Source organism: Monodelphis domestica, chromosome 5 (assembly GCF_027887165.1).
Source record: "Monodelphis domestica isolate mMonDom1 chromosome 5, mMonDom1.pri, whole genome shotgun sequence".
NCBI classification, from domain to species: Eukaryota; Metazoa; Chordata; class Mammalia; order Didelphimorphia; family Didelphidae; genus Monodelphis; species Monodelphis domestica.
The window spans coordinates 132,293,433-132,437,611 of NC_077231.1; the positions used below are offsets into that span (position 1 = coordinate 132,293,433).

General features: G+C 35.9%; 2 protein-coding genes and 1 non-coding gene across 6 annotated transcripts; 1 reads left to right on the plus strand and 2 right to left on the minus strand.

Moving 5' to 3' along the window:
* The first annotated feature begins 19,331 nt into the window (after nt 1-19,331).
* On the plus strand, nt 19,332-25,829 carry LOC103103975 (uncharacterized). Its single transcript, XR_008912606.1, has 3 exons — nt 19,332-19,814; nt 22,900-22,983; nt 24,957-25,829. It is a non-coding gene; the product is annotated as an uncharacterized LOC103103975 (transcript).
* A 7,056-nt stretch (nt 25,830-32,885) lies between these two features.
* On the minus strand, nt 32,886-90,425 carry GYS2 (glycogen synthase 2). Of its 2 annotated transcripts, none has more exons than XM_001363375.4 (16): nt 90,035-90,425; nt 86,426-86,607; nt 84,801-84,992; nt 79,919-80,101; nt 72,577-72,721; nt 66,002-66,119; nt 64,145-64,265; nt 58,003-58,109; nt 56,145-56,204; nt 55,187-55,265; nt 52,033-52,146; nt 43,491-43,617; nt 40,952-41,047; nt 39,867-40,030; nt 35,885-35,959; nt 32,886-33,395 (listed from the first exon to the last, which is right to left on the minus strand). In XM_001363375.4, exons 1-16 carry the CDS (start codon nt 90,153-90,155, stop codon nt 33,180-33,182), a joined length of 2,100 nt encoding a protein of 699 aa, XP_001363412.2. In that variant the 5' UTR covers nt 90,156-90,425; the 3' UTR covers nt 32,886-33,179. The 2 variants fall into 2 exon arrangements, with proteins under 2 accessions (XP_001363412.2, XP_007503593.1); XM_007503531.2 differs by having other exon boundaries at nt 32,886-33,398.
* A 16,377-nt stretch (nt 90,426-106,802) lies between these two features.
* Nucleotides 106,803-135,160, minus strand: LDHB (lactate dehydrogenase B). Of its 3 annotated transcripts, XM_007503499.3 has the most exons (9): nt 135,021-135,160; nt 134,029-134,206; nt 129,825-129,959; nt 123,581-123,698; nt 119,045-119,218; nt 117,674-117,847; nt 115,829-115,946; nt 109,506-109,629; nt 106,803-107,150 (listed from the first exon to the last, which is right to left on the minus strand). In XM_007503499.3, the coding sequence occupies exons 2-9, from the start codon at nt 134,152-134,154 to the stop codon at nt 106,983-106,985; spliced, it is 1,137 nt and encodes a 378-aa protein (XP_007503561.1). In that variant the 5' UTR covers nt 134,155-134,206; nt 135,021-135,160; the 3' UTR covers nt 106,803-106,982.
* Nucleotides 135,161-144,179: the final 9,019 nt, after the last annotated feature.

Genomic DNA, 144,179 nt, shown 5'->3' on the forward strand with positions numbered 1-144,179 from the left:
AGCAATTCTTGAAAACTCAAGTTGCAGAGCAACCAACAATCAGCATTGCTAAAAGGAATTTTCCCAGGCCTAGAGATGGGAAGTCCTAGGTTCAAATCTGACCTCAGACACTTCCCAGCTGTATGACCCTGGGCAAGTCACTTGACCCTCATTGCCTAGCCCTTACCACTCTTCTGCCTTGGAGCCAATACACAGTATTGACTCCAAGACGGAAGGTAAGGATTTAAAAAAAAAAAGGAATTTGCCCAACAAGGTAAAATCACAAGTACTGATCACAATTTCTGCATATGCCATCTTCCCTCTTGTGCACATAATTAAATCTTCACTTGTAATAAAGAAAAAGAGTTAAGTAAAATTAGCCAATACATCATAATATTCTGTACTCAAGCCCAAGGGGTGGAAACATGCTTTAGCATCAGTTCCCCAGGACTGTAAAGATTAAAATTTAGGGAATATGGGGAGACTGAGGCATCTGAGGCAGGTAGAAATTAGTTTCTCTCTGCAAGAAGTATTATATTTTTAGAGGTTTATTAAAGGTTAAAGATTAAAGAATATACAAGTAAGAAACATGTGCCTAGGCCAGAGGCCTAGACAAAATAACCTCACATCACGCAAGAGACGCGCCTGCTCCAAAACGGAAGTCCAAAAAGAGCCAAGAGAGAGACTCTCAAAAGCCTTTGAATCAGCTTAAATACCTTCTTGATCTCGGCCCAGGTGAGATTACAAGGCATTCTGGGGAAGTGGAGCAAAGGCTCGTGGAGATTGTAGTCCTGTATTCGAGTCTATTTTTTACAGGACCAAGATTTCCATTGCTCTTAATTTATGTTTGGCTTGTCTTTTTTAACTATTTTTATTTATAATATTGAACTCATATGTATGTATAACTGAAATATCTATATTTCTACATATGTGTGTATTATGTATTGTTTTACAACAATTTAGGCAATTATTCCCATATTTCTATGAATTATTCATATTTGCTCAAGGTATATCATTAAATTTCTAACCTGTGGTTCAAAGGCTATTTGTATAAAGCTCTTCATTACTAGAAACTGATTGTTCCATGCTCTAAGTCTGCTTAGATGAAGGAAGGAGTTGAAAGCTTAGGAAAAGAGAGATCCAAGTCTTGGATCCCAGAGTTCCAGATTCGCTCCACACCCCTGAAGGGAGAGAAAGGTTCTAGGAAGAAGCCAATATGAAGAGGAAAAGGCAACCTGGATCATGTCCCTATTCCTCAACTTACTATACTAGAGACTTTAGAAATTGCTCCCAGGGGAGAGATCTAGGACTTTCTTGGTTGAGCTCAGTTATCTTGTGCTAAAGGGGAAAACTCATTCCCCAATACATATACATTTATACTTTTATATATATGGGGGGGGGGTATATTCTCCTATATAAACATTCTCTGTTGTCTTCCCCAATTAGAAAACAAACTCCTTAAGGATAGGAACTACCTTTCAGCTTTTCTTTGTCTTCCCTATGCTTAGCACATAGTGCTTCATAAATTCTTGTCCACTGACTAGTTACCTAAGAATTTAAATATTTAGCAAGTAAATATCATGGTCATTAATGCCCTTTCAAAAACATTTCAAAAGAAATAAATAGCATGTCCCTTTTAATAAAAGAACCTACTGACACTACATTGATTAAAAAATGGATTGTGTCAAAACAACCCTTCTTTGATGTGAATTATAAAAAAAATGACTGCAGGCTTGACATAAAATATTTGCTTTAAAAGTCAAGTAGAATGAATCTAAACAAAATATGTATTTTTCCTTAAACTTGAACAATGGGTGAGATAATACAGGAAAATGGCTTAAGAGAATTATTGCCTTTGACCTTCCCTTTTAAAAAAATTCCTTTTTTTAGAGAAGTAGTAGGGCTATTTTTCAAATGTTCACAGGATCACAAAGGTATTGTGTTTCAAATATTGTACAATTTCATCTGATAGCAGGAATGTAATATTCTTTAATTTTTTAAGCAGACCCCTTATTTCAAGGATCCCTGGTTTTGTTGGTGTGAGTACTCCCTTTACCAATGAAAATTGCAACTCCTTTCTTAACATGTGGTCTTCAAGATTGGCTATTCAAATTAAGACAGTAAAATTAAAGCATCCACTACTAAAACTTTAAGGTGCTTTAAAATGCAAATGCTTTTTAAAAGACTTTTTAAAAAATGAGAGGTGAGGAAAAATTAGGAAAAAATAATGCAAAAAATATAGAAAATTATGGGGAAAAAAAGGTCAACAAGTTGGGAAAAGAAATCCAAAAACTCACTTAAGAAAATATTTCATTAAAAATTAGAATTAGGCAAGAGGAAGCTGACAACTTCTTAAGACAGCAAGAAATAAAACTACATTTTAAAAATGAAGCAATAGAAGAGAATAAGAAACATAACAAAAACAGATTAAGAAAAGACATAAAAATTCTTGAACTAGCTGAAAGTTATAAAGGAAAAAAAAGAGTTTAAACACTATACTTCAAGAAATTTTTTTTAATTTTTATTTGGTCATTTCCAAACATTATTCATTGGAAACAAAGATCATTTTCTTTTCTTCCCTCTCAGTACCAAATTGTTTTGATAACCACTGCTTTATAGTATAGTTTGAGATCTGGGACTGCAAGTCCTCCTTCCTTGGCATTTTTTTTTCATGATTTCCCTGGATATCCTTGATCTTTTGTTCTTCCAAATGAACTTAGTTATGGTTTTTTTCTAATTCAGTAAAGAAGTTTTTTGGTAGTTCAATGGGTATGGCACTAAATAAGTAAATTAATTTGGGTAGGATTGTCATTTTTATTATGTTAGCTCGTCCCACCCATAAGCAATCAATGTTTTTCCAATTGTTTAGATCTAGTTTTAGCTGTGTGGAAAGTGTTTTGTAGTTGAGTTCATATAGTTCCTGTGTTTGTCTCAGCAGATAGATTCCTAAGTATTTTATATTGTCTAGGGTGATTTTGAATGGCATTTCACTTTCTAATTCTTGCTGCTTAAATGGGTTAGAGATACATAGAAATGCTTATGACTTATGCGGGTTTATTTTGTATCCTGCAACTTTGCTAAAGTTGTTGATTATTTCGAGTAACTTTTTGGTTGATTCTCTAGGATTCCTTAAGTAAACCATCATATCATCTGCAAAGAGTGATAGTTTGGTCTCCTCATTGCCAATTTTAATACCATCAATTTCTTTTTCTTCTCTAATTGCTACTGCTAGTGTTTCTAGTACACTGTTAAATAATAGAGGTGATAATGGGCATCCTTGTTTTACTCCTGATCTTATTGGGAAGGCTTCTAGTTTATCCCCATTGCAGATGATGTTTGCTGATGGCTTTAGATAGATACTGTTTATTATTTTTAGGAAAGGCCCTTCTATTCCTATACTTTCTAGTGTTTTCAATAGGAATGGGTGTTGTATTTTATCAAAGGCTTTTTTCTGCATCTATTGAGATAATCATGTGATTTTGGTCAGTTTGCTTGTTAATATGGTCAATTATGTGGATGGTTTTCCTAATATTGAACCATCCTTGCATTCCTGGTATGAATCCTGCCTGGTCATAGTGGATGACCCTTGTGATGACTTGCTGGAGTCTTTTTGCTACTATCCTATTTAAGATTTTTGAGTCTATATTCATTAGGGAGATTGGTCTATAGTTTTCTTTCTCTGTTTTTGACCTGCCTGACTTTGGGATCAGTGCCATGTTTGTATCGTAGAATGAATTTGGTAGAACTCCTTCTTGGCCTATTCTGTCAAATAGTTTGTTTAATATTGGGATTAGTTGTTCTTTGAATGTTTGATAGAATTCATTTGTGAATCCATCTGGCCATGGGGATTTTTTCTTAGGGAGTTCTTTGATGGCTTGTTCAATTTCTTTTTCTGAAATGGGGTTGTTAAGGTAATTTATTTCTTCCTCTTTTAGTCTAGGCAATTTATATTTTTGTAAGTATTCATCCATATCACCTAGATTGCCATATTTGTTGCCATATAATTGGGCATAGTAGTTTTTAATGATTGCCTTAATTTCCTCTTCATTAGAGGTGAGGTCTCCTTTTTCATCTTGGATACTGTCAATTTGGTTTATTTCTTTCCTTTTTTTAATTAGACTGACTAGTACTTTGTCTATTTTATTTGTTTTTTCAAAGTACCAGCTTCTAGTCTTATTTATTAAATCAATAGTTCTTTGACTTTCAATTTTATTAATTTCTCCTTTGAGTTTTAGGATCTCTAATTTAGTCTTCATCTGAGGATGTTTAATTTGTTCACTTTCTAATTTTTTAATTTGCATGCCCAATTCATTGACCTCTGCCCTTCTTAATTTGTTAATATATGAACTCAAGGATATAAATTTCCCCCTGAGTATTGCTTTGGCTGCATCCCATAGGGTTTGAAAGGATGTCTCATCATTGTCATTTTCTTCAATGAAGTTATTAATTGTTTCTATGATTTGTTCTTTAACTAACTGGTTTTGGAGAATCATATTGTTTAATTTCCAATTAATTTTTTATTTACCTCTCCATGTTCCCTTACTAATTATTATTTTCATTGCATTGTGATCTGAGAAAGTTGCATTTATTATTTCTGCTCTTTTGCACTTGTTTGCAATGTTTTTATGCCCTAATACATGGTCAATTTTTGTGAATATACCATGTGCTGCAGAAAAGAAGGTATATTCCTTTTTGTCCCTATTTATTTTTCTCCACATGTCTACTAACTCTAATTTTTCTAAGATTTCATTCGCTTCTCTTACCTCTTTCTTATTTATTTTTTGTTTTGATTCATCTAGTTCGGATAGAGGAAGGTTCAGGTCTCCCACTAGTATAGTTTTTCTATCTTATTTCGTCCTTGAGTTCCTCTAGTTTCTCCTTTAGAAATTTGGATGCTATGCCATTTGGTGCATACATGTTGAGTACAGACATTTCCTCACTGTCTATACTGCCTTTTATCAGGATGTAATTACCTTCCCTATCTCTTTTAACTAGATTTATTTTTACTTTGGCTTTGTCGGATATCATGATTGTGACTCCTGCCTTCTTTTTGTCAGTTGATGCCCAATAGATTTGGCACCACCCTCTTACTTTCACCCTATGTGTATCTACCATTCTCATATGTGTTTCTTGTAGACAGCATATGGTAGGGTTTTGGACTCTAATCCACTCTGCTATTCGCTTGCGTTTTATGGGTGAGTTCATTCCATTCACATTCAGTTATGATTACTAGCTGTGTATTTCCCAGCATTTTGATTTCTGCTCCTTTACCTGCCTTTTCTTCTTTCACTATTTCCTCCTACACCAATGTTTGCTTTTGAACAGTCCCCCTTGTTCCCACCCTTATTTTACTTCCCTTTCTACCCCCCTCCCTTCTTATTCCCCCCCTTATTTTCCCTGTAGTCTTTCTAAAATTAGCCCCCCGCTCCCTCCCTCTCTTGTACTGTTTCCCTCCCCACCAGACCATTTGTTACCCTTCTACTCCCCTATAGGGTGCAAATCTACTCTCTGCCCCCAATGGATTGGATTGTTTTTCCCTCTTTGAGTCACTTTCAAAGCACGTAAAAGTTCAGTATTTCCTGTCTCTGACCTCTGTACCCTTCCAGTGTATTGATGTTCTCCCCCCTCCCACCATGAGCTTCTTTATGACATATAAATTTACCCCCATTTGTTTCTTTTCCCATTTCTTTTAATATTAACCTATTTTAAGCTCTAATTATATATATATATATATGCATACTCATGCATATGTATTTTTGCATGCATACATCTATATACCTATTTATGTCTTGTCCTTTCATCCTATACAGTTTGTTGCTGTTCCCTCTAAGTATACTTCTTTTTGCTGCCCAGGTAATAACAACAGTTTTTAAGAGTTACCGATGACCTCTTTTCTTATAGGGATACATATCATTTTAACTTATTGAGTCTCTTAAAAATTTTTTTGTTTTTGTTTTTCTTTTTTCCCCTCTTTTTAAATTACCTTTTGATGATTCTCTTGATTTCTGTGCTTAGACATCAAATTTTCTGTTCAGGTCTGGTCTTTTCTTTATGAATTCTTGAAATTCTTCTATTTTGTTAAATGACCATACTTTCCCCTGTATGAATATAGTCAGTTTTGCTGGGTAGTTGATTCTTAGTTGTAGACCTAGTTCTCTTGCTTTCCAGAATATTGTATTCCATTCCTTTCTTTTTTTCAGTGTGGATGCAGCCAGATCCTGAGTTATCCTCACTGTGGTTCCTTGGTATCTGAATGACTTCTTCTTGGCAGCTTGTCATATCTTTTCTTTGGTCTGATAATTCTTGAATTTGGCTATAACATTCCTGGGTGTTGTCAGTTAAGTACAGGAGGTGATCTGTGGATTCTATCAATCTCCCCTTTTCCCTCTTGTTCAAGAATTTCAGGGCAGTTTTCTTTAATAATTTCCTGTAATATAATGTCCAGCCTTTTTCTTTTGTCATGGTCTTCTGGTAGGCCAATAATTCTTAAATTGTCTCTCCTTGAACGATTTTCTAAATCCTCTGTTTTGTGAATGAGATGCTTCATATTTTCCTCAATTTTTTCATTCTTTTTGTTTTGTTTTATAGTGTCCTGCTGCCTTGTGAGGTCGCTCGATTCTATTTGTTGTATTCTGGTTCTTAAAGACTGGATTTTATCCTTAGTCTTTTGGTCGTCCTTTTCCTTTTGGTTGGATTTTCTTTGGAGGTCATCTTTCATCTTCTTCACCTCATCTTTCATCTGCTTTGCCTCATCTTTCATCTCCTTTCCCTCATTTTCCAGCTGGTTGATTTTAGCTTTCAAGACACTATTTTCTGTTTCCAGATGACTTATCTTAGTTTTTAAGTTCTTTTCCCAATTGTCTTCAGCCTGTCTTAATTGTGTTTTGAATTGCATTTTGAGTTCTTCCAAAGCCTGTATCCAATTCGCTGGGATTTCTGATTTTTCCTTTGCTGGGTCCTCCCCCTCTGTTTCATTCGCTCTTTGCTCATTACCTGTGCAGAAGCTGTCTATTGTAATTTCTTTCTTCTTTTTCTGTTGTTTGCTCGAGTTTACCCCTTCTTTGCTCCCCATATTTGGCTGTTCTCTTGCTCCTCTCATTTTGTTTTGGTTTTGGGGCTGTCAGTCTCCCCTCTTGGAGCTTTGTCAGATCTCTTGGTACAGTCTCTAGGGGAGGAATGTTAGCTTCCCTGTCCTCTGGAGGCTTTTGATTGGATTGAGTTCAACTGGGCTGGGCTGTATGTGGTATGAAGCTCTGAGGCTCTGAAGACTCCTGGAAGGCTGGGCCGCCCAGGCTCTCTCCAGTTCTCTCCAGCTGCTTTTCCGCTGTCCGCAAGTGCCTTTGCCCGCCTCCCTAAACTCTGAGGAGTTCTGATGGGATTAGATATAACTGGATTGGTCTGGATGTGCCCCGAGGTAATGGTGAGACTGGAGCCAGATGGAGGGACCCAGCCATGGCCTATTTCTCCCTGGCTTCCTCCCTGGCTTCCTCCCCGCTGTCCAAGCTGGATGCTCTGAGCCCGGCGCCCTGCTGCTCACAAGGTAGACCCTGCAAACCAGCACCCTTGCCTGCTCAGAGATTCCCGCTGCTGCTGGGGGCTCAGCCCTCTGGGTTGTGAGGGAGGGGTCCTGGGACCTACCCTCTGCCTTCCCCTTAGCCCCGAGTATTCTCGGATTCCAGCTTTTGGGGGGCGTACCTTTTGATTTGAGTCCAGAAGGAGGGTTCCCCACTTCTGTCCTGTTGTTCAGATTGAATTTTGGTGCCCTAGGAGCATTCAGTCTGTATTGGTTAAGGAAGGGTCTTCCACGAGGTCTGAACTTTTGCTGCTTGCTAAGCTGCCATCTTGCTACTTCAAGAAATTATTAAAGACACTTGCCCTGAAGTCTTAGAACTAGAAGATAAAGTAGAACTTTAAAGAATTCATCAACCACCACCTATAAGAAATCCCAACAGGAAAACTCCCAGGAACATTTTAGCTCAGTTTTACAACTTCCAAGTAATAGAAACAACAATTTATTAAAGAAAATGATAATGGGACAACATACCAAAACCTATGAATTACAGCAAAAGCAGTAATTAAAGGAAAATTTATATCTCTAATTGTTTATATCAATAAAATAGAGAAATACCAGATCAATGAACTAGGTATATAAGTCTAAAATTTGGAAAAAGGACAAATTAAGAATCCCCAATTAAATACCAAATTAGAAATTCTAAAAATTAAAGATGAGATTAACAAAAATGTAAGAAAAATCATTGAATTCATAAACAAAACTAGCAAAATAGACAAACCATGTGTTAATATTATTTTTTAAAGAAGAAAATCAAATCACTAGCATTAAAAATGAAAAGGGAGGATTTATCCCTAATGAAGATGAATTCAAAGTATTTATTAGGAGTTGTTTTGCCAACACATTTAACAATTTAATTGGGATGGACGAATACTTACAAAAATATAAATTGCCACAGAGCAAAAAACAGAATATCTAAATAAACCTTTTTTTTTTAAAGGAAATTAAGGGAATAGCTGCATAGCTTGGTAGATTGAGGGCCAGTCATAGAGAGGGGAAGTCCTGGGTTCAAATCTGACCTTAGACACTTTTTGGCTGTGTGACCCTGGGCAAGTCACTTAACCCCCATTGCCTAACCTTTACCACTCATCTACCTTAGAGTATTGATTCTCAGGAGGAAAGTAAGGATAAAAAGAAAAAAGAAAGAAAGAAAAGGAAATTGAACAGGCCATACATAAATGAATTTCCTGGAAAAAGAAGCATCAGGATCAGGTGGTTATACAAGTGAAATTTACCAAATATTTAAAGATCACCTACGTCCAAAATTAAATAAATTATTTAGAACAATTGGTTAAGAAGTCTTACAAAACTCTTTTTATGAAACAAACATGGTGCTGATGCCTGAACAAGACACAGAAAAAACAGAGAAAAAAACGTATAGTTCAATTTGATTAATGAATATAAGATGAAAAAATCCTAAATAACATATTAGCAAGGAGACTACAACAATATACCAAAAAGATTATACATTATTACTAATTAGAATTCATACCATGTATGCAGGGATGGTTTAATATAAGAAAAACTATTAATATAATTGATTAAATTACCAAAAAAGTAACAGAAATCATATGATTATATCGATGGATGCAGAAAAATATGTTGACAAAATAAAATTCTCATTCCTATTAAAAACACTTGAAAACATAGGTAGAAACAGATTTTTCTTTAGAATAAAAAGAAACATATTCTTAAAACCATCATCAAATATTATTTGTAATGGGGATAAGTTAGAAATATTTACTACAAGGTCAGGAGTGAAACAAGGATGCCCATAATCACAAATATTCTTTCATATTATACTTAAAATGCTAGCAATAGCAATAAGAGAAGAAAAAGAAATTGAAGGAATCATGAGCCAAAAGGTAATAAAACTCTCTTTTTGCAGATGATATAATGATATTTAGAAAATTCTAGAGATTCAAACTATCAATAATTTTAGAAAAATAACAGTATGTAAAATAGGCCCACATAAATCATCATTTCTATATATCACCAAAAGTGTCCTGCAAGAAGAAATAGTAAGACATACCCCTTGTAAGTAATTATAGATAGAATGAAATACCTAGGAATTATTTACCAACATCAATTTAGAACCTTTAGGAACAGAATTACAAAACATTTTTTATACTAATAAAGTAAGATTTTTAAAATGAAGAAATATTACTTGTTCATCAGTGGGCAGACTCAATATAATTAAAATATAATTAAAATGAACAATCCTACCTAAGTTAATCTACTTATTCAGTGGCATCCCAATTAAATTACCAAAAAAAAAGAGCATTTTAATGAACTAGTAAAAGTAATAAAATTCATTTGGAAAAGCAAAAGGTCAAGATTATCAAAGGAATTAATAAAAAAAAAAAGTAAAGGGACATGGTTTGGTGATACCAGATACTGAACTATATTATAAAGCAGTAATGATCAAAACTATCTGGTATTAGCTTAGAAAAAGAAAAATAGCTAAGTGGAACAGAAGAGACATACAACTAATAGTTACGTAAATGATTATAGTAATCTTGTGTTTGACAAAAGTAAAGATCCAAGTTTTCTGAATTAGAATTCACTATTTGGCTAAAATTATTGGGGAAACTGTGAATTTTTCTGACAGAAACTCGGTATAGACCAATATCTTACACCATTTACCAAGATAAGATCAAAATGGATACTTTATATAGGCATAAATGGAACTATCATAAGCAAATTAGAAAAAGGAAACCTATTTCCTATCAGATTTATGGATAGGAAAAAAGAATTTATGATTTAACAAGAGCACTGTGAGATGTAAAATGGATAATATTAAATACATTTAATTTAAAAGTTATTGTACAAATAAAACTGATGTAGCAAGATTAGAAGGAAAATAGTAAGATGGGAAGAAATTTTTATAGACTGATTGTCAGAAGTCTCATGTCCAAAATACATAGAGAACTTTATCAAATATATAAGAATATGAGCCATTTCCCAACTGATAAACGGTCAAAAGATACGAACAGAAACTTTTTTAGCTGAAGAAATCAATGCTATAAATAGTAACATGAAAAAATACTCTAAATCATTATTTATTAGAAAAATGAAAATAAAAGAACACTGAGATACCATCTCACACCTATCAGAGTAGCCAAAACAGATAAAAGGGGAACAGCAAGATGACCACAAGGTAGGAGAACACAAGGTACTGGCTTTGTACACTTCCTACCTGTGTGCCCCTAGGCAAGCCACTTAACCCCGCCTGCTTAGCTCTTACCATTTCTCTACCTTGGAACCCATATTTAGTATTGATTTTAAGGTAGAAAGTAAGATTTTTTTTTTAATTTAAAAAACAATATGATAAAAGGGCAAAATGACAAACATTGGAGGGGATATGGGAAATGCAGACACTAATACACTATTCTTAGAATTGTGAAGTGATTCAACCATTTTGGAGAGCAATCTTTAATTATCATACTCAAAACTGTATATACCTTTTGAACCAGCAATATCACTATTAGGTCTATTTCCAAGGTGATCAAGGAAAATGGAAAGGAAACTCTATGTTCTAAAACAGTGGTTCTCAACCTCTCAATTTGTAGCAATGAGAATACATAATGCATATCAAGTATTTACATTCTGAATCATAATTGTAGCAAAATTACAGTTTTGAAGTAGCCACCAAAATAATTTTTTGGTTTGGGATCACTGCAACATGAGGAACTGTATTGTGGGGTCACAGCATTAGAAAGGTTGAGAACCACTGATCTAAAATATTGATAGTAACTCTCTTTATGGTGGCAAAGAGCTGGAAATTGAAGAGATGCCCATCATTTGGAGAATGGCTGGCTGTGACGGAAAACTATTGCATCTTAAGAAAGGTCAAACAGATTAATTTTGGAAAAATTATGAAATTTTATACATGAAATTACATGAAATTAAGAAGACTGAAATGAGCAGAGCCAAATATTACATATAGCAACTGAAATATAGTTTGAAGAATGGCTTTGTATGTCTACCCCCCAGAGAAAGAACTGATAAATAGAAATAAATAAGAACGTAGTTTTATATATATAAATATCTTTATGTCAAACATTTCCCTTCCAATGGGGGAAGGGAGGATGGAAAAAGTTAACTGGATATTTAAATATAACAAAAAAACAAATTAATTCATTATTATTAAAAATTAAAAAGATTTACTGAAAATGTCTTCATCTTAAAATCAGTGTGGTTAAGAACTCTTACTTATTTAGTGTGACTGGTCCTTGGATTACAAACATGTAGTGAAACCATCCAACTTGGTAGGACCTGTCAAAACTTAACTGTGCTAGTGTAGCATTTAAGATACCAGAGTCACATTCCATGTCATGATGAAGAAATGGAATAAAATATTATTTAGAAAACAGAGACCTTAAACAATAATATCCTTGACGTGTGATGAAAAGAGAAATATTATAAAAATGTAACCAGAAGGCAGATTTTTTGTTGGGCCTATAAGGTGATGATTAATTATATACTTTTTCTTTACATTTTGGAACCATAACTGTATAAATTCTCTATAGGAGTTACATTATGAACTCTTCAGTGTAATATATTGGTCATTTTCTTCTGAGTAATGATTGACAAGATACAATCTTTAAGAAAATCACTAATGAAAAAAATTGATGACCTCAAATATCTATTAAAATTACAAAAAAAGTATGTTACAAGGTAGTAAGTACATATGTAAACTTATGTGTGTTTATATATCTATACACACATACATAAATACTTGCATAACAAAAGTAGGAGAGAGTAAAGAAAGTTTGGTGGAACCTCAATACACAAAATCCAAAGGGAAACATTTTGTGGAATCATCTCCTCAAAAGCCTTCTTCCTTCTGGGTAGCCTGAAAATTGTTATCATCTCCCTGGCTGCATCTTTCACTGTCTGTACCTATTACTGGCATTTGACCTTAAGTGTTCCATTCCTCCTGATTTTATCTTTGAAGGTGCCCACCCCACCCAGATTGCTTTTATCCCAATTGTTCCTGCCCACTCCTGACATTTTGACTTATCCTCAAGCTATCCCTTTTGTGAGTGAGAATGCATTCATAATAAAAAGCCTACTGCTCTTTGCTCATCAGTCTTTTCTAAGTAGACCTACATTGCCATGGAGATGAAGTATACAAGTAGATACCACCCAAGAATCCAGCAGCTAGTGACAGAATTGGAAATCCTAAGTATGTTGCCATGCTGATATGGATGATGGTTGGTAAAATGACTCAAAGGCTCCCTCAGAGATGATTTCCTCCTGTGACTCCAAATAGAGGAACAGAAATCTCTCATTAAATGAGTAACTGTCTTTGTTACAAAAGATGGGGACTAAAACAAGAAATCAAATTGTTCTGTAGCTAGTTAGGGTCAGAACTATCTGTGTATGTCCCCAAATTCTATACCTCCTCCTTTGTTCTCTGTTCTTTGTGGCTATCATTTATTTCTTCACTTTATAGAGAAAACTAGTGGTTGTTAATCCTAATCTCATGTTTAATGTTGGAAGTCTGGGCAGAAAACAGCGACAAAAGAGTCCATAGACTTGAGACTTCCAAAAAGAGTTCATGACAAAAAGGGTCTAGATGTAGTTGAATACATTTTGAAAGTCACCCAGAATCTAGGAAGAGAACTCTCTTGATGATGTTCTTGTTATTTCCCCCTGGAATTTATCTTCCTATATTCAAATCTGGCCTCAGACACTTACTAGCTGTGTGACCTTGGGAAAGTCACTTAACCCTATTTGCTTCAATTTCCTCATCTGTAAAATGAACTGGAGAAGGAAATGGCAAATGACTCTAGTATATTTGAGAAGAAAACTCCAAATGGGGTCACAGAATCAGGCATCCCTGAAAAAGGACTAAACAACAATAAATGAGGGAACAACTATTATCATACTCTATCATAGATGTAGGTAAGAATTTCTACAAGAGGGACTTCCTAAGCAATCCTGATCTCACGTGTATCACCCATATCTACTTACTTACATGTGCCGGTTCAGTCTTTGGGAACTAACTTTTGGAAAAATTTTTCTTCTTTTAGATTTTTTTTTCCTGTGCTTGCTCTCTCTCTCTCTCTCTCTCTCTCTCTCTCTCTCTCTCTCTCTCTCTCTCTCTCTCTCTCTCTCTCTCTCTCTCTCTCTTTCTCTTTCTCTCTCTCTCTTCCAACCACCCTCCCAGAGCTGACAAGCAGTTCCACTAGGTTATACATGTATCATATTTGAGGAAGAGTGATCTTTTAGCATCAAAACCCTAATCACATCCTTATCAAACTACTTGATTGATCATATATTTTTCTTCTGTGTTTCTACTTCCATAGTTCTTCCTCTGGATGTGGATAGTGTTCTTTCTCATAAGTCCCTCAGAATTGTCCTGAATCATTACATTGCTGCTAGTAAAAAAGTCCTCTACATTTGATTGTGCCATAATGTATCAGTCTTTGTATACAATGTTCTCCGGGTTCTGCTCCTTTCACTCTGCATCACTTCCTGGAGGTTGTTCCAATTCGCATGGAATTCCTCCACTTTATTATTCTTTTTAGCATAGTAGTATTCCATCACCATCAGATACCACAATTTGTTCAGTCATTCCCAATCGAGGGACACCCCCTAATTTTCCAATTTTTGGCCACCACAAAGAGCACAGCTATGAATATTTTTGTACAAGTCTTTTTCTTTATTATCTCTTTGGGGTACAAACCCAGCAGGGCTATGGCTAGATCAAAGGACAGACAGTCTTTTATCGTCGTTTGGGCATAGTTCCAGATTGTCCTCCAGAATGGATCAATCCACAATTCCACCAGTAGTGTATTAGTTACCACACCACTTTCAAGAAACCTTTTCTTCCCTTCACAATGACACTTTGAAAACCATATACTATTTTTTTGGTAAGAATTTTCTTTCTTTTTCAATCAATTCTCTTTCTGCACTTATCTTTCTATGTGATAACATTTCTCAGGTTTTGTAAACTGCCTTTTTCTCTCTCTACGTCCCCCCCCCCCCTTAGTGATCTTCTTCAGTTAAGCCTTTAATTATAGTCACTGCACAAGTAACACCCAGCTCTTTCCTGATATTTCCTCTGAGCTTCAGACCAACATTTCCCATTGCCTTGTGAACATCTCTACCTCTATTTTCCACTGTCATATGTACCTTAGCCCATCCAAAAACAAGCTCATCATATTCTTCCTTATCATAATAATAACTCAATTTAATTACTGCTTTAAGATTCACAGTGCTTTCTTCATAAAAAGCTAGGTAGGGAAACAGGTAGAGTATTATTTCAAGCACCTGATATCTCTCATATCATATCTCATACCTGGTCTTCTTGCTGGAAGGCTCCCCAGATAAGCCCAGTCTATCCAAGACACAGAATAAGAATCACAGATGCTCAGAGTTAGGAGAGGACTTTAAAAATTATCTAATCCAATCTGCACATAAACAAGAATCTTCTCTAGAATATAAGGATCCATGGTCACTCGTCACTCACATTCTATCTCAACTATTTTAAAGAAGGAGAATTCCTCACCTCTCAAGACTATACTCTGTTTTGGGGTAGCTGTGAGGTTTTTGCTTATGTGAGGAAATTGAGAGAATTAAGACAGCAAGTGGTTAATTGGGGGAACAGAGTGAATAACACTGACTCCGTCTTGTGACTCAGTTTTGGAGCTAGCTTAGTTCCCTTTCTATTCAATTATGGCCCAAGTCCAAATTCTGTCCTCTAGGAAAAGTTTATTCAATTGTAGGAATTGGGAGAAAATCTTATTGCACTGTTTGATCCTAGCCCTGCATGGCTGTGAAACTGGACCAACTCTACGGCTATTTAGAGACCCTTAACTAAGGACCTGGGTGATGCTGGCCAGAAACTCAGTCAAATTGGTGTTAACAGTTTTCTCATGATTACACATCTTAAGAAACCTATATGTCTTATCTGAAAACTGACCCTATACTGATCAATTGATAGTTTACATGTTCCTTTGGTTGTATGCAAAAACTGGGGAGAAGTGGAGCATTTTTTTCCTGAATTCCAGGAATTGAACATGTTCACTCTCTCCTCTCAACCTGGAATGTCCTTGATCTTTCATCCAATTAGAAATCAGATTACTTAATGTTGTATTGTATTATTTTAATTCATTTGCCTTAGTTTGTTTTTAATAATTATTTTTAATGTATAAAAGTCTGTCTTCTGTATTTATAGTCTATTATAATTGGGGATGGTCTTGATCCCAATTTGTTAGGCAATTAGCATGCATTGTTTAATAGATCAATATGCTCAGAAGAACAGACCTATGTTTCCTCAATCATTTCATCATTTGCTCATTATATATAATTTGCTATTCTACATTAAGCCTAAAACCCACTGCTTCTAGTTTTGCTTGATGGTGCTGAACAGAAAAGCTTTAATCCCTCTTTCAAATACTTGGAGACAGTTATTATTTATATCCCCCTTTACTAAATCTTTCCAGGCTAAATATTCCCATTCTTTCAACTAATCCTTCCATAGCAAGGATTTAAACATTTTTTTTCTTGTCTGTTCTCCTCTCAACAATCTTCAGTTTGTTAAAGTCCTTTCTGAAATGTGGAACTCAAAACAGAACATATTCTCAATTTGGTCTGACAGAATGGCAAAAAATGGCAAGGCTATCACTTTCCTAGTTTGGAATACTATGTTTCTCTTACTGCATTTATTAGCCTTCTTTATTTCCAAGATGATATCATCAGGATAATCTTCCTTAGCACTTCTTATTCTTTAATCATTTCGGTCATGTTCATGCTTCATGACCCCATTTAGGATTTTCTTGGCAAAGATACTGGAGTGGCTTGCCATTTCCTTTTCTGGCTCATTTTACAGATGAGAAAACTGAGGCAAACAGGATTGAGTGACTTGCCCAGAGTCACACAGCTAGCAAGTGTCTGGGGCTAGATTTGAACTCAGAAGAGGAATGTTCCTGACTTCAGGCTTAGTGCTCAGTATCCACTGTGCTACCTTCTAAACCTTAGTTAAACTGATCCCCTGCCCAAAATTCTTAATCACTTTACTTTTCATTCTCTACAGAATGAAATTCAAATTGCTTAACCTGGTTTTCAAGATGCTCTCTGACTTATCTTTATGGTATTTGCCTCATATCATTTTTCTTTTTCTTTTTTTTTAAACCCTTACCTTCTGTCTTGGAGTCAGTACTGTATATTGGCTCCAAGGCAGAAGAGTGGTAAAGGCTAGGTAATAGGGGTTAAGTGACTTGCCCAGGGTCACACAGCTGGGAAGAGTCTGAGGCCAGATTTGAACCTAGGACCTCCCATCTCTAGGCCTGGCTTTCAATCTACTGAGCTCCCCAGCTGCCCCCTCATATCATTTTTCTTCTAGGCCAACTTGTACTATTAAGCATTTCCCCAAGGTATTTAATGAATTATTGGTCCAGTGCCTTTGTTCATAATTATCTCTACATGGAATACTTGCTGCCCATCTGAAATGCTGTCTTTTCAAATCTTCTGTATCCTTTCAAATCAGCTTAAACAAAACTACACTCACAAAATGTCTCCTGTTTTTCTGAATCACAAACAAGCTGTCTCTCATCAGGCATTTTGAACTTTCATGCCATCTTCCTTGCACCTTCCACAGTGTTTTACACATGGTAAGTACTCAACACATTCTCATTGAATGAATATTAGTCAAATTATGTGTACATGACACATTCTATTGAGATTCCTCACATTTTCGTTTCTCAAAACTTGAGTCAATATATAATTGTACCATTAATTATAGCTTGAGGAGTAGACTGGCTGCTTGACTTGAGGTCAAGATGATTTGGGTTCAGATTTTACCTCACACACTAGACTTATGACCTTGGACAAATGACTTTCTCTTTTTAATTTTCCTCATGTATAAAACAGAAATAAGATCATCTATCTCACATTCCTGTAAGCCATAGGAGATGTATATAAAATGCTTTAGAATGTTTAAAGTGCTATGTAAATGTCAATGATATCATTCAACTTTTGCTTCTAGCCAGTCATTGATCATTCAGAAGACAATGATGCTTCCCTGAAAATTAGTGGGAGAGAGTGAGTTGATGATGCTGATATATTCAGAAGGTTGCTCATCTGATGTGGCTGAGTAGCTAAACTAAGAGTGTCTACCCTTTAATCATTTTGACTTCCTGCTGGCTATTCTCCCAGGAGGGGTTCATCAGACCTTCCCTTTCTCTATCTCCAGGGCTGACAAGAAATCCCTTTGGACACTCACTCTGAAAGAAATAGATAGGTGTCCACTGACAGAGAAGATTTAAAAAGGTCCCTCTAATCAAATTGGTTCAGATAACTTTTACCAGAGTATCCTGGCAGGAAGTAACAATGAAGGTAGGTGAGCTTTTCCTTTACTATATAGACAAAGGCTTTCTTCTTGTTAACACTTTTCATATTTAATTGCATTTCAGAGGGTGGAGAATATTTTGATGATTATATTTTAGAATAAAATTTCATCACATTAGAAAGTAATTAACAATAATTAAGAACTGAATAGATCTTGACAATTATACTAAAGTTCATTGATTTCGATATGGTTGATACCTTTCTTTTTGAAAAGAACACTCATTGCATCTTGTGGTCTTAATAAAAAATTAATCAGGAAAATATACATGTACTGAGGATCAAAACAGCACAAGGAAAATTTGAAATGCCAGGACACAAAGCAAGGATTTGCTGGGTGGTTGTTTCTTCTATGTAGGACATCCGAAGTCTAAAAGCCTGTGGTTTGGCCCTGCTGCTAGTGGTTTCATTCCTCTCCCACTCCTGTTGTGCTCTCCAGGTAACTGAGTCTTTAAAAACTGAATCCTTTAAATCTGTATGGAGTCATTTTTTGTGACTGGTCCTGCTGTTTTTAAGCCTAGAGAAGATTGGATCACAATGGTCCATTAACTGTTCTCCCTGGATTTGCAGAGTGTCTTTGAAAGAAGAAACTGGACTCCTCAAGCTATCCTCTACCTCAAGGGGACTCGTAAGTACTAAAAGAAAAGACTTTCCTATTTATTATTATTCCTATTTATTCCGTGAGAGCAAGTGCCCATAGAAAAGATTCTGAGGAACTCTAGGATGCTACACTTTTTGCTTTAGGAATACCTTTTAAAATTAAACATGATTGAGGGACTAAAAAAGTAAAATTCTTCAACTAATTGGAAATTTTCCCAGTCCCTAAAAGCTAGTTTTGCACATGCATGCAAAAATTATACCTGGGAAGAGAACTGGGCTCTCAGAGTAGTCACAGAGCAGCATAGTCAACTCTTGAACTTAATTGTTATTTTAGTCCTAGTCACTGCTCTGATAGCCTTCAGATGTGCCAGATTCTATGGGCAGATGTGGATTAGAGTATCAAAAAAGGGAGGTAAGCTTTATGTGATGTCTTTGGGGAGCCAATCCTTAAATTTAACCAGGTTAATGCATAGAGATGCTCCACAAGGATCACAGGACAGACTTTTATTTTATCTCTATTGATATAATTTGCTTTTGTGTGACTCTCATTTCTGAAGATATTCTTCCTCCTTCCTTATTAGTCAGAGGGGAGCAGTTCTGCCAAACCAGTCAACACATCAACCATCTATCACAGTATAGGCAACATTCCCCAATTATAGGTACCCATCTTTGTAAAGAGTGGGTACGTGTGGGTTTTCTACAACTCTTCTCCTCATACAAGTTTGATTATTATAATTACACCCCATTTGATTTCTTGTTTGTTTTCTTTTCCTTTATTCTGTGGTCATTTTTGTATGCTCTTTTCCTGGTCCTACTTACTTTGCTCGGCATCGGTCCATAAAAATCATCAGGGCAGAATTTTCAGCAAAGGAAGCCAAACCCATTAAAACATTTTAGACTCTTCTTCTATCCTCTTTTCCCCCTTTCCCTCCTTCTGTCTCTTGTGGGTCCCAAAGAGACCTTTTTGTTTTAAAACTCCTATCAGTCACTTGGCATCTGCAAGCTATAACTTAGAGAAAGAGCTCCACTGAGTGAAATTCAAGAGTTTATTGAGTGAAATCAGAGATTATTTCCCCTTACCCTGTTACCTAGTAGGGACCAAGCCATCATCCCAAGTGTGTGTTACACTTCTAAAGAAGTTGTTCAACTTGACTGCCCAGTTCCAAAGTTGCAGTCAGTATCCTCCTGAGAACATGTGGAACTCTTGTCTTCTCTTGTTTTGGGGTTTGTTTGTTTTTTGTAGAAGGGCGTCATTTCATCTCAGAGGAGACCAGGAAGAAAGATCTCTACAACAGATTACAGCTGGGTAAGAGAAACTGAAACAAAGATGTCAGATGCCTTCAAGCTGGAAGGAGTATCATAGATTATATTGTCTGATGATTACTTTGCTCAATAATATAAAACTCTCTTTAAGGGACAAGAAAACTGATGTCCAGAGAAGTTATGTGGCTTGCCCAAAGTCATACAATGGTCATGCCAACAAAGGTTCTTTGACTCCTAATCCAGTGTTCTTTCCATTTCGTCCTGGGAAGAAGGCTGTGTGTGTGTGTGTGTGTGTGTGTGTGTGTGTGTGTGTGTGTGTGTGGTATGTGATTTGTTGTTGCTTTGCATCATAGAATGTGGAAGTGGAGAAGGAAGGACTTTAGAATTCATATAGTCCCATTACTTCATTTTAAAGATGAAGAAAGTGAAGCTGAAAAGTCAGGATCATTTAACAAAATAAGTGTAGAACTGAGATTGGAATTTGTGTCTATTAACTCAAATTCATTGTGCTTTCCACTCATTGCCCCTCTCAGTCCATTGGGATTTATTCAATACCTTCTATGTGCAAGGTATTATGCTGAGAACTACATCAAGGGAAGGAGTTAGGTTTCAAGCCTGAACAGATCCATTTTCGTAAGAAAAGACAATTTACCCTTGTGCTAAAGTGGAAAGTTTTCATGTATTTATTGCTGATCCTACGAAGAGCAAAACAGCTTATTTTCTGCTTAACTGCTGTCCCAAAGGGGAGCAATTAAGGATGAAGGTCAGGCACAGTTTGCGATTTTGCCACTGTAAGCCATGCCAAGATCAACAGGCAGATAAGTAAGATATCTGGATGACCAGAAGCAGATTTGTCCAAAAGTGGGAGGAGAAACGGCCTTAGATTTATAAGAGAAATAACACTCAGCTACTTCATGAGAACAACTTTTGCTTAAGCTTCATTCTGAAGTCTAGACATGTTCCAGTTCCTCTTTATTTAAAAAGGTTGATATTGAGCACAAGATTTAAATGCCAGCATATCTAGAATGAGATGAAGGTGGCACTATGAATAGTAAGTCAATGCTGCAGTTAGAAGGAAGCCTTGGGTTACAGTCCTTCCTCAAGTCACTGAAAGTTTCTGGACCCCAGCAACTCTCTTAGACCGTTAAGTAGAAGAATGGATGCTGACTGCCCTACTTTGGTGGGAAGGAATTAACTCATTTGATGTTTTCTACACTAGGGAAATTGATAGGACTAGACAGAGATCGAGAGATAGGTAGATAGAAATAGTAGTCACATTACAAACATGTATGTTACAAGTATGTATAGTATATCACACATGTGTATATATTTGTATATGTGTATCACATGTGTACATCATATATGAATATACAAATATAATATCTAATAATCAAAACTTTAAAATAAGACACACATAAAATAGATTTCATATATAGGAAACTGTCAATCAATAAGCATTTCTTGTTACTACTCTATGTCAGGGCCTTGGGTAATGCTGGGGATAATATGCAAAAATCACATAGTCCCTGCCTTTAAGGAGCTTGCTTTCTTTTGAGGTCAGATGTCACCTAAATTATAAATATATAAAGAAAAATATGAGTAAATATTTGAGAGCGAAAGCACTAGCACTGAAGGTTGGTCAGGAAAGAACATCACGTGGAAGGTATCTCTTGAGCAGTTTTGAATGAAAAGTGATTGATTTTAAGAGGCACAAAAGTGACTCTTGGGCAAAAAGGAGTGCATTTCATTCATGGAAGGGAGCTGGAGGCTGGAATCTTATGAGTCGGTGAAGAGCAAGAAAGCCTGCTGTCTGGATCATACAGGAATAGAAGGGAAATAGAGTATAATAATATTGGGAAGGCAAGTTGGCACCAGATTGTGAAAGACTTTGAAAACTAAACAGAGGAGTTCATATTTGATCCTCCTGCCCTTTCCCTGCCAATCCAAATCGGATATTCTTTTTAGAGACATTAGGGAACTATTTCAAGAAGAGGCAAGTGGGTTTGTGTAGGAGAAAAGATAGGGTAACTTGGACACTGCTTTTGCCAGATTGTTAGTTTCAGATGTACTTCTACTTTTCCAACTAAAACAATGAGAAAAAAGAAAAGAAAAGAAAGAAAAAACTTTCCAACACTACCATCAAATTGTGGGACTTTTTTTGAGGGGGCACACCCACCTCTGCTTCTAAAAAGAAAAAAATAAACAGCAGCCCTCAAATATTGTAGAAGAGCAAAAATTACAGTACACATGCTGTCATTTCTGAACTTAGTACATCCTTGTCAGAGTTATCACTAGGGCAGTTCAACCAGGAGTTTGCTCTGGAGCACCAAAGTTTAGAGGAAGTAAACATTTATGCTGGATGACCTCTCTCCTTGGTCATGTACTTCCCTAGCAGTGACTGACCTAGACTCCCAGGTTCTGTGCCTTCCCAACATTGCTCCAAAGTTGATTGGAAGAGTGAGTTTTAGAGCTCCTAGCTCTATGCACCATATCCGCTATTTAAGATTCAAGTCATTGCTACACTGTTGTCTGCAAATGTGTTTGTTCTTCTGAAGCACTAGTCATCTTAAAATCATTTATTGTGGAGAAAATATTAGCTTACTGAATGCCTGCCAATTAGTATCGGCCATATAATATTGAGTATATGGCAAGTATCCAATAGGCATTTGGGAGGGGGGGGGGGTGTGATTAAACAGACAGCTGTTCGTTTAGTGTTTTTTTTCATTGTTAAGCCAAGCTTTAGGAGTATAAAATTTTAGAGCTGAAAGGAACTTCAGACATCTGCAACCTGTCCAATTCTCTTGTTTCACAATTTATCCATTGATTTTCAAATTTACACAAATCAAATTTCATAAATCAGATGAAACTGGAAAGCCTTTTTTCCCTTAATATTGAATACTATTTAACATTGGTCAGATACTTTCCAGTTTATATGGTAACAAGACTACAAAATCAAGAGTTTCACAGTCATGCTGAGTTCTGTAAAATGAGGATCATGATACTATCTACCTCCCAGGTTTATTGTAAGTTTAAAAGGAGACAATGATTGTAAAGCACACTAAACACTGCATAATGTGAACTATTATTATTATGTGCTAAGAACATTTGTTTATATTTTATTTCTCCAGAAAAGCGCAGTCAAAGCCTACCCCCAATACCTATTTCTGAAGCCACAGCCATGTCCTCTGAGTTCTTGCAAAAACCATCACAAGGTAAATATATAATGAACCCTTTCAACTAGGACAAACTGAGTCATGTATACTTTCTGGAAGACCATTTTGAATTCAACAAACTAATTTCATTCTTGTATTGAGCTTCTTTAACTTTTTAATTTTAGTAGCTATAGCCACCAAAATTCATAGTAATGTTTATTAGGAAGAAGCCAAAATATTTAAATTATAATTATCTCTCCAAACAAATAAACTGAAGAACAAACAAAAATGTTCTTTAATTAGATTGTGTAATTTAATATAAAATTCAAAATTAACACCCAGTGGGGCTTCTGCTATTTCAGACATTCTGGTAAAGTGGAAAGAGCAAGGGATTTGTAGTCTGGGGACCTTTGTTTGAAAGCTTTAACGCAAGAAACTGGACTATTTTTTTTAAATCTGCCTAGAAGCCACTGAAAGATGATTTTTTTTTTTGCATTGAAAACATATGCACTGTTAAAAAGAAATATGAAAAAGTTTACTAGGGATCACCTACATGGATCAATGGATTAAGAGCCAGGTCTAGAAACGAGAGGTCCTAGGTTCAAATCTGATGTCATACTTCTTAGCTGTGGGAAAGAAGTCCCTTCACCCCCATTGTCTAGCTCTTTCTGCTCTTCTGCCTTGGAACCAATACACAGTATTGATTCTAAGATGGAACGTAAGGGTTTAAAAAAAAAAGTATACCTTATTGTGTCTGCAGGCATGGCGCACCTTAGACTAGGAGAGATATGGAGCAGGATAGGAGGATATTGAAGTGATACATGCATGAGTTGACTGTTCAGCCCAAGGTGAGAGTGGTGGTATTGAGAGAGCTCTGAGAGAGTTCACAAAAGTGACTGCCTGCATATAAAGGCTGGAGGAGAGGAAGGAGCCAAATATAATCAAAGATATGAATGAAGGAAAAAGGGATGATGCCATCACTAGAAAATGAAAGTCAATTTAAAGGGAAAGCCAAGTCCAGTTTGCAATGTGGGCAGGATCTGTTCAAGTAGAGTTGTGCTGTAGGATGCCTGAGTCAGAACTGAGAATTAGACTTGAGAGTCCTTAATATAGACATTATAATCGAAGCCTTGGAAATAACCGATCTCCCCTAGGGTGAGTTTAGTGAGGAGAAAAAAAGAAAAGGTCAGAACCTTGAAACACAGGAAGCCAGTGAAGGAAACAGAAAAGCTGGAAAATTGAAAAACAGAACAACATTCCAGAACCTAAAGCAGGAAAAGAGAATAAAGAAAGTGATCAACAAAATGAAATTCCCAGAAAAGTCAAGGTGGATAAATGTTCAAAGGCAAAATATTTTTTTTTTTAATTTCTACCTGTAACTAAAAAAAATAGAAAGAAATGGAAAAAAAATAAAGAAAATGTTAAAGCCTCTTGTATTTGGGTTTTTTGTTTTCTTTTGGTTACAATACTCACTTTATTTCCCTCCCTCACCTTCACCTACCCTTCTCACAGCCCATGCACAATTTCATTGGGTATTACTTGTGTCCTTGATCAGAGCCTATGTCCATGTTGTTGGTGTTTGCACTAGGATGTTCATTTAGAGTCTACATCCCCAACCATATCCCCTTGACCCATGTATTCAAGCAGTTGTTTTTCTTCTGTGTTTTTACTCCCACAGATTTTCCTCTGAATGTAGATAATGTTTTTTCTTGTAGATCCCTCCAAGTTGTTCAGGGTCACTGCATTGCCACTAATGGAGAAGTCTGTTACATTCAATTGTACCACAGTGTCTCTGTGTATAATGTTCTCCTGGCTATGCTCCTCTCACTCTGTATCAATTCCTGGAGTTTGTTCCAGTCCCCATGGAATTCCTCCACTTTATTATTCCTTTTAGCACAATCCTCTTGTATTTTGGGAAGATGCGAGATAGAATTTGGGGATAACTGAAGCTTAGACCTAGATGATGTTCCCTTGATGATTGTTTAGAGTTTTAAAACAAACTTTGATAATTATATCTCTTTATTATCTTACAGGTAGAGAGGTAAAGCTTTATCGGTCAAGATTCTTGGAAGACAGTCTGTTAAACTGGAGGAAATGATCCAAATTACTGAAAACTTTCCTTATATTTCTGTAGAAACTATTATCTATGTGAATAAAAAACAACAGGGTATGCTCTGTGTTCTGTATATATATATGTGTGTGTGTGTGTGTGTGTGTGTGTGTGTGTCTGATTCAATTCAATTCAATCAATTCAATGAATATTTATTGAAAAATACTTATCTGAGAACATTAGTGCTTTTTTCTTTACTGTATGTTTCATTTAGATCACATTTGAACTTGTCTCAGCACTTTAAAATTATAAGGGACAAATATGTTCCAAGTGGTCTTTCATCTTGTAACTAATAGACATCTTGATCAATGACTATTACATTTTTTTCATGATATAATACTGCCTATTATTTTGTCTCTAACCTGTTTTATTGTGGCAATTGGTTGATGATGCCATATCGGATAGAACAGCAATTTCTGTTTGAAAGAAAAAAAATCATGCTAGCATGAATGAAGGTCTAATTTCTCTGATATGAGAAGTAAATATCAATCATCAATTGTGTTTTATCCACTTAACATAAAAGTAAGTTTAAATGGAATGTGGGTAAATCCGAAGTCTCCAAAATTATAGCAAAGTTAACATGTCAAATCTCTTCAGGTGTTGTGGGAGAGGAGGTGGAGATGGGATCAGGTCTGTGATTTCTTTGGTTGAGAGAACTTCCTCTATGAATGCCAAGTATCATGAGCTCTGAAACTTGGAATCTCAGAAAGTTGCCTGAAATATTGAAAAATCTAGTGATTTGTCTATGATTATACCACTTTACATAGCTTGTGTCAGAAATAAAATTTGAAACAAATTCTTCCTGACTCCAAGGTCAGTTCTTGCTTCACCACTCAACACTGCTCTTATATTTTGTCAAGAAAAAAATTTATTATATTAACACACTCTTTTAAAAATAATTAAGTCATTACCTTTTGTGTTAGAATTAATACTGTGTATTGATTCTAAGGCAGAAGAGTGGTAAAGATTAGGCAATGGGAGTTAAGTGCTTGCCCAGGGCGACACAGCTAGGAAGTGTCTGAGATCAAATTTGAACCCAGGACATTCTGTCTCTAAGGCCGGCTCTCAATCCACTGAGCCCCTTAGCTACCCCAACTAATATACTTTTTTTAATGGAACTTTGAATGGGGCCAGATTTCTAGTATACAATTTGAAGAGCAATTGAAGGAACTCTGAATGTTATTGCTGGACTAAGAGTTAGATGAGATCTGATTTCAAATCCTGAGACTTAAACCAATTAGTGTCATGAACAAAAACTTCTCTGAACCTCAGTTTACTCATATCTAAAATGGGAATAGGGCAGAAAGATGGCACAGTGGATAGAGTGCCAGGAATATAGTAATGAAGACTCATCTTCCTGAGTTTAAATTTGACCTCACTGTATAAACTTAGGCAAGTCACTTAATCCTATTTGCCTCCATTTCCTCATCTATAAAAATGAGCTGGAGGAGGAAACAGCAAACTACTTCAGTATCTTTGCCAGAAAACCCCAAAGAGGTCACAAAGATTTGGACGCAACTGAAGCAAGTGAACAATAATAACAACCATGAAGTGGAAATAATAATCTAATAGAAATGATGACAATAGTTACTCCATTTGTCATGATAAGAATGATCCTTGGAATGAGGGATTTTAATACTTATCATTAAGATAGGCAGAAATAGAAGTTGTTCTACCTGTCTAGTAGGTTATTTGGTAATTCATCCTATCTACAGCAATCACTTTCTCTCTAGTTGGCACACGTTCCTCTAGACATCATCTAGGGTTTTAAAAGTATAAAAGAATCATTCATGTATGATATTTCATAAACCTGGCACTACTTCAGCTCTTCTCACCCCATTATCCTGGAGTTTAATCCATGGAAACTTCTAAATATAGCTTGTGGCTCCTTTCAGTTTTATGTGACCCAAAAGGAATTCAAACTGCCAAGAAGTAGAAAGGGAATAGAATACTACATTGAAACATCCCAAAGGGCTATCTGCTGCTCTGGTAAAAGGGTCCGCTATCTCCTTATCACTTCCCATGCTACCTTCTGTTAAAACCTAGAGTTTATATACTGCCTAATTAAAAAAAAAAAGCACTTCTCCCAAGTCTCTGGACACCTGTAATCAGGTAAGCCCAACTGTTTTTTTTTTTTTTATTAAGGAAAAGTTACCATGTTTTCATTTTTTTTAGAGAGAGAAAATGGCAGGATGTCTGCCATCTACCATCCACAATAGGTTCTGCTTCTAGGGGAGAGGATAACTCAACCCTGCTTCATTCCTCTGGTTGGTCTCAAAAAGTCTCTATCTAGCACCCAAAATGACCATAACCTCAAAATTCCTCACATACCCACTGAGAGAAGAGGAAGTCTGCTACTTTGCATGGTGACACCCATTCATAGTGTGCCATCTGGCATTCAAGTATGGCTGTCTTTGTGTGGTCCTGTTTGGATATCCCCTCCAGTGTTCACCAGCAAGTAGACCAATTTCCCATTTTAAAAGTTCTGCTCTCAGTATGAAAAATCACAATATCTTGGCAATATTTAGATCTGCTAATTTCCTTTTAGCTCTTGAATTTGTCCAGGAAGTGGGCAGTCCTGGACTGAAATCAGAGGAAGGTAACATTCTATCTGGGTGGATTTTGTAATTGTTATATCCCAGGAATGTTGTGATCTCTATGTCCCACTCAGAGGACTAGACAGGAAAACTGAGTTCAAATCTGGCCTCAGGTACTACTACTAGCTTTGTGGTCCTTTTAAAGTCATTTAATTACTGTGACTTGATTTCTTCATCTATAAAATGGGGATAATTATAGTACTTACCTGCTAGAATTAATTGTTGTAAGAATAAAATGATATAATATTTTAAAGCACTTTGCCAACTTGAAAGTCCTATAGGAATGCTATTATTACATTATTATTTCATATAAAATATATTATATATCATGCACATATATAATAATACATAATGTAATAATGTTATATAATTAATGATCAATTGGTAAGTGTGGGATGAATGGAGCAAATCAATCAAATAAGCCCATCACACATAAAGTAATAATAACAACAACGATAATTATTTTTAGTCGTTTTCAGTTGTGTCCATTGGGGATTTTCATGGCAAAGATACTGGAGTAGTTTGCTATTTCCTTCTTCAGACAATAACAATACTTAGCATTTATTTGGCATTTTAACATTTTCAAAGTACTATACATAAAATACTATCTTGGTACTGTAAAAATAAGATGTTGGTAGACCTTTCTGGGTAAAGATATGACTTTATTTTATTATTAAACCTCAGAGCTCTGACCATGCAACTTCTCTTTCACAAAAAAGCCAGATCTTTACCCAGAAGGGTCTTCCAGAATCTTATTTTTACAACACTAACTTGGTACTAATATTCCTCCATTAAACTGAATAAAAACAATCAAAGGTATCACATCTAAAAATGAAAAGTTTTATTCAATTTAAATATTTTTGTTGAGCCTTTCAGTGAACTATAGAACATTACAAAGGAAGAATGTTCAGGCTGGCTGAGAAAATGTGGTCACACCTCATGGAGCTTCTAAAAAACAGCATGTCAGTATAAAACCAGGTTAAATAGATGATGTTAAGCTGGGAATTAGGAGATAACATTCTAGCTAAACTTCCTGAGGAGTTGCTTGACTGAGAGAACACTGTGGATTTCATCTTGGTTTCTTCTACCAGATTCTGAGAATTTTGAAGTTCCCATCTTTCCATCAGTGTTCTAGCACCACCCCCACTCCCACCCATCTCCCACCACCAACAGTGTCTGCGAGCAGAATCTTCAAGGAAGCTAAAGACTGGCTTGGACACAGATTCAAAGCTCTATGAAAAACCAGCATAAGAAACTACACTAATGCCTAAAGGAAAATGTTTGAGAACCCCAGGAAAGGGACAGAGTATGAGATACAAAGGAGAAGGGAATATACAGTTCATAAACACCTACTATATTCCAGACCCTATGCTTAGCACTTTGCAAATACTATTTCATCTGTATCTTACAATAACTCACTCATGAAGGTACTATTATTATCCCCATTTTATAATTTAGGCAGACATGTTAAGGGACTTAGCCAGTATCATACAGTGTCTGAGGTTTAATTTGTGCTCAGGTCTTCCTGACTCCAGGTCCAGCATTCAATTCATTACTTCATCTAGTTGCCTCAGACAAAATAATGTGTAAAAATTGTTTTATAAACCCAAAGTGTTATGTAAATGTTAGCTATTACTGGACTTTTTAGCCCTTGGAATTACTTCTGCTGCTGCTAAACTAAGGTATTAACTCACTGGTATAAGGGTTAAAATAGGGATTTTGACAAAATAAGAGAGCAGCTTTTAATAACTTAAGTTTTAATGAGAATATAGTAGAGTTGTAAATTAATATTATTCCTTTAAGCCAGAGAAAAGATAACTTCTAGCAGCTTTTAACAATTAACAATTTAGTTTAATTAAAATAGAAATAATAAAAGAATACAGTAAAATGAATATAGTAAAGGAAGGAAATATAGGAAAGAGATATAGAAAGAAATTTCCTAATGTCTATACTAGTTATCTTATAACTATCTACAAATACCTATAATTACTACCTAAAACTGCCTATATCTACCCATAATAATAATTACCCCACAAAGTTCTAACCCAATCCAGCTCCATCAAAACCAAGCCAATCAGTGTTTAATCCAATCCCAATTAGGTCTGTCAATGAAGACCTCCCAAAAAGTTCAAGAAAGAAAAAAAAACCATAACAGCTCAAACTAAAAGCCCAAAACCCAAAAGGCAAAAAGCCCTCTAAAGGCTAAAACCAAAAGCTCTCTCAGTAAGCTCAGGCCTGCCTTTATATTCCAGCAACTAAATGTCAATCACCAACTAATTACCAACCCACACTACCAGCAACCAACCCCCAATGACCAACTCATGCCCAGCAAGCAACTTCCCAACAACTGCCAGCCCTAACTGTCAGCAACTCACTCCACCCCAACTGATTCTGGCAGGGGGGGGGGTGATGTCGGGGAGGGGGCTCCCTGTTCCTACTTCCTGTCACTGTGGGCTGGTTAATAATCCCTACATATCTCTATGGTAAAAGGACCTCCAGGTCCCCCATTAAATTAAAAAAGGAATAAAGAATTCATTTTTACCCTGGTGAGACTCTTTATTGGAAAGAGGGCCTTTCTCTGCTGTCTCTGCCAGCCCTGAGCTGGGGGAATTAGAGTGCCTTGAGATCCTTGATATCTTGACCCCAAGCTTTTGTTAAAAGAGGTCTTTCCCATTGTTAAATAAATGGGGAATTGCTAGAATGCAGGTGTTCATATTTCTCAACAGTCCCACTCCTTTGACCCTCATTGCATATAATTCCCCTCAATAGAAAAAGAGGGATGTATGTAAATATTTTTCTTTTAGGTTAAACTTTATTACACTTTCTTTTTTCATTTGTTATTTATTTATTCATTTGTTTGTAACACTGAAGTTCTCAGGCATTTTCCTCCTACCTTCTCTATCCCACATTAGAGAAGGTATTATATGAACAACAAAAATATGTATATATAAAACCACGCAATATATATTTCTATTTATTAGTTCTTTCTCTGAAGGTGAATATTCACATTTATTGTTCAAACTATATCTCTATAGTTGTTTAAATTGTTCTCTTGGTTAGTCTCATTTCACTCTTCTTCATTTCATACAGGTCTTTCCATGGTTTTTAAAAAATTAACCTGCTCATCATTCCTTATCTTGCAGTTGTAATCTATCACAATTGTATGCCACAACCTGTTTACCATTCTCCAATTGATTGGCAATCCTTCAATTTCCAGTTCTTTGCCACCACAAAAGGATCTGGTATAAGAATTATAGAACATATAGATTCTTTTTCTTTTTTCCTTATTATCTTGGGGAAAAGATATGTGATATTGCTGAGTAAAAGCACAGATTTTATTACATTTTTAAAATAAATTAGTTAAATTAGAATTATTTATATTAAATGCCCCCAAATAGCTCCATTAAGAAGTATTTCCAGATATAACTTTTTAGTGGTTTAGTAAACATAAACATGCAATGAAAAGCATAGTCTTATTTGATCCAGGGGCAGGATGAAAGGATCCATGTATATTTTTTCTCAGACTAGGGTTTTAAATGAAAAGAATAGCAAGTATTTCCAACCATTAAACCTCATATAATGTAGCATTGCCTTATAGTTCATTTCTATGGAATAATCCCATGAGTATCCTCAATAATATTTATAATTGGAATTTTAGAATTAGTTTCAATTCTAACATCATAAGAATGGAAGCTGCCAATATTTACTAATATTTGTGGAACCACAGAACATTAGAATTACAAAGGACCTTAGAATCATTTAATCTAACCATCATTTTACAGATGAAGAAACTAAGGCTTCAGTGTGGAAATGAGTTGTCTAAGGGACATACAGCATAACAGTGGAGTTGGGATTAGAATCATGGCTAATACTCTTTCTACTATGCCACACTGCAAAAATGCACATGTGTTGTGTGTATATATGTCTGTGTATACATTTATATATACACATATATTTGTATCAATCCTCATACATCTAGTAGGTTTAATGTCAGCCAACAAAGAAAATCTTTTTTTGAAGTGATTAACAATTATGTCTGAACACGTCCCCTGAATCTAATAACTGTGAATGAAGTTCTTCTCCAGAAATTATTGATTATTCATTATAAAGCACCCATATAATAATTCTGCTTAACGAGAACACAGCACAAATGCCTCCTCTTATCTGATGCTTGTCCTACAGCACGAAAGACTAGGCAATTGGGGTTTAGTGACTTGCACAGGGTCCTATAGCTATGAAGTATCTGAGGCTGGATTTGAACCCAAGACCTCCCTTTTCTAGACCTGATTCTCTATCCACTGAGAACCACATAGCTGCTCCATCATCCATCCATTCTTAATAAATGTTTATTGATTAATTGAAATGAAACACAACAATAAATTGAAATAATTATCTGTATAATTTGGCAGTATTGAACACAGGGTGTGCCAAGTAAGTAAGACTGAAGACCATACATGCTACAGATATGCTTAGGTTTATAAACTTAACAACAACAAAATTAGTTTATAGTCATTGTCTACCTATTAAAGTTAACGCTGAGTCAGCATGGCTTACTGGAAAGACCTCTGGACTTGGATTTAGAAGAGCTTTGATCCATAATAGCTAATTAAGCTGTTCATAATCGCTCAGGTTTGAGTTTACTCATCTGTGAAGTGGGTACCATAATCACCGCGGGACCTACATCACAGGATCGTTGTGAGGAATAAATGAGATAATTAATGCATGTGAAATATAACATGAATCTCAGTTGCTATAATGACTGTGTGCTCAGTCTTTTACACTGGTGGTTTCACATCACAATAAGACATTATTTTGATTTCGCCATTTATTTCCTATGGAAGGAGAAGCCTATGCAAAGAATTATCATTTCAACGTAAGTGATTTTTAAACTCTTTGTTCTAGTTTATGTCTGAGAGAGGGAATATCTTCCATCACCATTTGGAAAATGAATTTTGGCTTGTGAAATTAAAATGAATTCTTTAGGACCAAAAATGATCATTTCTTTGTGTATGACAAGAGTCTTCATATAAACTAAAAGGAGAGAATATACTCCCAGTTGGATATAATAGGTGATATTTGGTTATGATTCTCAAAAATCAACAATATTGAAAGAAAATTTGTTAATGTTTTTAAAAAAGCATTTTTCATTATTGTCTGTCTTTCCAGATGAAATGTTTTCCTTTCCAAATTTTTAGTTTATTGCCTAAAGACATTTGGGTAGAAGAATCAGGGATAATAGATAAAGCAAACCCAAGGCAAATAAAACAATGGATTTTATTTATTGGCTTTTATTCTGAGGATAGTAGAAATAAAATTCCATGTATTTTGATCTCTTCCACCTTTTCAGTAGTGACTAGTTTTCCATTATTACTAATTATAAGAGAAAAAACACTTTGTCAAAATTTTTTTTCATTTCTTTAAAGAAAATTTTAGTTATGTTAGTTTAGGTCCCTTAATAGACAATGATCTTTAATGACTATGTACTTTCTGTTTTGAAGTTACTGTCTTACAGAAGATAAACAGATATGAGAAAAGGACAGGAGAGAAAATCAATTCTTGTGTTCGCCATGTTGTTTTTTCTTTTCATGAGGAACTTGACCCAAAATAAATGGAGATTTAATATTCAAGCGATCCCTTTCAGCCTCCTCTTCTTCATCATATCTTTCATCCTCATCTTCCACATCACTGGCTTGAGGACTGGAATGCTGAGAGCTTGTAGGTGATGGTGGCACTGATGAAGGCCTTGGAAATTTAAAACCTTGTGTCTGCTAGAAACAAACATTATAATGACTGGTTAGTTTCATTTATACAAAAAAAAATGGCCGTACTGGTCAGCCTCCCTTAGCACAAGTCTACTTAGCAGAGTCTCCCATTTACTTATTTAATAATGTATATGACATTATATTTCTCAGTGTTAGCCCAGGTGCCATTAATCTACAGTTTATTCTGATTTTACTGGCTGCTCAAGAGAAAAATAAACAACTTGAAAAGTCTGGTGATTTTTTTTTTAAACCCTTATTTCCTTCTTGATTCTAAGGCAGAAGAATGGTAAGGGCTAGGCAGAGGGTTAAATTACTTGCCCACAATCACACAGCTAGGAAGTGTCTGAGGTTAGATTTAAATCCAGGACCTCTTATCTCTGGAGCCCAGTAATTTGTGCAGTGGAAAGTGCTAAAAGTGTTTGAAGTCCAAGAACTTAGGTTCAAATGTCAGCTCTGTTGCCTACTTAGTCCACATAAAACCTCCAAAATTTGATGGCCTTGGGTTCCAGGAATATATAAAAGGAAGGCATTGGATTAGATAGCCTCTGAGATCCTTTCTTGCTCTAAATCTATGATCCTATGTTGATCACTTCAAATTTTCTTCTATTGATAGAGCCTCTTTGTAATGAGTTAATTATTAGGTCAGGAACATTTTCTGGATGGGAGAGTTGGCACATCTAAAGGTGACAATGATTCCTTTAATAATTAGAAGGCAAAACCAGGGATGGCCTGAATCCACTCAAAACTTTTGGCAAAAGCAAATTGGGGGCATTTTTTTTATTTCTATATGGACTCATATAGAAGTCCTTTTCATGTCCATTAATCTGTAAGTACAATTTTTGTTTTGTTCCTTGAGAACCTGAGACTTTATAAAAGGGATCTTTTAGCTATCCTTTTTTACTTTTAAACAATTCTATTATTTATTTTTAACCCTCTTTTTAAAAAAAATGAGTTTGAAATTCTCTCCTTTCCTTCCCTTCCCTGTCCACTGTGATGGCAAATAACATGAATATAATTATATATGTGAAATCTTGTAAGACATTTCTACATTAGCTATATTACAAAAAAGCAGGAAAAATAAAGAAAGTGAAAAAAACTATATACTTCAATTTGTACTCAGAAATCATCATTTCTTTCTATGGAGGTAGAAAGTACTTTTTTATAATAAATCTTTTGGAATTGTTTTGGATCATATTGATCAGAACAACTAAGTCATAGTTGATCATCATTACAATGTTGTTACCACTATGTACAATGATCTCCTATCTCTGCTTACTTCTTTTTGTATTAATTCATATAGATCTTCTCATGGTTTTGGAAACCATTTTGCTCACCATTTCCTATAGTATGATATTACTCCATCATAATTATTTGCCACAACTTATTTGGCCATTTTTAAATTGAAGAGTATTCTCTCAATTTCCAATACTTTGCCACCACAACTTTACTATATATAATACGTATAAGTTATATATATATATATATGTCTATACATATATATGTATGAATATACAGATGTAGTAGTGGTATTGCTAGACTTAAGGACATACACAGTTTTATAACCCTTTGAACATAGTTCCAAAAGTTTCTCCAGAATGATTTGATTAGTTTAGTGCACCTATTTTCCCTTGTCCCCACCAGCATTTTTCTGGTAGATATGAGGTGATACCTCAAAGTTGTTTTAATTTGCATTTCCCTAACCATTAATGATTTAAAGCTTTTTTATCTGATTATAGATAGTTTTTATTTCTTTTTCTAAAAACTGTTCATAACCTTTGACCATTGATCAAATGGGGAATGACTCCTATTTTTATAAATTTGACTCAGCTCCTACATATTTGAAAAAATGAGGCCTTTATCAAAGAAACTTGCTGTAAGAATTTGAATATTACTTCATTGTCTATGATACATCTTAGGAAATTTTAGTTTCCCTGATTATCTCTTTTAATTAGGTCCATTTTTGCTCTTCCTAGCTTGTAGCTAGTCTTGTACAATACTGATATTCCCAGATTCCACCTATGTTGGGATAAAGAAAGAGGTGAGAGTTCCCAATGTGATCTGGGTCTTTTGTATCAAAAAGGAGTTTTTAATACAAGGGATATACTTGACAAAAATTGACTACTTCATTAATTCCTTCTCCTCTACCAGGTTCTTTTTTGGAAACTGAGACTCAGGCAGCACTTCTGATCCTTGGCAGTCATTGAAGTTGGGACAACTCTTTTTGGTAGAAGGGAGGGAGCTAACCAGTCTTTAGATATAGAGAGCCCTAGATTCCTAATGATGGACTTGCCTGATTGCCAGAAGAATTACCTGCAACCAGTCCTGCCCTGTATATAAAATCTTTTCATTTCTATAGTGCTTAATCAATAGTTATTTTTTCTCTCCCTATTTGCTCTGATTTGAATGTAGAGAAATACTATATGTCGGTTTTGTCAGCAATTAAATTGAATCCTAATAGTTTAAATATTTAATTATCATTATTTTTTTTTTACCGTTGGTGAAGATTCAACATGAAATTTATCTGGAAAAGCTCTGCTCAGGGTCAGGTGTCTGGCATGCATGTAGTACTACAAAAGAAAAACACTTTTACAAGTTAAAAATAATTTTTATACGTTCTTCATACATTTATGGGTTTTGAAACATTTCTTAAATGACAATTTCATTTTTCTCTCATATTGGAGAAACTTGTAGCCCTGCAAACAATACAAATTTCCTCAGGCACTGCCTTGCTTAAATCAGTGAAGGCATTCTCTTTTATCCAAGAAGAAAACAAGATCTGATTTGCCCACCAGGTGGCTCTCGACCGGGGTAGTATCCAAGTTTTTGTCAGTCTTTCTGGCACCTTATTCTTCATCAAAGTCTATGGTGTTACACTATTTAGTCTGCTTGCCCCATGTCTTCAAGCAGTTGGGGCTGGCCAGATTCGGAATTTAGTTAGGAGACAAAAAAGCTTATCACTCACAATGTAAAAACATATCATCTATGGTTCATACTAGGGACTTTTCTCCTTGCTTTTCAGTAAACCTTCCTATACCTCCATTTAATATAAAATTAAACTCGTGCATATGCATATGAGATATAAAATGGGTTAATTAATTTTAATGGTATAATTCAATTAGGTATCCTAATTCTTCATATTCCTTTATGAACTTCTCATACCCTCGGCTATGCTTAGCTCTTATCACGTTATTAGACTCATTTTTTCTGACTTACAACTCCCTCAACATCCAGCAGACTTGGATATTTAGGATGATGTAATCAGAGGTTTTATGTAAAGTAAAAGGAAAGAAAATGAATCACATTTTCCTTCATGGAGCCATTCATTTCTAGCCATCTAATATACCTCCTCCCTCTTGCCCTACTAGATCTTTGGGAGTGACTGGAGAAATTCCTAAATCACCTACATCTGCAATTCACGGTAAGAAATAAAAGCAAGACTAGCATGTCCAGGATGAGCCTTGCTTCTTAGCTCACCATCCCTGTTGAACCTAATTTCTCGGAATTTTAGTGTTCAAGATCTCCTCGAGAAATCAAACAGATGGAGTTCAAGGCATGAGAACGAGTTACAAAATATCTGAGAAAGACTGGAAAACGAGGGGATGCCCATCAATTGGGGAATGGCTGAACAAACTGTGGTATATGTTGGTGATGGAATACTATTGTGCTCAAAGGAATAATAAAGTGGAGAAGTTCCATGGAGACTGGAACAACCTCCAGGAAGTGATGCAGAGCGAGAGGAGCAGAACCAGGAGAACATTGTACACAGAGACTAATACACTGTGGTATAATCGAACGTAATGGACTTCTCCACTAGGGGCGGTGTAATGTCCCTGAACAACTTTCAGGGATCCAGGAGAAAAAAAAACACCATTCATAAGCAAAGGATAAACTATGGGAGTGGAAACACCGAGAAAAAGCAACTGCCTGAATACAGAGGTTGAGGGGACATGAAAGAGGATAGACTTTAAATGAACACTCTAATGCAAATACTATCAACAAAGCAATGGGTTCAAATCAAGAAAACATCTAATGCCCAGTGGACTTACGCGTCGGCTATGGGGGTGGGGGGGAGGAAAAGAAAATGATCTATGTCTTTAACGAATAATGCTTGGAAATGATCAAATAAAATATATTTAAAAAAAATATATCTGAGAAAGAAATGAGGGGAACTGCTACCCTGGACCCGATTTTGTCTAGTTCAACTCTAAATAAGGAAGTGTTGTTGCAGAAGCAAGGAAAAGAACCGTGGATGAGAGTGTCTACTAAATGTTATCATGCTAGAGAAGAATAGTCTAGAATGCATTTTAGATGTTGGGAAAGCCAAATTCAAAATGTTCAGAGAAAAGCCAAGGTCCAATGTTCCAAATTTTTGCAGAAGGCACTCTGATATTAAAAAGGTGGGGAGAATATATTTAAATCAATCAATCAACAAACGTTTACTAAATGCCAGACACAATGTTAGCTCTTAGAGATATAGAGACAAAAAATTGGGTCTCCGCACTCAAGGTACCTAAAGACTGGTGTGGCTCAGTAGAAATTCCATTTATAAATTCAAAATTTTAAAAGAACTGTTTGGAAGATAGAAGCAAAGGCAGGTCACAGAGGATGACCATGAAAGAATAGCATCATCCACTCTAAGAGTAATGCCAGGGTTACCAAAGTGCCTAGAAAGAGCTAAAACTGGCAAGTCCATGCTAAAGAGAGTAAAAAAGAATGTTTTAAGTTTCTATTAGAGTTAAGAGTAAGATCCCAGAAGGGACAAGGCAATTGTTTAGGATAGAGCAAAGTAAATGAGATTATGAAGGCAGAACCAGTCAAGTCTTATTTTGTTTCTGTTCTTTCCACAAAGGAGACTTGAGAACAGCTATCATATTTCTTACCTCTTTCTTCTCTTCTCTAAGATAAACAATCTCAGTTCTTTTTACATGATATGGACTAAAAGTCTTTTAGTATTTTGGTTTCCTTTCTGTAAATGTTCTCTTACTTATCATTTTCCTTCCTAAATTGAACCACCTAGAACTGAACATGTTATGCCCATTATGGACTGACAAGACTAGAGTATATGGACCTATCAGCTAATTATTACTTAAAAAAAAACTTTACCTTCAGTCTTGGAATCAATACTGTGTATTGGTTCCAAGGTAGATGAGCAGTAAGGGCTAGACAATGGGGGTTAAGTGACTTGCCCAGGGTCACACAGCAAGGAAGTGTCTGAGGCCAGATTTGAACTCAGGGCCCCCCCATTTCCAGGACTGATTCTCAATCCACTGAGATTGCTGCCCATAAGAGGTGTTTTTCTTAACTATAGATAGATATAGATAGATAGATAGATAGATAGATAGATAGATAGATAGATAGATAGACAAATTTGACCAGGCCACTCCTGATCCCATTCCAAATCTTCAATGACTCCCTATTACTGCATAAGTTAAAAAATCAAAATTGTCCAAAAAAGAAGTGACTGGAGATTTACAATAAAAAGAACAACAAAATAGAAAGGACCTAAAGAAAATGTTTTGAAAACTACTATATCCAATTTCATGCCAATAGGAATGAATACTTAAAGAATGAATATTTACCAAAATATATGCCCAACATTTTTAAAAAAGAGAGGCATATCCAAACAACTCAAATTCAAAAGGAAAATATAGAGAAAGCCATAAAGACCAATAGAAAAAATAATTTCTTGGGAAGAATTGTTACATAAAATTTGGAAACCACTGGCCTAAGTTTTGATCACTTTCATGCATGGTTCAGGTAGGTTGAAGAAAAAGGTCATGAGAGTTGGAGAAGTAGAATATGAGGGTGTTTGAAGTAGAGCAGGGAACAGAAGTCAGAAAACAAACATGAGTTAAGTATTGAGTTTAAATAGAAAGTAGAGAGACTGACTGATACCTGCAAGTTCAGAGATTACAGCAACAAAGATCTGGACAGGATGGAATGAATTTTAAAAGAAATGAAGTGTCTGCTAAGTTATATTGACAGAAAGAGACTGAAAGTGGCAATGGAGAAGGAGTGCCCAAATTCCTCTCTCTTGGACCTGTATTTCAGGATGTCTGAGAAAAGTAGCACCATCCTTAGAAAGAGTATCAAGAGATAGGTTGTCTTCAGGAGAAAGAAAGGTTTCAGAGAACACGAAAAGATAGAAAGAATATGAAAGGAAGAGATCTAGGGTGAAAGGGAATTTCTTGACAATAAAGAAGGATTCCAGTGAAAAACTTGGGACAATTATGATTGAGTTAACTGTGAGGTAAGGATGGCAACCAGAATCTACCTCCTTCAGCACCCTTGACAGTCCTTCCTCACACAGATCTTCTGTTAATTCTTGACAGTTCATGAGACCCAGTTTACCTAATGAGGTGGCACAATGGGAGCAGTTGGCCCAGTTGGTCAGGTGGTTGGCGATGCACATTTTTGAGGCTGGGAAAAGGCCCTGACTATCTAAATCTGGCTCAATATCTAATGTTCACTTACCCTGCCTAAGTATTTCCAGTCTAACAAATCAGAGAGTCTTTCAGTTCTGTTCCTTTGAATAATCCTCTGACGCCGAGACTGTTTGCAGAATCCATAGAGAAATTGAGTAAGCTGATTGCAGGACTCGTCTGGTGAGCAGAACCTCCTGTCAACAATATAAATTCCTAAAGGGAATAAAAACCAAAATACTAGTAAAAATTTCTATTTTTTTGTGCCATAAGTTGTCTCTCTGCTTTGCCTTTCTATTCTTTTTCCTTCCTCCCCCTTTGACCTATTTATATTATTGTCTTTTTTCCTTCTTCCTATAGATTACCATCCATTTTCCTCCTTGCCTTATAATCTACCCATTTTTCCACGGTCTTTTACTTTCTCTGTAACGTTCGTCTAACTAGCTACACTTGGCGAAAAGTAAAGAGCTACTATCATTGGAGTATCACAGTAATGTGACAGAACATGAGTATGACAGCAGACTTATAGCCATAAAGATATTAAAGAAGAAATGGTCATGTATGATCAAAGCTTAATGGTATTTTCTAGCTTTATCTGTTGCTAGGCGACTTAGCTGTAGCCTGATTTATTTTATAATCATTGATTTTATTCAAATATATACATGTATATATGTAAATAAATATATGTATACATATGCTTATACATATATATGTAATTGTGACATACCAAAAGTATTTCTACTGATGTTGAATTAATGCAATTCTTGCACCTCATCTCACATCTTCTGATATTAAGAGAAACATATAAACAAACCTGAATAACTGTACAGTTGTCTTAAGTTCCTATTTCTCTGTTGGTAGGGTGTCTATCTAATGAGCAAATGCATTTAAATAAAACATAGGCAACTATACTAGTATAGCACTGTAAATCCAATTTAATGTGGACTAACAAATAATTAAATTGCTCATTTGCATAATTCATTTTTAGAGTAGTGATGGTGAACCTTTTAGGGACCAAGTGCCCAAACTATAACCTTCATGCCATATAAGCCCCACCCCCCAGCTCCTTACCCCCAGACATATGTACATATATTTAATCCATCTTGTTCCAGGTTTGGGTTAATGATAAAAATTTACCATAAGCAGCTGGGTCAGTTACATGCTCCTGCATGAAACAACCAAAGCCAGAGAGGTTTGTTGTCACACTAGGAATACCCATCACGGTGCATTCGGCTGTCAATAGATAGGGGGAAAGATTCAACTTTACACATATAACAATTATTTTGTGGAGAAAATAGGCTATAGTTTCCATTTAATCCAGTGCCCTCCACCCCCAAAAATTATTTTCTAGGCAGAAAAGATGGTTGACATTTTCCTTCATCTAGAACACATTTGTTTATTTGTACCATATATGGGTCTGGTTCTAAATCTGTGAAGTGGGAAAAGTTTATCTTTAACATTTCCCAATTTTCTCCCTTGCTATCAACCCTTTTCCACTCCATAGGTACTAATGGATTCAAGTTCTCATTTTCTTTCAATTAAGGCAAGAAAAAAATTGTTTAATACATTTTTTACATTATTATGCTATAATACATTATTATGCTATAACATATTCATAAGATTTAAAGTGTTATGCTATCTCTGACAAATACAATTTGTATTTTAATAGAAATCAAGATTTTAACCCTAAGCAATGGATATCTAGCCATTTTCATCTTTACCATCAAAGAAATTTGTAGAAGAGTCCTCAGCTTGTTTGATATATCTGAATATCAGTTGAGCCCAGAATACATTGAATAGTGATATAGAGAATAGAGCACAGGATTTAGGTGAAATTAAGCATGGTGAAATGAAAGATAGATTCTTTTTTATTTTAATCTTAGTTAATTCCATTTAGATAGAAAATTATAGGCAGCACAATATACTTTATATACTATTTCTGAAACATATCTCTGTTTATTTGTATGAGGGCAAAACAAAATTATAGAATTAATTTTTTTATTAATTGCAGGTATGTTCTATGGGTTGAGAACTTGGAAACTATTTAAATGGTAGGTTTGTTGAATATTCACATTTTAGCTATGGCAGGTATCCTAATAGTTTCCTGGCTTACAAGAGAATTAAATTTCTTAGGGCCTTGGGGTTTTTGGTTTTTGGAAAAGTGTATTTTCCTTCAGAAAAAAAAAAGGAGAAAGAATGCTTGAGCTTTAGGTACTAAGAAAACAGAAATTTAAATAATTTTTTCTGCCTCTCTTAGGAAAGATTATACAGCACAGTTATTAATATACTAGGGATTTCAAAATATATATTGCTGGGGGCAGCTGGGTGGCTCAGTGGATTGAGAGCCAGGCCTAAAGATTAGAGGTCTTAGGTTCAAATCTGGCCTCAGACACTTCCCAGCTGTGTGACCTTGGGCAAGTTACTTAAACCCCATTGCCTAGCCCTCTTCTGCCTTGGAACCAATACACAGTATTGATTCCAAGACAGAAGGTAAGGGTTTATTTAAAAAAAAAAATATATATATATATACATATATATATATATATATATAGCCATTACATAAAAGCAAAAAAATGGTCGAAACAATGCAATATAATTTTTTAATTATTTAAACTAGAAACAGATAAAATTATAAAATTACAGAAATTATTCAGAGGGCAAATAACAGCTACTTTTTAATTTTAGCGTGGGGTTGGGGGGAAAGGGAGAAGATTAGTATAAACTAAAAACACTTAAATAGCACTTTACTTTGCCTCAGTATATTTTTATGCCCACATTGTCTACAAAGTATTAGACAATGAACTCACTAAAATCAGAGTTTCGTTTTTGTTACACACTCCTGAACATAACACAAAATGGAGCTAAGATACCACACATAGAAAATAAATTATAATAACCTTAGTTTAAAATAAATGTTCCCATTCAGAGACTGCAAACTGTAAAAAATTCCTGAATGGTTACAAAATGTACTCCTGGGTTGTGCTATTATGTTACACTTAAAAGTATACACTCTGGAAGTTATTTTAGGGAACAATGATTGGACCATTATATTCTATTATTTAAATACCTATTCTTTTTTCAGATGAATATACCAAGAAGATAAAAGGGGCATGTGTGTGTATAGGTCTATATGTAAAAAAGACCTCTTTTTCCTGTGATCCATAAGCTTGTTTTTAAAAAGTTTGGTAGCTATATTTTAATATCATTGGTTTCCTTTGTAATCCTATGGGTTTTATTTTGTACACTTAAAAACATTCTGGAAGCATTCATGGTCTTCTCTAGACTGCTGAAGGAGTACATGACCCACAAAGAAAATTAAGACCCCTAACATAGAAGAAACTAAGCAGATTGCATTTAGAGTAAGGAATTCCTAGATTCATATCCAATCTCAGACACTTACTAGCTGTGACCCTATACTTCTGCCTGTTTCCTCATCTTAAAGGGAATATTAAATTATTTATCTTTTGGGGTTATTCTGAGGCTCAAGAGATAATTCATGTAAAATACTCTACAAACCTTAAAGCATTCTCTAAATGTGAGCTATTATTCATGTCAATGCCCCATTATTTATAATAATAGATGAGAATAGAAATGCATAATATAGTAAAAATTACACACACACACACACACACACACACACACACACACACACACAATTTTTACTTATATTTCCAACCTGGAGTATAACCCCAGGGTTCATAGTATGATGGAAAGACTCCAAGATGACAGCCTCTGACGAACTCTTCATAATCCATAGGTAATAATGGACTGGTTGAAGAAAGGAATTCTGGATGTAAAATCACCTGGTTAAGCAAAACTCATATGAGAAAAAAGAAACAAAAGGAAAGGAGGAAATTAAAGCATAAAGGTACCTTATTGCTTTTGAGATCAAATACATTTATAATCCTTTCTTTGACTTTTTGACATTTTTAAAATTTTTTTTAGAGCATGGCCTCCCTCTTCCCTTTTTAGCCTTGGTATTATATCCCTTCTAGCATTTTGCAGTTGAGTCAGACGGGCTTTCTGGTGATTCCTCACATATGGCATTCCATTTTCAATGCACTCCCTTCTCAACTGTAGCTTGTAGAAGACTGTTTTCTTGAAAACTCAGCTGAAGGGCCAACTCCTTACATGAATCTCATCCACTTAATTCTATGTTTATTTTTTATATATTTTGTGTTGTTGTTGTGTTGTGTTATTCAGTCATTTCAGTTTCAGATCCTACCCAACTCTTCAAGACCCCATGTGGATTGCCCAGCTCTTTGTGTCACCTTTGGGGATTTTCTTGGCAAAGATACTGGAATGGTGTGCCATTTTCTTCTCTGGCTCATTTTATAGACAAGGAAACTGAGGAAAACAGGGCTGAGTGATTTGTCCAGTGTCACAAAGTTAGTAAGTATCTGGGGCTGGATTTGAACGTAGCATGATTAGGCTTCCTGGTTCCAGTCCAGGCACTCTAATCACTGTGCCACTGAGCTGCCTACATATTTATGTGTATTCATGTTCTATGTCCATGTCCTCTCCCTTGCTACAAGTTTCTTGAGGACAAGGACTGTTTCATTTTTGTCTTTGTATCTCTAGTACCAAATGGTGCCCAGTAGATAGTAGTCCCTTAATAAAAGCTTGTTGATAGATTATCTTAATTTTTATAGAAGATATGAAAGAATAAAATAATTGGAATTCACTCCCAATGAGATTCTAGATTATTATCATTGCAAACTGACTGACAAAATAAGAACTTTCATGTGAGCTTCAGATGGGGCTATTTGTGAAATTCCTTCTGATTCTGATCCCTGCACTGTATCCTCTGCATCACCTAGCTACCTTCTTTTGCCTTTCTTTGTATCCCTAGAATTTAGGACTGGGTTTAGTTCATGGGAGGTGCTTAATTAATGTTTATTAGACTAATCTGCTTTTTGGAAAGTCCAACTTTCAAAAAACCAACTTTTTGGCCCATGTCACTGGACCTGATTTCTGATTGAAAGTATTTTTTTAGCCTTCTTCACATTTACTTTTTTTAAACTCTCATGAAACTGAGTTGTTTATTTGATGATTATGATAATGACTCTTTCTGAAATATAATTTGGCGATTCTCATACACTTTCTCTTTCTGTACAGTAGTTCTTAGAAATGAGCTTCAATTATCAAGCAGCAACATAGCTGACTTTTATCAGATAAGAACTCAAACATCCAAATAAGCAAAGAACTTCAATGAGTCATCTTGGGGACTTATGCACTTATTTTAGGGATATCATCAATGCCCAGAACACTGTAATAACTTCTGAGTCAGCTTCACATTTCTTATTAATATCTTCAGGGAAGGAAAATCTTAGACCTTTGAAGCTGAATTTAATTTTTTTGGAAATAACCCATAGTCATCAGTCTAATGAATAAGGTTAGGGACAAAGTTGGGAATCCACCTAAGCAAAAACAAAGAAACAAGTTTATTATTTTTTAAATGAGGCCTCATTATAATGTATTGGAATTGTTGATTATACAACTCATTAATGGATTCTAAAGACAATTTTGACAAATTTCCAAAAAGGTCTCAAGCAATAACATGATAGTTGGAGCAAACTTGTAACCTTCTAATCAACTGGTAATGTGGTTTTAGAACCATATTAATTTACATGTGAGTCTTGTTATATTCATTTAAAATATCCATTGCAATGATTAAATAGTCATACATTGTTTCTTTTTGTTGCCATTTATTTTTATTTGTATGTTATATGACATAACAATAATATAATATAATTTGTTATATGTAATAAATGATAATAAATATAAAACTTACCCAAGAGAAACAATTTCTCACATTAGCTATGTCCCAAAATCCACATTTTGTTCTTTTTTTGTCCTTTTACCCACCCTTCCTGCCTCCCCAAGAAGGCAGGTAATATGATATAGGTTGTACATATATCATCATATAATAAACATTTCCCTGTTTGTCATGCTGTGAAACAAGGCAATTACTTTTCATTAGAAAAAAAATGTAAGGAGCAAATAAAATGAAGAACCCTATATTTTAGTCTGAATTTGGACTCCATCTATTCATACATTATTTCTTAAAGGGAGGGAGGAAGCAAATATGGACTATTTTAATTTTTTTTTAATTTTTTACCTGTCCCTTTCCCCTACTAAGCAGTTTCAACCCATGCCAGCTCCTCTGCCTTAACAAGGGTTCCTGGTATTCTTTGCCCCTACACTCCTCCCAGGATCCCCCTCACCTCTGCCAGGCTAAGACCAAGCAGGGGATCTGACTAAGGAAACCAGCAGGGGTCCAGGACAAACCCCTGGTCCCTCTCCCTCTTCCACCCACCCCAACCTGCTTCAAAAACTCCCTGATTGCCCCCAACCTTAACTGCCTAAACCCAACTACTTTTAAAGCAAAGCACTCTGGAGTGCGTTAACTCCACCCCCTTCCTCCATTCTGGTTCAGTTAACTCCACCCCCTTTTCCCTTTTCCAACTCCCATCCCCCCTTAGCAATTTGCTCCTCCGGCTACTAGAGGCCAACACTGAGCACTAAAGTTCTCCCTCTTTCTGCTGAGTTGTAGTCTGCCTTTCTGCCAACAGAGGGCAGCACCGATAAAACTATATAATACATATAGCAAAAAGTTTTTCCTACATTATCACAAATAAATAAATAAACAAACAAATTAATTAAAGCAACATGTTTGTTACCCTATATGAAAGCTTTTTGGCCTTTGCCAAATTGGAAACCTCTAATGCCTCCTTTTTCATAATGCTTCTAGGAAATCTGCTATGCCTAATTCTTAATATTAAGATGCAAAATCTGCAAATTGGAAAATGCAAGCAAAAATACAAGCAGCAATACAAAATCAATTAGAAAATTTCAAACACTCTTTGCATGGAAAAGTGGGAAAGGAGGATCCTATTGAAGTGTCTAATTCTAATTCAAATTTTTGCAAACCTGTTCCCAAATTACTGAGAGAAGAAGATCCTATTTCTCCTAAAATAGAGACAGATCCTTCTCAGATGTATCAGGTGGAAAGACTCCTCTCTTGTGTTGTGCACCTCCTGGCCAACCCTCCCTCCCCTGCTTCTTCTCCCAACTCCCCTGCTCCCTCTCCCAATGCCCCTTCATCTCCTGTCCCTTCTCTCAGTCCATGACCAATAAGGTTTCCCCCAATAAGGAAACCTTATACTGCCTCAGTCAGCACACAAATGACTCAAAAGAAACAGACCATAGAATGAGTCCTGAGATGGTATTTTCCCCTTAGAGAAGTGCCCTCAATAGGAGGAACTGGGGATGTGGTAAACTTAAGGGAACAAACTCCTTTCACACCCAAGAATATAAAGGAATTTAAAAAAGACATATCTAGCTTTGAAGACAAACTGATTGCTGTAATGAAAAAGATGGCCAATATATTCTTCTAGTATGATTCTTCTCATAAGGATGTTGAAGAATTACTTCAGGCCTTTCTAACAGAACATGAGAGAAATAACATCACCTCTCAGGTTAACAAAGCCCAAGGGTGCAATGCAGTACACTGGCCACCTCAAGATCTTCATTGAGACTATAATATTCCTGTACAATACTCACAGTTAAATAATGCCAGGGAAGCCATTCTCAAGGCAATGTGAGAATGTGCTGAAAGACCAGATATTTGAACAAAATTTGACCACCTTACACAATCTAATGATGAAACAATCTCCCATTTTATGGATTGGCTCATTGACCTGGGAGGTCGGTACCTTGATCTGGACCTTTCTATTGAAAGGGATATCAGACAAATACGGCGTCAATTTTTTAATAATTCTTGCAGGGTGGTCCAAGATTATTTTAAAACATATAGTCCAAAATGACCAGAGATGAATCTGGAAGAGTTGAGAAGTTCTGCTATGTATGTCTCAAAAGGACATGCAGAAAAAAACGGCAGAAACTAACAATTAATTGGAAATAATACAAAAGGACCTGAAAACTTTGTGATAAAATACATAAAAAGGAAAGAGGGCATGATACTTCACCAATACCACTTGCCCCTCTCCAAGAATTTAAATGTCAGTCCTTGACCTGCTACTTCTGTGAGAAGGGCCACATGATGAATTGTAGAAATCTATTCCAGGCAATCAGGAATAAATACCTACTGGAATAATAATACTAATAATGATTTCAGGAACAACAACTATAGAAACAATAATTTCAGGAACAACAACTATCAGAATAATAACAGGAATACTTTCAGGAATCGCAATTTCAGGAATGATAATTCTGGGAACATGAATCAGTCAGACAACTCAATTCAAATGACCCCACAATAATATCTCTTAAGTGGAGCTCATCCCCGAATTACTCAGGGTGCTAATGCCCCTCTGGGGAGAGCCCAAAGAACCACCCACAAATTATAAAGGTATGCAGGGGGAAGGGGGGGGTTGGGGCACAGGAATCAGAAAATACAACCTTTTATTTTCCAGACTGTGATGTCTTACTGCCCATTGTTCCTATCCAGTGCCCTCCCCCCCTACTGATGAGCCTCATGTGATGTTAAGTTGGTAACACCTATTATGATTGTCTTTTGGAAGCTGGAGCTTCCAGGTCTATAGTGAGGAGCACACCAGATTTAGCTTGCGATTCTATTGGCTCAATAAATGTAGTGGGGGTATAAGGGAAACACAGTGCCAAAGGAGCAAAGATATATCTACACAGTGCCACAGAAGCACATATTTAACCTGAATGGTGCCAAAAGAGCATACAGGGCAAAAAAAGAAATCAATCCTACTAGCATTGCTGAGACTTGTTGAAACTTCTATGCCATTAAAAAAAAGGACTTGAACCTAATGTGAGACTTGAGGTTGAGGCATTTAACATATGTTAAGATGCAGAACTTCTTCAACCACACTCCTTGTGAAATTTATATCAAATACCTAACAATTGGCTATTCTGGCTCCATATTCTATCACTGAAAAGAAACAACACAAGAAAAAATGACAAAAGAAGAAATATATCAAACCAAGGAATAAAAATCTAGTCCCTTTTTCCTAACTTTCTTGCTGTGATGGTTGACTGTGGTCCTGGCTATGAGTGGGTAAGTGCATGATGTTGGACATGGATTACTTTAATTGGCATTATTCAAAGTCCTGTTGTAATTTTGTGTTTTTTTCTTATTTAGAATTTTTCACATAAAAATTGGAATTTGATGTTTAGAAATTTCATCCAATAGTTATTTGGCTTTTTGTGCTATTTTTTTCTGATGAATTTAATTGGCAGTGATTCATATTTCTCATGCCTCAGACATGTTTCCCTGTGTGATTTCAATATTTCTTGATATCCTCCTCAGGAGGGAATGTGTTTTTATTTCATATGAACAAAGTTTAAGTTATTTTTAGGAAAAGAAATTTACTGCCTCCCAGAATCCAGGTGGAGATGCCCATGGAGACCACATGGAGACTGCACACTACTCTAGGAGATCCTGAGAGAAATCCTGGAGGCACAAAATTGAACTTTGGGGGGGTTAGAAATTCACTTGTTTGGTTAAAAAAATCATTTTTGTTAAAAAATTCATTTGTTTTGTTAAAAATTCATTTGTTATATATATATATATATATATATATATATTGTTGTGACGAAGGGGGACTACCCCCTGATTTTTTTGTAAAAAAAGCAACAAATATTTGGTTTTATTTTGTTGTAAAAATCATTGCCATCCCCCCCCCCAATTGATGTATATACCTTTATTTTATTGTGATTGTTAATTTATTTATGTTTGTCTTGATCCATTGGGGATACTGGTCTCCCAAAGGATCATAGGAAGGGATGTGCATTTTAAAATGGCTCTGAACCCTGAGAGACTACATCTACCAAGACTCTCTATCCCAATTTCAATCAGACATATCCCACTTCCTTTGTGAGAGGTGTCTGAGAAAGTATAAAAGAAGTGAGAAGCACGGGTTTGGGGTGCCTTTTCTGCAGAAGGGCCTTTTCTGCAGAAGAGCCTTTTCCCGGGAGAGAGCCTTATCCCTGCATAGCTGCTGGAGATCAAATTTTCTTTAGCCTTTCCCAAACCTTCCTTTTCTGGCCTAAATAAACCATAATTATAGCTAAAAAGAAAAACCTGGTCAATGTCCCTACCAGAGCAAGGGGTCCCCCTGGCTACCTTCCTTTCTCTTCCTTTCCCCACCTTTCCCTACCTTCCGCCATCAACATAATAGTTACAAAGTATTAGTTCTAATGCAAAAAAGTGGTAAGGTCTAGGCAACTGAGGTTAAATAATATGTCACGCAGGTAGTAGGTACCTGAGGCTAGATCTGTACCCAGGACCTCCCATCTCCAGACCTGGTTCTCAATTCTTTGACCCTCCTAGCTGCCCCTTAACATTGTTTTAATAGCATTTTTTAAAATAAGGACTCTTAAGGACTCAAATTTTCATTAGGACTCAGAATACCCTCAAATAGAGGAAAAGGACTACAGAAGGAGAAGCTAAATAAAGAATTATGATAACCATTGTACTGTGTGTAGAAGGATATAGATCTGGGTTTTATAATTCATAAGTTCACATTTTCCTAGCACAAAGTCTAAAATAAGACAAAGTTGGTTTGGATTAAATAGGAAATGGCTTTCACAAGACATAATAATCAGAAGCAAATATATATGATAATTCTCCTATTCCCATAATAAGCATCAGGAAGCTTAATAAAAGGATCTGATGCATCCATTATAAAGAATAAAATGAAAATAATTAGGATAAAATTTAAAAGTAACATTTCTCCACTGAGAGATGAGGAATTATAAAATAGTGTGTCTTAGCCACACTTGTAATAATTTAGCTCAAAAAATCACATTTGATCCAACAGTCATTCATTGTATGCCACCATAATAGGCATTCTACCATCAACCTGGAGTATAGAAATTGTCTCTCCTAGTAAAATGTAAAGTCCTCGAAACTAGTAACTGTTTCATCTTTGTCATTGTATCTCCAGTGCCTGGTATAACTCCTAGGACAAAGAAGATACTTAATAAATGTTTTTAATTAGAAAAATAAAATGACCACTAAACATTTGGTTGGGGAAAGACCATATTCCATCTAGGAGAATGAGAAGAGTAAAACTACCTACATTCAAAGTTAGTTCAGGTCTTTTAGAAAAACAAAATGACAGCATAGATTGGCAGTGGGAAAGTGATAACACCTTTAGCCAAAGAGTAGTGAACGAGACCTTAGGGATCTTCAATTCCTCTCTTAATTTTCAATATTAGAAAACTAAGCTCCAAAGAAATTAAGTTACTTCCCCAAAATCATACACTTACTTGGTGGTTGAGCCAGGATATGCATCTGGGAATCAAGTACTGGGCTTGGAATAAGGAAGATTTATAATCATAAGTTCAAATATGGCCCCAGGTGCACACTGTGTGACTCTGGACAAGTCACTTGACCTTGCTTGCCTTAATTTCCTCATCTATAAAATGAACAAGAGAAGGAAATGGCAAACCACTTCAGTATCTTTGCCAAAAAGAGCCAAAAGGGGTCACAAAGAAATGGCTGAAGCAGTTGAGCAACAGCAAAAATCCTGAGGTCTAGTCTAGTCTTGGGGTTTTGTTTGTGAATGAAATCACAGACCCCAGTCCAAAAAAAAGAAAAAAAAGTAAAGAAACAAATAACTATAAAGCTTGCTTTAAAGATTTACTTGGAAAAACAGTCTTTAGAGGATGTACAGTCTTCCTAATTCAATGCAGTCTTCCATTAGTTTATTATGCAGTGGGAATTTCTTCTTTTTTTTGTAATTCTGACATTAAAACATTTTAAGTTCTTCACTAAAAAAGAGTTTGTTGTTTCTAAGATGAGAAAAGTAGACCAATACATTTAGAAAGAAATCAAAGGTTTTAATGAATAAAAATTCTAAATCTAGTTTAGCACAAGCACCACATTTTTCAAAAATTCTGGTAAAATGAACTTATAACATTCTTTCTTTTTCTTTTTTAAACCCTACCTCCTGGCAGTACCAATTATAAGAGAGAAGAACACCAAGGACTAGGCAATTAGGATGAGGTGACTTGCCCAGGGTCACACAGGTAAGAAGTTTCTGAGGCCAGATTTGCATCTAGGTCCTCCAGACTCCAATCCTGTTACTCTACCCACTGTGCTATCCAGTTGCCCCCAGATTTTACTTTAATAACCTGAGCTCCTCATTTCTGTCCTATAGAAAAGAGTCATGAATAGGAATTTAATTTTCTAAAACATAAATCAGAACAATCATTTCTACCTTGACTCTGTCTGTCCGGCTATTGAAAAGTCCAATCCGCCTGATGGTGCTGAGGATGGGATCAGTGGAATCATCAATCATATTGTGAGTAGTCACTGGAGGCAAGCATTGTCGCTAGAGGTGAAGGATGAAGACAAAGTTAAGTTTCAGAGATAATCCAAAATTGTGATTGGCCTCCACATTAGCAGATTGGCAGCATTTCATTGTTATGCTATTTCAATTTATTAGCATGCTCTGGTTTATGAAGAACCTTCCTCATAACCAGGAAGATAGCAAAAGTATTCTTTCCATTGTGTACATGAAGCTATTAAAATTGAGAGGTGAAGAGACTGGATCCATCACACAGTCAAGGCAGAATGGAAACTTCATATAGGCCTTTTGATTAAAGGTCCAGTTATTGCCTGCTATACTATACTGCCACTGATGCGATGATCTTGTAAAGAAGAAACATTTTTCCTTGGGATGTACATCTCAAATAAGCCTGCAGGGAGCACAGCAGACTCACTGGAAGGGAACATTTTGGCATGCTTCTGGGCACAAAGTGGCATAAAAGAAATGAGAGGAGTGAAGATTTCAATCAAGGTAATCCAAGGGAGAGGGAAATGGCTGTGGAACCAGGAGGCTGCTCAACAGCTGTCTGACACTGACACCAGGAACAGAAGGCATACCCTTTTCTGTGCTGGGACACAACAGCTGCAGAAGGATTTCTTAGTTATAGTTTCCTTCCTAAATCGTAGATCCACTGCTAAAATACAAGACTTCCAGGACCTAGGGCACCTGAGTTCAATCAATGGTCAAGCAGCCTTTTGTTCTCCCCCTGGTTGTTGCCCAGTGCTGTGCTAGCAGCACTAAATGCCAAGACTTTGGGCTCACAAATCAGTTTTTCCTGTTTTACTAGTTTATATACCTAGGTTAATAGATCAGCTAGTTGTGGGCTATTGTTGAACAGGTGGTGAATCAAATAAGGGCCTAGAAACTGGAATGGGGAGCTCATTACAGGAGAGATAGATAAGTAGATTGGAGAAGGAAATGGCAAAAAATTCCACTATCTTTGCCAAGAAACTCCTATGGACACTGTGGTCCACAGAGTCAAGAAGACAATACAGAACAACAAATGATAGATAGCTAGATATATAGACAGACAGAGAGAGAGAGAGAGAGAGAGAGAGAGAGAGAGAGAGAGAGAGAGAGAGAGAGAGAGAGAGACAGAGAGAGAGAGAGAGACAGAGAGAGAGAGACAGAGAGACAGAGAGAGAGAGAGAGAGAGAGAGAGAGAAAGAAAGAGAGAGAGAGACAGAGAGAGAGAGACAGAGAGAGAGAGAGAGAGAGAGAGAGAGAGAGAGAGAGAGAGAGAGAGAGAGAGTGAATTTGTGACTTCATTCCCCCAGTTGGAAAATTTTGAGTATCTAAGTCAAACTGAAACTATTTCTTGAGAAATTAAAGATCCCTTTGAAGACTCTTCTCCTCCAAAAGCCTGCTCCACTCAATGGAAAATATAAAGGATCTCAGGGCAATCCTCTACTAAAACTGGGGTTGTCCAGGCTAAGTCTCACTGTAACCATTGTAATATCAAGCTAGCAATGAAATTTGTTCTGGTGCTTTTTGCTGAAGCAACAGGGTTGAAATGCCATACAATGTTGCATTTTTAAATAATACCTATAATTATGCTGTTTTTGTAGAACTGGTATTTGTTACTATTGTAAGTTTAATATATACTTTTTAAAATGACCTTTATACAATAGATTCAGGATTACATATAGGATCCTCTTTTCTCTTTGTATATCGAAGTGTTCGTTTGTGTAGGTATTTGTTAAGTTTGAAGAAAAAAGAAAAGAAATTTAAAGAGCTATATGTTCCATGGTGGGTGCACAGGCCCCACAAACATTCCTAAAATATTAATATTTATTAGAACCACTCAACCTGTTCATGGTATTGCCAGATATTGCAAGCATGAGTTGAAGCTCATGACCTAGATACACTGATAATCCATATCTCTAGGGCCTCTACAAGGAGGAAGGAAGGAAGGAAGGAAGGAAGGAAGGAAGGAAGGAAGGAAGGAAGGAAGGAAGGAAGGAAGGAAGGAAGGAAGGAAGGAAGGAAGGAAGGAAGGAAGGAAGGAAGGAAGGAAGGAAGGGAATGAGGGAGGAAGAGAAGAATGGAGGGAGGAAGGAAAGAAAAGAAAGGAAGCAAGGAAGGAAGGAAGTATGGAAAGGAGGGAGGAAGGGAGGAAGGAATGGTGGGATGAAGGAAGGAAGGTAGGAAAGAAAAGGAAGAAAGGGAATGAGAGAAAGAGGGAGAAAGAGAGGAAGGGAGGGAGGAAGGAAGAATGAAAACATGCATTTATTAAGGTCCTACTATATGCTGGGAATTATGTCATTTAATCCTCACAACAACCTTTAGGAGACTGATGCTATTATTATTTCTATTTTAGTTGAAGAAACTGAAGAAGTTAAGTAACTTGCCCAGGATCACACATCTAATACATTTCTGAGGCCAAATTTGAACTTGAGCCTTCCTGATTTCAGGCCTAGTGTTCTATCCATTGTACCACCTAGCTACTTCTGGAAAAGAAGAAAATGGCCAATGGATAGAGAGCATTAAATTAGTGTAAAATTTTCTACTTCTACCTATCAAGGATAGAGCCAAAGACATTAATTTTTGGCCAATCTCTAATGCCTAAAAATTGAGGAATCACCTGAAGAAGAATCTTAGGATGAGTTTCCTACTTTTTCAATAGCAGAATTGGAAAATTGGTCTTTCTGTCATGGAAGACTTCAGTTCATCCACCTGGCAGACCTGGTACTGTCATCATCATAGTGGTAACACTTGAGTTCTTTGCAAATCTTTTCCTGATCATTGGGCCAGTTGCTAGCTCACCTGATTAATCTCATTCTCCCTACCATCCCCATATCAACAGATCATACTACCAGTTAACACACCAACTTGCTATTGGGCCTTTTACAGATATTTTACCTCATACATTTACAAGAGGGAAAAGGTACCTTGAAAAGATTATGAGTAGAAGGAAAGCAAAAGTTACTTTCAGGTGAGTGTGTTAAAGCTGCCTTTCTCTCTATAACAGGATTTTAAAACACTTATTTTCATTCTGGTCCAAATTACTGAACTGAAACAGGGAAAACTTTTTTTTTTTTACCTGAGTGGAAAAGATGGCTCTTTTCATAATTGTCACATCATCCCGATCCAGAATCTTGTTCAAATCAGGAATTTCTCCTCTGTAGAGGAATTAAACACCATAAAGCAAACATAAAGCAATTCCCAAATAAAGACTCAAAGTTTGTGAAAGATATGGAGGAATTCCCTTTCACCAAAACTAGTTCCCATGTGAAAAGGATTATAATCCATTTGATTATTTATACAAAAAAAGACATTTAAAATTAACTTTAATTTTGGAAAAATGATTAAAAAGATTAAAATTAACTTTTAATTTTAAATTTAATAAAGAAGTTAATTTTACCCATGATGGAATTCAGTCAATATATTTGGCACATTCCAACAGAGTACTATTTACAGAATCTCTTCCTGTAACATGCAGAGTTTTTATGGAGATCCCTATTCTAAATTGGGCTGGTAACAAGAAAAAATCCAACCCACCTTACATCTATCATTCAGAATACCACCATTACAAGTAAAGTAAAAGAGAAATTTCTCTACATTGAGTCATTTATAAAGACTTCAGACCATAACTGAATTCATTGTGTAAAAATCCTGACAAAGAATAAGAGGACTTGAAATTTGGTTGCATAATGACTTCACATGTATCCTAGGTATCATATTGGTTGTCTTCTTAATGTGTGAGGGAGAGGTTAGAGGGAGGGAGATAATTAGGAACTCAAATTTATAAAAAATAAATTAAAAAAAAGAATTTGGTTACATATTTAAAGGTTATTCTCATTTAGGTATCATGAGAAAATTCATTCTGTTTATATCAAGTCATGGGATATATAGTGTCCTGGTCACCTGACCCAGAACATGTCTAGAAAAATCTACTTTCATCATACATGATGTACAGATAGTACTTAAGTTATATATGCTGAATACACATTGGGTTTTTTTAATCTAAATATTTGAAACAATGTGTTCAGAGTACCTACTTTAGTAGTGCATCATAGAGTTTCTTTCCAAACTTTTCCTTCACTGAATTTGCAGTGTCCCTGTTTAAAATAAAACATTTCAGAATTAATTTTTGCTGTTAATATTTTCTTTTAAACATTTAAATGCTATGAAAGGAACCATTAGTTTACTTCCTTTGCAATGTGCTGACAGTCCACCTATTGGGAAATAGCTCAATAAATTATGGAAATTAATGATATATTATTGTGCCCTAAGAAAGAATGAAATAGACATTTAAGAGGGCACTAGGAAGACCTTTATAAACTGATATAGAATGTGGTATGAGGGAAAATAAATGCCTAGAAAAAATAAAAAGTGAAAAAGAAAAGAATATACTGCCAACTGAGAATTAAGAATAATAAATATTCCATTTTCTACAGTCTTCCATTATCTTACTTGTATCCCTAATCTCCAGCTTTCTCATGTACCACATCTAAACAATATTTAACTATTAAGAATTTAATACATGTTTTATATAAAGCTTTAATTTTAATTTCCATCAACAAGTACAAGATACATAGCATATATAAAAATGAAGGTATAAAATGAATGAAATGAAATGAAATAAAAATACATTTTAAGTTATTATTATTTTATTATTAAGTTATTAACTAATGTCATTAGTTAATTATTTTAACACCAACTCAAAAATATATATTTATTAATCTTTACACACTAATACACACATGCTCTTTTTTGTGATTTTTGATTTTCTTAACATCTGTGAATTTTATACATATTTTATATAGAGAGATGTTATATTGTCTTTAGTCACACAGCTGGGAAGAGTCTGAGGCCAGATTTGAACCTAGGACCTCCTATCTCTAGGCCTGACTCTCAATCCACTGAGCCACCCAGGTGACCCCTATAGATTATATTTAAATTTTATAACTTCTGGGAAAAATCTTATTTAATTTCCTGAAAGTAATGGTTAAGGCTCTTTAACCCCACAGTTTTTCTTAATGATTTCATGACTCAATTTATATCTGTGAGCTCTATTTTTTAGGCCTGTCACCTTTACTTGTAAAGTTTTCAAACTTTTTTGTAATTGAGATGTCCTTTGGTCATGCTTGACAGATTTACCTCCCTCAAAGAGAATTTTATTTCTTTTCAATTTCATTCTTTTATTCATATTTACTACCATGTTCTCTATTTGAATGCTCTTTATTGTCAATTTTTTCTTGTTCTGTTTCTATACGTACTAATTGTATACATTACTAATATCAAATCTTTCTTTAATCTTTTTTATCAAATCTTTCTTAAAATTATTACATTCTTTTAAAGTGCTGGCTTTTTAAAACAATATTCATTTTTATGAGTACTATACTTGACCTATCTCTTCTTCTGGATCATTGTTGAAGTTAATTTGTTATTTTTCCTTCTAGAGACTCTTCAGAATTTTTCATTCTGTAATATTATTGTGTTGGAAGTTTAATTTTTTCTATTTATTTTCTTATTCTTTATTTTTCTTTTTCTGAGAATCTATTCTGTTTTCAGTCCTTTGGTGGTTCCATTTACCTATCTAACTACATTTCTATCTCTATTTGTACTGAGGAGATTGAAGAATTGTGCTCTTTCCAAACTTCTTACTCTACTATGTTGCCAGAAAGAATTTAATCAATTTTTAAAGAAATATCTCAAAAATGTCCCTAAGTAGTCCATTCTAGACAACCATACAGACCGCCATAAACCAGCATAATGTATTAACTTAGTAAGACTCAAGTGGAATTCATCTTGAACAGTGAAAAGGATGCTCAGGAATATATGGCATAGAGCAGTTTTTAAAAGAAAATCTTTTCAGACTTAGAACTGAAAAACATGAATAAGAACTGTGTTTACCATAGTTGCTTTCTCACTGCTTGTCCTTTCAAGGTTTCCACATTAAAATTATTTGTCTTGGCAGGCATAATGAAAAACACTACAACTGTGACATCATTTTTATGGACCTAATAACAGAAAAGTAACAAAAATACCAAGTTTTTAAGATATAATGCAAAGTATGGAAAATTGAAAAACCAGAAAATAGCATTTATATTTCAACCAGTTAAACTGCAGAGATCTTCATTTACAATCCACAGTGTCTACTCAAAAGTAAGCCCCTTTTCCTTTTATAGATTAGTTAAGTGATTGAAATTTTTTTCTTCCAGGCTAGTTTTTGAATTTGTAATTTTATAAAGTTAGAAGTGGAAAACATTAGAGATTAAGACATGTTTAGCACACAATATTTTACAGCTTCCATATTAGCTGAATTCCCCATGTCCTGTTTTAATCAACTAAGCATCCTTGTCAACTTCCCTGATCTTATAGTTAGCAAATTCTCACTTCTTTATAGCCTTGCTCCTGAGATTCAGAATCACTTTCTTTTAGGGCAAAAAACTCTTTTCTGTTATATCTTTCATAACCCTCAATTTTCACCAAGGTAGTTCAGCCATATTTGTCCCCATTCACTCTCCTCCTTGGCTCTCCTCTTTCATTGTGCCTCCTAGAAGAAGTTCTTTTTGTTTTGTTTTGTTTTCTTACTCTTATATTTTTAATTCATTTATTTAATTAATTTAGAATATTTTTTTCATGGTTACATGATTCATATTCTTTCCCTCTCCTCCTCCCTTCCACCTTCCATAGCCAATGAGCAATTCCACTGGGTTTTACAGGTATTATTGGTCAAAAACTATTTCCATATTATTAATATTTGCAATAACATGATCATTTAGAGTCTACATCCCCAATCATATCCCCATTGAACACTGTGATCAAGAAAATGTTTTTCTTCTGTGTTTCTACTCACACAGTTCTTTCTCTGGATGTGGATATTGTTCTTTCTCATAAGTCTCTCAGAATTGACCTGAATCATTACATTACTGCTAGTATAGAAGTCCATTATGTCCGATTGTGCCAAAATGTACCAGTCTCTGTGAACAACATTCTCCTGGTTTTGTGTCTTTTGCTCTAATCCCAATTCACATGAAATTCCTTCAGTACATTGGAATAGATTTTGATATCATCCTACATCTCTTCTTCTTGTACTCTCTAGCTCTTTATTGCTCCCTTTTTGAAAAACAACAACAACAAAGCTTTTCCCAGAAATAACCTTTCTCTTATAATCTCAAGTGCAAATTTTCTCCCCATCATGTACCAAAAACTGAGGTAAAAGGAGTCAACTTATTATTTTATCTACAGTTGACCTTCCTAATCTTATGCCTGTTATCATTTAATAACCTCACCTTGTTTGAAGTTCATTCTATCCATCTGTATCACCTTTTAGTGTTCCTCGTGGTAATCATTTATAAGCTTTCAGGTAGACTTCCCTCTCTGTTCAGGATTACTGGTTTCTAGTTTTCATTTCAACCCCAAATTTACCCTCACAACAAGGGGTTTAAATATATAAGTTTATATAATTTCTTATCATCTTAATCTTCCAGTTAATCAGCCTCCTCAATTCTTTTAGTTTACATCTAAATTCTACCTTAGCCACTCACTTGGTTGAGCATATCTTAGAATTCACTATCATCTCAAACTATTCTACCTTCATGATCTTCAATTCCCCTTTCTGACAACCATCTTCTGTCCTTCCATTTCTCATTTTGCCTCATCCCTCCTAAATCTGTTATTTGTCCCCACTGTGACTTTCAACTCCTTTCTGTTCCCATAGTTCATTATCCTGAGTCTGGCGTGATAGTCTTGATGCTATCAATATGCTGGGGACTTCCAGGGGTGGAGTCAAAATGGCAGCGTAAATCTGAGAATGGCAGAATCACCATGAGAATCCTTTCCAATCAATATTAAAATACCACCACAAACTGAATACAGGGGTGAAAGAACAAAAAGGAGACAGAGCGAAACAATTTTCAAGAAAAGAAAAACCCAAAAGGTAGGCAGAAAATATTTGGGGCACTGGGGTGAGAAGAGAACAGAGCCAGCAAGAGGCTATAACAAGGATTGAAGAGCAAGCCACACACACACACACACACACACACACACACACACACACACACACACACACACACACCTGCAGGTTCAAAGTCTAAGTTCAAAATAACATTCAGACCCTGAGATCCTGCCTGGGCAAATAGTGGTCCAAGCCAACCCACACCCCTTGAAGTTTCAAACTTGAGGAAAAGTCTGGAATCCCAGGCCAGGGCAGTCTGGGCTGAAATGGGATGATCCATGTGGGCCCAGAGCAAAGCTAGAAATCCCAGTCTGTGCTTGGGATGAGGGCATAGTTTACATTTTGGGGTGGCTGATAGTATTAAAGGGGGGGGCTGGATCTTTTTGCCTAAAGCTCAGGGCAGAGTTGAGGACAGGGTAATCAAGGGTGTACCCAATTAGAACAAGCACACAGTGAGACCAAAATTTAAACCTAAGCTAGAGTCTATAATTTAAGTAGTTCCTGACTTGATCAAGATCCAAGTAAGACCAAAAGCTTACACCCAAGCCTAAGTCAAGTCTTTGAGTTATCAGGATCTCAAGGGTCAATTGATTCCGCAGGAGGAGGGAGTTCTCAGAGATCTCAGCCCTCAGACCATCACATCATCCTCCAAGAACTGAAACTGGTAAAACCTAGAAAATAAGCTGAGAATAGCATCAAGGAAGGACTGAAGTTTAAGAGGGTACCCCAACTTCCCAGAATACATAGCCTATCTATAATTTAGAGAGGAAAAAATGAGCAAATAACAAAAAAGCACCTAACTCTAAAGAATTTTTTATGGAGACAAAGAGCAAAGTACAGACATGGAAGGGGACAGGGAAAGCAAAGCAAACACACACAAAGTCCAAAAGAAAAATATGGACTGAATACAGATTCTGGAAGAATTAAAAAAAAGACTTCAAAAACCAATTAAGAGAGGCAGAGGAAAAGTGGGGAAGAGAAATGAAAGTGATGCAAGAAGAAATGGACCAATTGAAAAAGGAGAACCAAAAACTGACAGAAGAAAATCAGAATTGACCTTCTAGAAACTAATGATATCATGAGAAATAAAGAAACAATAAAACAGAAAAAAAGGATGCTATCAATAAGTCAAATCATGTTCTACTCTTGAATCCTTTCCACTATTCAAGTTTTGCTAACTCTCCACCCTGGGTCACTTTGCCACACATCTGTCCTGTTTTGGCTCATGAGCTTACTGAACACCACTAGAAAAAAAGTTATAAAACTGCTTCTGAGCACATACAAATTCACTTTTAAAAAAAATCTCAACTAAGCCCTCATTGAAAAATGGCAATCCTTTTATTTTTCATGACTAAATCTTAACTACATCCTTTGCAATGATTATTCTTTTCTCAAGTAATCAATCCCACCCCACCCCATCTTCCTCTTGGTAACTAATCTCACTATTTTACTGAGAAAAATGAACTTTTTATTGTGAGTTCCATCACCTTCTCTACTCACTCCCCTACTCAATACTTTAAAATCTCTCTTATACTTTTAGCCATGCTTTACTACTTTACTCCATTCCCAAGAAATAAACCTTCTTGCTAAAAATAAACCCTTCTATTTATGTTCTTGACTATATCATCTTCTTATTCCACTGAGCATCTGCTCACTCAGATCTTTAATATCAAAACCTATTGGCTTCCTCACTGCCCAAAAACATTCTCAGGCCTCAACTATTAAAAATGCTTTCACTTTATGCTGCTTCACCTTTAAACTATGTCTTCTTCCTCCAAAGATAATAAAGTGGCTTGCCATTTCCTTGTCCAGGTCATTTTAAATATGAGGAAACTTTGGAAAACAGGTTATATGACTTGCCCAGGATCACATAGCTAAGAAGTATTTAAGGTCAAATTTGAACTTATGAAGATGAGCCTTTTTGACTCAAAGCCTGGCACTCTATTCACTATACCATTTAGCTGCCCTAAACACCTTACCCAATGATATACATAATCTTACTTTAACTTTTAGACTTTATTTCATACGACTTATTTTTACAGTCTGTGTTGCAATTACATTTGATGAATAGTAATTTCCTGAACTTGATATTCAATAACCTTTCTTCATGCTTTCACACAAGCCACCTATCCTGCCTAGAATATACTCCTTCACATTATTTTCTTATAATCCTTATCTTCCTTATGGCTATGCTCATGAGTTATGCTTCTTTGTGAAGCCTCCCTTGGCACACTATAGAAGCAAAATTATGACAGAAACATACCTTTAAATCTATGTATAGACCTCACATCTAGCAGATAGGCCAATATAATAGTAAAGGAAAATCATAACTATTGGAGAGATTGTAGCAAAATTGGGACATTAATGCATTGCTGGTGGAGTTGTGAATTGATCCAATCATTCTGGAAGGCAATTTGGAATTATGTTAAAAGGGCTTGAAAAGAAGGCACGCCCTTTGATCCAGCAATACCAGTACTAGGTTTGTACCCCAAAGAGATAATAAAAAATGGTTGTACAAAAATATTTATAGCCTCACTCTTTGTGATAGAAAAAAAAATGAAAAACAAGGGGGTGTCCCTTGGGGAATGGCTGAACAAATTGTGTTATGATGGTGATGGAATACTATTGTGCTATAAGGAACGTTAAACTGCTTTATTGTCATATGAGCTGGAAAGACCTCTATGAACTAATGCAGAGTGAAATGAGCAGAACAAGGAGAACATTGTATACAGAGATTGACATATTATGAGACGATCATATGTAATCAACTTTGTTACTAGCAGCAATGCAATAATCCAGGACAATCCCAAAGGATTTATGAGAAGGAATGCTATCCATATGGAGAAAAAGAACTGTGGGAGTAGAAACACAAAAGAAAAACATATGACTTATCACTCGTTTATATGGGTATGTGATTTGTGGGTTTGTGTTAAAAGATGACTGTATTACAAGTATGAATTATATGGAAAAATAGGTTTTGAGTAATAAAACATGTATAAACCAGTGGAATTGCTTGTCAGGTTAAAGAGGAAAGAGGAAAAAGTGAAGAGAGAGACCATAAATCTTGTAACCATGGAAAAATATTTAAAATAAATAAATAAATTTAAAAATTTTTAATTCATTTTCATATGAAAAAATAAATCAATGTATAGAAATGGTCATTCATTCATTCAACAAATATTTATTTATCTATACATTTATTTGTTTGTTTCTTACCAATTATAACTGAGTCACTGTTCTATCAATTGATCAGGAAAATATGTGTGTATTTCTGTGTACATGACTATATATGTATATTTATCAATACAGATAAAAAAATAGAGAAGAAGATAAAGATAGATAACCATATTCTTGGAGAATCTAGAGTGACAGAGAAGATGTTTTCTCTAACACTATAAATATGGTATTGTCTTCCTTTATTCTCTTTCTACAAAAGGGTAACCTATAGTTTTTCTTCAATAGAGCCCTAACGGTCAACTATGTTCTGTAAAAAGAGAGATTGCTTATTCTACCTCATTTCTGAGTCATTTATTTAACTAAAGCGTAACTAAGAAGGATTAGAAAAAATGTATTTTATTAGATTCCTTATATGCCAGCCAGACAGCCAATAACCATTTATTAAGTGTCCACTTAGCAATGGAATTACAAAGAAAGGCAAAAGATAGTTCCTGACCTCAAGGATCTCTCTGTCTAAAGGTGCAAACAACACATAAAAAGCTACAAATACGCTGTACACAGTATAAATAGAAAATGACCAATAGAGAAAAGGCACTAGAATTAAGAGGAATTGGGAAAAGTCTCCTTTAGGATATGCTTGTCCTAAACATGATTCACTATAACTAGGATGAGTATCTTTTAGGTAAAAGCAAGCATGGAAGCCAATGGAAGGCAAGTGTTCCAGTGAATAATGTGACCCTTTTAATAAAGATCCTGAAATGAAGAACTAGGATTAAGGTAGGACCCTTGAATAATTGAATAATTGTACACTTTCATGAAAACTATTAACAATGCTAAAAAACACTTCACTTTTTTTGGAAAAACATAATATTCCCCCCCAATTGTTGTGCTGTTTCTCAGAACCGAGAGCTTTCTTACCCGTAAGAGGAAGTTTAGCCTAGATAAAGCTTCTAAGAAGATGTCAGCTCCTTTGTTTGAAAATTCGTATCTCCCCGCAATGAAAAGGAATAAAGTTTTTTCAAGGTCGAAATCAAGATGACTGAAATGAAACAAAATAATAACATTTTACATCTGAGTCTGGGAAATGGCCTAATTAGTATCCATTCTTTCTACCATGTCACTTGAGGTTCTTAATAACTTTGAGAAAGGCTTGACACTGTAATGGAAACCTCTTGGCACATTTTTCCTGAACTGTCAATGTTGGAATATGAAGAGCCCAGTCAAACACTCCCAAAATGAACCCCAAGGGAATTTATAGAGATTTAATTCTGAATCAAATACAACTTATATTTTATGTATAGACTGCAATGATTAGGAAGGGTATTGTGGCAAACAGATAAAAATCTTCCCCCACCCCTTTTTTTTCCACTGGAGACCATTAAAGGAGATACACTAAAATTTTGTTTGTTTTTATAATTTACAAGAAAAAAGAAGGGGATTTTTCTTGCTATGTTTTTGGTGGAGGGGCTTTGAGGGTACATAACTGAAATGAATGCCAACTAGTAAAGGATTCACTACAAATTTGTGTAAATCCATTGTCTGTAAGGTGAATAGTTGGCCCATAAGTCAGGATGACCTCAGTTCAAGTCTTGCCTCTATTATATACTATGTGTCTTTGGTCCAGTCATTTAATCTTATTGTCTGGACACCTTTCTAAGGCTACAAGTTGCAAAACAATTGACCATCTGCATTGATAGAAGATGTTTCTTTACTAGGAGCTCCCTGAAGCCATGAAAGCCTGGTTATGGACCAAATGGAATATATCCCACAGGGATGAAAGTATTAGGTTCATGAGGACACCTGAAATTCTTGTTTTTCATCTATGGTTATAATCCTATTTTCTGTGTGCTAGATAACTATTAAAAATCATGTCCTGATTTGAGTTAAAGAAATGATATGTTGTAGATACAATGGGAAGCTTTGGATTAGGGAGTGGAAGACCTAGCTCCAAATCCTAGCTTTGCAATTTGCTACCTATGTGATTTACATATATCACTCTTTCTTTTTATATTTATTATCTTTCTTTATATTTCTTTCTTTATCTTTCTTTATTATCTTTCCTTCCTTCTTTCCTTCTTCCCTCCCTTCCTCCCTCCCTCACTCCCTTCCTCCCTCCCTCCCTTCCTTTCTTTCCTTCTTCCCTCCCTTCCTCCCTCCCTCCCTCCCTCCCTTCCTCCCTCCCTCCCTTCCTTTCTTTCTTTCTTTCTTCCTTTCTTTCTTCCTTTCTTTCTTTCTCTCTTTCTCTCTTTCTCTCTCTCTTTCTTTCTTTCTTTCTTTCTTTCTTTCTTTCTTTCTTTCTTTCTTTCTTTCTTTCTTTCTTTCTTCCTTCCTTCCTTCCTTCCTTCCTTTCTTTCTTTCTTTCTTTCTTTCTTTCTTTCTTTCTTTCTTTCTTTCTTTCTTTCTTTCTTTCTTTCTTTCTTTCTTTCTTTCTTTCTTTCTTTCTTTCTTTCTTTCTTTCTTTCTTTCTTTCTTTCTTTCTTTCTTTCTTTCTTTCTTTCTTTCTTTCTTTCCTTCTCTCTTAGAAATGATACTAAGTATCTATTCCAATGGCAGAAAGGCAGTAAGAGTTAGGCAACTGCAATTAAGTGACAAGGCTAGGAAGTATCTAAGGCTAGATTTGAACCCAGGACATCTAGTTTCCATGGCTGGTTCTTTATCATTGAATCACCTTGCTTGGGTCTCAGTTTCTTAATCTGTAACATGAATAGTTTGGATTAGGTGACTTCTGTGATCCCAATTCCAAGACTCTCTGATCCTGCATGCCCATGTACATACCCATAGAAATGACCACGAACAAAATCCTGGATCTTGGACTTGTATAAAGCATGCAAATTTTGAAACTCATGCACAGCTGAAAATTTCTTAATATTCAGGCCATTTGGAGTAACCACATCTGGGAAGGCAGAGAGAGGTCAGAGCCAGAGACTTAGTGAACTTTAAGCTCAGTATGAGACAACAATATGATGTAGCAGCCTAAAAACTCAACACGATTCTAGGCACATTAGCAAAAGCATAACATCCAAAGAAGGAAGGTGATAGTCCTGCTGTATTCTACCTAGGTTAGACTCCCTCTGGAGTCCTATGTTCAACTTTGAGTGCTACAAGGGGAGTGCCCCTGTGCTTTAAGAGGCCATTGATAAACTGAGGTTTGTCCAAAGAAAGGAGCCAGGATGGCAAGAAAAGTTCTTAGCATAAAGTGAGTCATTGAAGGAAGTGGAGATATTTAGCTTGGAGAAAGAATGACTCTACCAAGAACATGCTTTGAAACATGAAGGACTGTCCAGCAGAGATGTTTTAGCCTTATACTGCTTCACCCAAGAGGATAGAACTAGGAGCAGTAGAAATTTCAAGGAACTGGATTTCAGGTCAACACAAAGAAAACCTTTCTAATAATTAGAGCTGTGAACAAGTGGAATGGGCTGCCTCAGAATATAGGGAGTCTTCTCTCATTAGGAGTAAAAAAAAAAAGACTGGCTACCTGACAGATGCAGATTTCTGGTTAGGTACAAGCATGCCAAAATGACTTCTAAGGGTTTTTTTTGCTCTGAGATTTTGTGCCATTCCCAGTCTCATCCCCATGTTTCTCCTTCCTGCAACTTGCTGGGAGGTACTAAGAGTGTTATAGCTCAGGTGGCTAAGAGACATAGAGATGTCTGATTACAATGTCTCGGATTCTATTGAAGGGCACAGAGCCCAAAGCATTGACCATCCTAACCTTCTCCTATGATTTTATTGATCAGAGTTTCTCCTGCAATGTAGAATCCTGAGAATCAGCTGATCTACTCACCCAGCAAGAGTTTGCTCCCATTTCATCATTCCTTCTGCTCCTCCTCTTACCCACCACCAGGCTCCAAATCTATTTTAGGAGTATTAGTACTGTTAGAAGGAGCTTTTGATTTTCTTCTCTAAGGCAAATTCTAAATTCTGGTTAATCTCCATCTTAGGAGCAAACCTTCTTCCTGCTTTTCTGTATCTCAAAAGATGAATAAAATGTACTTCATTGGAGGTCTGAGTACATTTTTACCTAAAATGCCACTTCAATAGAATGCAAGTCCTTCAAAGGCAAGGATGGTTTCTTTTTGGTCTTCCTGTCCCCCGGGACGGGGGAAAAAGTAGGTGCTTACTAAAAAGTTCATTGCCCAGTACCTCAAATCTCTATTTCTCTCCCACTGTGGAGTCCTTTATTCACTCAGTGCTGCTGTTGTGACTGCAACATTAATTTGGGGGTGAGGGAGATTCAAACAAAAACATGAGCATAGTCATGCTATATGAGGTGAGTACTAAGAAGAACGCCCTTGGGAAAGCCTTTCAGGTTTAATGATCAACAAAAAAAGTCCATTGACCTTTCTGAGTTACGAGTGTTCAACGATTTCACAACTTCAGTTCTAACCTTTCTTGTGCCAGTCAGAGATGAAATTGATTGAAATGTCAATGGTTATAAGGGATTTGGAATAAAATTTGAGGACTCCTTTGGAGTTCTAATATTCTGATTCTATATAAGAATTATGAGAATTAGCACTCATGTAGACTTTAATGTCTAAAAGCTCTTTGTAAACAGTTTTCCATTCATCTTAACAACCTTATGAAATATCAGTCCTATTTTATAGCTAAGGGAAGTGGCTTTTTCCAGGTCACAAGGCTGACAAGTGAGGAAGCAGGAATTTGAAAGTTTGGTTTTTCTACTTGCCATGAAATTTTCTCATGTGGATTTGAACCAAAAAAGTTCCATTTGTATTTTAGCCAGGTTGTTTGATAGCACATGCCTCAATTCAAAAGTAAAAAAAATAAAGATGGAGAAAACGAGGTATAGGAACTTGTTATTCATTTACTCAATGTTTTACAAATACTTTATGATGCTTTTTTGCTATCCCTAAACTTAGTATTATTATATTTATTATATTGCTATGGCCCAATTATAAGCAATCATCTTTTCCATTCCTCTCCCCTGCCCTCCTCTCCCTCTCCTCTGCCCTTCTCTCTCCCTTCCTACCTGTTCTCTTTATCTTCCCTCCCCTCTCCTTGGCTCTCCTCTCAACTCCCCTCTCCTCCCTTCCTCTCCCTTCCTCTCTCTCTCTCTCTCTGTCCCCCCCCCATTCTCTCTCCCTCTGCCTCTGTAGCTCTCTCAGCAGTTGGTTTCTCTTTTTCTCTTATTCTCACTCTGCTTGAAATATTAGCTTCTTGGAATTGGAATAAAGTGCAAATGGTGGAATTTCTGGCATTAGTGAGAAGGCAGGGAGATGCTAGAGGTATTTACAATTCATTCCATTCAAAATATGATTAATTATCTTTCCCCCAGAACTCAATACTTTCCAGAATTTACCTCTCTTTTTGACAGCACCACTATTCTCCTGTTTACTTAAATTTACAACCTGGGAGTCATCCTCAACCTCCAACTTCAACTTCCTTCACACTACATATCCAATAAGTTGCTATATCTTATTGATTCTGTCTCTAGAACATCTCTCTAGTCTGTCCTTTTCCCTTCAATTAAAAAACTATCACACTAATTCATCTATTTCTTTATAGTGAGGAATGAAGAAAGGTCTCCTTCACTATCTCTCTATTATTCCAAGACTTTGTCACAGTGTAATATGTCCATTCAATAACAACAATAAAGTTTGAGGCATATTTCTAATACACAAAAGCTTATCACAAGTAACCTTCAAATGAACAGAGAAGATAGGACTTAACTAAATGCAACCTGAGACAGACTACAAGAAATGTCAAGTGTTGCTAAAACAAAAGGCAATGGGATTTCATAGGAGAAAAGCTTACTTTTGGCATAAGAGAATAGGGAAGGCTTTAAGGGTTAAGTAATATTTGAGCTGAACCTTGAAAGATGGATAAGATTTCAGAAAGATGAGATAGTAAGAGATGAGAATGCATCACAAGCCAAAAAAAAAAAAGTGGGAAAAGCTAGAGCTGTTAAAAGTGAAAAATGTGTTTCGGAAGTAGAGGGTGTGGTATATGTAAAGAAGTAGGGTAGAGGGATGGTAGGAAAACTAGTTTGGGACCACATTGTGAAGGACCTTGAATGCCAAGATATGAAGTTCAGGTTTTGTGTGGTAGATAATAGGTAATCAAAGATTTTTAAGGAGAGGAAGAACAATATCAAAGGTACACTAGAAACTGTGTATAGAATGGATGAAATTGGGAAGGGAAAAATGGTGTTGAGAAGATGACTTAAAAGGCAGTTGCAATAATCAGTGTGTGGGGTAATAAGAATTCTGGGGCACTATATCGGGGGAGATGTCTATGAAATAAAAATGGTTGGAAATAAGAGATTGGAATGTAAGAGAGGGAATGCTGGAGAGAGAGAATTTTGAATCACACAAAGTTGAAATAGTTCAAGTCCATTCAGGGAGGATACATAGAGAAGTCTAACAATGAAGCTTGAATTTAGGAGTTAAGAGAATAATGAGAAACTCGTTAAGGAAAGAAGGAAGAAAGAATCAGAAAAGTTTAAGGAGAACCAGAGCCATGTAAGTCAAAAAGAAGAGTTGTCTTCAAGAAGAGAACTGGAAACAAATATTTCATTTAGGTCCAGAAGGATGAATACTGAGAAAAAAAAAAACAGAAATTAAACATTTTGTAGTCAGGTGGTCATTAGTGAGCTTAGAGTAGGTTAAATATTAACAACAACAATGATAATGATAACTTACATTTATATAGTCTCTCAAAGGGCTTTTTATACATAATATCAACAAGCATTCAGTAGAGTAATGGGAGTAGAATCCAAGTGGAATTATAGGTGAAAGGGAAGAATGCAAGTTCTTTGATAGAAGGAACTTGTCCCATTCTTTGTATTTTTACATCTTGGCCCTTGTATCAGGTCAGGAGCATAGTAGTTATTGAAAATACAAGGTATATGAAAAGGTATGTGAAAAAATACTACAAATCAATAGTGATTAGAGAAATTTAAAACAAAACAATTCTGAAACATTACTTCATGCCCACCAGACTGGCTAAAATGGCAAAAGGGCAAAGTGACCAATATTGGAGGGATATGGAAAAATGAGGACATTAACGCACTTTTGGAAACTGTGAACTGATTCAGCTATTTTGGAGAACAATTTGGAATTTAACCTAGAGAATTATAAAACCATATATACCTTTAGACTCCTGTGTATACCATTGCTGGGTCTGTTTCCCAATGAGATTAGGAAAAGAGGGAAAAAACCCTATATTGTCCAAAATATTTATAGCAATTTTCTTTGTGGTGGCAAAGAAATGGAAACTGAGGGTGCGCCCATGAATTGGGGAATGGGTAAACAAATTGTAGTCTATGATTGCGATCTACTACACCACAAGAAATGATGAACAGACTGATTTTTTTTTAAACTTGGAAAGAACTATATGAAATAATAAACAATGAAATGAATAGAATCAAGAGAACATTAATATACAACCAAAGGTCTAACACCAGAAGAATAAATTGAAAAGTTACCTCCAGAAAGTGAACAGAAAAAGAAAACAGGAAAGATTTAATTTATATGAATATGTTGGCTTACATGATGATATCCTATGTGATGCAAGGAGGGTAGGGAAGGATTGGGACACTTGTGGAGGGGATCTATTATGTAGTTATGAAGAAAAGTAAATTAAACACATAATTCTTTCATCTGTACAATATCTTCTTTATATATGGAAATGCTGATTTTCTTTGGATTTGTAAGCATTTGGAATTTTTTTTTTTAATTCAAGAATATACAGTAGATTAACAAAAAGGAGTAGTAAGTCAATAAGCATTTGTGACATACCTACTCTATGTCAGGCATGGTGTTAAGCAGTGAGGTTAAAAAGAAAGGAGGGAAAATATTCCTGACCTCAAGGAGCTCATCATGCAAACAATTATATAAAAACAAACAAGTATGTACCAACTAAATTGGAGATAATCTCAAAGGAAAGGCACTAGCGTTAAGGCAAGTCGGGAAAGATTTCTTGAAGAAAATGAGATTTTTAGCTGAGACTTGAAGCATGTTGGAGAAGCCAGGAATCTAAAACAGGGAGGTAGAACGTTCTAGGCATGGGATGATAGCCAGTGAAAAATGTATGGAGTCGGTATAGCTAGATAGTTCGATGGATAGAAGGGCTTGGAATAATGACAACCTGAGTTCAAATCTGGCCTCAGACACTTCCTAGCTCTATGACCCTATGTGATCCACTTAACCCCATTTGCCCAACCCTCCCCCTTCTGACTTGGAATTGATACCAAGACAAAAAGCAAGGGTTTAGGAAAAAAAGAAAATGCATGAAGTTGGGTGGAGGAACATGTTCAAGGAACAGTAATTTGTTACTGGATTATTAAGTACTTAGAAGGGAGTAAGGAATAAATAGATGACTGAAAAAACAGAAAGAGGCCAAAAATAAAGTGTTCTTACACTCTTAAAAATTAATCTTGACTTCCATTTTGCCTGGTGAAGGTCTAGGCTTAAGTTTCCTTAATTAGAATTTTATGACTTAAACTCACTGTTAACATCTCACATATAATTATATCATGTATAATTTTAACTATGATTTCCAATCCAATAATTATTTACTAAGTATATGCTGGTGATACAATTAATAATAAAAAGACAGTTGCTCACTCTCAAAGAGTTTGTAATCGATAGGATTAATGAAATCTATTGATATCCTTTTGATGCTCCAGAAACCAGGAATTATGTACCTCATGAACAACTGAGGGACATCATCAAAGATCTGCCCAGAAGAAGAGATAAGGCAATCACAAAAGTAGGACAATGGTGCAATGAAATAGAGTTTAATTTACTGCATGAATATCCTGGAGATATTTTTTTTAAGGAGAGGAAGGATTCCAGAGCAAAGTAGACTCTTTCTGAAGGATTTATTAAAAAAGCATGAATCAAAAACTCTCCAAGATGAGAAAATGTGGAGCTATTAGGATCTGCATAAGGGGAGAGAGCTCTCAAATGCATCTACATGTCTAAGAATATGTTATTCTATATATAAATGAAGAATGGTATTGTGTATATAATATATATTTATACATATGTATATGTATATAAATTATCATCTATAATTGAATATAGAGATTTGGATAGAAATCATAATGATAGTAATTACAATGAGCATTTATATAGCACCTTGAGCTTCGAAGAGTGCCTTACAACTATCTGATTTTATCTTCAAAACAACCCAGGGAGGCAGATACTGTTAGCATCCCCAATTTACAGATGAGTGATGGAGGCAGGCAGAACTTAATTGACTTGCCCAGAGTCACCCAGCTCGTAAGTGTCTATACCATATCACTCCTCTCCATCTCTCCTTGGGTCCCCGACATTATCCATCAACCTCAGAGCTCAGCGACAGACCATGTAGATGACATTTACCAGGTTTTCTTTTCAGCATGTGTTCAGCTTCAATGGCAGTGATTTCAGAAACAGTAGTGAATACGTGAGCGCAATGAACGGAAGCTCGCTCCATGCAGTACCGATGGTAAATTTGTCTCTCCCCAGCTTCCTTGTCTATATCAAACTGTTAAACAAAAAATGCACATTTGCCTCTATTGAACTTCATATACAGAGCAAAACAAATCTTTCTCAAGGCTGTCTAATAGAGTGAAGGTGTCTGTGATGTCTCAAGTCTTATCAGAACTGTGACAAGGAATTCTTAAGCTTGGGGAAAATATTTTTGGGTAAGAGTGATATAGAAGGAGTGGAATTTATAAACCAAGCACTAGTCAGGCTCACTGTCCAGCTAAGGGTTTTACAAGATGAATCTAAACTGCATGTTGTTTTATTTTCATTCCAGCATTGGAAAACAAAACAAGAGAAAACATAACAAAACTGTTAGCATTAACAGAGCTATATATAAAAATCTCTAGTTTATGGGAAATAATGAGGAGCCCCTCAGACAGGTAAGATACATGGATATACTCATCTTACTCACCAAGGCAGGCTGTTCTTTAGATTGACCTCCCATCCCTCATTAACATGAGGATTTCCCCAGACATAAGAATGAGGTCCCTGTAGTAGGGAAAGTTGGGTGCCTGGGTAATGGGATAATACGCGTAGAAGGGATGGTGCCCAAGGATCAGGTGAGGGATCAGGAATAGTTGTATCAGGCAGTACAGACTGTCAGGAACACAAGGCACAGGGATGGCAGGACAAAGAGGAATAAGAGGGATGAAGGGTGCCCCACAGAAATGGTCCTGAGTCTTATTATATGAGTGTATGACTGAACTAGGAGGAAGCATGTCAGACCCTAACTATGGCCATGTTCAAATAAAAGCATTCCTATATAAATAAGCAGCTATCATTAAAAAAAAAAGATTTAGAGAAACAGATTGAAATAGATAAACGTATTCTTCTGGACTACCTTGTTATTTTGCCTTTGAATCTGACACTAAATTCCTAGCTTATATCCTTTCTCCAATAACTGGTCTTCCTTCTTATCTCAAACCTTTTCATTTAAGTCTCCTATACGAACTGGTGTCAGTCAGATCTGAATCTATTTTGGCTTATTCTCACTTTTTTCAGTATTTGACATCTATCTGTTCTGTCTCTAATCAAGAACTCTTCCTCTGTCTCATTGTTCACTTAATTACCAAGATGTATCAGCCTTCCTTCAGGTTTAATATGGTAGTTATTTGCTCAGTGTTGGATTTTTATTAATTTTTGTCAAGGTCTGTCATACCAATACTTCTGTGGTCAACAGTGTTTCTGAAATTACAAAATATGGACAACCAATGGGCTAAAGATAATCTCCAGATGTTTAATATGTAGGTTTCTGGTAATATTAATTATTATTATTATTATATTATATTAATATTATTATATTGTTATAATATAATATATTATATTACAATAATATTAAATGTTAAATGTAATTTAAATGTATTTACCTTGTAATATGAAAATAACATGCCCATTCAAAGAATTAACTAGCGGTTTTCCTATTTCTTCTGGTGTCTACCAGATCCTTTTTTTCTTCCTAAACTCATACCACCACCACCACCACCACCACCATCACCACACACATACAGACACTTCCATATCTCCTCCTCTCTCATGGTATTATCTACTCCATGAAGTCTTAGATCCACAGACAAACTGAAAATCATTGAAATAGATTTAGTCAAATAGAGAAAATGCAACCGTACTTATTAGAATGAGATCAAAGATGCAATTCTGAAGGTTGAGCAAAATCAGGGGTTTTAAACCTAAGGTTTGTAAACCTATTTTTAAAAATATATTTTGGTAACCCCATTTTGATATAAATGGTTCCCTTTGTAATTCTATATGTTTTATTTTATGATTTAAAAACATAGTTCTGAAAAGAGGTTCTTAAGCTTCACCAGTCTGGCAAAGGGGTTCATAACAAGCAAACAAAAGTTAAGAACTACAAAAAATATTTTTTACTTCCTATTTTCATCATTTAATAAAAATTGACATGTGATATTAACACTATATAGCTGCCTAGAACATTCATTTCCCACAGTTAAAAAAGAAATTTGACTCATTTTTCCCCTTAAGATCCTAAACTCTCATAATATCTATAGATATTGTCCATAAATGTTGGTGGCTTAAATTCAACTTAGTATTAAAAATAATCATTAATCTTATTTCTCAAGGATAAAATGATTTTCCCGAGTTTATAGCCTGCATGATTACTTTGTGCTTCATTAAATTAATTGTAAATCATTTTCTATTAGCTATCCTCATAAAAAGTAGTTGTTATATCTTACTGCTACATTTTAAGTTAGAGGTAACCTTAAGAGGCTATAAAAAATGAACTGTTTCCCTTTTATTCAAGTGGAAGTTCTTTTAGGTAGTAACAACAGATAAAGTTCATATGCCATGACTGTTGCTATCAAACTCTGTTATGACTTTCTTACCACTTTAATGAGATTCTTTCTATAATTTTGTTATTTTTTAAGCGTTGCCTGGTAATATTATGAACTCAAACACTGTTAGAACTGCAAGGAATTCTCTTATTTTATGGATAAGGAAATGAAGGATGAGAAAGATCCACATGACATGGCAGGGATTATGAATCTGTCTTTAAAATGTCCCCTGCTCTACCGTCCTAGAAGAGTTTGTTGTTAGAACCAAAGGAGATAATATGTCTAAAAGAGCTTTACAAAATGTAAATCACTATTCAAGTGTTACAAAATTATCATTTAAAGAATGTTTTACATTGCAATTGTTCTAGAGACTTTCAGCTTGGTCTAGAGTTCAGTGACATTTTTGCAGGGACATATTTGTATCATAGAGAGTTGTTACCTCATCTTTAACAAGTACTGTGCTTTCTAGTGTGTTCTTGGACCCTACTGGAAAGATTGGATCTAATCTCTTATTTCAGTTTAATAATTCCCAGAATTGTTAAGAGGATGTGGAGAAATGTGTCTTAAATTCCCAAAGCCTGGGCACTGAGACTATGAGTTACACACACACACACACACACACACACACACACACACACACACACACACATATTGAAATTTCTGAGTCTATTCTTTTAAGGAAGCTTTCCTTGGCCCTGCTCAGTCTGGCTCTCTCCCTCAATCCCCTTCCCAGCAGCAATTCTACAATTTCTCTTCCCACAAGAAGCACCCTGGTATCTTCATCTTTCTACCATAGGACAGGATAATATCACGGTCTCTCTAAGGCTTTCCCCCCATGTTTCCCCATTTCTTTCAACTTAATTTGCTCTAGGGACCAAGATTCCTAGTTCAAGCTCTATCAGAATGAATGGAAATGTCCTCTTGCTTGGTTGCTAGATGAATACCAGGAAAAGATACCCCTTCCACTTAGGCTCAGTGACCCAGAGAGGAGAGTTTCTAATCCACCTGACTCACTGGTCCATGTAAATGGAGAGTCAACTTGCCATTTAATTCATTGGGGCTGGGCAGGAGCTGCTGATTACTGCAAGATAAAATGTTGCTGACTCCAACCACTCCATCCACTATGGTCATATCCCTCCATGATATCCCTTCAAATACAGGTATATAATTTAAAAATCCTGAACTTGTAATAAATAGCAACCAACAATCTGTCTCTACTCCCAATAAAGGCACAGATATTGATCATCATAGGCCATGCCAGTTTTACCCTTCTTCCTTATTCTGTACTAGGTTACTCTTCTTGGTGGCAGGGTTACATAGTCATTACATACATGGGTACTTTTATGCCTTTCTAAAAGTGCTACAGATATATATATTTATTTATTTATTTATTATTTTAAAATTCTGGGAGGGAATAACAAGTTCAAAATATTGCTACTACTTGAGAAAATTTGCCTCCTCATAGTTTAGATTTTTAATAACAAATTTTATTAATTTTTAAAAAACAAAATGTATTAGATATTTACATAAATAATTTCCTTCAAATTTTAAATTGAGATTGTCTAACTATAATTTTAAACTTCTAAACCACACTGAACTTCATGAGTTTATGTATCTGTAAATTGAGCAGTTTGGACAAAGTGAAAACAAGGTTTTGTTTCAGCTTTAAAAACCTAGAAGATCATCATTTTGCCACATGGATTGTTTGTCTCTTGTTGAAACCTTTTAAGTTTTAGGTTACTATAATTCAAATTCTTTTAATTTTACTCTTGGTGGACCTATCATTCTAGCTAAAAAAAAAAACCACAAAGCTTGTACATAGCTCATATTTTGGGAGGGTGATAAAATGTTTTTTTTATTAACCATAGACACAACTTGAATAAAGATCAGCAATTTTTATTTAAAAATTGAGAGGGGGGAAATAAGTTTTCACTAATTCTGTTAATACAATTTGAGAAATCTCTCAATGTAGATGCAGTAAATACCATTAGTATTCTAATTCTATTCTCTTGAAGGAAAGCTTATACATATCTGATGAATATTTATTTCATATTATCATTATTTATTATACAGTAATGAAAATAGTATTGTGGGTGTAAGGTCCATTTTAGGTGACATATAGAAGAGCATCTAGGAAGAAATGAGCGTCATGGACATTTAAAAAGATTTAGTGGTGTTCACAGTTTGGTTTCCTTTTATAGATCTTGAGTTTGGCCCCACATCTCACACAGAATTAATCCAAAGTATATAAAATGATTGTGGGTCCAACTACTTTTGTACATTCTTTACACTACTATTTTTAAACTTAGTGAATGTTGTAAGCTAAGTAATTTAGGTGCCATTTAGTTCAAATGTCCAATCTATGGAACAATGGTTTAATCACCTTTGCATAAGAGCCCTCAAAAAGCTAGGGAATTTACTTTCTTCCTAGGAAAAAAAGAGAGAGAGAAAGAATATGCCTGGCTGCTCCATTTTTGTATTCTGGGGAATAGTAGAAAGGGACAAGTAGATGGCACAATGAGAGCTGGGCTTGGAGTCAGGAAGACAGATCTCCATGAGTTCAAATCTGGTCTCAGATACCACCTGTGAGACCCTGGGCAAGTCAATTAACCCTGTTTGTCTCCATTTCCTCATCTTTAAAATGAGCCTTAAAAGGAAATGGCAAACAATTTTAGTATCTGTGCCAAAAAAATCCCAAATGGGGTCACAAAGAGTCAGACACAACCAAAAAACAACTGAACAGCAAGAAAAGGGAATTTACTTTCTTCCTAGGCAGAAACAGAGAGTCAGTGTGCCTGGCTGCTTCATTTTTGCATTCTTTGGGGTTGTTCTTAAGAGCAGAAGGGCCCTATTTGCTTTGGATAAAGCAAAATGAGCCACTGTATTTTTCTGAAACTCTTTTCTGGGGATAAGCTCAGGCCTGCATGGTTAGGTGAGAAGGAAGTTGATAGACTTTACTTCGATTTCTGAAAAGTAATGTGGTATAACAAAAAGAACTCTGGAAATCACTAGGTTGCATATCAAAAGATATGAGTTCTAGTTTTTGGCTCTGCCAATGATGAGTTTGTAACCCAGTACAATTGGCTTCTTTTAGGGCTTCAGTTGAATTCTAATTCTTTTAAATAAGTGGGTTGAAGTATATGATATCTCTGTAAGATAATAATAGTAATATAAAATCAATGATATGAGATAAATAAGGATAAATTTGTTTCCTTTTCCCCCAAAAAATAAAATTATAATATTAATACCATCTACTACATATACATTGAGAAAAATGTTCCTGGAGAAGAAATTAAGTATTTCCAGTGTATACTGTGAATTATTATTTATTGTTATACATCATTCTTTGACTAATTTGAAAGGAAAAATGCCCTGGGCCCTTTAAATATCTTGTCTTACACAAAAGTCAAAAGCTAATATTCCACACCAGAGATATGTCCACTTGGTTTGTCACAGATCACTGATTTGACCTTAGTAACCATCTAGAAAAAAAGTTAGAAAATTGTCTGAAGACTTTGCTGCCTATCAAATTCCTTAATGAGCATATTTTAAAATGAATTCCTTATGTTTATCATCTGGCCTTTGGGTCAGGTTGACCTTTTTATTCCAAGGAAGCTGTCATTGATTGCTCTATGAATGCTAAGTTTTGTTGCTAAGACCTTTCCTGCATAGCAAATATTTTTGAAATGAAAATGCCACTTTCCATTCTTATCATCTAAACAGCGACTGTCACTGTTGCCCTGAATCAACCCCAAAACATCCTTGTGTTTTTTTTTCATAGAATAATAGACTGTTAGAACAGGAAGGGACCTTAAAGTTCATCTATTACAACTTTCTTATTTGATCGGCAAAGAAATCTGAGGACCAAAGCAATAAGATAATTTGCCTCTTTTAGTTATTAGAAGATTTCAGATTAGATTCACATAGATTGTTACTCCAAATACCTAAATAAATATGCAGAAAGACAAAACTATCCAAATGGTTGAGCAATTGTAAGTCAAGTAGAAATAGAAAGTCACATGGAAGCCAATGGAATTACAGTGAAGAACAATGTTGGATTAATATTCTAAAGTGAACAGACATAGAGGTATGGTTACTGAGGCATATACCCACCTTTAATTATAGCCCAGGTTTCAGTATTTTCACTCTCCCATTACATACCTATCATATTTTCCTATAAAAAGACTATATGAAAACACTAAATATTGACCCCCATCCTATGAAGTCCTGGCCACTTTTTTATTTAGGGCTTGGTAGGATAGAGTGCTCAAACTTAGGAGTAGATACTAAAAATTTCCCTGATGTCCAGCATATGGATAAAGATAGTATCATCAGAACTAGAAGAAGAGAGAATCCTTTAAAGCTCTACCAGCTATTATGTACACTGTACCCCCAAATCATTTGGAGATACCAAGAGTTCTGGGATCTTTTGTCTTAGTCTGAATGCCATCTGAAAAAATGTAGCTCATAAAATAGTTATATAATTATATTCTAGAGAGGGAGATATTTAATGGGGTTTTTCAGTATAGGTATTCTAGAGAAATTCTTAGCTTAGTAATGGCCATACTAATGAAATACCTTTAAAACTACCAAACATATCTACCTTTCGGGGGAATCTAGCTCAACCACATACAAATTATCAGTGGTTTCATTGTCATAAAAAAGTATAAATAATAGTAATCCTAAAAAATTCATGCAATTTATTTGAAGAGCTTTACAATGGATATCTTTACTGAAAAAGGTCATCATATATGTGAGAGTTCTGTAATCTGGACTCTGAAAAATCAGAATGAATCATTCTGATCATTCATCATGAAGAATAAACAGGGGGGGTGGGGAGAAGATGGGGCAAAGAGAAAAGAGGGAACAAGAGAGGATCATTTTACCTTATCAAGGTGGTTGTAGAAATCAATGTTTGCTGCACAGAGGTACCTTCCAAGCAATGTTGCATGGGTCGTAAATATAGTGGCAACAGGAAGTCTCCTGGATCGAGAAAGAATTAGTCCAGTTCCTGCCTGCCATTCATGAAATTGAGCAATGACATGTTTACCATCCACATGGTCAGTCACCTGAAATAGAAAGAAAAATATTTAGTAAAACTATTGACAGAATCTGTCCTTGATCAGAATTTACAGTATTTTATAGTACAGATACCTCTACCTATGAATGTTATCCAAAGTTAAAAGTTCTCAGTATTTATTGATGTGGATTCAGATTGCAAGGAAGCATGTAGACCCACAAGATTTTAGAGTTGGAAAGCATCTGAAAGATCATCTTGTTCAATGCTTTATTACAGGTGAGGAACCTGAGGCCCATACAAGAGAACAACATATGAAGAGAACAACAAATGTAGAACTGGAAGAGAACTTTAGAGATCATGTAGAACATTTTCCTCATTCTGCCTTTTAGTTTAAGACAAATACTTGAGATTTTATATTGATGGAATGAGATAGAATTTTCAAAATGCCTAGCAATGTCATAATTTACATATGACACTATGCCAAAGGAAGGATTTAAATTGCAAGGCAACTATAACATTGATAAGCAAAACACAACTTTGGTTTTTTAGTATTTGGATGTTGGAGTTATTTTGTACAAATAGAATGATTACACTCTATAAATACTACCCTAAACAGTGTCATATTGTTGTATGGATCAAATAGACAAACATAGAGGTAGTGAGGGGTGGGGCAGATGGAGGTGAATGGGACTAGAAGTAAAACACTTTTCATTATTCTTCCATATTCTAGCATTTCCTGGAAAGTTCCATCAATTTGGTAACAAAATGTTTATAGTGTTTTTCTTGGTAGAGAAGCCAGAGGATCAAATGAGATCATGTTATGTAAACTTAGTGAAACTTAAAGCTTTGGATAAATATCAGCTGATGTATTCAGAAATAAAATGACATCTCAAGGTCTTTCTCTGACCTATCATTCCAGAATCATGGTCAGACAGATTAAAAATATTAATCGACATACAGGGCTGTCAGGAATCTTATGGCATGCTTTGCCTATGTTATTTCATTTTACTATAACAACCAAAAAATAAATATTGCTATTCTCATTTTATAGATTAGGAAAATGAAGTTAAGAAAAGTAAGGAATTAGAGTGGGTTTTCATGATCACTCAGCTCTTAATTATCAAAGGTAGAACATTTCACCTGACTCATAAATCTTGCCTACTTTCCACGATGCCACAAAATTGGAATTTGTTAATAATACATACCCTCAGTGTATCATTTAACATTTCTAAGTATTTTCATATCTCCAAGGACATTTAAATGTATTCACACAAAAACTTGTTTTCTAGATAGAAATATTGGTGAAGTAGCCCAATCTAATGAAGATAGAAGACCTAGATTTGTTAGGTAGATGGGTGATCTTAACCACTATTGATGGCTAACACTTATAGCACTTACTTTGTACCAAGCACTGTGCTAAGAGCCCTATAATCATTATCTAATTTGATCTTTGCCACAACCTTGGGAGATGTGTTATTTTTACCCTAATTTTACAGATGAGGAAACTGAGGCCAGTAGTGCTTAACTGACTTGCTCAGGATCACATAGCTAGTAAGTGACCGAGTTTGGATTTGAACTTACGTCTTTCTGACTCCAGACCCAGCACTTTATTTACTGAGCCACCATAAAATCTTTCTGTTCTTTAATTTCATTATCTATAAAATAAGGATAATTTATTTCCTTCTTATTTTCCTTATTACTGTTGTGGATAGCATCATTTTCCTAGTCTTCCAGAGGCATAACTTCAGTGTCATGCTTGAGGCTTCACTCTTACTCACTCCACATATTGCACAGCCCTGTTGTTTCTCCCTTTGTAATATCACATCTCTCCACTCATCCAGCCAATGCCCAAGTGCAGACTACTTTCACGTCACACCTACAATGTTGTAATAATCTTCTGGCTCACTTAGCTGCCTCAAGTCTCGCCCCTACAGAGTGTCCTTTACTCAGCTGTCAAACTAATCTTCCTAAAGTGCAAATCTGATTATGCCACTCTCTTCAATCAACTCAATATGCAACAAACTCCCATAGCTTTCTATCATCTACAGGCTCAAGTATAAAACTGTATGCTCACTTTATCTATCCAAAGTTCAGTATGGTTGTAGTCATTGAATACAGGGTCTCTGATGCCCAGAAAAGAATATTAACCTAAAAGCACTTATCTGATAAATGATATATTTTTAAATGAAATACATCTCCCTGATCTGCTTTGAAAATTCCTTTGAACTCAGAAAATATATAACTTTATTGAGTATATGTAAGTTATACAAATATGTTTAGTTCTATATTATGCCCAATGAGGGAAGAAAATGAAGAAAAAGAGACCAAAGGAAAAAATCAGATTTCAGGTATTTAATAACTGTGGACTATGGGCAAGTCACGTCTCTTCAACTCAGTTTCTTCATCTATAAAATGTTGTCAATAATACCGATAACATTTATCTCACAGGAATATTGTGAGGCTCAAATGGGTTTGCCTGGATAAAACATTTGATATAAATTAAAGTCCTTTTTTTAATTAATGACAGTTCTTAAAACAAAAAAAGAGGGCTTGAGAGAAAGAGCAAAAGGAAAAGGAGAAGGAATAAGAAAACAATCTTAGCATATGAAGAAAGAGAAAGATGGAGAATAGGAAAGACAAGGACAGAGACCTGTATTCCCTTTTAAAAATACAAAGAAAAGAAGTGAAGGAGAAACAGGGGAATCACAGATTTGCAGGATTCCTTTGAAAAGTTGTTCAGTTGTATCCAACTCTCTGTGATTCATTTGGGGCTTTACTGGCAAAGTTACTGCAGTAGTTTGTCCTTTCCTTCTCCAACTCATTTCAAAGATAAGGAACTGAGGCAGACAGGGTTAAATGACTTGCTTAGGGTCAACATAGTGTCTGAGGTCAGATTTGAACTCAGGAAAATGAATCTTCCTGATTTCAGGCCAGGAACTGTATCCTTTGTTCCATCTAGCTGGCCCATTTTGAAAAGTACAAGCTGAATTTATTACATATTTAAAAGAAAAGCAAACTTGATGAAATGCAGGTCTGCTTGTGTATAATATTCTACTGTTTTACAGTGCATATGGAAATACTCATTGTATTTGTTAAGTTCAGAAGAGAAATAAAATAAAAATAAGAAAAATGATACAAAAAGCAACCTCATAGAAAGAAGCTCCCTATATAGCATATCTTTGGAGCTAAATGGAAAATAGCAGCTGAGAGTTTTCCTATCCTGTATTAATGATCTTCATTTTCAAAAGACCAAACTTTCTGACTCAAATGGAAATTATAAATGACAACCAATTGAATGTACATATATCTATATATACAGACAGAGTTTTATATTATATATATATGCATAATATAAATGTTGTTGATATTATGTAGCCTTAAGTCTGAAATTTTAAACATTTGCTGCTATAGTTCTGAATGGAAATTTAGCAAAATTATTTTCTAGCACATTGAAGTTTTGTACAGAGACATAACAGATCATTTCAGTATGGCAGCAGCAGCAGCAGCAGCAGCATCACTGCCTTCAATGAATGCTTTTAAAAATATCACATTAATGCAATTTTCAAAAACTAAAACAGTATTATGAATATTAAATAGAAATAGTATTGATATTTAGTGGCTGGTATTATTTGAAGGCAGCTAGTGAGTGAGGGATCTCAGACATAATTTAATTTATTTTAACCTCTAGCTCAGTGGATAGAGTGCTAAGCCTAGTTAGGAAGACCTTTGTTCAAATTTGACCTCAATCACTTTCTAGATGTGTGATCCTAGGCAAGTCATTTGACTTCTTTTTTCTCTAATGCACCAGAGAAAGAAATGGCAAAGCACTCTACATCTTTGCCAAGAGAACCCTATGGACAGCATTGGTGTGCTGTGGTCTGTGGGGTCATGAATAGTTGGACACAATTGAATAAAAACAACTCTTTTCTAGTGTGGTGGCTCTCTCCACTGCTGCAGACAGACAATTCAATTGAAACTTAATATACCGGAGAGTTGTCTGGGGCACTGAAAATTCAAGTAATTTGGCCAGGCTCATTCTTACAGTGACAGAAGTGGGTCTCTGGTCTTCCTGTTTCCAAGGTCATTTCTCAGTTTACTAATCCTTATTGTCTCTCTGATAACTTAAATAGACAACAACCGGATTTACACACCTGTTTTGCCTTGATTGTGTAGGCTGACTTTTCTACAAGTAAAACAAGGACCCAGGGATTTTTTTTAAACCATGCCAATGAGCTGGCAGGACTGATGGGATTTAAAATACTATTTTGTAGTTTTCTAAATTCAGGAGAAAGGTTAGAACAGAGATAAAGCTGTACAGTATTTCTATTTCTGGCTCTGTTCCAGAAACTAGTATTTACACCAGCTAAAACCATCTTTCAGATTCCTTTGAAAAGGTCTTGGGCAAACCAATAATTGCATAACCGTTTAACTTGCTTAACCTAAAACGAATAGAATAGATTTTCAGTGTAGTGAGGGATCTCAGACATAATTTAATTTAACCTCTTCCTTATATAAATGAGAGTGAAAGAGATAGAATTATTTGTCAGAATAATATTGTTAGTTCATGGTAGATCTGAGGCTGGAAACCAGGTGCCTGAACTACTAGCCCACTAATCTTTCCACTACTGCCAGCCTCTTCTTACACCAGGTGCCCCTCGTGAAATCATTCTTAAACACTGATCTACTGTTGTTTGAAAAGGAAGGCAGCTTCATTAAACCTCTAGAATATTGCCCTCTGGAAGTAGTACCTCTTTTAAGAACCAGGCAGTTAATGACCCAAATATAAGCATATCGTTAGCCTCTTGGTCATGGTAAGGGATTCCTATGTTGCATGCTTCCCAGAGGTCTCCTTTCCATCTGTCCAAATTCCACGCAGAATATCCTATGTCGAACAGCACCACATAAGGGCTTCCTTCTATGAGCCATCGTCCAAAGTGAACCTGTTCATTTTACAAGTAAAAAAAACTTGTGATTATTGAATGAATATAACTTTAGCCAAATAAAAAATTATTTTCCAAGTCGAATAGAAAGCTGTCTTCATCATTTTTATACCTGATGGAAATAATTATTTGCAAAAGACAACTTAATGGACTATGCTAATTATCCATTCATATGTATTATTGGAGCACTTACTATCCATGCATTAAATTAGATAAATGCTCATTTCCCCCCTGAGTATCCCAATACATGTATTGCTCATATGTAGGCAGAACAATCTAGAAAGACATCTCTTCTCCTCTGGCTTATCTAAATCCTTCTGATTTGGAATTTTTTTTTGAGGTTCTGCTTGAGTCTCATCCCTTTCATGACCTTTCTCCCTTATTCCTCTTCCCACCCATTACATAGTCACTACCCCAACCCCTCCCATAGACCACTACTCTCTCCTTTCTCTGAAGCATTATAACCCATTGTCTATCCTGGAATTTCACATATGCTTCTTAAGTATTGTCCTAGATCCTCAGCTAAACTGCCTGGAATGCTTTGTACTTAGGAAATGTCTGTTTCTGTCATTTCTTGTATGTTCATAAATCAATAAAAGGCATGAAGAACAATCCTTAAGGGTACAAAATGGTTCCTTTTGTCTGCTCAGAATTTAACCTTTTAAACTTCCATTATTATAAATGATATTTCTAAAATGAGCAATATTGCCTTTCCCAGAAGACTATTCTGCAGCAGAAGTTTGGTAGGACTTTTAGAATGACAATACAAAAATTGAGTCATAGATCAGTCTTCTACCTATTGCAATTTCATCGTTGGCAAATCAAAAAAGGTAGCTCATGGATATGAGTAAGAGTGTATTCTTTTAGTGTTCATTTGGGTTTAATAATGAAATAAAATGAGACACTCATAATTCATTCAATAGCCAACAAAGTGAGATTTGCTTGGCCTTACCAGAAGGATATACAACAAGGAAGGCACTGAGGACTCCTCAAAGTGATTCCATTACCCTGAGCTCTCTTGACTGAGTTGTCCATTGTCTTTCACCAACCAAGCACTTGTGGAACTCCTTGTGGGTGTTTTATACTCAAGCAAACAAAAGTGTTCTGAACTGCCTAAGATTTTCATCTCCCAAGCCAATCAAGTCTGAAGGGTAGTCTCAATACCTTTTAAGGAAAAATTAACCTAACTTGGATGGTGGATAGGATATTGCTCCTTCTACAGTAAGGGATGTAATTTTACTTATCTCCTTAATTATTTTTTACTAAATTATCTTTATGAATCTAACATTGAATAGGTGATTAGACATTTGCTGTTAGGACTTCATGTCCCAACTGACCTCAGAATCATATTAAATCAACTGATTTTCCTTGCTTCAATTCAAATTCAAGCAATCTTCTTTGCTCTTTCTTAGTTTCTAAGGAAAGCACAGTACCTGACACCCATGTAAATTCATTGCTTCCACTGCCTTTTTAATTGCAGGGCTTGGAGGCTCACATTCTTCCACTTGTGTCTTCATATTGTGTTCAAAATATGGACCAATCAGACAATAATTTTCTCCCCATTCATCTGCAGTTGTTTTTGCTTTGGTCTGGATTACAGTATAGATGCCACCAACTGTTTCAAAAAGTTTATAATGGTTTTATTAATATTGAATTTAATATTTCATTCTTTCTAACTCAAATGAATTAAATTGCTAGATAAGATTTAGGATTCCATTAAAGAAATCTCTAGTAATCTAGTTCCCTTAATTCCTTGTCTGATTTGCTATAAAGACAATACTTTACATTGGCTTTTTTCTCCCACATACCTGGCAAACTATTAGGAATCAGAGGGTGACTTTGTGGTGGAAGAAAGTATGAGAAGTGACCCTTCCAACAAACCCTCTCAGGGGGCAATAGTCAGGACTCCCTCACTTCTATTATGTCCATATGATTGAAAAGAATGGTTGGAGTTAGGGACAGCAATTGCCATGAGCATAATATCAATTTCCCAAATGGTAGATCCATCTTCTCCAGCTGAACTTCAAAACAATTCTATCAGCAGGTCCATCCATAGAGGTGATGTGTTAGTAGGGAGATCCTGATCTTTCCAACAAGTGAATAATATTTTTAGCTGCTTTTTACTTCCCGGAATCATCTGTAGTGTGGCTCAAATCTTGGAGAGCTTGTTGTTAGTCACAAATATAACCAAGGAAGGAATTTGTCAGAGCAGTAAGTAGGGAAGGACCATTGAAGTTCTGCCTTAAGTTGGGAAGTTTGTTTCAGGGATAGAAATCACCCCACCTGACCCTGACAAACTCCAGAATTTTGCCTTTGGGATCAAATATAAAATGTTCTGGTTGACATTTTAAAACCCTTCACAATCTGATCCCTTCCCAGGTTGTTTTTTTGTTGGTTTGGTTTGGTTTGGTTTGGTTTTTTACATTTTATTCAATAAACTCAACAATCTAGCTATATTTCCATTTGACAGCCTATGACATTCCTTTTTCTGATTCCAACTCCAAACCATTTCACTGGTCATTCACCAGCCTGGAAAGTATATCTTGTTAGTACATGGTCGTTATCCTGCTCATCCATTAACATGTGATCTCTTTGAGGGCTGGCATTGTGCTTTTGCCTTTCTTTGTGTAACCATTACTTAGGACAAGGCCTGGCACATATCAAGGGTGTAAAAAATGTTTCTTAACTGACTGTCTGACCGATATCTCCAAAGAGTAATATACTTTAGTATATTAGTATATAAATATAAATATATTAGTATATTTCATATGGAGGGATATGGTGGGTAAAGTTGATTTAACCTAGCCAGTAGTGAAGGTAGTTTGTGGGGAGGGAAGTGAGGGAATTATTTATAGGCTTGATTGCTAATGCTAAAGAAAAAAACAATACAAAAAAAAACCCACCTCTCTTTTGGCTCCAGCTAGCAGAACCACCTCCTTCTTTCCCACCTCCCTGAGCTCTTGCTCAATGTCAGCCACATTTCTCTCCCTTCTGCTTCCAACACACACAGTGCGTGGACCTGGGAGTAATGCACCCTAGAGAGTAACTGTGAAAACATGGACTTTGGGCAGAGAATGTTTAAGTACTTTTTAGTGAGAACCTGCGTGATGTTGTGGAATAAGATCTGGGATTTGAACTCAGAAGAGGTCTAGGTCCAATTCCTGTCTTGCACTAGTTGAATGATAGACCTCTCTGCTTAATTTTTCTGAGCCTCACTTTCCTCCTCTATAAAATAGAGAAAATAATATTTGCACTATTTATACCATAAGGTTTCAAGGAAGGCACTTGGGAATCCTAAATGTACTACACAGATGTAGTATCTTTTTTTTTTCACCCATATCTGTGAGAACATGCTGTGCCATGAACATCATCTCAGTGATAAAAATAGTATTAAAGAGTTGCCTGTGGCACTAAAATTTCAAGTGACTTTCTTATGTGCCAGATGTAAGACTTGAACCATTTCTTCCTGATTATAAGGTTGACTTTCTATCCATCATACTATGCTGCTTGTCAAATGTGAGCAATTAGCATTTAAATAGATGTCATAAAACTTCTGATTCAAAGATCTACAGTTTTCTGCAACTCTATGCCATATATATGTATATATATATATATATATATAGAGAGAGAGAGAGAGATAGAGAGAGAGAGAGAGAGACCCTTCCCCCTAAAACTTTCTCCTTGTCACTATGAATTAGAGAATTGCATTCTATGATTTTAGAAGGATTTCACATTTTACATAAGGAAGACTTACTATTTTATAAAGATTTATGCTGATGGGAACCTTGATGGATTAAATTTATTTAAGCCAATTTGAATAAGAAAATCCGAAACAGGAACTATAGGACTACTTTATTTTATATCTGGTATCAATTATGATTGGTTACCGTTGTACTATAAAAATCATATAACTTAGAACTGGAAGGGACTGGAAATCTTGTATTATGTTATTTTCAACAATGTAGAAATCTTTAAATTACTTATATTCTGATTATCATTTACCTATCAACAATTTAGAAGTCTCACATTGTGTGGAAATATATCCCCTTCAATTGTACATCCTTGAAATATGATCAATAAAACAATAGAAATTTTGTTAATATTGTTGTCAATATTCTCTCATTATGTTTTGTATAGGATTTGTTAAGGAGGCCACTAATACAATAATCATTTATGATGTGTCAAAAAGTCAAAATTATTATAAAGGGCCAATACCATTTTTAGGAAGCCAAAAAGAACTGGAATCAGTCATTAATAGTAGATAGTTCCTTCAGCATATCTATTTCCCTTTTTACTTTTAATGGTCTTTCTGTAGTCGGAACAATGGAAGCAGAATTATTTTCTCATTTAATGGAAGTATCAACATTTTCCTATGTAGAATAAGGTGAATGAGTGTTTAGCTGCAAATTTCATTAAGAAAACAGAACTTGAAACTGAAATAAACTATAGAGAAGCCTAGTCCTATCCTCTCATTTTACAGGAGGAAAAATCGGGGCACAGAGGGGCTAAATATTTTGTCCCTGATCAGTTGGTATTAGAGTGTTGGGCTTTTGAATTTAAATGCAAGGACCTTTCCATTTCAACCAGCTTTTGTCTTAAATGATCAGGAAATATGCTTAATAATTCACATTATAACAATATGAAATGACCAAGGTCTGATTTAATCAGATTAAATACAACTTCTCCATAAGACCATTTGACTATTTTTTGACTAAGAATTTTTTTGGAGGGATAGAATAAAAATGCAGACATCCTCCAAACCTAATGTATTTTCATTTTTTTGTTCATAATCACTTGGTTTCTGTAACCCACTTAAAATATATATATTTCCAGACAAATTCCAAGATGCTCAACAATCCCCTCTTTAGCTTAACCTACTTAAAATTTTTATTACCCACCAAAATAACTAAACATCACAAAATGTCAAAGTTCTTTGGAATATTTTCCTGAGAGCTCACCAATAAAATGAATCTTGTTATGATCATTTCTAATCTCTCTTTCCAAAAAAAAGAATGTGGGTTCTTAAAAAGTGTACTACAAACCTTTATTGGTCACTTCCCAGGCAACTTCGAAGAGCAGCAAATCCTCTACTGGAAGTTCTTGCACATCCCACAGGGGAAGCCCACTCAGGGAGGTCACAGACAGCGATCTTCCTCGCATCATTTTCCCTTAAACCACAAAATGTTACAATTCCCAGATTCCCAGAGAGACAGAAAGGTATACTTGGGGAAATACGTGCAGAGGCTGTTGGCTGCCAGACACAGGTCCAGTTTATTTGCCTTGGAGAAGTAAATTCACAGAGTTAAAGCTTTTAGGAGAGCTGCAGGGGGAAGCTTCTCTTTGCCCTCTGGGCTACCTAAGGGAGGTCCAGTCAGAACAAAATCCCTGCCCACAGTTCTCTAAAGCCACCTGATGCAAACACAAGTGAAACCCATGAACACAGGTAGGTAGGTAAATACCTTCCTGCCCTGGGGGAAGGCCCTAATGGGCTCATCCCCTCCTGAAAATACTGCCTTTTTTTGGCCTAGCTACTTGACTCACAAGGACAGCTAGGTGACTCAGTGCCAGACCTGGAGTCAAGAAGACTCATCTTCATGAATTCAAATCCTGCCTCGGTCATTTACTAGCTGTATGTCCCTGGGGAAGTCACTTAACCTTGCTTGCCTCAATTTCCTCATCCGTAAAATGAGATAGGAAAAGGAAATGTAAAATCAATCCAGTATCTTTGGCAAGAAAACCTAAGAGGGTTCACAAAGAGTTGAGCATGACCAACTGAACAAAAACTTGCTTCACATATTCCCGACTTTATAACTTTGAAAGAGAAACAGTATCAGATCCTCCTAGAAAGTTTTCTTGCAAGAGTCTCTAGAGAAAAGGCTAGCAGAATGAATCCAAAATCCCTGCATTAATACTTCCCCTGGCAAGATATTACCAACTGAAGGAATTCCTTCCATTTTTGGATCAACCCAGTTATTAGAAAGTTCTTTCTTATATTTCACAAAATCCTTCTCTTTACAATTTTTAGCTATTCTAATTCTCCTTTCCATATAGTTTTGGAATTTTATAGAAGTAGTAAAAATGAATTAAATCCTTCTCTATTCCCCAATATCCCTTTGGATTTCCAAGAAATTATTATTTTTTTCTTTTCTGATCCCCCTGGTTACTAGTGTTTCCCTTCTACCATGAAATAACTTATAGAGTTCTTATATATACTTACATATACTGTGTACACACAAACATATATACAGGTATATGCATGTACCTATGATTAAGTGTAAATTCTTTGAGAGTGGAGATGCTTTCATTTTTGTCTTTGTAACCCTAGCCACTAGGACAGTCCTTGGAATATAATAAATACTTAATATATGCTGATGATTGACTGGATGGCTATTCCTATTTTACCTGCTTATCTTTAATGCATTTTAGTAGTGCAAAGTTAATGAAATATAGACTAGAAGAAACCTTAGTGCTCATGTAGTCAAGCTTTCAGTGTACAGAGAGAAAAACTGAGGTCTAAGAGACATGTCCAAGGTCCCACAGTAAGTATGCTGAGATTCAAACAGAGGTCCCCAAAGTAAAATTATGCTCATTTCCTCATGAAGTTCTTAATTTCCTAAATTTCTTAATCCCTAATATAATACTTTTTCTTAATGGCACTAAAGCTGAGACCAACTGAAATCTGTCATGTTTTATACCTTGTTACTTTTAGAAGAGATTACATCTGTGTTCACCTTTATTTTTTTAAGAAAATACCAGAAATGAATAAAAAATATTTATCAATGACCTAATTAAGAATGTCCAACAATTTCTCAGCCAAAATATATTTCCTAATGGTGAGAATGAATCACTGAAACTAATTTTGGAGGGGTGGTACCAGCTAAATAGTAGAAGGCATACTTTCAAAGATACTGGGAACAAGGAGAAGATAAGTGAGACAAAGTCACCATAAACCTAACCATAGGGGAAAAGAAAGACCTGTTAGAGCAGTCCAAGAAAGAACAGTTCCTAAGGAGATCCAAGACAGCTAGGAGGCACAATAGATATGACACCGTACGAGTCCCCTAGTCTCTACCTCAGACACTAGTTAAGCAAGCCCCTTCATAGCTATCTGCCTCAGTTTCCTCATCAGTAAAATGGGAGTAATAATAGTACCTGTTTGTCAATATTGTTGTGAGGATCAAACATGATAATTCATGTAAAGTGCTTTGCAAATCTTAAAGCACTACATCAATACTATTATTTAAGTGGAGGTCTAGATTATGGGATGTGGGGTAAAGAATTAAAGGTCAGGATGTGTCCAGAACCTAGAAGCATGAAAGAACTTTAGCATTGTCATCTGGGATTATTACACAACTCTTCTTTTATCCCTCCCCTCCCCAGCATATCCAACTGAAAGATAATTGCATCATTTCCTACACGAGGCACCTAAATGGCAATGGAATATCTGTGAGGAGATTTTTAAAAACTTAGAGGTCAAAAGAGCCCCTCTGCATTTCAGGAATGGAGAAAAGTAGAAGCTGAGACATGGAATATCTGCATAAAAGGAGTTAAACTTTGGTAAGAAGAGCTTACAATTCCTACCAAGACTGGAGGATAATAGCAGAGAACAGCAGAGAACAGCCTAACAGCCTGGTCCTTTCCTACCTTTCCAGGCTTCTTACACTTTACTCCACCCCCCATGCCCCATGTACTCTGCAATCTAGTGACATTGGCCTCTTTGTCATTCCTCAAAGAAGACATTCCATCTCTTGACTATGAAATCTCACTGGTTATGCTCCCTCATCTTCACCTCCTGGCTTCCTTTTTATTTTTCTTCAAGGTGAAGCTAAAATTCCACCTTCTATAAGAAACCTTTCCATTGTCCCCCCTTAATCCTACTGCCTTCCCTCTGATATCTCCAACTTATTTTGTATTTCATGCATCTTGTCTACATATTTCACACTGTCTTTTCCTTTTTTTGTACTTCCGGTGCTTACCTCAGTGCCTGACACATAGTAGGTGCTTAATAATTTCTTAGGTCCAGATATGAGTCTTTATGCAAGAAGGCCCACCCAAAGTGGCACAGTAAGTTGCAAATACTACCTTAGGAGAGTCAGCAGCCCACTAGGATTGGAGTTTGAGTGTTTCCTGCATTTATTCCTTTGCTGAAGTCCTACCCGGCAGAGTACAGTAAGTCATAAAGACTATAAAGATTCTTACATGAGTAGAGAAGGCCTGTCTGAAAGGAAAGCATGTGAGATGGATTGTCTCTTAACTTTCCAGAAGTCTTTTTCTGAGTCCTTTACTATGTAAATAAAGCCTGCTCTGTCTGATGCTTTGGCAGCCCAAGTGCTTATCAGGGAAGCTGGTACTACCCTTGGGGGAATGCCAGAGATTGAAGTGCCAATGTTCCCCTTTGGTGAAGGTAGAAAAAGCCAGTTAGTTGAAAAATCTCCTCAAAGTGTACTTGGCCATTCCCATCAGAAGGGAGCCTCTAAAATATAGAAGGTAGTAGACCAGTGTGGGAAATGTATTGGAATTAGATTCAAGAAACCTAGCATTTACTTAGATATGTGACTAGGCAGATTTTTACCTCTGTGAATGTCAGTCACCTCATTTGCCTATCCCTATCTACCTATCCCTCAGATCTGTTGTGCAGAAAGTACTTTGTAAACCTTGAAGTCATTCATAAATATAAACTGCCATTATAAACCCTTTAGGAATGGGATTCTGAAGCTAGCATCTCTATGCCACTTCAAGCATTAGACACACATAAATCAGATGAGTTCAATTTGTTGCAAGGATGTCTTGGAGGCAGGTTGATCTCTGCTATAGCTAGGATCCAATTTGACAGAAATTAAACACACACAAAATGGTGGGTGATGGCTCGGTATGTCTCTTTATCTCTACTTAGTACCGAGTATGGTTCCCTGAAATAGAATCACTGAAATTGAAATGCAGCCAAAATTCCAAAATGGAAAAAATTTGATCTGAATGTCTAAAGGCTATGGAACTACTTCCAAATGTGTAGTTTTGTACTACTTCAGATTTCACCAATCTTTTATTTCATACCTCCAGCCTAGAATCAATCAGTACTTTGGAATACTAGTACTTATAATTCATATAAAAGTCTTATTTGAATCAACAATGATTTATCCTTCACAGTAAAACTATGAATGAAATTCAGGGTTGTTAATGTTCCAATACTTCTTAGCTTCTTCAGGCATTAGTCCCTGTTCAATTTAGTTTTAGCAGTCTATTACTTAAAATAGATTTGAAATTGGGCTTGAAACTTTTAAATGGTAAGCATCCTTAAAACCAGTCCCTCTAGGCGGCCATTACCACAGTTGGACCAAAGTAAATCAAGAGAACCAAGAATTTCTGCTTTAAAACAAATAAGCATAAACATCATACTTAGCTGCATCTGAAAAGAAAAGTAAACAATTTAATAATTAGTGAAAGCAACATGTGTACAAAAACAATAGTGGAATTTGGGTTTGGAAGAAGGACATTTGTTTTCCAAAATAAAATTGTTCAGGCCTGAACTATCAAAATTATTATCTTGCTTTTAAGCTATAATTTGCTTAAACCAACAGTCTCAATGCTCCTACAAATGCAAGTTCCAGTAGAACCAGTTTTTAAAATGGTGTGAAAGGGGAGGGAAAGAACATGAATCCTGTAACCATGGAAAACTATTCTAAATTAGTTAATTAAATAAACAAACTTGAAAAAAATAACTAGCTCCTAATACCCAGTCTGCTAAATAGATGATTAATGGGCACTTGTTAATTGATTAATTCAATTGAGGTGAACCAAAGTTCTTTGTAAATAGTAAAATGTTTTGTATACATTAAACATAATGTGAGAATATATTGATAAGGCAAAATCATATGCTTATGTACACAAACATATAACCATACACAAAATTTAAAGGATTTTTATCCAAAATAGTAAAAAATTTAAGCAATAAAGACTTCATCCATTTAATCTTTACTTTATGACTGGATAGACCAAACTGCTTTGAATCATTCTAGTTCTCTTCCAAGAGGATCTGTAACATTCATGAGTTTAATATAAATTGCACAATGTTCTCCACAAATATGAATATCTGGACAGTTTCACCACTTTGTAAGGAATCCCCTCTTCAATCTCAACTCTATGATAAATTTCCTCAGTTACACTAAATAAAAAATATTGGTGAGTTTACACCTCCCATTTTTATGCCTCACATTATGTTTTGTTATAAGAAGGTCTTTGACCATTATAAATTATTATAATATATATATGACAGAAACTATTGTAAAAGAGAATGTAAGGATTGTTCTTCTGAATCAAATACTGAGTCAAAAGTCAACAAACAATAGGATCTTTTATTCTCTATTGTACATTTTTCAGAAAAATATAATATGGAAATGAGGTGGTCTACTGGTGAATGTTTATTTGGAAACCCTTTTTATTCCCTACTAATATCTTATTTAAAATGCCCTCAAGATAGATAAATAGATGACTGTCATAAAGTGTTTGCATGGATTATAGAGTAGACATATGTGTTGATTGGTAACTATTGATATTCCCTAATTTTTCAGTGTTGATAATAATGTCTAAGATTTTGTCCATACCTTTGATATCTTCATATATCTTGTATAGATTAAAGATCACTTCATACACCTTGAATTGTCCCTTGATGTTATTACAATTGTACTGATTCTAGCATGAACATTTAATATGATCTGGATACTCTTCTCCCATATCCATTCCTTCTTGTGCCATTTCTACCTCATTATGAGCACATTCAGAATTTACTTTTTAGGTTCAGGTGCATCAACATTTCCTTTCTCCTTTATAATGTAAATCTGACAAGGCCGAAGAGGCAGAGGAAAGGGGAAGTGTTTATTTTTTTTAATAGGAAACAAAACAAAATCACTTGGAATTAATAAAAACTTCTATCCCTGAGGCTTCTATCTTTTTCTTACTCTGTTTGAAGGAAACACAGAAGCCAAAAGATTTTACTAGGCTTTGGGCAGATCAGCTGGATGTTAGCAAAAATTTTCAGTCTTCTTTTTCTCTTCATTGATCTAATAACAAAACCCTTGATGCCAAGACCATTAAAACATATGAAAGGGCAACTAGGTGGCTCAGTGTATTGAGAGCCAGGCCTAGAGATGAGGAGGTCCTGGCTTCAAATGTGACTTTCTAGATGTGTGACCCTGGGCAAATTACTTAATCCCAGTTGCCTAATCCTTACCCTTTTCTGCTTTGGAACCAAGATTTAGTATTGCTTGCAAGATAGAAGGTAAGGGTAAAAAACCCCACCATGTGAGAATGTTAGGAAAAGGTGATGGGTGAGTAAGGGTTGTGTGTGATGAAATTTTATGCAATATTTTCGCAAATTTATAATAGTATCCTTTGGGTTTTACTTTGATACTTCCATAAGGGAAATAGGGATATGATTTCTCGCCAACCAAGCTCAGCTAATGTAACTCACCATATTTCAGCAGATGTTGGTAACATGATCTTAACATAGTGGTGCTGGCTATGCTCTCTGCACAGAGAAGCAAATACATGCTTAAAGAATGTGTACTGTAAACTTTAAATTACTCCACCCTACTTAAACCTTACTTTAAGGGAAGATAAAGTTGTAATCTCCTGATTGAACAATGAAGGTACTTAGTTCTCACCTTATAGTGAAGCTAGAACTTTAAGCTAAGTCTATTTTTAGTATCCTAATACAAAAAGGTGTTAAGTAACTATAAAGGTTAAATTAATCACAAAGAGGTCAAGTAACTAACAAAAGTTGAACTTAACAAAGAAGTGTGAAGTAACTCTAAAGATATTATCTAATCAAAAGAAAATGAGAACTAGGAACGGGCATTTAGAGGAGGAGACACAAGGGTGAAAGGTCTATACATTTGGCTCCCTTGCTGTCTCCGAGAGGATCTTGATTAGAGGGACTCTCTTTCCCTTATCGGTGGTGGAGAGTTAGCTGAGAGGAGCGTGCTGAGCCTTTCGGTATCTTAGCATGGCTACAAGCTATTGTCCAGTTAGGTGGTGAGTTTCTGGCTGAGTTTTCCTCCTTTACTTTCCAACTTTATCCTCTTAGAAGCCTCTAATTTTCTTCAGAGACCTAGAGGCAGGGATTTTAAATTCTCCCCTAGCACAGGCCAGGTGGGAGAAATCCTATATCCCCTTCCTTCCCTCTCCTTAGTTCCTTCCCTCTATGTTAATTAAATTATCATAAATTTCCAGACTGACTTGGGTATTTTATTTGGTGACCAATTAAATCTAGATTTTAAGTCTCAACACTTAAATCATCATTAGAGTAAAAGTCTTTGTTCCTCACACAGAGCCAACAAGCAAATAAAGCGTACACAATAACTGTGTATAATAATCATATAAAACATTTACCAAGCAAAGCTTGGTAATAACCTTTGGTTATTTCAGACCTCTGGAAGTCACTCAAGACAATATTAAAGCTTCTTGGCCCAAGAATCCTAGGAATCTACCCTGAACAGCAGAACAAAAGAGAGAACAACATAGTTCTCAGCATGTTCAATTCACACTTCCTGGAGGACTGGTTATCAGGTCATAGATGAGTACATTGGTTACAGGATCATAGGACTAGAGCCAAAGGACCTCAGAGATCAAACTACTTAGCAGGCACAAGGACAAATTACATGTTCCAGCTCAACCAAATGATAAATATTAGGAACATGATTTTCAGTAGGTTCTCCAACTTCAGAGCCAACATTCTTCCCACTGTACCAACAGTAACATTGGAGGAACAGTAGACCTGGATCTCCTAGCATCTAGGAATAGACTGTTATCTCTGAACAGAGAATCTTGGTTCATCATGGGCCAGTGTACTTAGTCCGACTGTCTTGTCACCAGCAAGGATATGAGACATCTCATGGCCATAACTAACCCTCATGGAACAAGTGAACTCAGTCATGGACCCCAATACTGAGGAGAAGACTATTGTCTCTACTCCCTTTTGACTCTTCTTCTGTTCTCCTTTTCTTCCATGTAGAAGAAAGGGGAAGCTGAAGCTACCTGGAGAAATAGCAACTTTTCTCTTGTTGGCTTCCATCTCTTCCAAGCCAGTCCTTTAAAAATATCTTCAATCTCCATATTAAAACCAAGATGAACCTTGAATAACAGTAACAATATGAAGAATAATAGCAATAGCTGTCATTTGATGACAAAAGGTAATGGTCCGTATTCAGCAGAAGATTGGTCATCGTTACTATTTTTTGGAGCAGCAAAGAAATGGAAACAAAGAAGATGTCCATTGATTAGAGAATGGCTAAGCAAGTTATGGTACATGTTTGTCATGCATTGTAAAAAAAAATAACAATGAATACAGAGAAGCATGGGAAGACATGAACTGATGAAAAGCAAAGGGAGCAGAACTCTGAAAATGATTATCAAATTGTGACTTTTTCTTATTGTTTGAATAGCCATTTTTCAATTATATCTGAATTTTCATGACCCTCTTGGGATTTTCTTGGCAGACACTAGAATGGTTTAATATTTCCTTCTTCAGCTCATTTTACAGCTGAGGAAGCTGAGGCAAACAGTGATAAGTAACTTGCCCAGGGTCACATAGCTAGTATGTGACTGAGGCCATATTTGAATTGAGGTTATCCTCACTTCAGGCCTGATGTTCTATCCACCATCCCACATAGCTGCCCTCCAACTGTGACTTCAACAATGTCAATGGAAAGAACGAGAATAAAATAATCAAAATTTAATGCTAAGAAATTATAATGACCAAGAATGGTCCTTCAATAAGAAATCAAAAAGTATCTTACCCCATTTCCTTGCAAAAGTGGGGAACAATGGGTATGGAACACTGTATATAACGTCAGATTTTTCGAATATCTTGGTTAAATTTTCTGAACTTTTTCTTTCCCCCCTTTTTATTGTTTGTTATGAGGGATGGCTAGAAGTGAAGGAATAAAGAAGGGATACATTAAGAAATGGAGATTATGAAACAAAAGATTAGTGTTAATGCTTTCCCTTTGAAGTTATCTTCTATTTACTCTCTGTATGTCTTATATAGATGTAGTCATTGCACATTGTGTGTCTGACTGAAATATAACCACCTTAAAGTCAGAAACTTGGTTTTTATTTTTCTTTATATTCCTAGAGTTTAGCATAGTTACTTGAACATAGCAAATAAATGATTGTTGATCAACTGCCATGAATATGGTGGAATATAATTGCATATACAGTAAGAAGTATGGAGTTTAAGGAATTCAGAGATGTGGGAAGAATTGTATGAACTGACAATGAATGAAATAAACAGAACCAATAGAAGAATATCTGAGATGATTACTACAACATTACATTACAACAGTAGAAATTAAAAGATCAAGAAAAAAGAGGCCTAACTGAATTAAAAAGCAAACAATGTTCCTGAAGAAAAGAACATGAACTATACAGATACATTGCTCCCCTTGGCAAAGAGGCTGGAAACTATTAGGGCAAAACACTGCTAGGAGAACAGTGTTAGATGTAATCATTGTATAGGTTGTTTTTCTTTAAATGTTTTTTTTTAACTATGCAAGGGAAAAATCAAATTGAGGGGAAGGCTACTTACACCTTTGTTCTTTTGGTCAGTAAGTCAATTAGCATTTATTAAGTGACTACTAAATGTAAATGCAGAGGATATAAAGAAAGACCCCCAAAAGTCCTCAATCTCAAGAAGCTCACAGTCTAATGGAGGAGACAAAACAAAAACAACTCTGTATCAGTGAGAAGTTTACAGATAAATTGGAGGCATCTTTAAAGACAAGACACTAATCTGAAGGAGGACTGGAAATGGCTTTTAGTAGTTGTTTGTATAATGAAAAAAAGAATCTGAGAACATGACCAATGACTGACTCCACAGTTAATGTAAACTACCTTTAATGTAAATGGCAAAAGAGACTCTAACTATCCCATGGGAAAATTTACACATAAGCATGGACATCTTTGTTCAATTTCCATATATTACCTGGCCTGGCTTCAAGACAGGTGTGGGGGATCCAGCATTCTGTCCTGTGGCAACCCAGGTCTGTTCTCTTGTGAGTAAATTCCCCCAATTAACCTAATAAACTCTAACAAATTTACATATATATCACCACCCTTGTGTGGTCTTCCCTTCTTTCTTCAGTATCTCAGCATTTTCTACTGAAAGTTTACTACCTATAATTGGCATAATCAGGGCAGAATATATCTGTACCCTTGCATAGATGACACTTTAGCTAAAACTTGAAAGAAGTCAAGGAAATTATGGAAGTAGAAATGAGGAAGCCAATGTCACTGGACCTCAGTTTGTGGAGAGGTGGGATAGACTAAAGTATTATAAGACTGAACGATGAAGGAGAAGTATGTTATGCAGGGTTTTGAACACCAAACAAAAGATTTTTATTTGATACTGTTGGTGACGGGGAGTTCACTGGAATTTATTGAGTCAAACTTATAGTTTAGAAAGAATAGTTTGATGACCAAATGGAGGCTAGATTAGACTGGCGAGATACTTGAAGCAAGGAGCCCAAGAAATGGGTTATTGTAATAGGGTAAGAGATGATGAGGGCCCACCAGAATGGCTGCATTTTATTTTATTTTTATTACCATGCAAAATACATTTCCATATTAGTCATTGGAAGAGCACACTCATACATAACTAAAACCCCCAAATAAAACCATAAATACACTGATGTGAAAGATGACTCCAACAGTTCTTTCTCTAGAGGTTGATAGCATTCCCTGTCATAAGTCTTTCAGGATTGTTCCAGATCACTGAATTGCTTTGGGTAGCCAAATTTTCACAGACAATCACAAACAATATTGATGTTATTGTGTACAATGTTGTCCAGTTCTGCTTATTTTACTCTGTGTCAATTCCTGCAAATCTTTCTAGCTTTTTTTGAAATCATTTTGCTTATCACAACTTTTCTTTTGGTAGAGCCAGTGCTACAAGCTTGAAAAACTGCATAAACTGTCAGACATGGTCACTATCAGCTGTATTTTCTTAACAGTCTTTTTCTTTTTTAAAAAGGGAAGCATTTTTGGTATTAATGATTTATTTTGAAAATTATTCTAATATTTAAATAATGAACAGATCATTTAAAACCAATTTTGGGGGACAAGATAATTAGGCATAGGAATCAAAGGAAGAAATATAGCGAGATTCTCATGCTTTCATAGACAAGATGAAAAGATATAGGCTAGGCCAGTGGTGTCAAACTCAAATGGAAATGGGGACCATGAAACCATACATTCCTGTTCGTTTACATATTGACTTCATTGTTAAATATGTCTGTAATTTATTGTATTTTTATTTATTTTGTTAAACATTTCCCAATTACATTTTAATCTGATGTGGGCTGCTTTGGAGAGGGCTATGAGCCCCAGGTGGCTGGAAAGCAACATATTTGACACCTCTGTGCTAGCCCATCATTATATAGCTTTTGAGCTGGTTCAGTGTCTGATTTTAAAGAACTGAATGACCACTGGTAAGGCATTTTGTAGAGGGGATTCGTGTTCAGACAAAATTTGGATCCATGACTTCAGAAATCCCCCAACTTCTAAATATTCTGTGACTTTATGATGTTGTAGCAGTTTCATATGAATAATGGATAGTTCATTTTTACATGTCATAAAGATGTATTATTCCTTAAATATTTTTGTAATGGCTACAACTAACCTCCCTACTTGGAGCATAAAATCTTGAAAATGAGTAACTTTTACAAGCAACAGCAAATATCCCTGTTGCCAGAACAAATTGTCTTTTCATAATATTCCACCTGAAACTATGCTTTTAAAAAGATAGTAAGAGTTTCTATAGCCCCTAGGAGAGGCTATTTTGTAACAAGGGTTACATTTCTTATAATTTTATGATCTAGTAGTCATAATTTGAATTCTTCATACAACAGGCAGCTTTCCCTTCACACTGTCCCTTACAGGGGGACCTGGCATGTAGCAGGTACTGTGTAAAAGTGTATTTGATTTAAATTGAAATCTTCTATTTTTAAAACTTCATATCTATCTACTGCCATAGAAGGAACTGATGGAGTTCAAATGCAGACCGAAGCATTTCCTTAGCAATCACCTTAATTCTTCTTTGAATGTTTCTCTATTGTAAGAACTGCGTGTCTTGTTCCACAACATGCTGAATATGGAAATATGTATTATATAACATATGTACAACCTATATCATATTCCCTACCTTCTTGAAGAGGAAGAGAAAAAAATTCTCACATCTGGCTTCATTTAGTCTATAGATTTTTACATTTTCTTTATCCTGAGAAATATGTTTTTTTTCACCGACTAGCTGACAGGAAAAGTTCTAGAATGCTACTTTTCTGGCAGATGTGCAACACTTCATCTGTCAGTTTGGAGAAGGGCTAAGGATCTGATGGCACACCTCTTAAGAGGCTATCACCTATTAAAGATGTCCTGGGATGTTCAAGGGAGGGGGTTGTATAATAAGCTCCCCAAAATGTACATAGGTACCTGTACCAAGAGTTTCAGTTTGCCTTATGATGGTCCAGTCATTTGATCACAATTAAAATGACTTGAATTAAGATAAATCAGTCTGTCAAGATCATTTTAATTGCTATATATAATTATATTCATCAAATATTAATGCCATCCTGCTGATATTATTCCTAGATTGTTCTATAATTAAACTTAACAAAGGCACTGTAGAAAAATGTAACAAATGAAGCAGGTCATTATTTGCATGCTTCTATGAAAAAGGAATATCAAATTCCCATTCTTCTATGCTCTTCCTTGTTAGTGTAAAGAATGATACAAATGAAACCAATCAATTAATACATTGTTCCAACTACCTTTTCTCAATTTCTACCTGAGATGTATTAGCACATTGACTGTACAGGTTATGTGCTGAAGCCTAACCAGGAACATTCTTTCCAGTACAAAAATTTAATAAGGGAGGAAAGATGATGTCCTACAAGATATACAATCCCTCAAAATTCTACCGATTCCAGATGCTTTGTGGTAGTTAGTTTTCAGACTCTCACTCTATGGTCCATGGATCACATGACATGGCCCTTACTTACCTTTCTTGGTGCTAAAAAAATACTTGCACAAAGGAATAGTAATTGATAATTACTTGAATGGGAATCATGCTTTCATATTTTTCTAATTTCCAGAGATGTTTTGAGAAGTTATAGGATCCCATAGCATTCCAAGCATGTTTTGAATACAATAGGTGACTAATAAATTTTTGCATCATTGAACTGGTAAAATTTCATGTCACAATGATTTCACAAGTATTAGAGTCAATTTTCTTTTGGGGATAAATTAATCCAGTTTCATGTATAATTTTGTAAAATTTCTTTAGGGAATACTTGGTAGGTTTTGTCATACTGCATATAGCTGAAAGTATGTGTGTAAAGAATTTATTTTCTTATTTCTGTCAATACTACATTATTTCAATATTAAGACTCAAAATATTGGAGTTATCTTTGACTCCTTCAACCACAAAATCCAGCCAGTTTTGTTGTTTATTCATCCACACAACTCTCCTATTAAACTTGGAGTTAAGGGCCCTAAGTTTAAATCCTAGATCTGATACTTTAAAATAGGTGTTACTTGTTTACTTAACTATAAAACAAGAAGGTTGGACTAGAAAACACCTGATGTTCTTTCAAGCTCTAGATCACTGTGATCTTTTCTTCCTCTAACCCTAATATCTCTGTAAAGAAATGAGTTGGTACTATGGACTGAGAGTCGTCTGGGGTTGAGAAATCAGAAGAACCAATGATACAGGAAAGAGACAGAATATGCATACAAAATTCTTCAAGCAGACCATCTCTTGCTTTCTTCTTTGGCAAAATGAAGAAGACTGCTGACAGATGCTAGTGAGAATGGAGGCAGTTATTTCCATAAGTTTCTATATGATATGTATATGAATGCATTGTTAATCTTGAGTGAAGGAGTATCCAGAAATGGAATTGATTTTGTTAGCTTCTCAGCAAGAGTCAGTAGCAAAAATCACCAATGGAAGGACAGCTTGACCTATCTTAGAAGGGAACTGATCTATCAACTGAATAACCTTGTCTCAGATAAAAGTTAACCTGGGAGACAGCCCAGGTAAGCAAGGTACTGACCTGTCCATTGATGACATTGGTTCGCAAAGTGAACTTGATAAAGTCTCCTTGAAGGGGAAACAGGCTTCCAGGGCAAGGAATTGTGAATCATCTATACCTTGGACTCTCCTACATGTTGGAGGGTCCAAGAATCCTCCTTGGTGAGTCTCCAGCTGCCTCCTTTTATTTATTTTATTTTAAAGGCAATGGGGGTTAAGTGGCTTGCCCAGGGTTACCCAGCTGGGAAGTGCCTGAGGCCAGATTTGAATCTAGGACCTCCTGTCTCTAGGTCTGGCTCTCAATCCACTGAGCCACCCAGCTGCCTCCTTTTAGAACACAATTTTGCCTGGTTTACTAGTGGTTCTATGTGACATGGGAGAAGCATATTGTGGAAAGGAAAACTGAATCAAGCTGTAGGCCTTTCTGCCACTCAGGTGGAAATGACAGCAGTTGGAATGTTGGAATGAAGATATTGACAACAACGACAGTTGGTAGGGGGAGGGGTGACTGGGAGAGTGACAGTTGCTCTTGAGGTTTCTCTTTCCTGGTCCTTGGACTGGAAGGAGTGCTCGCTCTCCCTGCCTCTCCATATAAGTACCTCTATTCCTGGATATTTCCCAACTATGTGCGCTACCTGGATTCCTGTGATCCTGTCATCTAACAAAAGGATTTAAGGGGAGCAGTTTGAACTTAAGACCAGTCTTTAGGGCATTAGCCTGAAAAGACAGGCCCAACCTGCTCTGAATGTCAGCACCTTTTCTAACCTTTTCTTCCTCTTGCTGTCTACTGCTAAGACTTTGAATTTAAGAAAGCTAGCATAGATTAGCATAGACAGGAGTAAAAGAAACCCTCTACCGGCCTATAAGGTCTGGCCTCAGCTCAAAAGCTGAGAGAGAGACTCAAACTCAATCTGGGAAAAGTATAGGGAACCTCTCTTCCCTCTACCCTGATACCTTCTCAATCCAAACTTATTATTAAAATTCATCTTGAGTTAAATAACCTGCAATCAGATAAGAGGAGGATTATCATTTTGGGGGACATAGAGGGAGCAGAACCTAAGGATAGCCATTCAGCCATAAACAGTCCTTATCAGACCCCTGCTGGGTAACCTTGTTGGGGGGGGGTTGTCCCTCAGGAGGGTCCATGCTTACCTGCTCTGGGGTATCTTCAACATCAATCAATAGAGAAGACATACCCTCAGGCGATTACAGTTGGTCCATTTTTCAGGAACCCCATTTTTCAAAAAATGCCTCTCAGGAGTATTTCTCTCCTTTTACCTCACCAGCATCCATATTCCCTCTGTCCCTTCAACTCCTCCATTCCCTGTTACAAAACCTTCCTTATCCCCTGTACCTCTTCAATCCTCTACAATCCCTTTAACAATTACAATATGCAGTTGAACTTCATTAACTACTAATCTAGATAGAAGAGAATTGAGGTTCTGGAAAGTCTTTCCAGTGGTCTGAACTCCTGGATGTAGGGCTGACACATGAGGGAACCATGGAAATGAGACAGAGAGGATCATCTGAACCAGTTCCTAGACATTGACTATGGCTGTGGTCAAGTGGTCTGAAACTTTGAAAGAATAGGACTGAATTATCTTTTGGGGTCAAGACCAATGATAAAAATCTGCCAACATCTCCAACTGCAGTTATTTGTGGGGCATGCTAGCCAGCAGCCATCAGAGACATCATTCGCTCTCTGATGAACTAAACTGGAGCCATCACAAGAACAGTAGCAACAATGGAAAGGGGCCATTAACAATTTGGACATGGGAGGTGTGATGTTATGTTGTTCTAGGCAAGGGACTCTACCGTCTCAGTATCCTTCAGGGTAAGGCAGCCATTTCTGTCCTACTGGACTCCTGGTACTAGTTTTTGTTGTTGTTGTTGTAAAGTTTATCACTACAATCCCATCCTATCTTGGTAGTCAGATTTCTTTGTGCCTAAAGGACCATGTTTTGGTGAAGAAACAACACATTATTCTTGACAAGGTGTAGATAAGTTTAAATAATAAGGTCCCCAATGGTAGTCCCTCATGCTGTATGGTGCTCCTTCAGTCAGTCCTTCCCAACTGTCCTCCCACCACCTCCCACCATCCCCAGCTAAGGCAGGCTTTCCTTCCAATAAAGTGAAGCAAAAATTCCAACAATTTTATAGTTCACACTGGGTGAAACAGCAATTTACACAATACAGCAGGGTTCTTTCTTTGTAATACCATTAATTTACCTTGAGGTTGACAGGTAAAATGCCCGGCACCAAAAATCTTGTGATTTGATCTATTCAACAGACAACTAATAATTCACCCTCTATCCCAACCCTGCCTTCTCAATCACAGATTTTGTCCTCACCTCAAATTTATATTTCTTTTTGCCCCAGAAAGCTATCAAAGGGAAATTAGACCTTAAGGTTATAATGGAGAACCAATCTAATATGACTGTTTTTGTAAGGTTCAGATGAAGAATGTTTTCCACCTTGACATCATTTTCATTTTTTAAAGTATTATTATATTCCAGTTCTATCCAAAAAAAGCAATATTTAGCAAAAATATGAGCAGTTAATAGCATTATAAGCACAATTTGCTAACAAAACAAAACCTTCTGGAGACACAGATTATTTAGCCAAACAATTACAACTGGAATTTTTTTCATCATACTCTTCTGTTAAAAAGAAAAAAATGCTATTCATAGAACTGTAAGGATTTTAAAAATGTATCTTGGGGAAGAAAGCACACTTCAGTAATCGATTTATTGGTTCACAGAGCAAGCCTTTTAGTTATATACTTTGATGCTGTGGCCAGAGTTGAGTTCAAGAGAGAAAAATTCTAACCACCAAGATGGCTAAGCACTAAGTGGGCACAGCGAATCATATCATATTGATTGGGTTTCTACAGAATATTACTATGGATGTTACAGGTCTTTCAGATCTTTTTGGATGTCCCACAAGGTATCTGCGCTCTTCTTGAGTTGAGCTACCTCATCATCTTTCAGCTTCTGGTTGATAACACTGGTTAGTCCTCGGGCATTCAGAATACATGGAAGGCTGAGGAATACCTCATTCTCGATGCCATACATCCCCTTTGGTGAAGAAATAATGTCAATTAGTCTATGAAAGATAAATATAAAGCATTTGAAATCTTTTCAGCAGTTGAACCAACACTATTCCATTCGGATATTCTGATAGGATAGTCATCAGGTTACTGGGAACTGGATCAAGGCACAGATAATTTGGAAAACTCAGTATTTATCACTTACATTAACTCTATGTTTCTGCATAGGCAGATCAGTCCCAGAGAAAATATGTAGCTCTATGAATATAATAATCAAAGACAGTCTTCGGTGCATATTTTTCAACCATGGAAAGTAATTTGGATTGTCTATTCCTATGCATAAAACATCACCACCCTGTTGGAAAAATTTCAGGCAGATTTGGTTCTCTAGGTATAATTAAGTCAAATTCAATTTTTGCCTCATGGGATTGGTGGGATATCATTTTTCATGTATGTCTAAATTCAGTGCTAATAGATTACAGATTTAGAGACAGAAGGAACTGTAGAGGTTACTTAATTCTATCCTCTTCTTTTAAAAATGAGGAACTGAGTTTTGCTCCAGTTGCACAAGTACTAGCTGTTCACTAGAATTTGAAAACAAGACCTCCGAGCATCTTGTTGTAGGTTTTTGTTCATTTTTGGATGTTGTTTTTAACTTTTACCTTCCATCTTAGAATCAATACTGGGTATTAGTTCCAAGGAAGAAGAGCAGGAAGGGTTAGGCAATGGGGGTTAAGTGACTTGCCCAGGGTCACACAGAGAGAAGTGTCTGAGGCCAGATTTGAACCTAGGACCTCCCATCTCTAGGCCTGGCTCTCTCTCCACTGAGCCCCTGTCTCCTAGGTTTCTGTTCTTAAAGGTCTTTTGATGAGAAAAGAATTTTCAGGTGGTAGTTAGCCCATGCAACCTTCTCATAGAGTCCTAGAGTGGAAGAGATCTTAGAAATTACCTAGTGTAACTATTATATCTGAGAGAGTTCAAACTCCTGTTGTTTCCAAATAGGGGAGAAAAAAGGTCAGATGAACTTCTAAGTAAACTTCTACAGTGTAACAAAATGAAAGCTAATAAAATATGTCCAATAAATACATTTATGATTGTACTGATATTAAAGGCAAAATACTACCACCAGAGTTTTATGCTATCTTTGTTATGCATTTCACATGAAAAGTGGGAGGGCAAAAATAATGGGTGTATGGTTAAAATGCTGACAGTGCCATGCAAAACTTTTAACTATGGAAATAATCATGTTGCTTTGACTTGGTTAGTACCACTGGATTCTACGTCAGTTCAGTGATTCTCAATTTTTTTGGTTTTTACATTCTTTTAAACTCTTAAAATTATTTTATGAATATGTTTATAAAAATAATTGTAATTTCATGGATCCCCAAATGAGTCTCAGTAGTCCCAAGGGGTCCCAGGACTACACTTAGAGAATAGTATAGTCCTAAGGATCTGTCTGAAACCCAAAGAAGTTAAATGATCTGCATAGGGTCCCACCACTATTGTGAGTGGCAAACTTTGAACCCAGGCCTTTCTTCTTGATTCCAAGTCTAGTACTCAGTCCATTACTCAGTCCTCTCTCTAATATATGCACAACAATAAATAATGCAAATGATATTTCCAAATATAATTTTCAAATTCATCCTTACATCTTGTTTTCCAAGTAACATTTGTTTTATAAGATTTTTGCTAAGCTCTAGTAGTCAAAATGATGACTGGATATGAAGAAAGGCTGGTTTATTCTGCTGAGAAAAATAAGGTAAACCAAAAGAACAATCTACACAACAAAAATGAACAGAACACTAAAAGGAAACAAACTCTGAGGAACAAGAAAACTAAAAATGGTTCAAGAGAGTAGATAATGGAACAAACCTTCCTCTTCTCACCTTAGAGGCTACTAGAATAAAATATTGCATACACTGTCAGAAATGGTCATTGTATCCATTACTTTTTGTTTAACTGTTTTTGTCTTACAAGGGAGAGTTCAATCCCAGGGCAGGGTGTAGAGAGGGGGATTTGGGGAGGCATATACAAAAATGGCTAAGATGTTAAAATAAAGGACATCAATTAAACTTAAAAGGGAAAAGACTATGTCTGCTCACTCCAACAAAATTACTATACCCAAGGTCCTGTTACATAAAAATTGTACAATAGAGTAACTATAACTATAAGAAATATAAAAATAATGAGATTAGTCAGCTGCAGAAACAACTCATTCTGTAAAATAATTTTATAAATTAATTGCTAAGAGAGATGTCAGACTAATATCTAGAATAAGAAATCCTTTGAAATAAAAGAATTTGAATAAACAACAGTCTTTATTAAATATCCCTTAATAGAAAGGAAGGAAATAGTATTTTATTTCCCTATAAGTTTTTCTTACCTTCACCATAGTGGACACAGGATGAATCCTGGATAGATTTTTTAACATGGTCTCAATAAGATCAGCAACACTTAATCCAATAGCCCAGTTAGTGTATCCTTTAAGTTTGATCACTTCATAGGCACTAAAAAAAAAAAAAAGAAACATGAAAGAGAGCACTCAAATAAAATTAAGATATTCCTTAGGATGCAACCTCACGTTGCATATGCATCACACTCAGTTGATATGCTGGCAGCATGCCAACATGCCAGAAGGCAGAACTGTTTTCTTCCCCATATCACTCTTTCTCTGTTGCAAGGGACAGCTCTCTGGGAAATATACATTTGGAAAGGAAAGTTATCTAAAAATAAAATAATTATTAATACATTTTAAAATAAAGATGTATTCAGAGAGTTAACATTTTTGAATTATGAATTTGTAGATTTAAATTATAAATAGTTTATTGCCTTACATAATTATAAGTAGTTTGGTCAAGAATGATTTCACAGTAGTTCAAAAAGCAGGGTCAGACAAAGGAAATATCACTGAGTTTAGGAGTTATTGGGCTGAGGTTCAAATCTCAGGGCTTTCTAGTTCTACTTTTGTGACCTTGGGCAATTTTCTGATTATTCTCTCTGGAACTAAGTTTCCTCACCTGTAAAATGAAAGGAATTGAATAAGATGATAATTAATATCCCATCTAGCTACTAGTTTGTAATTTTATATAACACCATGACTTCTTAGAATTTTTTAAAAAAGCTATTCAAAAGGTAAGTTAAGGAGCAGCTAGTTAGTTCAGTGGATAGGGCACGGGGCCCAGAGGTGGGAGGTCCTGGATTCAAAGCCGAACTCAGACATTCGGTAGCTGTGTGATCCTGGGCAAGTCATTTAAACCCCACTGCCTAGCCCTTACCACTCTTCTGCCTTAGAAAAAATAAGAAGGAAGGTAAAAGTTTGGTTTTTTTTAAGTTAGGTAGAAGAGTGGTGAAATAATATGAACAAGTCTCACAGTAATTCAAATTCATATACATAAATATCCAATTGGCCATATATTCAAGAAAGGATGAGAAGAGCAGTTTCCCAAATAGAAAATTTCCTTTTCTTGAGTCAAAGACCTTACTGGAGTTGTGCATGCTTGAAACAGCTTCAAACAAGGTGAAATCTTGCCCAAAAAATTTCATTTATTCTTATCAATGCCACAGAAATATACTGGGGAGTAGTTTTAAAATCAAAGGTAGAAGGAGAAGCACGATGGAGTGAGAAAGAATGGAGGGGTCAAAATACCTAGATTCTAGTCCTATTACTATTTTGCGTGGATCATGGGAAAATCAATTAATAGCTCTGTGCTTCAGTTTCTTTATATATAATGGGGGCAATACTACTTGCCTTACCTACTTCATTGGAATTTTGCAAGGAAAGCATGTTATAAAATGTGGTCCAGGGCAGTTAGGTGACCTAATGGATAGAGTGCCAGGTCTGGAGTCAAGAAAACCTGAGTTCCAATCCATTCTCAGATGCTAACTAGCCATGGGGCTCTTTGCAAGTCACTTAACTCTGTTTGCCTCAGTTTTGTCATCTGTAAAATGATCTGAAATGGCAAACTACCCCAGGATCTTTGCCAAGAAAAGCCCAAATGGGTTCACAACATGATTGAAATGAATGAACAATATCAAAAAGTGGGCTATGTGTACTATGTGCCAGGTACTGTACTAAGTAAGAAAAGGTGAAAAAAATGACCTGTTCCTCAAGGAGTTCATTTTCTATTGGGTGCATACATAGTAGAGAAACAGAAAATCTAGGGCTATTAGGTACCTTAAAGATCATTTAGTCCTACTACTTGATTTTACAAATGATGACCCTAAAGACAAGATAGCTGAAATAACTTGATCAAGAGGACACGAGTAGTCAGTAACAAAACTGAGGTATGAACCTAAGTATCTGACTCCCTGAAAGAGGAGACCTGAGTTCTAGACATGGCCTTACCACTAAATTAGTTGTATGGGCTTGAGTAGATCTCCTTAACCCCTCTGTACCAGTTAAACAACATTTCTAAGGTTCCTTAGAGCTAAGATACTTCTTTCCACACCAAAATCAGATTCCTTATACAATAATTTCATTGTGATGTAAATGGCCCTAAAATAAAAATATTATCAAATTTCTAAGGATAGGTCTTTGTAATCGAGATTGCTTGACCTGGTTATTATAATTCTGTCCCCCCAAAAAACTAGTCAAAGGAATGCTTTTATCACTGCCATTTTATGTAACAGATAGTCTAAACTTCACTTACTATATGGCAAACACAAGTACAAAAGGCTGGCAAAAGAAATAATATTTTTAGTGTTGACAAAAATAAACAGTTTAAATTCCTTTAAACCATTAAAAGGAATTCATCCCTGCTTGTGACCTGAATTAATCATTCTTGTTTATCTAAAGAGTTGTATAATTAGGAAAATTTGGACTTCATCTCCTAGAATTCTTTTCTTGTCCCTAGAATCTTTTTTCCTTCATTCACTTTTGCATTTGTTATATGTATATGTAATTTTGTGACTCCTCCCCCTCGCTTCTTCTTTTTCCCCATTTGCAAGGCTGGGTGAGCTCTCTCTGTTTCTCTAGTCTTTTTGCTTCAAGGTATGATTAATAAACCTTATTAAATACAATACTTGGAGTATTGGATCTTAATTTTAAAATCTACAGAGTCAATATCATTTCTAAGTAATAGCACTTTTAAAAGCACTTAGAATCAATCATAGAATTTTATATTTCAAAGGACCTCAAAGATCATCAAATCTAATCCATTGATTAACAAGCATCTCCTTTATAACATATCTGACAAGTAGTCGTCCAGTCTGTGCCTGAAGATCCCCAATGAGAGTGAATCCTTATCTTCTCAAGCAAGCCCTGAGCCTTTTGGATAACTATAATTGTTAGAAAGTTTTCTCCTCATATTAAGTCTCTTGAATCTTTACAGCTTCCTATTATGCCTAGAACAGTCCTCTGGGGGGAAGCAAAACAAGTCTAATTCAATTCCTCTTTCAGATGATACCCCTTCAACTACTTGATGACAATTGTAATGGCTACCTCAAGCTCTTCCTTCCTCTTGACCAACAGTTTTCTTTTCTCCACAATAAAACTCCCCAGAGCTTTCCAATGATTCTTACATGACACAATCTGGAGGCACTTCTCTATCAATAGCCTGGTTGCCCTATTTTGAACATCCTCCAGTTTATCAGTGTCTTTCCTATAGAACTAAACCAATGGCTTAGTCCTTTATTTGATCAACAAACATTGGTGCTAGGTGCTAAGTATAAAAACAAAACAAAACAATACAAAATGGATAGTTCCAGCCCTCCAAGAGTAGCCATTCTACTGATCTGACCAGGAGGTAATTGACATGGGCTGTAGTATGACTCACTTCCCTCATCCTGTAAGCTCTCTTAAAACTGCCAAAGATTACATAAAAATTTTTTGGCAGCTTATACACCATAGATTGTGATTCAAGTCCACTAAACCTCACAACTCTTCTTCAGATTGTTTCTACTGAGATTTCCTATCTTTTCCTCTAATAGTAGCAGTGACCTTATCAAATGCTTTGCTAAAATACTGGCTAACACTATCTATAATCTTATACCAATCTACCTGTGTAATAAACCAACCAAAAAATGAAATGAAGTTAACCTAACATAAGCTAATCTTGACAAAGCCATGGATGGCTCTGTAATCACTATTTTTTTTCTAGATATTAAGTAATGATCCCTTTTAGCAAAATGGTTTGAAATGTTGTCTTTAACTGAAATCAAAACCATTGGGCTATAGTTTGTAGACCCCATTCTTTGCTCTTGAAAACCATGGCACCAGGACAAGTATTGTGGTCTGTTTCCTATTCTTCATGATCTTGTGTTTTTGTTTTTAATTCTGTGTTTTTTTTTAAAGATAAGTATTTCTCAAAGGAAACATGCAAAATCATAATTCTTACAGAGCACACTTAAATGACTATGATAAAAACTGCAGCACCCATTGGTATAAAAATGTCAAGGGTTTTTGAGCATCATTCAGGATCACAATGAAACAGGATCAGCCACAAAGGAAAGTGAAGTCAAAAATGAAAACAATGCCAAGAACTGAAAGACTAGTACTGCAAAACAACCTAGTTCCTCCTCCAAGAAAAAGCAAAGATCTTCAGAGGGACCTGGAAACTGAAGAAGTTGATTTTAATTCCTTTACAGAGTGGAGTAGGCTTCCTGAAGTTGGAAAAAACACCAAGAAGACTAGCTTAAAACAACAGCTGCTAACTGTTTCTATGGTGGGAAAACATTGGCCCCAGGACAAGACAATACAAACTAGAATCCTTAAACAATGGAAAAGGGTAGAATTTTTACTGAAATTCCCTTTTTCATTTAAGAGTTTACAAAAATCTTTGTCAAAATTAAGTCTAGGCAACCTTGTAAGACCTGATCATCTTAATCAGACTAAAACATACACCCCAAAGTACATTTTGGCATTTTAGAAAATTAGTGGGTTGGAAGATGTCCCCCATGATGATGAAATGATAAATAATACTGATTAGAGGCAAATTTCCCTAAATTATAAAAACTCCCAAGTGGAGATGTAATATTCCAATACCATCTTATTTTGTTGTTTTTTTTTCAATTATGTCTGACTCTTCATGCCCTATTTTTGTGTTTTTCTTGGCAAAGATACTAGAGTGGTTTGCCATATACTTCTTCTAATCATTTTACAGATGAAGAAACAGAAGCAAATAGGGTTAACTGTAAAATGGTCAAGTTTGACAAATTTTGAAAGACTTTTTTACAACATTGATAAAGGCCCCAGAAAGTTAGCAGATCTGTTATAAGGTTGACAAATAGCCTGCCTGAGAACCCCTCAGTAGGGAGTCACCAATCATTGCTACTCATCTCTTTTTCTTTTGACTCATACTGGATATTCTCATCTAACAAGACTTGTGTCTATATGTTATCATTTACTAGAGGACAAAGCAGTTGCTTCCTCCTCACAAGGTCCAGTCAAGGTCCAGTTCCCTCCCTTTGGGAAGAGCCTTTTCTCTGTTACTTAGGTCCAAATAATTCAATGATCCCTCTTCTTCCTTTTCTCTTCTATGTGGTATTCTTCCCCCCACTATCTCCTGATGCAAGTTAAACATCCCCTATATTTGTTCAAATAACTTTTTTTGGTTTTATCTGCAAAGTCCTTCTTATATTTTTAAAGCAATATTTCATTCTTATCTGTGCACTCATCAAATTCTTTCTCTCCTACGAGAGAATATAAACATATATATGCTTTGCTTTGAGGATATAAAAATCACTTGGCCATGGCAGAAATAGAAGCATCAACATTGTCACCACCATCATCATTGATAACATTTATATAGCACTTTCTAAGTTCTAGGCACCTAGTAAACACTTTATGATTTTATTATCTCTACTGTACCTCACAATATCCATGGGATGTTGGTGCTATTGTTATCTATTTTTACAAAAGAGGAAACTAAGACAATCAGAGGTTAAATATTTTGACCAGGGTCACCTAACTGGTAAATGTCTTTAATGGGATTTGGGGTTTTCTTGTCTCCCAGGCTATCACTATACTACCTAGCTGCATTGTTATAAAGAATCCCTACAAACTTATTTCTGATCTCCATGCTTGTTGAAAATGAGATATTCACTCCACTGCTATTCTTTGTTTGAGTCTAGACAATTACAAAACAATAAATCAAGACCAGATTCATAACATTTGCCTATTTCCAAGTTGTAAAAGCTCAAAATCAAAAATTAACAATCAGGTCTTGTGGCGGGTATGACCTGGCTTCAGCATACCCCTTGAAGGAAGCAAATACATCACCTAGTTCCACTCCCTAATTTCACAGGAAAGAAAGGTAAACAGAGAGAGGTGAAGTAGTTTTCTCAGGCATCACTCCTACTGGAGTGCTATTTGCAGTATTTTTTCACCTATTAAAAAATTCCATGAGAAAGATAATATTTGATTTTTTTTTACCATATAGCCTGTCTATTACAGGTTTCATTAAACAAGTAGGTGCTTCCAATCTCACCTCATTGGCTGCATATATCATCAAGAAAGATGCCAAATTGTTGGGTGTGAGGCGGTACCTCAAAACTGTATCAATTTGCATCTCTTAAACTATTTGTGAGGGCAAACATTTTCCCAAGTGATTAAGAAAGAGTAGATCATTTAGAATCTCCTATCCAGCTTTGTAGCCACATGTTTATGGCTCTGTTTAAGTGAAAAGGCATCCAATATAACTTCTGCCCAATGGACAAGTAACAGACAATAGATTGAGGAGCCAAGTGTGAACTAGCACATCCACTGACCTTTCAATAACCAGCTTATGAACTTCCTTCCAGTTCTCACTGTCATTGTCAGTTCCCATTTCTGGATTCAGCTCCTGAAGGGAAACACCTGCCACATTGACTCCACTCCATACAGCCACTGAATAAAAAAAAAAAAGGAAAAATGTTCTCTATCTGGGAACTTTAGGAAGAAAGTCTTTCTTACTTTCATTACTTGAACTTTGTCATTAGAAAAGTTATGATTATGCACTGAAGCTGAGCTCTAATGACATGATGGTAGCCTTAGTGGCTACAGTAGAGAGTCTGAAGAAGCTGATTCTTTTATCTTTAAAAAATCTCCATGATAGACTGGCCTATAATACTCAAAATATTCAACTTCAAAAATTTTATAGAAACCTCAAAGAGATAGTAAAGGGAAAGACATGACCAAAAATATTTATGGCTGCACTCTTTGTGGTGGCAAAAAATTGGAAAAGGGGTGTGTGTCCATTGATTGGGGAATGGCTGAACAAATTGTGGTATATGCTGGTGACAGAATCCTATTTTGCTGAAAGGAATAATGAACTGGAGGAATTTCCTGTGAACTGGCACAACCTCCAGGAAGTGATGCAGAGTGAGAGGAGCAGAACCAGGAGAACCTTATACACAGAGACAATTGAATGTAATGGACTTCTCTACTAGCAGCAATGCAATGACCCAGGACAATTCTGAGGGACTTATGAGCAAAAACACTATCTACATCCAAAAAAAGAACTGTGGGAGCAGAAACACAGAAGAAAAACAACTGCTTGATCACATGAGTTGATGGGGATATGATTGGAGATGTAGACTCTAAACGATCACCCTAGTGCAAATATCACTAATATGAAAATAGGTCTTGATCAATGACACATGTAAAACCCAGTGGAATTGTTCATTGGGTATGGGGGGGGGAATGGGAGGAGAGGAGGGGAAGAACATGAATCATGTAACCATGGAAAAATATTCTAAATTACTTAAATAAATAAATAAATAAATGAATAAACTTAATTTTAATAAATTTTATAGAAGGTTAATTAAGCGAAAACTAGCCCATATGTAGTCTAAAGTTTTAGTCTCAAGGCTTTTGAACCCTTCCCTCAATTAAAGCTTAGATGACAAAAGTTGAGGATGCTCTGGTTTTGTTTCTATGCCTCCCGGGAGTGGATTTCAGACATTTGAGTGATGGTCCAGATTATTATTGCTTATTCCTAAACACAGTCTATAGAGTTCCAGGCCTGGAGTTGGGAGGACTTGGATTCAAAACTAGCCTCTTCCTAGCTGTTTGGCCTTTGGTAAGTCACTTAACCCCACTCTTCTGCCTCAGAATCAATACTTACATGCATAAGTATTGATTCTAAGACAAACGGTAAAGGTTTTAGAAAAATACAATCGAGGCATAATATGCTCAGTCTCTTTAAACTTTCCAACCTATGCCCACATTCTCTTTTACCTATATTTATAATGAACATTAATGAATGATTTTATGTAGCTGTAAGGGAAGAGTGTACATTAGTCTACAGGCAAGAATAGTAGAAGAAATTATTGAATTCTACTGATAAATTAACACAATATTCCTCAATTTTCTTCATAATAAAGGAATATACCCCTTTCCAAATGACCCTTTAGTACTTTATATACTAATAAAGGTTTCATATTTTTATTTATATTCTTGGAGACTACTGGCACATGAGATCTCACACTTGACATTTCCTCCCAGTCACTTGCAGTTGGGTGGTGGGAGAGGTTAAAAGTCACTCTGTGAAATAAACAAGATTGTCAGTCTTCATCTCTGATCCTTGCCCAAAAACCATAAGAAAACAAAACTGATATTATTTTGTTCTTTACCACTTGAGTCACCATGTTCTCCCAGGATCCAGCCATGGCAGCTGCTTGGATGGATGCCAAGCTTTTCAGACATAAGGTAACGGAATCTGGCTGAATCCAGATTGCATCCACTACCAATCACCCGGTGCTTTGGCAGTCCACTTAGTTTCCAGGTGACATAGGTCAGGATATCCACTGAGAATAAAACAATGTCATAAGTGAATTAGAATTATATTCATGATTAGTTCACTGTCATGTCCCTCCCCAAAGTAAGAACTGACCACAAATGCATAAATAGCTCCTCCATAGATTTCCTACCTTCACACTTTACCCACACTTTCCCCATCTTTTGAAATTCAAATCTTCTGGATAGTCTTCCTTAGTCTACCTTGTTTCTTTTTCCAACTCACATCCATTTTGCATCTTTCTGAAGCATTTGCTACATATTATTTCGCATTTTTATGCATTATGTGCATGTTTTTATTATGTGACACATAATTTAATATTCTCCTAAAAGACTCAAAACACCATTAAATCAGGGACAGGGTTTTATCTAATCTTTGAATTTGAATCTCCTTGGATGCTTAGCACAGCTCTCTCTACTCAGTAGTTTCTTTAAAATGTTTTTGGGTGTTTTCTTTACCTGTATTAACTGGGTGGGAACATGAAATGTATTGTGTTCTTTGTAACAAAAGAAAAGGTCAATAAGTAAAATAACTTGTTACCAATTAAAGTTGAGGCATTCTAATATTTTCTCACATATCCCAAAACATGATTTTCAAGAGACTTAAAAGCCTGAATGGTCAATAAAGATACACCAGGACTAATAAATAGAACCTTTTATGTACTTCTGCTGGCAGTCTTCAGTTGTCATTTCATAGGTTAACCATAGTGTATGCATTTTCATGTAACTTGTTTCCCAATGAGAGGCAAACAAAGCATAAAAAATTAAAGGTTTGGAAGTCAGAAAAACTTGAGTTCTCCCCATTTAGGTTCATGACTGTATGAGTGATATTAATTATGCCACTTCAAAAAGTTGGGAAGGTTAAATTAGATAATATATGTGAAAGTACTTTGTAAACTGTAAAGTACCATAGGAAATAAGTTAATCTTTAGTGAACACCTAACATAAGTTTAATTTTTTTAATTTAAAGTCAGCTTTTAGGGGACAGCTAGTTGACTCATTGGATAGAGAGCCATGCCTGGAGACAGAAGGTCCTGGGTTCAAATTTGACATCAGACACTTCCTGACTGTGTGACCCTGGACAAGTCACTTAACCTTCATTGCCTAGCCATTATCACTCTTCTGGCTTAGAACCATGGTATGGGTTTTAAAAAAATCAATCAGTTTTTAGGAACTTGGTAAATCAAAGGTTATGGTACTATATTTACCTGGGTTGGAAACCACAATTATGGTACAGTCTGGGCTGTACTTTACAATCTGCGGAATAATAAATTTGAAGACATTCACATTCCTCTGTACCAGATTGAGGCGACTTTCTCCCTCTTGCTGACGGACTCCTGCAGTGACTACAACAATCTTGGAACCAGCAGTGACAGAGTAATCTATAAGAGAAAAGATAGAGTTAAACTAGGTATGTTTTCAAAACAACTATTGGCAACTAGCACATAGGAAGGCGCTCAGAAGAACGTTTTGTGAATGAGTAAGTGAACCGTAAGGAACATTTCCCTTTTTCCAATAACTTTGTGCTCTGGGGGTGGGATTTCCCAATACAGCTTCAGTCCATGAAACAAGAGCAAGGGAGGAGTAGTTTTAACATGTATACTTTTTGGCTTTTGAAAAATGACTTGTCATTAAAATTTTGAAAATAGGTTAACATTCATATATTAACCTTAAAGATGTATCCATCGTCGGAAAACTAAAAAATCTGCATTCAAAAGTGTTAGCCAAACAAGAAAATTTCTTTAAAAGTCACTTTTGGTGACTATTTTTGCCAATAATTATATCAAAATAAAAGAATAAATGTATTCAGTCAAATCTTTATCATTCTGAAAGGAGACAACTCTGGCCATTTTGGAATAATTCTTAGAAAAGTTTTTTTTTTCCTACATTGATCCCAAATTTGTGCCTCTGCAGCTTCTTCCCATTGCTGTTAGTTCTTCCCTTTTGGGACAAGCAAAACAAGGCAAAGCAATTTCCCACATAATAACCACACAAATAGTTGAACAGGGCTATCACTTCCTCTCTAAAGCTTCTTTTCTTCACTCTAAACACCTTTAATTTCTTCAGTTGGAGGTCTCCACTGGGCATGATCCTCAGGCCCTTTACCACTGTAGTTTTCTTCCTCTGGACACTCAAGTCAGTGGCCTTCCTAAAATGTGCCACAAAAAAACTGAACTTAATGTACCTGACATGGTCTAGGCAGAGTAAAATGGAGCTATAAATCCCACTGTTGAGAAATCACCAAATTATATATTTTAGAGGCACTTGTTGGGACTTGATTACTCACACTGGAGATGCAGGGCTCTTAAATTACTATCAACCACCCGCTTTGAGCCTCAACAGTTTCATCATTTGTAAAATGAAAGAGTTGAACTCAATAACTTCTAAGGTTCTTTTTTCCAGTTCAAAATCCTATAAACAAAGAGCTCTAGTGAATCACTTACTATTCCTGAAGTTTTCCACTTTGGTGCTTCTAATCTATAGTTTTGTTCTGAGAGGGTAGAAGGGAATGATTCGACCTAGATTTCTTCTGCTAGTGAGAAGATTCCAAAGTATCTTGAAATTTAGTTTATTAAAAACCAGTTTATTTCATCAAATATTTCCCAATTGGAAACAAGTGTAGAATTGCAGAGCTAGAAGTCTTTGACATGGCTTAGTGAAATCCTCTTATCTTACAAATGAGGACAGAGATCTCTCCATTGTGTTTTCAGAACTATTTCTAACTTTTATCTTTCCAATTAAGTTTTATTTTATTTTTTAAAATGTTGTCATTTTTCACATAACTCTGAAACTTTCAGTTTTCTACCCCTCCCTGGGACGAATAACTTTGTTTTCCCCTTTAGATTTATTTGTTTCATTTCAAATTAGGGATAACTTTAATTTTGTATTTTATGGTTTTTCTCAAAGTACATTTATTATTAATTAATTAGTGGCTAAATATTAAAAGAGATAAGCACAGACCTTTTGACCTGGATGAGGCATTAGGAGTCACCTGGTAAATGCTGTATTTTGGAATTTGGAAAACTTTATATATCAACTACTTATAGTTGGCATTCCTAAAACATACTTCCATTCTTAAATCATGGGCAGGGAATCTTTTGATCTTGGCAGAACTAAGCAAAAGAACTAGTCTTTAGCAAAAAAACAAAACAAACAAAACAAAACACTATTTTCCAACCAGGTGTCAATCTCTGTCAAGGATTCTGAGTCTAACCTAATATTCCACTTTTAATAAATTTCCTTGAGAAAGGCTGGGGGAATCTTAAAAACTAAAGGATTAGTAGTAGGGAGTGAGGAGATAATAAAATGGTGATGGTAATTTTTTTCTCAAATCTTAGAATATAAAAATGAGAATGAGAAAATCAATCACTACAAAGTCAATTGGTGCAAAGTTTTATCTAAGTTCCTGAAGAAAATCACTACAGATGTCTAGGAATATTTTGTTAATAATATTAAATATTGAAGCAATTGGGCTGATAGTTCAACTCTCCTCCCACCATGATCAATTTCTTTCCCTTCAGACTGTTCTTATTTTCTTTCTCACAATCTCGTAATCAATAAATCAACAAATTTTCACTAAGCATCTACTACGTGGCAGATACTGTGCTATGTATTTCAGGATACATACATGCATACAAAATATGAAATAATGCCTATCCTCAAAGACCATACAGTCTAATGAGAGACCAGTAATATAAAAATATGTATGGCACAAACATAAAGGGAATAAATACAAATAAATACAAAGTACTTAAATACACAATAAAAAGGTAGGGTACTAGCAAATGTAAAGCATGGACTAATAAATGCTTCATGTTAATGAAGGAGATGGATCTGTGTTTTAAAAGAAAAAAAAAGATTCTAGGAGGGAATACATTTCAGCATTAAGGGCAAATGTAATGGAGTAGCACATGTTTGAGTAATTGAACAAGGGCCAGTTTGTTTAAATTATGGAGTGTAGGACCACTATCCAAAGAGGCTCTGTAGTGATCACTTGGAGACAGTTTACAGATAGCTCTGAAAACTAAACCAAGGAGTTTATTTTTGTTTCTAAAGGCCATGGGATTGGGGGTAGCTGGGTGGTTCAGTGGATTGAAAGCCAGGACTAGAAAAGGGAGGTCCTGGATTCAAATTGGACCTCAGACATTTCCTATCTGTGTGCTTCTGGGCAAGTCCCTTAACCCCACTGCCTAGCCCTTACTGTTCTTCTGCCTTGGAACCAGTACAAAGTATTGATTCTAATATGGAAGTTAAGGATTTAAAAAAAAAACAAAGGCCATAGAAAATTACTGGAGTTGACTGAATAGAAGAGTCACATGGTCAGATCTGTACTTAATAAAAATCATTTTGGCAGCAAATTTCTCTCTATATTATGTCGCTTTTTTTTTAACGTCATCTCGCAGTGACCTGGAGGTCAAAGACTACTGAGTAAATTCAGGTATAGATGAGCCCTCAGAGAAAGGAAGTTAAAGAACCAAGGAACCAAGGAGATAAGAAACTGATTCTATAGGCCCTGGTCCCCTGGGTGGCCCAGGCAAATTAAGAAACTATGATTGGTTCCTGAGAAGTGATGTATGAGAGTTAGTGAGTGGAGAAAAGAGTTTATAAGGGGAGACTCGGCAGGAAGTAAGGGTCTTTCTTGCTGGAGCATGGAGAATTGAAGGAATGCATGGTGGCCAATAGATTAGAAAGTCAAGTATCTCTCTACCTCTTTCCTACCTTTTCATCTCTTTACTACTACTATTACTTTGATTTAATAAAGTTATTAAGCTCCTATCAGTCTCATAATTTTAATTATTACAGGTGTACTGTGGATGGTGGAGTAGGGAGAGATGTGACACAAGATGACTACATACTACAATAATCTAGGTAAAAGGTGATGAAGACTTGAACTAAGGTGGCAAGTGATTAAGTGAGGAGTCAAGGATGATTCTTATTATGAACCTGAGAGATGAGAAGATCCTGGCACTTTTGACAGAAATAGTGAAGTTTAGAAGAGGAGGTGGTTTGTAGAGAAAGATGCATACAGTATTAGATAGATTAAATACAAGATCTCTTCAGGACATCCAATTTGAAGTGTCTTAAGAAGAAAATATGGATTTTCTTGTTGGGATGTAGGATTGAAGCCCATTTAAGAGATTAAAGTTATATTTATAGATGTGTGAGGCAACTACATAAGAATGATAGTTAACATATGGGAGCTTCTGAGGTTATTGAAAATTCATAGAAGAACTGAGGGCTTAGGACAGTATGTTGGGGAGCATCTACAATTAGGGATCATGTTATATATGATAAGCCAGCAAAGGAAAGAAAAATCCAAACAAATAGGTGAACCAAGAGAGAGTTAGTATCATGACATGGAGAGAATCCAAAAGGAAAGAGTGGTTAATAGCCTCAAATAGAGCAGACTGGTTAGAAAGGATGATAATCAAGACTAGGTCAATAGGTCTGACATTTAAGATAGCACCCTTAAGTCTGGAGAAAACAATTTCAGTTGAATGATGAAGTTGAAGCCAGAGCACCAAGAAGTTTAGGAGTAGGAGAGCTAGCAAAGGAATGAAGTCATTGGGAGCAGACAGCTTTTTCCCCAAGAATTTGGATGAGAAAGGGAAGAGAGATCCAATACTAATTCGAGAAAATCCCAGGTTTTTAAGGATGGGGAAGAACATATACTCTGTGGGATTTTTGTGTAATGAAAAATTAATTTACTGTATCAACATTTAGTAATACAGATTTGAAACTACCTTTATCAGCCACAATTTTAGGAGTTTGGAGAAATAAGCTCCCATGCTGCAGATCCATCATTTCTCCTTTGAGTTTGTCTTCCAAAACATCAACAAGGGCAAGTTCATCAGCAAGACTCTATAAATAAATATAAAAACAGGACTTTTAAACTGAATATCAATAAATCCAACCTTTTAACTAGAAATATTAAGTTTCAGGAGCTGTGCAACAATATCTAAGGACTAGATAAAATATAAATGGCCATCTGGGATGTTGATAGTTTCCTAAGATTACAGATTTTGAACTGTAAATGACCTTAATTATATAACCTATTCCCTTAATTTGACAGATGAGGAAACTGAAGGTCAGAAGTACAGTGACTTTCCCCAAGTCATATGAGTATATTAAGTAGCAAAGCCAGGAATTTGAACCAAGGTCTTCTGTTTCCAAAGTCAATGCAATTTCCCTTTGTTGTTTTTCAGTCATTTCAGACTCTTCATGACCCCATATGGGGTTTTCTTGGCAAAGATTCTGGAAAGGCTTGACATTTCTTTCTCCAGATCATTTTATACAGATGACAGATGAGGAAACTGAGGCAAACAAGCTAGTAAGTGTCTGGGGCTGTATCTGAACTTAGGTCTTCTTGATACCAGGTCCTGTGCTCTATCCACTTCATCACCTAGCTGCTTAGAATAGATTATTTGGATTTGCTCATATAGATGGTTTGACTTAAGATCCTTCAGGATTTCACATCACTTTATGATAAAACCTTATAGATTCCAACAAAGCTTATTTCTAATTGTTACAAATCCTGTTTCAGTCAATTACCAGAATAACTGAGAATTACGGATCATCCAGACATGCAATGCTTTTAAAATATCTCATCACAGCAGGGTCTAGTAGTACTTTAGTCCCAAGCACATACCTAAAGCTATTAAGAACAATATCTCTCCATTCTTTATATATATATATATATATATATATATACACATATGTATATATATATATACACATATGTATATATATATGTGCTTACATATTTTTTCATTTTAAAACTTTACCTTCTGTCTTAGAATTGAAACTAAATATAAGTTCCAAGGCAGAAGAGCAATAAAGACTAGGCAATGGGGGTTCAATGACTTACCTAAGGTCTCACAGTTAGGAAGTATCTGAGTTCATATTTGAACCCAGCACCTCCTGTCTCCAATCCTGGCTCTCTATCCACTGATCCACCTAGCTGCTTCTCATATTAAATATTTATTCCACTCTTCTGCCTTGGAAACACTACTTAATATTGATCATAAGACAAAAGGTAAAGATTTAAGAGAGGGGCAGCTAAATTAAAAATATTTAAATACCTATTATATTCTAGCAGAAGAAATATACAACTTAGCCAGAGGAGACAATATGCTGGCATATTCAAAATGGACACAAGGTCATTTGGGAGGGATGAGGGATTAGCATCCAGAAAGAAAGGCTTCAAATTGAAAGAGGTCTCAAAACTTGAAGGAAACTAGATTCTAAGAGAAAGGGGTGAAAAAATGTGTCCCATGCATGGAGGACAATCACTGCAAAGGGGGAAAAATGGAATAATATGTATGAGGAAGGCTAGTTTGTCTGAACAATAATATACATGAAAGAGAATAATATGTACTAAGCCTGGAAAACCAGATTAAGGTGAGGCTGTAAAATAATTTAAACATCAAACAGAATTACTTGAGCAGGGAATTAACAAGGTCTGATCTAAACTTTAGGAAAACCACTTTGGAAACTGTGTGAGGGATGGATTAAAGTAGGAAAAAAACTGAGCAGGGATACTAGTTAGGAGGCTTGTGAAAATAATACTCTGCAGGAGACCACATTTTCTACAGTCAAACAACTGACTGAAGGCACAGACAGTACAACATTCCACCATACATAATTTTTGTTTGTTTAAAAAAAACAAAAAACATTTGACTCCAGATAGTATAATGCTTACTTAAAGGTTCTTTTCCAACACATCTCCCATGAATGTGTCAAAATCAACAAAGATAACTGTTCAGCAGCCCTCAGACAATTACTTTCAAACACAGGATAGAAAAGGGAAACTTGCAGTGGTCAACTATTTACCACTGTCATGGGAAATGTCCAGCACAGAGTTCAAATAACAGATGAATCCCCTACTCAGGTCTTTTGTATTTTGCTATTTGTGGAGGACATTGTGCCAATTGCATTAAGTCTTTGAACATTGGAAAGACTTCTCCAGGAGTCAGATAATTACCCAAGAATATGACCTAATTATCCTTAGAGGAGAAACCAAAAGAGTGATTAGCCAGGTTATGATATAAACTGATGAATGGATATTACATAGGGCTTGTTTTTCACTACATATATCATGGAAAGATACTACAAATGTACAGTAATAAGACCCAGCATTGAGGAGGTAGAAGAAAGAAAACTAAATTGTCTTTGAAAAATGACATAGTGTTTTAGTTACTCCAGATGTTTCTCCAAAACAAAGGCATGTCATCACTTTAAATTAATATCTTGCTGCTGATGCTGTGGTTGTGAATCACTGAATGTGATGGTCCAACTCAAGTGAAGGATCACCTAAAGGATAACGGAGAGATGCATGATGGGTGTAAGCAGGATGCAAAACACTAAAAATAAAAACTGCTCAAGGAGAAGCTGAATGAAGAATGTCCTAAAAGAAAAGAGAGAGAGAGAGAGAGAGAGAGAGAGAGAGAGAGAGAGAGAGAGAGAGAGAGAGAGAGAGAGATGGTTCTGACAAAGAGCAAAGGGGAGGGATAAATAATGTTCAGATGTCTATGTGCTCCACTGATAGCCACACAATTTCAAAAGAGGTAGAGGAAGGTCTCCAGACTCTTTGGAAGATTTACTGGAGGATATGCACAAGAGGCACTTTAGACAAATATGTGTGGATGGGTACCATTAGAGAAAATACCCCACATTGATGAGATCATTGTTTCATTTAAGTATAAAAGTACATAGTAGTTATAAGATCTGAAATGCACTTAACTCATATTGGTCAAGGTCATGCTACATAAAAAGGTCAGAGTTACAATTCCAGCTCTGGAAAGATGAATCAGATTATGAAGGGCATATAAATGACAAGTTGAGGAATCAGTATTATTTAGAGATGGATTTGACTCAATAAGACAGCCTTGTATTCTAAGAACATACTAGACCTATTCTTAGAGAAACTGGGTTATTTCTCTTTTTTATGATTTTATTCTATTTTTAACATTTGTTTTTTTCTGGACCATTTGGTCAATTCAACTTTTTACAATTGGATTTTTTTTCTCTAAAACATCATTTTAAATTAAAACACCAAATTTACCTTAAAACATTGCAGCCCCTGGTTCAATTAGGAAAAAAATCTTCATTTATTTTGCTAAAACTATGGGCACCAAAGCCCTAAAATAATACAACTTGATAATACCCATAATGCTCTGTCAAGAAACTGGGCAGTAATGAATGTTACCTTATTTTAGTAGCACCACATGTGTGACAGTGAAGATAAAAGGAGCAAAAGAATTAAGAGTTTAAGCACAAAAGGATGTCACCTGATCTTAGTTCCTGTTCTCCTGTTTCAGTGGGTGTGAAAAGGATTGGCAAGGAAATGTATACTCAGCAGCCAAGGAAGGAAGAGATCCAACACTTTAAAACATCACTGAAGCTCTGAATATAGATGCACTTACACTAATGAGGATTCTAGACAGCTTCCAGTCACACAAATAGAAAGCATGTGATTAGGAACTAAAAGTTTTTGAGGTTTAAATAAATCATTTCTTTACTCCTAACTTTAACAACCTATCAATTCATATGGCTGGGGTTTTGGCTTGCTTGGGTTTTTTTTTTAACATATGCATACATGTATATACATATATACACACATTTGTAGATCTATTATATATGTACACACATATAGCCACAAAATTATTTTTAGTCATAATTTATTGTTTTAAGAGCAATCATTTTGTTTCTATGAAGCAAGATTATTAGCCATGATACTAGTGTTATTAATCCTGTTGTGCAATGATTAAAACGATTTTCTTCAAGCTATGTGGTTCCCAAATGTAAACCAGGCCCTTTCTTCTCTAACAAACTTGTTTATGGCATCTAGAAGTCATTTGTGGCTTCTGAAGTCATTAAACAGTCTAACTGCTTTAATATCTTAATATATATAGTATCTGCCTTTCTTATAAACCTTGCCTCCTCCCGACTTTTCATGTTAAATCCTGCCTCTCCAGTTTAAGTATATAAAACAAACACTTTAATTCATTAACATAGTTTTATAAATGTCTAAACCACCAGATCAAATTTTTTCAAGAGAAAGGTGGTCATTATTCTTTTCAGTCTTCTCAAAAAAATTTAAACATTCTTCCCAGACTGCAATCTAGAGTATTTTCATTTTGCAAACTAGAAAATGAAAATAAACATTCATACAAACTAGTGGATGTCAACAAATCAGTGGAAAGATACCCTGTCCCTTGAGGTGCCTTGTTACCAGGCTACAAAATCATTTATTATTTAATATCATGAATATTAAAGGGAAAATGTCATGGATTGGACTAGAAAAATTCTAAGGTTCCTTCAATTTTGAAGAACCTACAATTTTATAAATTCTACCTGCTGCTTAAAGCAAATAAAAGGATCTTTCTTGTACAAGTCTTAGAAATGCCATAAGCTCCTTCAAACCATTCATTTTTGGTCTGGGATCTCTAGCACCTAATGCAATGACTCTTAAGCCAAGTTTATCTAATTTTAAAAACCAAATATTTCCATTTACTTAAGAGGAAACCTGAGAATTAAGTTCCTTAGTAAAACAATTTTTACATTAAGATATTAAAGTATTTTTCTTTTAATATCTAGAAAGCTGACTATCAAACCCATGAAAATAGAAGTTTTCAAAAATAGAGAAGGAAAAATATTCTAGGTTCTATTGTCTTCTTTCTCTATTTTAAATATCTAAATTCTAAGTAAAAACCTCGTGTCTAGCTAGAGCAATTATTTTGTTGTTGTTGTTGTTTTGACTGGAAATGAAAATTTAGGAATGACTTACCTAAAGTTTTCTGTATGGTTTGAGAATGTGTTTTTTTTTCTTTTTATTACTACACTAACTTCCAGGCACCTAACACATTTATATCAGAAAGAGGAAAATAAAAAGAAGTAAAAAGAAGTTATCCTTTTTTTGTAGCACTATATTTTCCCCAAATAATAACAAATGTAGTTAGCAAGGAAGGGAGGGCATGGTAAAAAGAGCACAAAATTTGGAAGTAAAAGAACTTAGATCAAAGTCACTCATTACCTGTGTGTCACCTTGTCACATAACCTCTCTGATACTCACGTTTCCTAATCTGCAGAATGGGGTTGGGAGAGTTGGACTCAGCGACTTCTAAGATCGCTTCTAGCTCTATACTCCTATGAACTTAGAAGTTGTCTGCTTCAGCTTTTATCCTAAGCATGAAATTCCACTAAATTTCTCTAACATGTGGTTATCTAGTGTCCATTCAAAAATTTCAACTAGTTTAGAACTCATCTCAAAAGGTATTCATTTCATGTGGGACCATTTCTAATTATTAGGAAGCTATTTATTATTTTCATGAAAATGTATATTTTCAGATACTTTTTCAGGTCTCTTCCTAGAATTTCTGCTACTAAATAGATTATTAAGAACCCAAACAAAGCATTTGAACTCTGAAAACTCTAAACGTGCATGGTCAAGGCATTGTACATGCATAATTCACAATTAGTACAAGGATCCCTTATATTCAGTAGAAGAAAAAAGCTTATATTTTTTTCTCCCTGTTTAAAAAATACATTAGAATGAAGCAGAACTTTGGAAGAAAATAAAAAAACAGAATTGACTAGAATACCAAATATTTTTCCCTAAAATAGAAATATGAACCAGAGGAAAGTTACTTAAGATTTGGGCATGGGTATTCGAAAACTTTCTGTGATAGGAGGAATGATAACATATAGCCCTTGCAAGGTGCCAGGAAGGAGAGTAGGAGAGGAACAATTAGTTGTACTCTACCAGTTCCAAGCTCCCTATTGTTAACACATCACTCATGACCTACTCAATTATTTATTGGGCCCCATGTAATTAGGCTGTACAAAATTCCTCTTTCTGCTCTCAAAAAAAGTTTGAATTGTTTTTTCTTTAAATAACATGATACACTTCTGAAGAGAACACAGATAATTTGTAACTGGTCTAAGTTACAATAACCATGACCTATATTTGTCAATCTAAAAACGTACCTTTCCAAGGATGCTGATAGCACAGGCCATACCAACTTGTCCAACACCCACAACAGTGATCTTATTGTTTGGGGCTGCCGCCTCCTCCTCTGCAACTGGTGCAATCAGCTTTTCTTTAAGAGTAGCCATTGTGTTCTACAAGAAAATAGAAAAAAAATATTATACAGAGATGTGTACTTGAACTGAGAGTTTATCTTCATATAATTGCTGGGGTGATTTGATAACTAAAGTACAAAAAAAGTGCCTAAAGAATATTATAAGGAATTCAGAGGGCTTTTTTTAAAGAACAGGTAATGTATTTAATGACGGATTCTAACCCAAGTAAAGACCCACAATTTCACTTTGGTTAATATCATCCTAACTTCTTTCCTAATTTATCTTCATTTTTTAAACCCTTACCTTCTCTTAGAACCATATTGGTTCTAAGGCAGAAGAGTGGTAAGGGTTAGTCAATGAGGCTTAAGTGACTTGCCCAGGGTCACATAGCTAGGAAGTAGCTGAGGTTAGATTTGAACCCAGGACCTCCCATCTCTAGGTTTGGCTCTCAGTCCACTAAATCACTTAGCTGCCCCTTTCCTCTTCATTTTTAAGATGAAATATTCTTTCCTTTACACCTTAATCTAGTTTTTGTTGTTGCGTTTTAAAATGATCACACAATTTTGCTCAAAATGATTTCATTCATAAATGGACCTTAATTGTTGAGATGTTTCTTATCTGGACTTTTTTGGACCAGATCTATGATTTCATTGGTATAAGGAGCTACCAGGGATAGAATTCCCTCAACCACTGGGCACCTGTTCTGAAATGTATAGTCTTAAAAGTCACCTAGGGCAGAGGTATTGAATTCAAATACAAACGAGGACAGCGATCCATACATGTGGATCTGTGTGGCCACATATCAACACATGTAATATCTATTTTTTATTTTGTTAAATATTTCCCAATTATTTGTAGACTCTAAATGATCTCTCTATTGCAAATATCAATAAGATGGAAATAGGTCTTGATCAATGACACATGTAAAACCCAGTGGAATTGTGCATTGGCTATGGAAGGGGGGAAGGAGAGAAGGGAAAGAACCTGAATCATGTAACCATAGAAAAATATTCTAAATTAAATAAATAAATAAATAAACTTAATTAAAAAAAGAAAAATATTTTCCAATTATATTTTAATCCAGTTTGGGCTACATGAAAGAGACACGGGCCACACATTTAACACCTCTGGCTTAGGATATGAACTTAAAAGACTTGTCTGAGTCAAAAGTAAATATTGGGGGTGAAATGCAAACGTCTTCCTCCTGCCAAGGTTTTGTCTATTCCCTACTCCACACTACCCTTTCTGTTACACTGATAAGAAATTTATGATGCATTCAAACAACCAGGAAGTTCAAGTACTAAAAACTTAGCTTAAAGGAGACCTAAAAATTGAGACAATGAGCAAATAGGAATTTGTAGTTAAAAAAACTAATGTGCTGTATGTGGAACCAATGCTCAGAACCATTCCTAACAGGGGGATGTCTCCTAAGAGGAGCCAGCCTGGGGAGAAGCTCCTTTGGGATAACCCAAACTAGCCATCATGTAGTTTCCTATTTTAACTAGTCGGTTACTTCTACCTGCTATATTAGTACAAGTGCTTGACAGCATCCTCTATCACTGATACAGCAACCCAGTTACTGCTCTGTCAGCTTATGTATGATCCACTGCCAAAATGTGTTCTAAATAACTAGTGAGCATTTAGATAGCACTTTAAGGTTTGATGCACTCTGCATGAGTCTCACAACAGCTTTGTGAGGCAGGTACTATTATCATGTCCATTTTATAGATGAGAAAACTAAGGAGAGGTTAAATGATCTGCTCAGGCTCACATAGCTAATTGTCAGGGAAGATTTGAATTTTAAGGTCAGCCACTCTATCTACACCATTACCTCCAGTGTTAAGAGAGCAAGGACAAATTTGAGATGAAATTTGAGATAACATTTTCACAGGCTGTTTTTCAAAATGACTTTGTTGTCATTGATTTTTTCAGTCAGATTCTATATGACTCCGTTTTCTGGTTTTCTTGGCAAAGAAGCAAAGATACTGGGGTGGTTTACCATTTCCTTTTCCAGCTCATTTTACAAATGAAGAAACTGAGGCAGACTGTTAAGTGACTTGCTCAGCGCTAGTAAATGTCTGAGGCTGGATTTGAACTCATGAATTTGAGTCTGCACGACTACAGGCTAAACATTACTTAGGGCAACCTTTGCAAACTTAGCTAGACGGGTCCTCCAGAAGACATATAGTCAGTGTCGGGGACCCATTCCCCAAGTTCTTTTCTGCATTCGACTATATGCTGGCTCTTGTGTTCCTCTACCATAGCCTTTGAGAACTCAAGGTCACGTTCACACTGTAAGCATCCAAATAGGACATTTCTTCAACTGAAGGTAACAGATTAAGTGACTTTTATGCTCCCTTCCAATGTATAATTCATGATCCTTTGTGGAGGAGTTACTATGCAGATGCTCTTTTCAAATATAAATGTTGCATTTTCTTATAGATTTTCATAGATTCTATGAAATGAAGAGATGTTAAGTTATGCAGCTTCTTTTTTCCTATCTTAAATAAAGGCTATACCATAGATTTGGTCAACAAGCAATGAGTTTCTTTGGCTATAGCACCTCCTTAATCCATACATTAATGTTTAGAAGGCTGACTGTGTAAGACAAGAGCACTGTGCCTAGAATCAGGAAGATAAATAAGTCCACATCTTTACTAGCTGGAGACAAAAATATCTATCTGCCTTTACTTTTCTCATCTGTAAAAAAAAGGGGGGATGGGGGGGAGAATAGCACCTGCCTCTCAGAGTTGTTATGAGGATAAAATGTGATAAAATTTGTAGTGATATTTGCAAACCTTAAAACACTATAAAATGCTAGTTGTCAATGTTAAAGTAAAGTGACATTGAGTGCACAAAGTAACCACATTTGGACATTTTATCACTCAGATCTTCAAAGTAACCAATGGTTGCTTCCCTGTCTTCCTTGGATACTTGTTTGGGGGATTGTGATGTGTTCACATCTTGTTTTTAAGGGATTAATGAAAGCACAGCTCACTGAATTAGTTATATGCATATATACAATCAGGATAATGACTTATACCTTTGCCACCTTCAGCACCCACAATCCCCCTTGACCTACATGAATGTACCCACATGAATTGCCCAGATATGAAAATAGATTTAGGCAGATGAATAAGATAAATACTAAGTATTAAAAACAAGTCAGGATAGTTCTAAGAACCATTGCTTTAATTATAGAAAACAAGCTTATTATCTCATTCTCCCTCTAGGACCTTTTATAGAGGCTCCTACAAATTAAGCTGAATCGCAGGGCTGAGAGACAAAGTCTCTTGTTTTAGGACATCTTTGTTTAAGTCTAGCCCTTTAAATACATAAAATATTTAGGATGCTTTACTGCCACAATCCTTACTGCTGAATTTGAACTCCTTCACTTGTACAACACATGAAGATCTATTTGTTCATAAATAGCAGAGCAGAGTTGTCCATAATACTAAAACTTGAACTGCATTATACGAGTTGCATCCCAAGCAATGATGCATGAGAAATATTCAAAAACTATGGGCAGAGTAAAGAAAACCAATTGAAATATCTATGCACAGCAACTAGAGCTATAAAAATGAAGTTAACAGCAAACAGTAGATTTTAAAGTTCAATAATGTTAATAATCAATAGCATTCAAATGTTTAAGTTCTCATGCTTTCTTTTAATAAAGGCTATATTGTTAGTAAAGTTAGTGTAAACTTTAAACAACTCTAAATTTGGATGAACTGGGAATAAAGTGTTAATGATCAATCACAATCACATTTAAAGATGCTTTAGTTTTCAGAACTGATATTTATGGGCATGATTAAATGTTGAGGGAAGTATGTACACTATAAGAAAAGTAAGAAGAGAGAGAGAAATAGAGGGAGGGAGGGAGGGAGAAGAAGAGAGGAAAGGAGAGGGAGGGAGATGGAGAGGAGAGAGGAAGAGAGGGAGAGGGAGAGGGGGGAGGGGGAGGGGCAAACGGAGGGGATGGAGGGGAGGGAGGGAGGGAGGATTTTTCTCGAGTTTAAGGCAATGGCAGCCCTCCCCTCTCCCACCTCCCCCACTCTGGTGTAAGTTAATTACAGCCTGCATGCTTTTTTTTGCCTCCCACACATACAGCCCAGGTGCTGGTTTGCTCTGCACCGCACTGTACACAGAAACTAAGGCAGAGGAAGAAGATGCTGAGACAGTAACAGCCACAGCTCCCATCAGAAAAAAGGTTTATGGAGAGAGAATAGGCCATTTCGACTCAGCATCCCGAGATGGCGAGATCAACAAAACCCATCAAGAAAAGCCTGGAAAGAATCGGAGAGCCAGTTACTTAAAACGCACGGGATAGGAGACTATGCTTTCTTCCCTGTATGTAGTATATAGCATTTGCTTTCAGATTAGTCCTATGTTTTTTGCTGTCCCTTAGACTATTGGATTGCATCACTATCGACACCCGTGATGTGCATCTGAAGAAGAAACTGTTCTCTTTCCTCTCTCCTATTGATAGATGGCCAGATCCATAATTATTCTGTATCTATCCCCCCCCACCTATTTCTTGGTCCTCCCTCCATCTCCTCCCCCCAGCCTCTGCAAACCTCCCCCTCCCCCTTAATTCTCCCCTTACAGCCCCTCTTGCTCCCTGGGCACAGTGCCCTGGGCCTCTGCCAACAGGCACCAGATGATGAAAACTCAGTGAACCTCTCAAGGACACAAAGGGCCCCCGGGGTTTGGCTGCAGAGACTCATAAGCAACAGGTTTCTATGCCACACGGCAGAGGTAAGGTTCCGGGCCCTCTCTACTGCAGTGCGGTTACAAGAAATAAATAAATAAACCCAACATCCTACATTCTCCAGAGCTTTCTTCTCTCCTCGCCAATGGCATCTCCCCTTCCGCTGAAAGCATCAACGGAACTGGAGGAGGGAGAAAACCCTAGTGACAGGAAGACGTGCAACGACTCGCTAGAGGTGGAGGGCAAGACACCTTCTTGTCAACGTCCTTCCCTCCTGCCCCCTCAGAAGAGGGGGCACCCCCAGAAAAAAAAATCACTACACAGTTCCCCCTAGCCCCTCTCACTTTCCTGATGGAGCAAGAAGACCAATCTCCAGGACCAAAACTTACCTTCCCGAGATGAAATTTGTCCCAAAACAGAGGAAAGTGTCAGATACGTCTTTCTCCAGCAGTGCCCTAGCTACAAGGAGAGAGAAGGAGGCGGGGCACCAGCACCCTCCACTGCCTCTAAGGTTTCTCTATTGTGATTGGAAACTCGAGAGACGCCTGCCCTGGGCTCACTCAATCGCCTTCAAGGACAAGGGCTCAAGTATGCAGTCGTCCTTCCCCCTATGCTGGGGAGAGAGAGACAGAGACACAGAGAGAGAGGAAAGCAGGGGGGTTGGGGGGGAAGGCGATTGGGAGAAGGTCACCTACAGAGAGTTTCCACTAGGTCGACTTACGGCTACCCTTCTTTCTTACAGTCTTATTGCTACAAACTACATTACAGTTATTTTGAGCCCTAGCCCTAGCAGGTATATTGTATCATTTTTTTAAACACACTTCCTTTCGACTTTACGGTCTCATTTTAAAGCCCACTTACTACTGCCTTAGGATAAGACCTTTGACACGGGTTTTGCTGGCATTTTAAGAATTCCTATCTCAATAATGTTAATTTTTTTTTTGGTAGTGGCTTGAGAATCTGTCATGTGAGCGGGTGAAACTAGAAAGGCGATTTAACTGTTCGAGATTTCAGAGATAATTAATTAGCCTTTTGGCTTTATAAAGTTTTATTTAATTTTTATAGGAAAAAAAATCAGAAGGAGGTGTTTTAAAAGTACTTTTTTTTCCCTTTAGGAAAGCTATATGACAAGACCAGAAATTTGGATTTATTTTAAGCATTTATTAAGTGGCTACTATGTACCAGGCAGGGTGCTGGTCCCTGGGAATACAAAGAAAAGTGAAATAATCCTCAATCTTCTAATGAGGAGACATTCCATATTTCTGAGTAATTAAATCAAATTTTTAAAAAATTATTAAATGAAGAATGTGATGGAAATTGTGGGAAAATGCCAATACTTACTTCAGTATTTCAAGAATCCAGGAGGTGTATTATGTGGATATTCTCTCCAGCTATATAGATTGCAACCCATCCCATCCCTCTAATCCAGTGGCCCTATTAGATGCCCTTATCCCCTTGAAAAACTTCCACAAGGACAAAGGATCCTCCTGTATGCTATTTATAGAATCTCCTGCATCATGTATATTCTTTGTTGATGGCCAATTAATTGTCTTACCTCTTTTTCAGTTTTTTCCTTTAAATAATTATGTCTTTTCTGGAGATTATCATTCACAATTTATTGCTAGGAACATGCTACCCCTTTATATGTCCACCCTGAAACTCTTCATTGCCCTTTGAATAAAATGCAATTTTGATTTGTCAAAGGCAATCCCATCTCTTTTCCTCCTGTCCAGTTCTGTGCTCAGCTCATGGTCCATCCATATCTATCCAAGTACCAATGACCAAGTCTATATTAGTCTGATAAATTTTTTGAACACTTGGTTTTCTCCATATGGATTTTTAGGCTGACATTTTAAAAATAATTATGGGTCTCATTGAAGAGATTCAGCAAAGTTCTGGGAACCAGTACAATCTATACAATGTTATCCACAAATAGGAACTTCTTCATATAGAGAATTTTTACCAAGAACTCAATAACCTTCTCTGATTATAACATATATCTCAACCTCAGTGACTTCAGTGAAAAAGCAAAAATAGTGAAAAAAAAAGATTAGAAAATATGGTATAAAAGGAAAAGAAAATAAAAAATGAGAGGTTCAAGGTTTACAATATAGCCATAAGACAAATTCCTATATAACATGAATTCTTTCTTCAAAAAAGATAGTATATCAAAAAGATGATTGGTAGGCACTTTAGATTCCAATAACCACATTACATGGCAAGAATTACATTTTCAGTCTTTTTATTTAGTCACCCTTCACGACCCCATTTTGGGATTTTCTTGGCAAAGGTACTGGAGTGGTAGCTCATTTCCTTCTCTAGACTATTGTACAGATGAGGAAACTGAGGTAACAGGGTTAAGTGCTGAGGGTCATACAACTAGTAAGTGTCTGAAGCCAGATTCTAACTCAAGGAAATGAGTCTACTGTGCTATCTGTCTTAAAAGCACTGCTTATTATTAGATGGGTCATTTCCCTAGAGGACAGCTAACTAAATCTCCCTTAGTATTCTAAGGAGAAATACTAAGGGTTTGTGGGATTTTCTCTGATACTATTGGCATGAACCCTGTTTCTTATGTGTTCTTTCTAATATGGGTCACCAGTTTTACTTCATATCTTTCTTATCTAATTGATTTACTCAGAAATAGTATACCTGTATCAGTTTAACCAGTTAATATCAATTAGCTTTTAAAGGGATATTTACTGAAAAGTATATAGCAAGTTACAAATTTTTTCCAACCTCAGAGTCACATTCTTTGCTCTGCCACCTTGAGAGAAAGCCTCAAACTTTAAATGGTTCCAAAAATCATTTCCCCCTTGAACTCACTTCCAGATGTGGCAGCAGTCACTTCCTTGCTGCCCCAAGACACAGCATCCACTGTTGGACTGAATTCCTAAGGTTACTTCTACAAGGTTTTGTTCTTCACCAGATGACTTCTGGCAAACTCTCAAGTGGAATCCAGTTCTTGAAACTTTTCAAACTCTCACAAGGCCCTGTGTCAAAGAAAAGACACAAAAAGGAGACAAAGAACAGCAGGATCATCTGTTTGTGGGTCACATGATGCTGGTTTCATTGGGGACCCCAAGTCCCCTAACTCACCAGGAAGGCCATTTGTCAGTCCATTTGTACATATGAGAGTCTGTTTAAACATTTTATATGCTTGATTTTCCCTGTGTGAATTGTTAGGTTGATCTCTTTTGAAAACTTCTGGGTTTCTCTTAAGAGGCTCAGTAAAGTTCTGGGGACTGATACACTCTAAACAATGGGAGCATCTGTAAGACTTCTTCATACAGGCAGTTCTTCCATCATTTGCCACTTAGAAGGAAAAAAGGAGTTCCTCCAAGAAGGAAATAAAGTTTCTTCTTTTCATAGGTACTCTTAATTCTGGCTCAACTAACAATTAAAAAAGTCCTGAAATCATTTATTGGTTCCCTTTTAGTGGCTCATGAATCCCTTTAGGAATAACACAAGGAGTTGAAACTAAAAGAAAATTCTTTAATGGCACCTTGAATAATAGATAGGTGCTGAAGTTTCTAAGTAGCTTATTAAATTATCCTGAGTTTTCAAAACACATTTTTTGTCATACTGAAAGGGGTTTGTGTAATGAGAAAGTGGAACAAAATGTTATGAAATAGCTGCAAGTTCTGAATCTGAGAGCACAACCCTCTGGTAGCTCCCCCTCAATATTCACATCTTTCTAAGACCTTCCTTACTGACCAGTACTCTTGTTATACATACTTGGGCTGTCACAATGTTCTTTAAAGGTTTCACCAAGATAAAACAATTGAATTGCACTGGTAATCATCACCCTTCTCTCTCTCTTGGATGTTCTCAACCTCTTCTTATCTACTGGCTCCCTTCCCATTGCCCATGGACATGCCCATGTCTCCTGAGCCATAAAAACAAACAAAATTTCCCTTGCCTCTACCATCGCCATAAGCTATCAGCAATACCCTGCCTCCCTTCTATAGCTAGATTCCTAGAAAAAGATGTCCTCAATTTTTTCAGTGAAATATGATGCAAAGATCTCAACTGAGAGGTTGGGGGGAGAGGGAGAGAAAGTCAGGAGAGGTGTGAAGAGCAATGAAAAAGTTTGAAAAATATGGTGCAGTGAGTGGAAAAGTGAATCAGCTTGGGAGATGTAAAAGGATTAACTGGTTGCATTTAGGACTTAATTGAAATTTTGTAACATAAAATTTTAGTGGACCTTGTTAGCAGGGTTTTGTGATTTTTCTCCAGCTTCTGTCAGCTACACAGGAACAGGAGTCACCTTGTTGCTCTTTTGAAGTGTTTTCTCTTACTCTTCTCCATCTTCCTTAGCTTAGAACCATGTCCAAATGCTCTTTACATCTCGGCTTTAGTGCTAGGAATGAAATAAGACACTCATTAGTCATTCAATAGTTGACAAAAGGAGATTTACTTAGCCACCACATAGAAAGGATATTTATTCACCAAAGATACATTAGCATTTAGCTTGGGTATAGCCAGTCTCCCCTTGTATGAAAATGAAATTTGGTCAGTAAGGAAAGGTGTAATGATTCCCCTGCCCATGTGTGGGTCTTTTTATATCCTGAGGTGATCAGGGAGCTATCTGAACAATATTGTCTGAAAGCACACAAAAGCTCTGCCAAGGGTGGTTAGAATTTAATTTTAGCCCCCAGATTTCAATCAAGTTCTGAGGATCACATCTCCTTTCAGGGGGGAAAACCCCATCCCAATCCTCATGGGATGAGGGGACATACTGGTAGACAGTGATCTTGTTACATTTTCTTCCATTGAGCCCTTGCTTGCTCTTACTTATGGTGGAGGTAGGTCTTTCTTTCATCCTATCTCCAGACGACAGAGATCCTATGGGTAGGATCTTGTCTAATTTCCTTTCTCTCATGAAATAAATGGTTGTCAGTGGTCTGAAGGAGGGGCCAGGAAGAATGAGAGAGAGTTAGAGAGACAGCACAGTAGCAAGTAGTGGTGGCATGGCATGGCATGTAGGACTCCTTCCTTAGTGGCTGGATCCATTTCCTTTCACTTGATGGCAGCTCATTTTATGAAGAGAATGCAGCTGGGAATGACTGAATTCTGACTGCTTGGAAAAATGCCTGGGATAGTCATGAATTGCTCTTTGTTTAACCCTTTTCTTTTACTGCCACCTACAAAGGTCATTACTAAGACCCTGCAGTGGTGTGTGGGAGCCATCTCCCTCACCAAGCTCTATTGAGGAAATTGAGGGCAACCAAGACTAAGTGACTTGGCCAAACTCACACAACTAGTAAATATATGTTTGATTTGAACTCCAGGCCCACAATCTATTCAAGCAGCCTCAATGTGTGCATCTACACCTTAGAAATCAGCAAGCTACATGGATTGGTTGACCTAATATAATAAAAATGACAATCCTACCCTAAATTAATTTATTCAGTGCCATACCTTCAAACTACCAAAAATCTATTTTATAGAACTAGAAAAAATAACAACAAAATTATCTGAAAGAAAAAAAGGTAAAAAATATCAAGGGAACTAATGAAAAAAAGAAGTGAAGTATGATGGCTGTGAGTCTTGAAATTTCTCAGACTTGTGAATGTTAAAAAAATACCCCATTGGGGAATTCTCCATTGGAACAATTCCCTACTGGGACCTTTCTCCATTTGGACAGTGAGAACTCTACTTAGATCAAAAATGGGAAGACCTCTACTCCACCCTTACTTAAGACTGCTTTAGGGGAGAAAACTCCTTACTGAACAATGAAAAGTACTTAAACCCATACTTAAGCCATGCCTATTTTTAGAATTAATTACAAAGGGGTGCTAAGTACCTATAAAGGTCAGGCAACTTGTGAACTTAAAAGGAGCAAAGAGGAAAAAACTTACACAGAGATTCTAACCTACTCAGGTGTGGATTAACAAAAGGATTAATCTACTCAGGTGTGAATTCAGAATGGGCTGTCCTTTGGAAAACGTCTACTGTGATTGGTAGATGGAAGAACTTAGGGGAGGTAACATGGGAGAAAACCCGCTATATATGAAAAAGGACAGACTGTTGAGAAATCTCTTGAGATATACAGGCTCTTGAGAGACAATCTCTAAGGAGGTCTTTCAAGGGAGGCTGACTCTGGCTGGAACTCTGTGACAAGGAAATCACTTTAAAAGACTGATTTATATATTAATTTAAGGTCGCCAAGGAATCAGCTATGTAATTCCTAAATGAAAACTTAAATCAGCAGTCAATCTTTTATGGAGTTTAATTACAATAGGAGGAAGTAATTAGAGAGAGAGAGAGAAAAGGGAGAGAAGGAAATAGGGCTTAAATACCCCTTCTGTTTAGGCTGGGCCAAAAGGCCCAAGCCCTTAGATAGCTGGGGCAAAGAAAAGAGATCAGTCCCTATTACTCACGTGACCAAAATGGAGAAACAGTCTCAGAGGCCCCCACTTTCAGCTTCCTTCAGAGCAAGCTTCTCAGAGCACACACCAACCACACCGACCAACTTCTCAAACCCCCCTCGTCTTCAGACCCTCCTATCCTTAAGGAAACCATCCAAGTTCCCTCCCCTCAGTCCTCACATCTACCAATCACCTGTCCATCAATTTCCCTGTGCCAATGGAGGCTCTAGCTTAACCCAGGACCGCCCAGAGGTCTCTGGCCTTTGCACATGTCTGTTGAAGGTCATATTTTCAAATAATTAAATCTTTGATCCTTTGATCCTCTGGGGAGACTCTGTCCCCCTGAATCCTCGCTTGAACAGATCTTATGGTGAGTGATTAGGACTGACTGATCTTTTTTTTTTAGGGCTTAGACTTGGGTTGGCCAGGGCTGCCTGGGCCGGCCTATTCTTTTCTCATTTATTTCCATTTTCTCTCTCTCTTTCTTTGATTCCTCACTGTATTATTAATTAAAAATCTCTATAAAACCCAGTTGACTTGGGTATATTCATAATTGGGAATATTTCCCTGGCGATCACCTTAAATATTTGATTTAAAACAAGACACTGTAGTGAAAACATATTTCCTGCGGTCACAATTTACTTACCCACTCTTATATCTACTACAATTTATATCTTCCACTATTTTAATCACTACAGTTTATGACCTCAACCATTTTAACTCTTACAGTTTATGGCTCCCACTCTTTTAAATGCCATATGGCCTAGTGGTACCAGATCTTAAACTGTACTATAAAGTAGTAATCATCAAAATAATCTGGTACTGGCTAAGAAATAGAAGGGTGGATCAATGGAATAGACTCGGGGTAAATGAACTCAGCAATTTACTTTTGATAAACCCAAAGTTTGCAGCTTTGGGGGAATAAGAACTCACTATTTGCCAAAGATGCTGGGAAAATTAGAAAATAGCATGGCAAAAATTAGGTATAGATCAATATCTCATACCCTATATAACAAGATAAGATCAAAATGGGTATGTAATTTAGACATTAAGGATGATATTGTAAGTAAATTAGGGGAACTGATCTCTCTATGGAGAAGGGAAGAATTTATTACCAAATAAGAGAGAGAGAACATTACAAATTGTTTAAATGAATCATTTTCATTATATTAAATTAAAAAGGGGTTGTTCAAGCAGAACCAATGCAACCAAGATACCATGGAAACAACAAACTGGGGGGAGGGGAAATTTATAGCAAATTTCTCTGATAAAGGTCTCATTTCTCAGATATATAAAGAACTATATCAAATTTTAAGAATACAAGCCATTCCCCAGTTGACAGATGGTCAAGGGATATGAATAAGCAGGTTTCAGATGAAGAAATCAAAAACATCAATCAATCACTTGAAAAAAGTTCTAAATCCCTCCTGGTTAGAGAAATGCAAATGAAAATAACTCTGAGATACCTCCTCATACTTATCAAATTGGCCAATATGACAGTAAAGGGAAATGATAAATATTGGAAGGGGTGTGACAAAATTGGGACACTGATGCATTGCTGATAAAGTTGTGAACTGATCCAACCATTCTTGAGGTCAATTTGGAATTAAGTCCAAAGGGCTATAAAACAATCCACGACCCTTTGAGCCAATAAAACCACTACTAGTTCTGTATCCCAAAGAGATTTTTTAAAATGAGAAAGGACCTACTTGTACATAAATGTTTCTAGCTGCTCTTTTTGTGGTTGCAAAGAATTGGAAACTAAAGGGATATCCATCAATTGGGGAATGAATGATTAAATTGTGGTATATGATGATGATGATGGAATATAATTGTGCTGTAAGGAATGATGAACAGGGTGATTTCAGAAAGAGCTGGAAAGACCTACATGAACTGATGCCGAGTGAAATAGGCAAAACCATGAAAACACTGTACACAGTAACACCAATATTTTGGAATGATCAAATATGATAGACAGACATTTACTCTCAGCAATACAATGATTCAGGACAATTTTGAGGGACTTATGACAAAGAATGCTACCTACCTCCAGAAAAAGAACTGTTGGAGTAGAAATGCAAACGAAAACATATGTTTTTCACATATTTATTTGGGTATACAATCTAGGGTTTTGGTTTTATAAACCAAAACTTAGTCACAAAATGAACAATACTGAAATAAGTTTTGTGTTATAATACATGTATATCCCAGATTGAATTGCTTGCCAACTCTGTGAGTGGGGAGGGAAGGAAGGGGGAAGATAATTTGGATTATATAACTTTGGAAACTTAGGTGAAAATTTGTCATTACATGTAATTGGTGAAAAAATTTTAATTTGAAAACAGAAATCAGTAAGCTACAAATAAAGTTTAATTTTTTTGTTTTGTAGATTGTCTAGGCTTAAGAAAGCAATAGAGAAAATATTAATAATGTAGATTAAATTTAAATGTATAACCAGAATACTTTTTTCCCCTTCATACTCCTAATGGGGTTTTTTTATTTTTTTATTTTTTTTGCTATTTATAAGTTTTCAGTATTGGTTACTCACATTTTTACCAGTGGTTTCTTAGATAAATTCAAGATAACTTTTAATTATTTTGACTTTGTGTTACAGTTTAGAGAGTATGAAAGAGGGAAAAGAAACCTCATATAAATAATTGATCTGGCTGGGAGATCAACTTCACCTTGGCAATTAAGATATTCCCTGAAGGCTAAGAGCATTTTATGAATTGTATTTGCAATTTGTATTTTTTGTGATTGGTTTTCTCACTTTGCAAAGAAAGGGAAAACATGGAGAGAAAATTAATACATTTTATTTATGCCATAGTCCGTTTGGCTGTCTATCAAAGCTTATAGATCTTTTCTTAGAATAATATTCTAAAATACATAGCATTATATAGAAAATCAATGATGTTGAAATACAGTTATTAAAGTATTTAAAGTTCCAACTTCATAGAACAGGATAAAAAAACCTCTGCCCTATACCAAAATGCTCACCAGCTTATTATCATAAAGCTGACAGTTTGCTTTGCACAAGGAATCTTTGGGGAGTTTTCCATGTCTTGAAGCAGGAGAGGGAGAAACTTCAAGATGAGGTTATACAATAAGCCAGACACATTGACCTCTTTGTTTAGTCATTTTTAGATGTGTCAGACTATACATGACCCCATTTTG

What these genes read in the sequence shown, in the direction of transcription:
- GYS2 (XM_007503531.2), bottom strand. Translation starts at nt 90,155, where the DNA reads ATGATGCGAGGAAGATCGCTGTCTGTGACCTCCCTGAGTGGGCTTCCC. An exon ending in GTTCGTGGTCATTTCTATGG is followed by an intron (nt 64,266 to 66,001) that starts GTATGTACATGG and finishes GTTTCATTTCAG; the next exon opens with TCATCTTGATTTCGACCTTG. An exon ending in GGCTAAACTTCCTCTTACGG is followed by an intron (nt 58,110 to 64,144) that starts GTAAGAAAGCTC and finishes TTCTGTTATTAG; the next exon opens with GTCCATAAAAATGATGTCAC.
- LDHB (XM_007503499.3), bottom strand. Translation starts at nt 134,154, where the DNA reads ATGGCCTATTCTCTCTCCATAAACCTTTTTTCTGATGGGAGCTGTGGC. An exon ending in AGCAAACCAGCACCTGGGCT is followed by an intron (nt 129,960 to 134,028) that starts GTATGTGTGGGA and finishes ATTTTCTTGTAG; the next exon opens with AACACAATGGCTACTCTTAA. An exon ending in AATTGTGGTTTCCAACCCAG is followed by an intron (nt 117,848 to 119,044) that starts GTAAATATAGTA and finishes TTTTATTCTCAG; the next exon opens with TGGATATCCTGACCTATGTC.